General features: G+C 34.1%; 10 protein-coding genes across 19 annotated transcripts; 3 read left to right on the top strand and 7 right to left on the bottom strand.

Moving 5' to 3' along the window:
• Positions 1-901: 901 nt before the first annotated feature.
• On the top strand, positions 902-8333 carry LOC103985779 (protein ROOT HAIR SPECIFIC 17). 2 transcript variants are annotated; one of them, XM_009403608.3, is made up of 11 exons: positions 904-1339; positions 1415-1477; positions 1576-1666; positions 1886-1962; positions 3870-3958; positions 4107-4293; positions 5359-5540; positions 6489-6591; positions 6786-7117; positions 7205-7782; positions 7925-8333. In XM_009403608.3, the coding sequence occupies exons 1-10, from the start codon at positions 1166-1168 to the stop codon at positions 7656-7658; spliced, it is 1752 nt and encodes a 583-aa protein (XP_009401883.2). In that variant the 5' UTR covers positions 904-1165; the 3' UTR covers positions 7659-7782; positions 7925-8333. The 2 variants fall into 2 exon arrangements, with proteins under 2 accessions (XP_065039997.1, XP_009401883.2); XM_065183925.1 differs by having other exon boundaries at positions 902-1477.
• A 555-nt stretch (positions 8334-8888) lies between these two features.
• On the top strand, positions 8889-10442 carry LOC103985780 (NAC domain-containing protein 22). Of its 2 annotated transcripts, none has more exons than XM_009403610.3 (3): positions 8889-9456; positions 9527-9804; positions 9891-10442. In XM_009403610.3, exons 1-3 carry the CDS (start codon positions 9291-9293, stop codon positions 10176-10178), a joined length of 732 nt encoding a protein of 243 aa, XP_009401885.2. In that variant the 5' UTR covers positions 8889-9290; the 3' UTR covers positions 10179-10442. The 2 variants fall into 2 exon arrangements, with proteins under 2 accessions (XP_009401885.2, XP_009401884.2); XM_009403609.3 differs by having other exon boundaries at positions 8893-9456; positions 9527-9807.
• Positions 10443-12524: 2082 nt separating this feature from the next.
• On the bottom strand, positions 12525-13655 carry LOC135674253 (basic endochitinase-like). Its single transcript, XM_065183923.1, has 3 exons — positions 13348-13655; positions 13116-13272; positions 12525-13034 (listed from the first exon to the last, which is right to left on the bottom strand). The coding sequence occupies exons 1-3, from the start codon at positions 13631-13633 to the stop codon at positions 12668-12670; spliced, it is 810 nt and encodes a 269-aa protein (XP_065039995.1). The 5' UTR covers positions 13634-13655; the 3' UTR covers positions 12525-12667.
• A 529-nt stretch (positions 13656-14184) lies between these two features.
• LOC135674252 (serine/threonine-protein kinase BSK1-like) lies at positions 14185-23190 on the bottom strand. 2 transcript variants are annotated; one of them, XM_065183920.1, is made up of 9 exons: positions 22712-23173; positions 22463-22598; positions 21556-21689; positions 18712-18817; positions 17201-17286; positions 16152-16340; positions 15160-15324; positions 14928-15041; positions 14185-14707 (listed from the first exon to the last, which is right to left on the bottom strand). In XM_065183920.1, exons 1-9 carry the CDS (start codon positions 23063-23065, stop codon positions 14453-14455), a joined length of 1539 nt encoding a protein of 512 aa, XP_065039992.1. In that variant the 5' UTR covers positions 23066-23173; the 3' UTR covers positions 14185-14452. The 2 variants fall into 2 exon arrangements, with proteins under 2 accessions (XP_065039992.1, XP_065039994.1); XM_065183922.1 differs by lacking the exon at positions 16152-16340 and having other exon boundaries at positions 22712-23190.
• Positions 23191-28993: 5803 nt separating this feature from the next.
• On the bottom strand, positions 28994-30380 carry LOC135674254 (expansin-like A2). Its single transcript, XM_065183924.1, has 5 exons — positions 30212-30380; positions 30011-30120; positions 29768-29946; positions 29534-29666; positions 28994-29466 (listed from the first exon to the last, which is right to left on the bottom strand). The coding sequence occupies exons 1-5, from the start codon at positions 30333-30335 to the stop codon at positions 29218-29220; spliced, it is 795 nt and encodes a 264-aa protein (XP_065039996.1). The 5' UTR covers positions 30336-30380; the 3' UTR covers positions 28994-29217.
• A 6896-nt stretch (positions 30381-37276) lies between these two features.
• On the bottom strand, positions 37277-44556 carry LOC135674251 (protein S-acyltransferase 10-like). Of its 2 annotated transcripts, XM_065183918.1 has the most exons (11): positions 44385-44553; positions 44186-44300; positions 42142-42216; positions 41961-42032; positions 41735-41869; positions 40771-40804; positions 39766-39875; positions 38894-38980; positions 38573-38656; positions 37644-37709; positions 37277-37544 (listed from the first exon to the last, which is right to left on the bottom strand). In XM_065183918.1, the coding sequence occupies exons 1-11, from the start codon at positions 44467-44469 to the stop codon at positions 37370-37372; spliced, it is 1038 nt and encodes a 345-aa protein (XP_065039990.1). In that variant the 5' UTR covers positions 44470-44553; the 3' UTR covers positions 37277-37369. The 2 variants fall into 2 exon arrangements, with proteins under 2 accessions (XP_065039990.1, XP_065039991.1); XM_065183919.1 differs by lacking the exon at positions 38573-38656 and having other exon boundaries at positions 44385-44556.
• A 450-nt stretch (positions 44557-45006) lies between these two features.
• LOC135673960 (uncharacterized) lies at positions 45007-46274 on the bottom strand. Its single transcript, XM_065183354.1, has 3 exons — positions 45849-46274; positions 45578-45763; positions 45007-45490 (listed from the first exon to the last, which is right to left on the bottom strand). The coding sequence occupies exons 1-3, from the start codon at positions 46272-46274 to the stop codon at positions 45194-45196; spliced, it is 909 nt and encodes a 302-aa protein (XP_065039426.1). The 3' UTR covers positions 45007-45193.
• Positions 46275-47680: 1406 nt separating this feature from the next.
• On the top strand, positions 47681-65908 carry LOC135584269 (ubiquitin-like domain-containing protein CIP73). 3 transcript variants are annotated; one of them, XM_065183915.1, is made up of 18 exons: positions 47681-47874; positions 49300-49420; positions 50563-50680; positions 52708-52815; positions 54432-54550; positions 54674-54754; positions 54841-54990; positions 55063-55132; positions 55219-55373; positions 60975-61139; positions 61224-61295; positions 61370-61487; positions 61553-62200; positions 62298-62422; positions 62496-62747; positions 62944-63579; positions 64791-64943; positions 65459-65908. In XM_065183915.1, exons 2-18 carry the CDS (start codon positions 49301-49303, stop codon positions 65531-65533), a joined length of 3165 nt encoding a protein of 1054 aa, XP_065039987.1. In that variant the 5' UTR covers positions 47681-47874; position 49300; the 3' UTR covers positions 65534-65908. The 3 variants fall into 3 exon arrangements, with proteins under 3 accessions (XP_065039987.1, XP_065039988.1, XP_065039989.1); XM_065183916.1 differs by having other exon boundaries at positions 47720-47874; positions 62502-62747; XM_065183917.1 differs by having other exon boundaries at positions 47734-47874; positions 64791-64938; positions 65459-65634.
• A 741-nt stretch (positions 65909-66649) lies between these two features.
• Positions 66650-73703, bottom strand: LOC135674250 (uncharacterized). 4 transcript variants are annotated; one of them, XM_065183913.1, is made up of 12 exons: positions 73500-73703; positions 73180-73399; positions 72579-72779; positions 72432-72502; positions 72153-72315; positions 70978-71571; positions 70289-70669; positions 70084-70159; positions 69940-70003; positions 67613-67748; positions 67025-67138; positions 66650-66954 (listed from the first exon to the last, which is right to left on the bottom strand). In XM_065183913.1, exons 1-12 carry the CDS (start codon positions 73619-73621, stop codon positions 66889-66891), a joined length of 2208 nt encoding a protein of 735 aa, XP_065039985.1. In that variant the 5' UTR covers positions 73622-73703; the 3' UTR covers positions 66650-66888. The 4 variants fall into 4 exon arrangements, 3 of the variants coding, with proteins under 3 accessions (XP_065039985.1, XP_065039983.1, XP_065039986.1); XM_065183911.1 differs by having other exon boundaries at positions 73180-73679; XR_010513556.1 differs by lacking the exon at positions 67613-67748 and having other exon boundaries at positions 73180-73679.
• An 8423-nt stretch (positions 73704-82126) lies between these two features.
• On the bottom strand, positions 82127-82540 carry LOC135673959 (E3 ubiquitin-protein ligase ATL23-like). The gene has a single exon (XM_065183353.1). It carries the CDS (start codon positions 82538-82540, stop codon positions 82127-82129), a length of 414 nt encoding a protein of 137 aa, XP_065039425.1.
• Between the last annotated feature and the right edge of the window lie 25321 nt (positions 82541-107861).

The raw sequence follows: 107861 nt of genomic DNA, 5'->3' as shown, positions 1-107861 counted from the left end.
GTCGCATGCATGCATCTGATGCCCAATCCATTTCCTCTTTTCTAAGATATGTACACTGCTGAAGTCAGATGACACCACTCAATCTCTGGGTGAGATCTAATTCCTTAGAACATGACATGAGACTTTTGGGTTGCTCATGAGAGTCATCTATGCAAATGGTGTCATTAGTTACAACTAAGCCACATGAGAGGTTGATTCTCCTGTATTATTTTTTTTCCCCCCCTATTTTTATTTATTTATTTTATTTTATTTATTAAATAATATCTTTTTATTATTTATTTTTATAATAAAAAAATTATTATATTTAAAGATAAAACGGCATCCTCCAAACCTCAAGTCAAAAAGAATATGCTTTACTATTTTAGAGAAGACAACTCGAATAATATTCATGACATATCTAACTTTTATCATTTAATTAGTAATCAAATTGATATAAAGTTTGGAAGTAAATAATTCAGCAGCATAATAATAATAATAATAATAATAATAATAATAATAATAATAATAATTCAGCAGCATCATATCAATCACATTACAACCATTTCAACAGCACCATCTTATCTCCCCCCAACTAATCTGAGACAACAAAGGTTCGAGACATCATCGTTATTAGGATGTGGACTGATGGATGGATGGATGAGACTTGGAAAACCAGTCTCATTAACTAAATGAACCATTAAAAATAGCCCACATTAGTCTATGATTCTTAGCCTTATGAACTGTTTGTTTGTTTGTTTGTTTGTTCGTTTTCATGTTTATGATTTATTTTTATTTCTTTTCTTCATTATCTGTTTAATTAAATATTGTTATAATGTCGAAATTGTATATCTAATTCGATTTACTTTCTTTCGCTTTCTCGTGTCTTCTTCTTCTTCTTCTTCTTCTTCTGCCTCCATTATTTACTCTTATCACTTCACCAAATCGCAAATTCAAAATTTGTACATCGATTTCAAGTACTCGTCTTTCTCTCCGTCTCTTCTTCTTTTTCTATTGGGTATTCTCATTGCAAGCTGTGCTCGTGGGTTGGTTGGTGTCAACTCCTATGAGGATTGCACGAGGAGTTGCAGAAGAGCAAGTGTAAGGAATCGACCCAGTGTCAGAGAAGAGAGAGAGAGAGAGAGAGAGAGAGAGAGAGAGAGAGAGAGGAAGAGGCGACAGAGCGCAGATGGGGTTGCAGAGGCGGCGCCGCCCGGAGAGGAGGGTGGTCCCGTCGGTGCCCGTGCCGGCTGCCCTCTCCGCCGGCGCACTGCTCCTCCTCCTCGTCCTCGCCTCCCACTCCCTCCTCGCGTCCTCGCCCACCGCCGCGCCGACCCCCCGCACCAAGCCTTCCTCCATCTTGGTACGGTCGTCGAAGGCTCTCGTTTTGACCCGTTCCTCCTCGTCGTTCCTCTACTCTGACATCATTGGCTTGCAGCTCAAGAATCCGGTGGAGGTACGGAGGAATGCCGCCGGCGCGATCGATGTTTTCCGTGTCCCGGTGCGTTTTCTTGGTGCTTGATTTGCTGCAAAGTTGGATCTTTTGCCTCTTTTGATTCTTCCATGGTATCGATTTGTTTGGATGGTATGACTACGTAGAGTGGAGGAGGCGGCCCGGTGGCTGACCTTTGGGCTTCGAAGCTCTCTAAAGATTACTACGGATGCAGCAACGCAAGCAGTGGGTTCGCGAGTACGTGCTGTTCTTGTTTTGGTCTGTTTTGTTTCTTGGCCGGCGAAACTAGTTGCAGAATGATGTTTTGACTTTGTTCCGATTGAAGAGTTCTTCTGATTTGTTGGATTGATTCTGCATTCGTTTTCTCAGCCTCCGATCACGTTTATTCGGATTGGTACGATATTAACGTCTCATGAGATTTGGTTGTCTGATATTGATCTCGATATCATTTTGCAGCAGCTGAATCCAACACTCTGCCCAATAGGTACTTGATGATTGCAACTAGTGGAGGATTAAATCAACAACGAACGGGGGTGAGTTGACATGTTCCAACCTTTTCTTGTGTGTGTTGATGGGTACATCTTTTCTGGGGCAATCGTCAGACAAAAAGTATTTTCTTTCTTTGTTTTTTCTTTAATTTTTGATGAAGTTCAATGCTGTGCAAGTTTGGAAAATTTAGGACAAATTATTTCTGGGTTTATCAAACAAAAAAAAAAAAAGTGGCCTCGAATAATTCTTCTCATGTAATTTTTGTGGACAAATTACTTTCGGAGTAGACTGGATGGTCACATCCCACAAAAGAGACAATAAAAAGTAGTAGTTTATCACAATGTCTTCTTTGACATGGGAGATGTCTATCTGTAGGATTTTTTTTTTTAAACTATTGAGAAATCTTATAACACTTTGATGCAAAGAGCATCTTTAAAGACTCCATTAAAGAAATTGTTCATTGTCCTATTTCTATCATATCAATACATCTCATTCAAATTGAACACAGTAAGATTGGCCTTAGGTTGCTCCGTTTTTCTGTTAGCATGTGGTTAAACCTCAAATCTAAGAACGGTAATGCAACACAGAAACAGCTATCTAGCCTACCGAAGGGCAAGAAGTTCCAACAACTAGTCAGACCTTGGTAAAGTTTCAGCTATTGTCTCTTAAGATCTGCTGCAAAATACCAACCAATAATGACTGCAGTAATTGACTTTGGTTCATTAATTTTACCATTGTCTCGGTCCACCTCTTTTCACAAGCTTCAAATTTGCATTATAGTTTTACAGCATGTTTAATGAAATCTTACTAAAATCAACTATAAGGACCATCTATTTAATGCCATAGCCTCTTTTTCAACATTTTAGCTGAGATCATACCTAATGCTCAATGGCAAGAACAGATTTATGTAGCCGACTCCAAATAGTTGGTGCATTATGTATGGCATATTATTTTATGATATCATACCTAACATACTTGAGATATTAACTCTTCACTTGTCTACTTAAAGACTCCCTGTATTGTTTTCCTAGGTAGAATATAAGATTTGTCTTAATGATTTGTTGTCTTTCCCTCATAATGATGTCTTTGTTTCATGATCATGCCAAATGATTATTATGTGCCCTGCACAAACAAATAAATACTACTTTCTGTGGACAAGGGCAAAAAATCATGCTTTTAACTTTAGTTTATGTTTTTACATCTGACTATGTTGAAAAGCACGTTTCATTATGTGCCAAAAGAAACGTTTTGATCGCCTCAATCTATTAGGGACTTTTCTTGCAATATGTATGTTCATTAGCTGTGTTTCTGATGTACATAAATGAAAACTGTTCTGTTCTTCCTGAAGTTATTGTCAATAGAGATACATCTAGGGTTAAAATCCTTTTGTAGCTTTAGAAAGTGGTCTTTCAACATGGATTATACACCTGAACGAACATCCACAAGGGGTTTCATATATGCATGGACAAGGAGAGTACTGTCTGGCTTGTACATCTGCTTGGTCGCTTGTGTACCAGTGAATAAACATAGTTTGTGTGGCCCATCTGGATAAGCACGTCTTTTGCTGATACGATAGTGAGAGCATATGAGGAATGCATGAATGAGCAGGCATCCTTTAGTTTCACTAATGGGCATAAAGATTTGAGTCACTGAATGAACCCCTTGATATGTAGATGACGCTCAAAACAGTTTATCTGATTTCGGTTCTTTGATTACATATAAGTGAAGCATTGTATAAAAGCTGACAGACCTGTTCTATTGTTAGGGGAATATGATGGCGTTCGATTGATGGAACTAGACAGCATCAATATTTTGCTGTTTGGTGTTGCTTTCATGGAGTGTAGATTTGCTAGTTTATTCTCCTGTAGATTTTCTAGTTTCCTATGTTCAATATGGAAATAATTGCATAAGATTACTAATGTAGAAAATTTTGAAATACTGTTACATGCAGATAACTGATGCTGTTGTTGCAGCTCGAATTTTAAATGCTACACTTGTTGTCCCTATCCTTGATCAGAAATCTTTCTGGAAAGATGCCAGGTCTGTTTCAAATAGTCTACCTTTCTGAAAGCAAATGCTGTATTTTTTTTTCCTTTCTCAAAATATCAACTACTAGCAGACCAATTGCACTAATTTTTTTTAATTGAGCACTGAAGTATTTTGTTCTCCCATGATCTCTATGTTACAGTGATTTTGCAGACATCTTTGATGTTGATTGGTTCATTGGAACTCTCAGAAAGGATGTCAAGATTATTAAACAACTCCCTGAAAAGGGTGGGAAGATAATTCGGACTCCTTATACCATGCGTGTTCCAAGGAAGTGCACCCCGAGATGCTATGAAAGTCGAGTGCTGCCTGCACTTACGAAGAAGCATGTGAGCTATTTGCAATAAAATAGACTATTTTTTTTCTTCTTTTATAGATAAATGAAATATTATTTTCTTTTTTATCTTTTTCTTTTAATTTTTTGAACTTTATTAAGAAGTGGCATTTGTATATTATGCACATGGACTTTAATTTCAGTAAATAGGAAAGGGTAATATGCTGTTTATCTAACTTTCTAGTCTTGAAGTTCTCTAAGGATCATCTTGAAAAGTCCTAAAAGTGAATCCTGAAGTAGGATCTAGAAAAAAATTAACAATATTAAAGTACCAAACTAGATTGGAGGATTTATTGCAGAATCATTGGTTATACTTGAAATTTATCCTCTTTTGTTATTGTAAGTTAAATTTATTAGTATTGTTTTATTTCTTTTTAACATTGGCAAGCTTATGTAAATACTCGAGTTTCAGATCCTTCTTTCAGGAATAATTGTGTTTGCTTCAAAGAGAACGCTCTTGTATGAGTTATACTGGAACTAGCTATGCAGATTCCATCTCAGGGATTAATTGAGCTTACAAACTATCTTATGTGTTGATGCATGTGGAATAACCTGTGTCAAGTCTTTGTTATATTTCCTTAAGAAGTATTGCTCACTGCCAAGGTTTATCAACATTGGGGTTGCTATGTCAAAGATGCATTAGAATTCTATTTACAAGGGTTGACGTTTTGAGATTTGTTAACATGTTCTGATCTATTTTAAATTAACTTCATATAGGAATATAATTAGATAATCTATTGCTGTTTGTAATAGAACTTGTGTTGATCTGGCCATAAAGCCAACCCCCAAAGACAAATGTGTTAAATTAATGCTGACAAACAACTTCTGCCATTAATTATTTGTTATCAAGAGCAATATCATGAATATATAGCGCCCTAAGTGATGAAAATTACCAATGTCTCTGATAATTATTTTCCACACGTAAAATTTCTTTACTGATTTCTGGTGCATCTATTTCATTAGCATGTGAATTCCATTTGAGAAATAACTGATTTCTGGTGCATCTATTTTTAGGTTGTCTTTGTTTGCAAACCCAATTCTCATCTTCCATGAATTGCAGGTTGTTAAGCTGACAAAGTTTGACTATAGGCTTTCAAACAAGTTGGAGACCGATCTTCAGAAATTGAGATGCAGAGTAAATTATCATAGCTTGAAATTCACAGATCAGATACAAGCAATGGGTGATACGCTGATCCAAAGAATGAAGGCTAAAAGCAAACACTTTATTGCCCTTCATCTAAGGTAAGAGCATAACAGGGTGGTCATGTCTTTGATTGTTACCTTTGGATCCAGATACATCTGTTTAGCTCTTCTTAACATGTTTCTACTGTGAGAGTATATTTCCAGATTTAGATACAGAATAATTTCATAAAATATGACCAAAATGTCAAGTGTTTGCTTTTATCCTTCATTCTTTGGAAGCTGTGCTAATTTTTCTGCATTCATTCTCATTTTTATCATGTTAATTCGGTGAATTCTTATATAACACTTGGAAACTGTGTGCACTAATTCTCATTCTTGATGTTATAAGCATTTTCGAGACTGTAATCCAGTTCCATTTCTGCATCAAATTTGAAATACAAATATAGTCAGACATGACATTCCATCATTTGGGTGACCTTGAAACTGCTGGTTTATGAACTCGTATATAGTTGAAATGATGCATCTGATTTGGAAATCTTGGTGCACACAACTTGCCTTAAAACTCATTCCTATGTCTCTTGCACTAGCTTTAGAATGATATTGAACCTTCTTATCCTATTACGGTCACACTTTATAGAAAACTTCTTGTCGAGTACTTATATATTCAGTTATTATTTGCCATCTCCATTTTGTTTATTCTATTTCTTCTGTCTATGTCGCTCATAGTCAAAATTCATTTAAAAAATAAAAGAAAATGTTGCATGCATCCCTTTTTCACGTTGAAGAATTGAGAATTTGTCATGTTACATTCAAAAATGCAGGCAACCTTATGGTAGCATGCTCCTTTTCTGATACATGTTTCAAACAATGTGGTATTTGGATGAAAAATTCTCAGATTTGCAATTAAATTATCTGAACTTATGCACACTTTTTTTTTTCTATTACTGTGATTTTAAATCATAGAGCTAGCACAATAACTATTTTCTGTAGTTTAATGATGGCAATATAGAAGATCTATGATACATGTGTCATACTGATAATTGACAGATTTGAACCTGATATGCTTGCCTTCTCTGGGTGCTATTATGGAGGAGGAGAAAAGGAAAAAACAGAATTGGGTGCCATACGCAAGCGGTGGAAATCCTTACATGTAAGTCAGTGCTTTTCAGTCCCTTGGTTTTTTCTTTACAAAGGGTAAGCGATGAAGACAGGATTTGATAGCAATAGTCAAAATTTTTACCAACCAAGCAAGCTAACATCTTCTGCTTTTGAACTTATTGAATAGATTGCAAAAGCATTGTTTCCTTGTTACCTTTCATTTTAACGTCCAAGTTCTTTGTGCAGACCAGAAATCCAGAAAAGGAACGCCGACATGGTAAATGTCCACTTACACCAGAAGAAATAGGTCTTATGCTTAGGGCTTTGGGCTTTGGAAACGATGTTCACCTCTATGTGGCATCTGGTGAGATATATGGAGGAGAGGAGACATTAGCACCTCTAAAGACACTATTTCCAAATTTTCATTCAAAAGAAACCTTAGCAACCGAGGAGGAATTGGCACCATTCTCATCGTATTCATCTCGTATGGCTGCGCTTGATTTCATCGTATGTGATGGCAGTGATGTATTTGTGACCAACAACAATGGCAACATGGCCAGGATATTGGCTGGTCGAAGGTAGCTCTATTATTCATAGTGAGTGTCTCATACATGAAAGGAAAGTTCAGGTTCTCTAACTCCATTTGCATTGACATCTTTCAACAGGAGATATTTTGGACACAAGAGGACTATACGACCAAATGCTAAGAAACTCTACTCCTTGTTCCCGAACAGAACCAACATGACTTGGGAAACCTTCTCCTCCAAAGTCCGCACTTTTCAGAAAGGATTCATGGGAGAGCCCGATGAGCTAAGACCTGGCAGAGGTGAATTCCACGAGTACCCTGCAGCATGCATATGTGAAGGTTCTAAGGTGGCAGCACATTCTAATTCTAATGATCGGACTGAGGTTAGCCATAAAAATGGAATAAGCAATGTAAGCAGAAGTGCTGGAGAAGCGATAGACTACCATTCTAGCAATGAGGACTCAGACTGGATTGACTTGGATTATGGAGAAAATACACCTTTAGGCAGAAGTTTCTCCAATGGAACCGAATCAGAGTATGATGTCTTCATCAGACAAGAGGATCCAGAGTTGGATGAAGTACTTTCAGATTAGCAGAATGTTGTCATAACTATTCTATAGTCCAATTATTTTTACATCTTCAAGAACCTTGCAGAAGAACTGCTTACAGTAGACACACAAGGAGGAAAGGAGAAGCCCAAAGGACTCAGACAAAAAGGTAAGAATAGAACAAACTGATCCAGATAAATTAAGAAAAATAAGCAATATTTTTTACTTTTTTTTTTCTTCAATTTCTTCTGCATGTTTTCTTTGTTGCTGATGTTTTGTCTTAACATGAATTCTTTGTGCTTTGATCTTAGGAGACTAAATACAAGATTCAGACTGTATATAAAGCCTCAGATAACAGAAATGTACAGTTCCTTTCGTGTACCTGATCGATTGAAGGAGCGCATTCGGTGCTCTCAAGATTTTGTCATAGTTTCTTGTACATTCTTTTAATTTCTTCTTTCTTAGGTTTGTTCAGGCTGGCATAGCTTGATTTATCAATGCTTGGTTCGTCTTTGTACTCCTAAATTTATTCTAGATCTTAACAGTGCCACCAAAATCCCACCAAAATCCTTGGGGACACATGGTTGTGTGAAAAGACATGAAGAAGAGAAACAGATGTGACTCGAATGTTTTGTCAATCAGGACAATTGTTGTACAACTGTTTCTTGTACTCGTCGACAATCTATATGGTGCTTGTGATTGCATATATTTTTGGATTCACTAGTGTGGACTGAATTCAACCCATGAAATCATCTACTATTTTGGTGGATCTGACTGGATGGTGTTTAAACTTTAAAGAACAATCTAAAGGTTTGATCTGATGATCCCTTCCTATGTTATTATCACATGAAAAGATCAAAGTCAAATGACATTTCTTAACAGGACATCACCTGGTTTATAGCAGGAGGCAGTCATGAAGGAGTGCCAATTCCTCCAATCTGAGCCCTTCTTCATCTCTTCATTCCTTTTTCCATAAAACAATAATTTATAGCAGTCTAAATTATTGTTTGATTGAAGTCACAGAAATAGTGCACCAAACTGAAGGAAGTTAATTGTAATAGTATTCTAAGATACACCATGGTGGGTCTTCTCAGGATTCAATAAATCTCTGATAGTTATAGAGTTTGCGTCAATCTGGATTTGGGTCTTCGTCAGTCGACCACTACAAAGACTTCCACATTGACTTGGACGCAGGGACGCGGAAATTGTCTCCTTGGAAGATTGATTGACTCACTTGCAGACATTTCAGGACACCACAAAGTCGTGAAGACTTGAGGAGGACTCGGGAAGTTGTGAAGCAGTAGGGGTGTGATTCGAAGCATTCTATCTCATCCCCCTTCTCACCTCTTTTTGCTTCCAAAATTGTTGGGTGCGTGTGAAGAGTCAACGCATTTAGTGATAGAGTGAGTCTACATTCTTCGGATCAAAGTGGAAGGACTTCTTTTATCGATCTACTGTAAGTAAGAAGAATTGCATAGAAACTGCACACAAAGTAGATTCGATCGAAGGGATTAGGAATCGGTCAAATTAAGGACGACGATAGTTTCATGGCCTTTCCGACTCTATAAAGACACTTGAAGAAACCTACCATTCTTTCTCGTGGGAGACGCACACAAACTGACTTGTAGTTTAGTTGACAGTGGCGAAGAACAGCAGCCGTAGCAGCGGCAGGAATCAATGGAGAGAACAGTCCTGGGATTTGAGCTACCTGGTTTCCGGTTCCATCCAACGGAGGAGCAGCTCTTGGATTTCTATCTCAGGCGAGTCGCCACCGGCGAGAGCGCCAGCTTTGACATCATTGGCGTCCTCGACATCTACCGCCATGACCCATGGGAGCTCCCAGGTTGGTCTACCCACCCATTGGTATAGCTCGGCAAGTAGATCAGAGGTCATGTCGTGTTGATTGGCTTCAGGGTTGGCCAAGATCGGGGAGAGGGAGTGGTACTTCTTCGTGCCGAGGGAGCGGAAGAGCCGGAGCGGAGGGCGGCCGAGCCGGAGGACCGAGGGGGGGTTCTGGAAGGCGACAGGGTCGGACCGAACGATCCGGAGCGCGGCGGAGCCGAGGCGGGTCATCGGGCTGAAGAAGACGCTGGTGTTCTACCGGGGCCGCGCGCCGCGGGGCACCAGGACCGACTGGATCATGAACGAGTACCGGCTGCAGGAGGACTGCACCTCCGCCGGCGTGCCCCTCGTGGTTATACGTTTTCCTCGATGAACAGAGGCAGGGTCGAAGATCGATGGCTTTGACGCTCATATTCCATGTGGCTTTCGTTGCAGGAGCACATGGTGCTGTGCAAGGTGTACAGGAAGGCCACATCACTGAAGGAGTTGGAGCAGAGAGCAGCAAAGGAAGAAGACACCAAGGCATGCAACTCTGATCAAGACAACTACCACAGTCCATCGAATCCATTAGATTCCGGCGAAGTGAAGGAGACGAAGGAAGAGGTGGTAAAAGAAGTGGAGGTGTCTTCTTCCTCGGCCGGCGTGGAGTGGATGCAGGAACCCTTCATCACGCAGCCATGGATGGACCACTGGTCGCCATATGCCAACACCCTCAACTTCTAACTACACCATGAACCACGTTGCTGTACAGAAGAGTCTTCAGCATTGACTCGGGAGCATTAATCCTGCTTCAAGAATATGCGCCAGGGATTCAACAACTCTGCTTCTGATGCTTTGATCTCAAGTTAACAGACTGTTCCTCCTGTGTGATTCAGGAAGAAACAAGTAGGAGTAAGCTAATATTAGATTTGTGCATCTTATTCTGCAAAAAACAAAAACAAAAAATCACGCAATCTATCAATCTTTTGGTTAGGATGGATGAGGCAATTTCCATGTTGATCTAATCTAATCCAACCAGGGAAAAGCTTAGTCCAATTCAATCTCGCTGCTGATCCCCTTTCGTATTCTTACAAGGTTTTAAGAACAGGTCAATCCTCACGTCCAACCCCCAGGAAATAAGAGACAAGACAGAATATTTGACTTGGGAGACTATATATATATATATATATATATATATATATATATATATATATATATATATATAATTTAAGAAAAATATTAAGAATCTTTGAGGTGATGTTGAAATTTTTATCTCCATTTGGTCTATGTATATGTAATTTAGGTTATAAATTCATGAAATAAATATTGAAATAGTTGATAGTAATAATATTAAAATATTAAAAATATAGTATTAGAGTTTATATATGAAAGATAAGAAATGATATATTATTAAAATATTAATATAATATTTAGAGATTTATATGACGGGTAATATTAACTCAAACCAATTTGGTTCTAATTCGATATGAATAATATTAAAATCTCAATATAGCACATGATATTAAAAGAATATTCGTATGTCGAATAAATAATCTCGCATGATTATGAATTAAAAACTGAACATATAGAATGGAAAGAACGCAGCAACCTCACATTTCCGAGTCTCGAATTCACCGGCCGTTCCAAAGCCTGGAAGTGAATTGGCAGACTGGACGAAGGCTTCGTAGGTGTAGAAGCCCATTGCGGCGCGCAGATGGCATCGTTTCGATGCTTCAGCATCTCGTCGGAGAGTGAGTAGCTGATGATGATGGAGATCGCATGCCGGTCATGAACCCTCTCGGAGGAGCTCAGCCAAAAGGGCAAGCCGACAATGGCCACCTTCCACACTCCCATCAGAGGGACACTAATGAAGCATGTATGGACTTTGGTAGTGGAGAAAGAGGAGGGCGAAGTCGATCGAAGACTGCAAAGACACTGTGCCTCGAGATCTATTCGGTGATGAGCATGGCATATAAGTGTTTTTTTTTTTTTCAAGTAGTTATTTTTAGTAATTTAATTTTTATATTTTTAAAAGTTATATTGAGATCTCTATATCTACGAAAGTGAAACATTAACCTCGTTAATCTAGTAAATTTTTTTATTTTTATAAAATTATTTTTTAAAATTTATATAATAATTTTAATATTTCACTTTCGTAAATATAAGGATCACAAGTAATATGTAATTAATCGGAGTGAGTCTACTTTTGAGTCCTATCACATCATTTATAGCTCTTTCTTTCTCTCTCTTATCATTAATACTGAGTAACGATGATATAAAATTTATAATTTTTTGAGAAAAATTCCATATATTATGTCTTTTTCAGAGTAAACTTTTTTTCTTTTCGTTTTTTTTTAGTACCTATAGAAAATCATTTTTTTCCTTTGCAAAATGATCAAGATATCCTTACTATCACAAAATAAAGAAGAAAAAAGAAATTTCACCCATTTGGTTACAGTATTTTTTCTTAATAACGTTTACTAAACATAAACACTGTAACCCATTCAAGAATACTATAATTGGGTATTACCTCTTTTTTCTTATTATCGTTTGTCCACAATATATATATATATATATATATATATATATATATATATATATATATATAAAGACTACAAAATTTTTCAATACATTAAATCTAGATTTTAAGACTATTAATTAGTAAAAATTTAAAAATTTTAGCATCATTTATGTTAGAATATATTTAAAATCCTCAATAATTTCTATCCAAGACCACTCAAGTCCTCAGACAAATTATTCTATGAAGCCATTTTGGTTACTTTAAAAAGGAAAAGCTCTATGTAGGCTAAAAGAAAGAAAAAAAACATAAAAATGTGAGGTTTTTTCTCGAGAAATCGCTCTGTCATAATTGTGAGAAAGGATAAATAGACCATTAATTGTGTTCTCTTTTGATAATAGCAATTATAGGTTCTCCTGCACATAAACATATGTTCGGATATAGCAATCATAGACATACTTGTCTCATCTAAATGAAATGTCATGGCATTTAGTGACATCCATGCATCAGCAATTTATCTATAATAGCCAGTAATTCTGCTCCAAATATATGTATATATATATATATCGATAGATCAGTAGCATAGCCATGCGTATGATTTCTCCATATTAAATGGCAGTACATGATGTTCATATCTGTCATCTTTTATTCTCTATGTAGATAGATGTCCTTATAGGACAGAGAGTACTCCGCATGGACTTAATTGAGTGGAAGCTCAAGCAAAAGGCTTTTGCTTGCCGCAGCCAAGATGTTCTCCGGTGGTCACGCCAAGCAACATGCAGTATCTCTTGAAGTACTCGATCCTGTCTGTGGAAGCCTTAGAGTGCTGCCCACACTCGAGTGCTCCATTGATGATGTTGGTCGTCACGCCAAACCCTGGATGCCTTCCCGCAGCCTCGTCCTCCTTCGACGGCTTCCACTTCCCCGTCATCACATTGTGGCACGACGGCTTCGGCAACTGCGGTGTCATCCAGAACCATATCGCCGTCTTGAACGAGATCACCGGATCCTTCGACACCAGATCGGGGTCGTTGAGGAGATCCTTGCCTATAGCTTTCCCAGCTTGGCCGTAGTTGTAGTTGCTGCAGTCACGACACCAGAACGAAGGATAAGCGCAGTAGCAGATACAGAGATCGTGTTCGAGATTCGACGAGACTCCTTACTATGAGATCTGAATCGGTCCTCGACCGTAGTAGCGTTTCCCCGGAGCGCATGGCCATTGCGTTGCTTTCTTGTCGCAGTAATCCTTCTTTGGATCTTTCTCTTCCTTGTAGCAGTAGCCATAAGAGGAAGGGCCATCAGGTGCAGTCTCCCATCCGCCTATAGCAACAACAGAAGACAGATGATTCAGATAAGAAGAGGGAGAAGCACCAGTGATGGTTAGAAGAGATTAACCTGTGGTTTCATGAGAGGTCTGCGCAAAGAATGCAGCAAGCTCCCGTTTACGGGTTTCATTCTGACCGTAGGTTCCGAAGTGTGGGAATGAAGAGGCGGCCTTAACGAAGGCATCGTAGGTGTAGAAGCCTTTCGCAGGGCACGAAGCATCGTTCCGATGTTTCAGCATCTCCTCGAAGAGAGATTTGGTGATAATGGAGCTCACAGTACCATCACCATGAACGTTCCCCACGCAGCTGAGCAAGAAGGCCAAGCTAACGATGGCTGTTGTCTCCCAAACTCCCATCCTTCAAATATCGGGCGCCGTCGTGGAGAAAGAGTGAGGAAGGTTGCATGCTTATATAGAGAAAAGCTAAGGGCTTTTGGTTCCTTCTTCCTCTTTAAACCTACCAGTCCTGTAGATTCTTTTGCATGCTCTCAAGAACGTATGCAACACAAACACAGAACGTGAGGAAGAAGGTGAATAATAGCCATCACATGCATGCTTGACGTACAGGAGGTTTCGTATGCCAAAGACGTGGGTTCTACGTATAGGAGAATTCTGTCTTCATGCATGCAATGATTCCAAAGAGCTGCTTACGTTAACTTTCTCATCTTCCTCGGCCACTCGGGACCATGTCGTCTTGGTGAAGTCTTACTGTCTCACTAGGAACTCATGGGGCTCGTTCACTGTTCTTCCTCGAACCTACCAATCAAAACACGAGAAGATTTGCTGTAGAAAGTGTAGATCTTCTTGTTACAGGTTCCAAAGATAGTGTCATAAACATGTGCCAAGTTATACAAGGAGATGACTGGAAATGCTTTGCATGATAAGGTAAATATACGAACACACACATCTAAGTATTGGAGGGTTGCAAAGCTCCAATGATAAATGAAAACATAATTTTCTAAAAAAAGTGCAGCCAGTCTGTTTTGGCTGAATGTTCATATACATTTAGGTCAAAAAATGCACAACAAATGGCACACCAATGTATTAATATAATCAGAGCGAATTCGATATAATACATTTACTCCGAAAGGCACAATAATCACAGGAATTGACACAATAATTTTTGTCGGAAAAAAAGCCAGTGGAAATTTGTAGCCATCAGATGTTGAACTGCTCTTAGGAACCTTTCCCACCCTTTTGCCTCTTCTCTTCTAGCATGGAGGCTTCCTGCAACATATCGACCGCATCACTTTGCATGTTCAGCTTGGCCAGAGCAGCTGCCTGCATGTAGAATGCTGTGGGCCAATCGGGGTAGACGCACTGTGCTTGCATTGCATCCCGCAATGCAGCATCATGGTGATCACACATTAGATGGCACAGGCTACGTCTTGCGTAAACCGTAGGCGAGATCATTGTTCCCACATCTATGAACTGTATAAGCAAAGCAGGAATGATAATAAATACCAACATTCATCACCAAAATGCAAAACCAGCCCCTAAATAGCATTAAAGCTTCATTTTGTTGAGACACAAAGCAAGTCAGATGTTTAGTGCTGGTGATTCTGAGAATATGACGAGTAACTTTCAAGAACTAAATATACCACATAACCAGATAATATAGTTAAGTTACAGACCACAGCACACATGGTACCTGAGAGTAGCACTCAATTGCTGCCTTAAAATCTTTATCACGGAATGCAAAGTCCCCCCGTCTTCTGGCCTCCAGTATATCCCTCATCTGCTGTGTCCACTCCTGGAATGATAGCTGTTGCAAAAGGAAAAGAAAATGCATTATTTTCAGTTTTCAAGCAGACTATGCGGGCCAAATATAAATTGGTAAATATAAAGCAGAAGTCGCATATAATTCTAAGTGTCATATTTACCTCGTTGGTCCCTTCATCGTCTTTGTAGTGTGTCATTACCAAAATCTGATGGATGGCGGTGAGGTCCATTCTACTGCAAGCTTCTCCCATTGGGGAAAGTGGGTGCTGCGGTGTGGCGGGTGCTTCCTCGTGCTTTTGGATCCCAAGCATAACATAAGATGGTGTCTGCAATCAGAGACATATCATTGGATACAAAAGATGCACATCAAAAGCCTAACAGTGTGTGCACATTTCATGGCAACACAAGTACAAATGTATCTCCATACACCAAGATGTCAATGTTATTTTAAGTCAAAATAATAATATTACAGCTTTTTAAGCATTTTTTCTAATTCAAAGAACTAATGCCATAGTTCAAACTAGTGACTAATGATAAAGCAGAAGATCATCTATTGTTTTTGTGAAAGAGCACAGAACCATAAAACTAATGAGTAATGACCAACACACCAGGCAGACTTTGTTAAGTTGCAAGTATAATCTATCCTTATTAAGCCCATCTAGAAAAGTTCAATGATTTATGCCTACAAGAAAATGCCAAAGATGAATGGCAGTGTCATTTCTGTAATTCGACAAGAGGATTAGAACTAGTAGACGAAGCAAATTTCATAAAACCAAACCTGACTTGTCTGCAAGGGTTATTAACTAATAGTCCCTAATGCTTTGTGTTAATTGATACAATGCTAGCAGAATAGCCACATATTGGCATGAGGGACAAAAATGATATGGATCCTAACCCAGACCAATAAGGTACCTGATTTATAGTGGCATTGGTATCCAACTACTAAATTACCATGCTACACTAAGGTTTAACTACTTGGTTTAACAACTTTCTTAACACAAACTATACTAACAACCATTACTATTTATGCCTTTGATTGGTGTCTCAATACTTGCTTAATGTGTTTTTCCCATCATACTTGCTAGACGGCAAGTTACGAAATGTTTCCAGACCCATATACACGGTACCAATAATAGCCAAAATAAGGCCTTACCTCTGACTTGGTTTGCAGTGGTGCAAGAGCAGCCACCAGCTTCTTTGTGTTGGGCCGATCCCTAGGTTCATATTGTAAGCACTGGGAAGCAAGGTCAACAAGCGTAGTTGCCTCCTCTGTTGAGAAATTCCCCTCCAAGTGTGAATCCATTAATACTAAGATATTTTTCCCTCTTATCATGTCAAGTGCCTGAAAGAAAGAATTACTCAAGCTAATGCACCTTTATATGCGCAATAAAATGATCACGATGAATAAAAACATATTGCCAATGGTACAGTTTTCTGTTCAATGGCATAGCCACTTGTAGGTAACTTGTCAGCACAGTACATGCCGATTTGGCAAGAAAATTGTACAAGTGCTATGTTGACATGTGCATGACTTGGTGCAGCTCTTACGTGTAAGTATCATATGGATCATTATGGTCACTAAGTGAAATCATTGGCCTAAGGTTTTTCACATTTGTCCAAACAGTTTCTCGAAAGTTGAGTGAAACCCATATGTTAGTTTGATTATCATGGCCCCATCAATATTGCCTCAGGTTAGTTACATGAGTTCGTTATTGCTATTCTGTCCAATGATGGACAGACATCTTGCCAACATTGGATCTTTGGATGCTAACTATGCCATCCACTAAGCCATAAAAGTTGAGGAAACTAATGTTGATAACCTTTTTAGGTTCATTATAAAATAGATTATCTTTGAGTTCTAATATATCAGCAACAATATATTATAATGCTTGTAAAGAAGTTAAAGAGCCCCACATCTGAAAGGTTCCAATGGGTGCTATATTTTGTGTTATCCTACAATTTTACCCTCCTTTTTTTTTTCTTCTCGTGTTTTTAAGTGGTTACCTACCTGTTACTCTCTCCCTCTTTCTTTCTTTCGCTCTTTCTTCCTTTCACTCCTTGATCTGATTGAAAAATCAAAGGTCAAATATAAAATTGAAGAAAAGAAGCACAATTTGATATTTTCAAATACTGGAAGACTTTTTTGTCATTTCTGAGAAGAAGGGGCTTTTCTAGGTAAATTTCCCAAGCTAAAATGCTTACATGAGTTGGAGGAATGCGCTTTCCACTGAGAAGGTCCAACAGGACAGTACCAAAGCTAAATATCACACTTTCCGGTGTGACTCTCCCTGTGGAAACAAAATTCTGATTATTTCTGGACTGGCATTGCAAGTTTCCATTTGGTATAAAAAATACTGTATTAAATTAATAAAATATATCAAATAACAGTAATTTCAATATTATAACACAAAAATACATTTTTTAACAGTATTAACCAAGGCATGTTAAAAATTATTAGGTACTATTTGAAAGCTATAATATTAATCATGTTTGAAATTCATGTACAAATAAAATTTCTAATTCATACAAGTTTTGGTTCTTCAATATTTACTTAATAGGGGTTGACCTTAGAATCTAGACATATATAACTGGCCAACATCATCACTTCCACATCACAGACACATGATTCAGAATGGAAACTCATAGAAACTGCAACTCCTGACAATGTGACATTGACAAGAGGCAATGGTAGCAGGCGGAAGGTCAAGAGGAGGATGAGGAGAGGAGGAAGAGAGGACAAGTCCAAGCTACCTGAAACTGTTGGCCTTCTGGTGTGCAGCTGCCCACATCAGTCTTGCCGCATGCTGCTGCCATGGCATATTGCCATTGTTGCCAGTGCCCTGAAAGAGGGGGGAATTGCGAGAGAAAGAAAGAGGTCAACGGATTTACCAAGGTTTGAATCAGGCAACTGAGGATGCCATTCAAACCATATTTAACAGGCCTTAGAAAAGGAGATCAGAGAAAAGGAAAAGACGAAAAGGAGAGAAGTGAAGAGGAAAAAGAAGAAGAAAAGAAGTCTATCTAAGTTCTCCCTTCTCCCTACCTTCATATTTTGAACATAAATGCTTCCTTGGATCCACACCCACACATGCTTATCTACTGCTGGCTATTTTTAAAATGTATCGTCCCAAAAACTTCTTTGTATCTTGGATTTAAATGTGAGTTTAGAAGAAGAACATTTTGCTATCTAGTCAACTTATTTACCTTTTTTCCATGCTTTATGGTGCTTTTCAGCGCATCAAGATTAAGGTGCTCATCTCTTTTTAGTAATCTCAGCAAATTATCGGTTCTCTTAAAGTTCCTCGGCATCTTGACCATCATGAGATAACACAAGATCATGCAGAGTCGTGAATGTGTTTTCCTAAACTCATCCATTGATATGGAGTTTTCTGATTCTCCCAGACCCATTAGTAGTAGCATTCTAATGTATTTTACTTTTCACTCAACTTTTAAATTGATCACAGGGCAACACATTAATTGGCAAATTATAAATGCCAACATATGTCACGATGACCCCTATAAGTCCATCAAATTTCTTAAGATAATTATGCACTATTATGATTTGTATATGGAGACAAAAGCCATAACAAGTAGCAAACATAAATGCAGCAAAGTCTTTCACCAAGCATAAACGCATACACTTCAACTGAAATAATTAACTAAATATCCAAAACCTTTTTTTAAAAAAATCCTATTGGTAACAGCAGCGATACCATTTCTCAAATACTCTGGTGGCGTGTAAGCTAGGTTTGTGCTGTAACTTTTCCCATCCCGGCTGTTTTTCATGAGACCAAAACAAGAAAGACGGGAATCACCATCCTGCAAAGCGCAAATATGCAAAAAAAAATTTTAGTCACCTTTTGACAATGAAACTTTCGAAAGAGAAATGTAATCAAATCAAATAATTAAGTTAGGAATTAAATTTTTTCCTTACTTGCCATTGTAATTAAAGAAATCTTAATCTATTTTTTTTATTTGTTAATACGAATTAGGAAATAACTATTAGCATTCCAAATAGGGTGATATCATATTTATTAGTATATTAACTATAAATAATTCATATTAAATAAATATAAAAATAAAAATAAATTTTCTTTAATGGAGACTCACCCTCTCCTATTTAAGGGAAGGGATTTCTCTCATTCGTTCCTCACTTAGCCGAAACCAACAACGGGAGGAACGATGAGTTACACTCTGCTGACGAGAGGTAGGTTTCCCTACTTTTCTTGAAAATAAATGTTTTAGTTTTTATTTTGATTATTTAAATGTTGAACCCATGTTTAAGGTTTTTATTTTTAGATTTAAACATGTTAAAAATTTACATATTTTATGTATTAAATATATGATATTTCTTGACATTATAACTTATCTTTAATCTCATCTGGATTAGAATTTCTATTAGATTAAAATATGTTATCTAAAATTTTGATATTCTTTTATCTGAAATTTAAAATGTGCTATTCTGAATGATTCAAAATTTATTTGACTAGAATATGTTGAAATTATACATGTGTTAGAAAGTATGATTTCTATTTGAATTTAAAAGATTATTTTTTTGTATTAAAGCTTATCTCTCAATCTATCTTTTAATGTGTTATTATGCTTTTATTTATATAATTATTAGTAAATATATGTTGTGGTATGAAATTAGATATGAATTTGATTGAAATTGCTCACACGCTAGGCCAACCCATAGGTCAGGCCACAGCCCACTGGCCAGGCCTAGTCAGTAGACTAGGCCTAGCCCGTAGGCTAGGCCCAACCCACGGATTAGGCCTTGGCCCATAGGCTAACCCAGTCCAACCATCATTAGCAATCACATATGACGCACATGACCAGTCCATAGGCTAGGGCTGGGCCAGCTTTGTGTCATGTATGCCCAGTCATATATAATGCACATGACCAGTAGATGGGTTGGCCCAATCTAGCCCAATATTGTTGTTGGATTTGAGCCCAAATATTGATTGAACTAAACTAGGCTTAATTAGTCTAGATTGATTCAGGGTGATTCCGAATTGATTGACTTATTCAAGTAAGTTTAACCTAAATTAAACCTAATATAGTCCAGATTATACTAGTCTAGGGTGGTTCCTGACTAGTTAAATGAGGATTATAGATCGGTTTAGTTAGGTTCTAGTAAATTGAGTTCAATTGGATCGATTGAACTAGGGTTCAAGTCAATTGAGGACTAATTTGTATTATTTGATATTGATGATATTTGAAAGAGATGTTTTAAATGTGTTATTTCATTCTAATATGGACATGACCAGTGTGAAATTATGTTATTTTCCTAGCGAGAGCAGATAGGGTGATTCCCTTCGGGGATTAGCGGGCCGTCAGACGTGGCGGCTGGACGGTTCCTCCATCCGCTATTAGGAGGAACGTGTCCCCACTTTGGCGGGTGAGAGACACCACTCCATCCACTGTTGGGAGTGTGATATGAGTTTGCCTCCATCCACTGTTGGGAGAACACAAACTTATCCTATAGGATAAAGCCTCTCCATTCGTTGTTGGGGGAGTGCTCCTTCGGGTATTTAAAATACGCCAATGGGATGATTGATTGAATTTTGATCATGTACTCATTTTGAGTTGACTTTTGGGGTTCCTACTCAGCGTTGCCGAATTTTCTTTGTTTTTGATTTTCAGAGCAGTCTCCCTCTAGTACTAAATCAGATTCCAGTGAAGAGCAAACCTTCCTCTACCGCTAGGTAGAGCCACTTGGATTCTTCTTGAAGTTGACATCACTATGTTTACTTTTTTACTTATGATTTAATGAAATAAATAAATTATAATAAATATTTATAAATGATGAATAAAGTGATGTTTATCTATTTGGCTCTGAACGTATAGAAATATATGAAGAAAAAAATATTTCAGGAAGTGACAAAAAATACAACTAAGTTAACCAGACAAAAAAAGACATGATTCCCGAATAGATACTGGGACTGAAACTTTTCTTATCAACTCTAGAAAAATACTGAAATGCCTTAACTCAGGTTAAGATAATTGTTCGAAGGCATGCACCTTCTTGATGCCCTAACTACAATGCATATCAACTGTACCCATATATTTCCTTGGGCAAGGTACATCTTTCTTCTAAGGTTATTATTATCTGATATGAAAAATACAAAACATATAAAGGAGGAATCACAAGATGGAGATAGTTCACTGTGACAAAAAGATGTGGAGTTCAAAAGGCACCTGTTTAATCATAACTTTAGAATTGCTAGTAACCTTGGACTACAGCAAGGAACCATAACAGGAAAGGAAAGAGGAAGGAACAAATACGAAAATCACGGTAGTGTAGGATTACCAAAATTGGACCTAGTCCATACTAGAAAAATCTCTTCCGTTCAAATCAAAGTTTTTGCTACCTATAGTCATTATCAAGACATGTCACATTAACCAGTACGCTGCTGTGCCAAATACACATACATGTAATTGCAATTACTGTGATTAGTACGAGACATGCAGTCGTAACCATTAAACTATCTTGCCAGAGCATACAAAAACACCTAGTATTAGTCAATTATGAAAAGAGAAGAAAAACTTGTCACCTCATCAAAAAGGACTCTGTATGCGTTTAGATCATGATATAACGGGTGTCCCTCGTTGCTACAATATTCTAAGGCTTCGGCAATACAGAAAGAGACCCTGAGACGCATGGCCCATCCAATAGACTGATTTTCCCCTATTGAAGCAAAGAGATTGAAAAAAAATAATCAGCTTCCAAATGTCACAGGCACCCTAAAAGCACAACAGAAGGAACTTAAAAGTAATGATGTACATATCATTCCTTGACAAATGCATATTAATTTATTTTAATCTATACTAAAGCTTTTATGGCTGTATCTGTTATGTTAAAGACTATATATCTCACAATATTAATGCAAACCTTGGATTTTCCAAAAACAAATTTTCATTAAATAAGACATATCCTTGATGGTGATTCGCATTACTGCTGGTCAGTTCTGATTATTACAGGTTGCCGTAACCTTGTACTCAAGGATGGTTGATAATTAGGTCTGACCTAATAAAGGCAAAGGAGGCATCTTGACTCAAACTCCATAACTGCTTAAGGAAGAATTGCCAACTTGCCTTAACCTTGTATTCAAGGATAGGTCTGAACTAATAAAGGAAAAGGAGGAATTTTGACTCAAACCCCATAAGAACTTATGGAAGGATTGCCGACTATAGCTACAACCAATTAGTAATACTTGCAATGTGGAAGTAGGTACAAGCAGATAATCTAAGACCAGCTGACAAATAAAGGTTCGGCAACATTGCATATAACAGAGGCAGGAATCTGAAGCGTAGAGCTTTCTTTACCCAACACAAGCTTCCATTTCCATATCTGAGACTACTTTTTACCTAAATGATCAAGATACAACCATTTTACACAATTATTACAGAAGAAACATAGAATAGGATCAACAAGGAAAAGAAAAGCCTGAGGAACCATACAGTGGAAAAGATGCTTGGCAAGGGTGTCATTGGGCATATACTCGGCAACAAGAAGCCTCTCATCACCTTCACAGCAGTACCCAATCAAATTCGCCAGTCTCCGGTGCCTCAGTTTACCGACGCCCCAAGCCTCCTCCTGCAATCTCAATCAAAAGTTCCTCTTTTTTGTTCTTACAAAGAGCTCCAAAATATCAACCAACGAAACAGAATCCAACGAGAAGCAATCGATGTTGGGGGAGAGGAGCTAACAGCGAACTGCTTGGGATCAGGCCAGGCCGTCCTGGTGAACTTCTTGACGGCGATCCACCGCCGGTTCTGCAACCGGCCCTTGTAGACGAGGTTGGGAGCCTTGTCGCCGCTCTCGGACACGATGTTCTCCGCACTGAACCCGTTCGTCGCCGCCTTGAGCTCGGCCAAAGAGAACTCAGCGAAGGCCGTCACCTCCCCACCGCCGCCGCCGCCCTCTCCTGCTTCGACCGAGAACGACCGCCGCTGCTGCTGCTGGTGGTTCGAATGGAGGTGATTGTTCTGCTGCTCCGCCGCTGCCGGCGCCGTCGCCGGTTGGTGGTCCCCCTGTAGCAGGGACGAGCAACAAGACCCCATCGCCAACCCACTGTGTCCGAGAAAGAGAAAAAAAGATCTCCTTTTTCCCCCCTCGCTCTCTCTCTCTCTCTCTCTCTCTCTCTCTCTCTGCTTATAAGACAACAACAAATAGTTACACGCTAATAACAACGATACAATAATTATAGTGTGATGGGTGGAGTTGAAGTCGTCGGTGGCCGAGAGAGAGACATGGCTCTTCCTTTTAATTGTGGGCGTGTGGGGGAATAAAAAAGAAAGAAATAAAAAGGAGAAGAAAGGGAGAGAGAGAGTGTGTGTGTGTGTGTCTGGACAGCTGCTTTTCTCTCTCCCGAATGAACACGGCACTCCTTTTGTTTCTTTGAAGAGTGGCAGAACACAGAGAGAGAGAGAGAGAGAGAGAGAGAGGTAGGGGACAATTCATTGTAGCTTTCAGATGCTTGGCCATCACTGCGCCGCAGTTTTAACAAGGAAGGATGGCAAGAACAGTCTTCTTGATGCCAAGAAGCAGCAGCATTAATTATTTTAGATTTCACCAAGAAATTTGGATATTTTATCAAAAAAAATTCTACAATTAACTTTTTACTGGATGAAGTTTTCAATATTCGTTCCTAACATCGAGTATCTTCGATCTTTTATTAAAATAATTTGATCACATATGCTATTAAAAAATCAATAATTAATTATTTAAAATATAAAAAAATATACTAATCATCTTAAAATCATTAGAACAAGTTTTTACTTTTAAAAATTTATAATAATTAATTATTTTTAATAATATTTATGATTAAATCATTTAAATAAAAGTATAAAGATATTTTTATCCATAAATAAAGATGTAAATAAGACTAATATCTCATAGCTATAAATAAGGAAGGTGAGGACTTTGTTAGGGATGGAGGCAAGGAAAGAGGGGTTGGACCTCCCAGTCTCCAATCATTGAGCTCACTACTAGCTGGCCATGCACAGCCTGTGATGGCCATGTTGGTAGTGTTGCTGATCGATGATTGATTCATTCTGGCATTCGTTGGCTGTGTCAATTTATCCTTCCCAGCATTGAAGTGTGCATCGAAAGCTTCTTTTTTTATTCTTGTTTCTTGAAAGAAGAGTCGGCACCGCAAGAGGATGCACAAACCGAAGCAGGTTTAGGGATCCACAAGATTCATTTCGCCGTGTTGGCCTTCGATGCTTGGAGAAGCAAACGGGCAAAGTTGGAAAACAATATTGACATCAATGTCAATGCTTGATATCTTTATTGTTTTCGACTTAGGTTTCAGTCCAGCTTTCGACTTTAAGTCCCAGTCCAGCTTAGGATGTTGGGATAATATTGTAATACAAGAAGACTTTGATGCCGATGGAGATGGTGGGTTGCTGGCTTCACTGTTCTCATCGGAAGCATCAGTTCAGCCACAGATTTCGGATGAAGTTGTAGCAGAAGAAGTTTTTGGGATAACGTTTGTTGGATTTGCTGGGTTGCGTTCAATAAGGTATTTTGATGCTGAGGCAAATAGGGAGAGTGATATCTTAAGTTTAGATTTTGAGATAATATTGTACTAAAAAGAAGATTTTGTGTCGGATTGATCGATGGAGTTAATCTGAAGATTGACGTCTTTGCTCTTCCAGTCAAAACTTTGGGCTCAGTTTGAGATTCGGAATAGAAAAGATTATTTTTTATCAACTCAGCCTCATGATGGAAGGAGGACCAAATGGATGTCAGAAGCATTGAGCTCTGAGCCATGGAGCCCAGTGCAGAGAGCAGACACCATGATCCTTGGTAATTGTGGTTGATGTCAGAGGAAGACAACAACAGGTACAGAGTAAAAGCTCAGTGACAGTAAAAGACTACCTACAGTGGTTCTTACCCTTTTTTTTTTCCTTTCCTTTTCATCTGCTTCTAACTGGTACAGTTTTTATGGCCCCTGCTCTGCTCCTGTTCAGCATTTACTATTGGAGTCCTTTCACTACTTGATGCTGTGCAAAGCTCACAATTAATGATTGTTCTATGTAAACTTGACAGAGAAATTGATTATGACTGGAAGAAAAAAAAGTTATATATGAACAGTAAAGCAAGAAAAAGAAAATTTCTTGACTTCTCTGTCAAGGAAAGAAGCCAAAATTCTTCTTTAACTGCTTCTGTTCTGCTGCTGTAGGGCTGTTCAAAACTATCAGCATTTGCTTTTGAATACTTTCACTATTCATGTCCAAACTTTGTAGTCTTAAGTTCTCTACAAAAAGGATGAGGAAAAAAAAAAGAAACATTAGCTTCTCTGAGAAAGAAAAATAATCCATTCAAGAAAGGTCTTTACATAGTGCTAAACACACTGATTTATGGCTTCTGAACAGAATGTCAATGTATGATGGTTTTATGTATGCGCATAAGAAAACAATAATTTGCAAAAAGAAACAAATGTTGCATCATTTGTTTTAATATTGATAAGGTCCATCCAATTTGTCACTAATGCCAACTCTTTAAATCACGAGGAATTATCGATTCTATAATATATTCTATATGATTTTATTTTTTAATGTCCCAAGAAGGTTAAACAAGTTTTATGTTTTCAAACTCTCCGACGAAGGAAAGATTCTTGAATTCTTAAAAAGAAAATTATTTTAAAAAAATTCTCATAGAGCGTCTTAATTTTTTAAAATTTCTCATAGAACATCCTTTATTCTGTGAAAAAATAATTTTATTCATGGTTGGTCGAACTCGCCTCCGCCTTTGCCCTGCATTACCTCTCCTCCCCTTTGTCCCGTTAAATCAATCGTCATCTCTACAAATCTTATCGGCCCTCGTTGGACCTGTCTTACCCTAGCACAAGGAAGGAGGGGCCACATAGGTGATGCAACCCTCGTCATTTTCGCTCATAGCTCTTGTGCGAGAAAGAAGGGAACGCAAGGATTATCATTGTCATCATAATAGACCTCGACCCATCGTCACATTTGCATCCTCTCCTTTCTCACATAAGGGTTATGGACAAGCACAACAAGGGTTTTATGGAGTCTGTAGAGATGACAACAACTCTCGTATAATGATCATAGACGACAACACTAGCCACTTGTGTAGTAGATATAAACAACAAGAATGAAATGAAGGTCCGAGACACAGGAGAAGGGAGACAATAGCGAAAGCGACACAAAGGATGTTGGTTGCTTGTGCAACAAGTGAGGATAATAGGATCAGACAACAGCGAAGGCGACATAAAGGAAATTTTTCCTATATATATATATATATATATATATATATATATATAGGAAAATTTTCCTTACTTCCTTGTCAACAGTAGTTCTATGATCAATGATTGTTCAGCATATATAACATAAATTATACTCCACTGAGAATGACTTTTTTATACTGTAGGAAAAGGTAACTTTTGGACCAACCAACACTGCAGAGTGGGGTGATGCACTAAAAAAAGTTAAATCTGGACCGGTTATTCCATTGGGCACACACAACTCATCCATGGAGAAGATGACACCAAAAGGTTCCATGCCTCGCGTGTGAATGGCCTCTTCCAAGTTATTTAGTAGCCCTGCTTTGATGGTGCTGTGGTTCCCAAATGCCAGTGGAGATCATGGTGGCTGTGGTTCCCAAATGATGCAAGAAAAGTAGGTTTGCCAGTTGGTGCCTCTGTGGCTGTATCTTCTTCAGCTTCTGAGTGATTTAGGAGCTTTTGGTCTCATGGAATGCATTCATGAGAATATGTTTCACTCCCACTGCAGACAATTTTAGTCAGACAAAACTGGAAGTGAGAATTTTAAGACTCGGCCTCGTATGATCCAAGCTGAGAAGTTTGTAAGAGTGCAAATAGGATCAACACCAATCCTTGGAGAGCAAAGCTTCGGCTGTGGATGTCATAGTAGAAACTTTTGGCCACATGCAAACCCTAACCTTCTACTGGTTATGGCCAGCATATGAATTTTCATGCTGATAAATTCCATTCCTAAACTGTGCTGATCCTAAAAGATCCTTTTTGGTATGATCAAGACATGCATATGAGCTCTCTCTTATCCATTTTGGTAGCTGAATAAAATGCCTTGTCAACTTGAAAGAAAACATCATCAACCTCAGCTTCAATGAACATGTCTGAGCATCAATGGAAGTTGCTGGAACTGGCATCAGAAGAAACTTGTGTGGAACTTTTGCATTCTCTCTGGCCATTTTCCATCCTTGGAATGCTCAAGTAATTCCTCATGAACTTCCACTGAACTAGCTGTATCTGATAATTAATGTTCTTGTAATATATACATGAAAATATCATAACAAGTTTACAGAACATAGTTGACACAGGCTACATTGCAAGTCTAATGGTGTAATAAAGATGTCAAGAAAAGGTTCATATAGCTAATGCAGATTAACCAACAAAGTAAAGGAAATAATCTACTGTTAGATCCATAATGTTCATTTCTGTATCCACAGCTAATCAGATCCAGAGCTCCCAAATTGCAGGGTGTAAAGCTTCCAAAGATTTGCCGATGATTATGTTTACGGAGGTCAATCAACTGATGCAGCTTAAGCAAGATTCAGAGTCATATCGGCCGATGACAATTTGAAGTACCCAAATATGGATTGGAGCTTTCAATGGAAGTTTGGCAGTATGTTTGGTTCATGAATTCTTACCCTATTAAATTTGCTACAAAAGCTTAATATAAATTGATAGGAAATATAAAATCAACTAATCACCATTCGTCACATCAACGTAGGAAACCCAACACCCTGCTACCCGTGTGGATAGAATTCTAAAAGGTAGCTCCGCTTAGTTACTGAGCTATCAAGCTACATCTCTTACAAAATATTCGTAGGAATATTTTCAGAAGTCTAACGGGCAGTTCGGGTTGATTACGAACTACCTCCCATGTGAAATCTTTATGAGATATTCCTTCTCTTCAAAGTCAGTATAAAAATATATCATTAAATCCATATTAAAGGGGAGGAGACTTCGGTACTAACTTAAGCATCAAAAGGATCGACTCGAGAAGCAATCCTCGATCTCGATCTTTGTGTAGGTAAACGAGCATAGAAAGATCATATCCTATATCCTATTATGGACGACTTCTTGCATACAGATTAGGACCACGCTGTGCTTATGAAAATATCAATGATATTTTTTTCTAAATAAAAAATAGTAAGATAACACTCACTTCTATTTATTGTGAAGTATAGCAAGGCACCTTTCCCTTTCCACTAGTTTAGAGAGATGAAAAGAACTCCTCCACAAAAGGTAAAAATTAAAATGATGATCTCACACTTCTGAGAAAGCCATTTACTATAATCTAATTCCATCGTTACGGTAAATCATGTCACCTATCTCACACTCTTTTTTGTTTGATCGACAAAAACCAAGATTATTTCAGTCACAGGTGATTCCAAGAGCACCTTCAGACGATCGAATTGATCACGAGGATAAGTTCTTCACGGTTGAGTTCAACGTGGCCACAAAGTTTCAGCAGTCGTTTCAGCAGTCGTTCACAGATCTCAATCAGAGGAAGACAGGGGCCGAAAGCTGGTCCCTGCTGTATCACGATGGTGCCTTCATGATCCATACTATCCCTAACCTGTAGCCTACTCATATCATCCCTAAACCTCAAATTCTCATCACTGTGAAGTCTGAGGTCAGTCAAAGTGAACAAATTTCAAATGAAGTATCTGAATATTAAGTTCTACTTTATTCGATTCAGTATTAACATACATAATCTATAGTTATGCTTATAATTTCCTTTCAGAGATGAATATTTCTTTGCACGTTTAACTAAATATTTAGTTCCTATGTCTCCTTCGTCATCCTCCCAATGACATGGACCAAATGAGGCTACGACGACACACCACCACCACCACCACCACCTACTGCAACTCGGTGATACAGTGTTGACAAACTAATGTGTCCAAGAATCATGTGCGAAGGCTCCCAAGCTAACCCACCACTAACATCTCAAATGTCTAATAGTACCCACATCTGATGAAGTAAGCATCTAAATTAGGAACAAAGTTGCAGCTTGAAGACTGAAAAGGAATCAGCAATAGACCAGCAGGTGGCAAGTCATTTTCTTGTGAGCAATCTTGGCACCTTCTTCTTCGTCTTGACACCAAACCACCATCACATGTCTGAAGGAATATCCCCATTCCCCAGTAGGTTAGGCTACTCTTCACCTGTTTCTTGTAGGACACAGGCTTACTTGCCTCACTTCCATTCTCGAGTGTCACAGGGGTAGCAGCCCTCTTGAGCAATGTCAGTGAGCTGAACCCCCAATTCATAGATCGAACCGGTCTTCCACTCGGCCGGGAGGACCGCCTTCTCGGCCCACACCCACTTGCCGTCGTAGCCGCCCGTCACCACCATCCGGAACTGCAGCGCCCCGGCCGGCGCCCGCCTCGTGCTCCATACTGGACCGTATTCCCGGCTCATGAACCGCCAATTCCACGATCCGACCTGCCGGTTCAACACAAAAATTGGATTGAGCCAATTGAACCGGACCGAATCGATGCTAGCTCGGTACCTGGGCTACGTCGACCGCCACGATATCGGTCTGGCCTCCCTGGTAGAGGAACTTGATGACCAGCTGATCGGGTCTTCTGCTGCTCTCTTCCACTCTGATCGATAGGTTCTGCTTCTTATACTCGCACGGGATCCTGAAAAGTGATTCGGTGGGTTGCTTCATCGTGAGATGTGACTGCTTGATCATAACACAGTGTGCAGTTCCCGGAATTCATAGCGGTGTGCCTTCGTCTACCTCTTGTATTCCACATCCAGAATGCCAAGTCTCTTGAGCTCCTGCGCCGTGCCATCTCGTGCCATGGCGGTGAAGGCTCGGGGACTCAACACAAGATCCGTGGTGTTGCTCTTGTTGAGGTCGGTCAGGATCACCCTTACGCCTCCGGTGCTACAGAGTCTTCTGTTCTTGCATCTTACCTGCGTGGTGAAAGAAAAGCTCAACCATTTATGATTGCAGAAGAGAATAGGTTTCATCTCTAACCTGGAAACAAGCTCCACAGCCAAAACCCTCTCTGTGGAGGGCAGAGCTCCCAGCTGCAATGTAACCTCCATTGAAGCTCAAAGCCATGGAGCCATAGCCACAGGCTCCGACTGTAAGCGAAGTTTAGCAGAACAAAAGAGATCAAACGATGACCATTGATGCGGCTTCTCAAACAGTAGCTCTGTTAGTGGTAGAACAAACCAGAGAGGGCAGAAGCGGAGGGGGAGTAGGCTGCCTTGGAATGATGCACACACCGATCACATGCTGTAGCAGAAAGGATAGAAAGGGAGAGGACGAGGAAGGCAAGGACAGTGCCACCACCCATGCGGACTAAGAAGTCGGGAATGGGGAAAGGTGAAAACCCTTGACACTATATGAAAGAGAAAGGGCGACGGACATAGCTCACGGGTTGGAGTTATATGAATAAAAAATATAATTATTTTTTATTATGTGAAAAAAAATTAATATCTAAATCGAAATCAACTTATTAATACTAAGATTATATATCTTTGGATATCATTCAGTAAAAATTTTATTTGATTTATAAATATACCATTGTCAAGATTACATTGATGTTGAAGAGAACTAAGATCATATTTATCTCTTTTCCTATCATTTATCGGACTACGGATAAAAATAAAAATTAAAAAAATTAAAAATAAATCTATAATTTTAATTTCTAATTTCTAATTTTGTATCCCTATAAGAGGTGGGAGAGTCCTTTTCATAAATGTCATCTCATAAAGAATCCTGTCATAATTAAATTTTTTTTTAATGATCGATAATCATAATCATAATCTAATCATATTTATAATATATTTTATATAATTAAGTATGATCATATAATCTAGTATTCTCTCACTTACCTATTAATTGATAAAATATAAAAAATTAAGTAAATAAAATAAATATTTATTTAAAAATAATAATTATACATAATTTGAAAGTATTTTATACATGATCATAAATTTTTAAAACAAGCTAATAACTCCAATATGTACAATAATACTATAATAAATCTGACTATCAATGTGAGTAGTTATATGTTATCAATGTCATATTCTTTTTATGTATCATAATATTATTAGTCTTTCCTTATACAGTTTATAATGATTCTATAATTTATCTTATTAAGATAATCTTATTATTACATTCAATAATTATATATACATAAATATAAATATGATAATAAAAATAAATAACTTTAATTATGTAAGAAAAATAGCAATAAGAGTATCCACTTAATATACATCACTCTATTTTTTTATGACTTGCTTACAAGGCTCATTCTAAAAATATATTCTTTAAATATTTTAAGTTATAACATTTTAACAAATGGATTAACAATCATCAAAGTAATCTCAAGTTCTTAATTAACATTTATTGTTTCTAGGCTCTTTCTTTAATCACCTAGTTTTATCTTAAAGCCACTAAGGCACTTATCAAAAAAAAAAAAAAAAACTACGGTATTATCATAAAATATCTTTAGTGACATGATAATTTAGTCAACCATATCAAGTTGATAAAATTTCATAATCATAAAGTTTGGATTTATGATCTTAAAGCATGTCATAAATTAAACTTTTATTATTGATGATATAATAAGTAATTATTTTATATTTTTTTTAAATTATCCCTCCAATTGAATATGAATTCTAAAATAGACTTTCTACTATTGAGGTAATTTATAAAATCAGTATCTAAATATCTCGTCACTTTAAGTTGATTTAATCTTTAATATATGAGTATATAATATTTCACTTCCTTTATATATCTCATCACTTTCTTCACAGCTCTAGTTATGTCTTGATATGTCATCTATAAATATAATGAAATACCTCTCAAACAAGGAATATAAAGTGGTTTACATATATCAATATAAACAATCTCAAATAAGTTTTTACTTCTTGTGTTATTTTACTTTATATACTTAGTTTGCTTTTCGCAATATATGCAAATATCAAATCTAAATCTTTCAAAATATGACTTTACTAATCTTTTAATTCTTTTTTTTAAATATATACCTCAAACATTTGTGCCATAAAAGATTTCTCATCATTGAAACTATGTTTTGATCCAATATTTGTTTGTAAGGTCACTAATATCTTTATGAACTCAAAATTCAAATTAATTCTATATAAACCATCATACATCATTTCATAATTAATTTTTATTAAATCATAAAATATACTAAGTTTATTATTACTAAAATAAAGATAATATACTCTTTTTAATTCTAAATAGAGAAACTAAATTTTAAAAAAATAATAGAAACATAGCATATGCTTGCAAGATCTATTAGATGACTTGTCTCTAGATGTATGTGATAAATTATTACTTTTATCACTTTTACTCTGAGATGATTCTTTATAACAATGAATCTTTTATATTTTTTTGGTTTACAAATTATAAGAAATCCCTATACAATATTAGAAACATGAGTTGAAATACCAAAATGAATCTACTAAATGTTAGAAAGAACTTCTATAATATTTGATTCTAAAAATACAAAGGTTGGGTTTATACATTTTTACTACGAAGGCTTTCTTCTAATTAGTCTACTTAGTATTTCCAAACTCAATAAATTTATTTGGTGGATGATACTTAAACTTTCTCTTCGTACTACCAACTTCTCAAATAGTAGTCAAAATATTATAAAATCTTTTATGTCTTATCCTTAATTCTTCATAAATACATATACTAGTTAGTTCATTCAAATCTCATTTATCTTTCTTTGTATTATAATGAATCTTGAATAAGCTAAATTGAGGAGGAAGAGAATTAAAAATGAATTGTATGAGAAAAGACTTATCCACAAATATCCTTAATACTTTGATTTTCATAATCTTATTAGTTATATTGAGGATGTGATCTTGAATCCCTCGAGTATTATTGTACTGAGTCATAGACAGCTTCTTTATTAATGTGCTAACCCATGACTTATCGGTAGATAAATATATCTTTTGTAGCTCTAAAAAATTCCTATGCACTAGTTATAGGTGGTAATAAAGTTTTTCTGTTATTCACAATTGTCATTCTTATAAACATTAGACTAAGTCTATTAAATATTTTTTCAAATATTCATTTTATTAACTTGTTCTGTAACATTTTCATTAATTAAGTTTACAGGCTTTTCAACAAACAATATTAAGTCAAGATCTAATAAACTCAATGTAAACTACATATGCTTTGACTATTTTGAATAATTTAAACCGGAGAGTATAGGGATATTAGAAGCATTGGAGTGTGTGGAAATAGGGATCATCATAAAATATAAAACAACATTAATATTTTAAGTTTTTGAAATATGATAAACTATTGATATCATTAATATTTCATCTAAGGGTAAAATATTGACATAGTTAGTGTTCACTCAAAATTATTTATGAAGAATGAATATCATCCTTATGGAATAGTATTATTATTTTTAAGTATACATTCTTAAATTATAATGATATTTAAAATAGTATTATCCTACCCCATTGCATACTTATTCAAAGTAAATTATCTGATTATCTAAATCTCATAATTACATGTATTATTATGAATGTTTTTAATATTATTTAAGGCTAATTCTTTAATATAATTTTATGAGTCATTAGTCTAGGTCATCTTGGTGGTTACAAGACTAATACAATAATACAAAATATAGTTTAAAATATTATATAAATTATAAAATATTTATTATAATTTATACCTCATAAGTCTACCATCCTAGGCCATTTTAACAACTACTAATCCAATTAAACTTATGGATATAAGTTATAAATAATATTTTTTTAATATTTTATTATCTAATTTATATAAAAATAGTTTAATAATAATTAAATATTAATCATAATAATTATTAAATATTAATCAATATAAAAAACTTACATAACAATTTTTGTCATGATAAAACATAAATCATATCTTTGTATAAAAAATAAATATTATTTCATAATTTTAAATATATGTATATGAATAAATACACAAATATCCAAGAATAATAATTAAAATTTAATTATCACAAACAAATTTTTTTTAAATATGTTATATGAAAAATTATAAAAAATTATAATTTATATTTTTTTATTTCGTATGGAACCCTATTAGACCAATCAACCTTATTTAATCGATCAAGTCTAGAATTAAGCTACCCAAACATAGGCTAACAGATTTAGACGAAACATCAGCCCAATTATGTCGATCAAAATTAAATTAACTAAAGTCAAATTTTAACTTTTTCTAAATTTGGTCATGAGATTCATCAAATCTAAATCTAATCAAATAGTCAAAATATAGTTAAAATAAAGTTTGATAAAAATATTTAATTAAAGAAAATAAATTTAGTTAATTTTATAATTAAGGATATAAGTCAAAAATATTTGATTTTTGAACGATAAAATTATAGTTTTGATAAGATATATAGTAAAAATATTTGATTCTGAAAGGCAAAATTGATAAGGAGGCATCAACTAGAATTAAAAGGGTAAAATAGTCTTCTAATGATTGAAAAACACTTTTTCTCCTCAATCGTTGTTGTGGGAGGCATACGGTCACCGTGGTGCATGGTTGCTTGTCGCTTATGCACTATTTATGGTCGTCATGGTGTGCAACAGTCCATTGCCTACAAACTGCCTATGGTCATCATGATACACGGTTGTTCTCCGCTTGTGCGCCGCCTACTGCCATTGTGATGCATGGCCAAGTGGTGACCCCTATGGTCGCCACATTATGCTATTGGCTCAAACTCTCTTCACAATCGATCGGCAACCCCTACAGCTATCGTAGCATGCCATCGCGCCCACACACATCATCGTAATGTGCGACCAATCCGAACTATCTCCGTGGTCGACTGACAACCCCTTATATTCATCGTAGCATGTCATCGCGCCCACGCATTACTATTCTCACTACGCACAGTATCCACAATCGACCAATAACCTTTATAGTTATTGTATAGTCATTAGGAACTACAACCTCCGATGTCTCATTGATGCACATCGCTACTAGCAACACCGCCACAACCTTTGTGAACTACGGCCTGCTTGCTTTGTAACCAGCGATCAAAGGTAGTAGTGTTGTTGCTTTGTTGTACACATAGTGACATTGTTGCGTGTGCAACGTTGGTGACCAAGGCAGGTCGCCATAGCATCGCCTAGGTTGTTGTACACAAGCAATCGTTGTTGCATACAATGATGCTACCATATGTGTAATCATTACCCACGACTAGGTCGATGACTAATGGAGGTCGTAATCGCATCGCTCAGCCTTCTATGACCTTTGGCCTAGACGTTCGACAACAACCTACCAATGGCAGTGTTGCACATCCTTTCATCCAACACCTGTATCCTTCTATCGTTCATAGATCACTCATGGGAGGAAACGTGCATCGCCCACAAGCAGCCAATTAGGGCAAACATGACAAATGACTAGATCGATGACATCCTTTCACAAGTGAAGAGTGCTTATAAACATATATAAATACAGATATGATACTTTTCTATGATCAAAGTATTTGATTTCAAAATTCTAGCTTTGATACCAATTATAAGAATAAAAACTGTAATTATAATATTGTTATGTGAAAACTTTAATACCAAAATTAAAATTAAATAATCATAGATGAAGATCAAAATTAAATACCTTTTGATATCATTTAGAAAAACTTTATGTGACATGCAAATGCATTATCATTGAATCCGAAAACTATGGTGATGTTGATCTACTAAGAGAACTAGACTTATTTTTTCTTCTCTTTTTATTATTTATGGTATTACTATAAATAATAGAATAAAGACTAATAGAGGTTAAAAATAGATTTATAATTATAATTTTTAATGATTCATTCTTAAAATATTTTATCTTTTTATAAACAAAAGTAGATGGTCTATTATGATAATTAAAAATATTCCTTTCATCAAGATCATATCTTAAAAAAATTGACTATATATATATTTTTATTAATCGATAGTTTTAATTAAAGGTTAAATAAATTTATAATATATTTTATCTAATTAAATTAGATTACAGAGCTAATTATTAGACTGGTAAAAAGAAAACGTCCTGAAAACTTGTAGAGATTATCTTATTGCTGTTGTGGAGGCTACAAAGGTTAATGGCAATGACACCACTCTCCTGCACAGAACCCAACATCTGGTACGTCCCAAATAATGTAATGCAACGTGATGGAAGACGTGGGTGGGTAGGGGCTGAGAAGCTTCTGCATCAATAAAACCCAATCTCTCCAAATGAACGGAGAGAGAGAGAGAGAGAGAGAGAGAGAGAGAGTAGAATGTGGTGATTGAGTTTGAGTTGGATGGACGAGAAGAAAAGGTTTTGGGTTCTGCTTGGTTCTTCTGCAAGATTCAAAGGCTGGATGGGTTCTGCGAGATTACAGTCGCGGCAATTACGGCGTTTCGTCTGTTGTTGTAGTTTCTTGTTTGTCGCGTTCGTGCTCGATGAATTGTCGATGAGAATCCAACGTTTCTATTGGGAGTTCGTTTAGCAGGCAGGCAAGGCTGGCTGGGCTCGGTGTCGGCACGCGATGTCGGCGTCGTCGTCGTCCTCGTCACGCACGCTCAGCGGCAGCGGATCTCATCTCTACTACTCTAATAAAGCCAGATCTATAGTTAAGCCTTCTTGAGTATTTGTCGGATGCCACATCATCATTAACGAGTAGACCTGTCGATTAAAATCTAGTAAAAAGTTAGTATTTAATTGGTTTCGATCACCGGATTAATATATCTAAGATGGCCCACTACAGTGATCAATGATAGCTCTTTAACGATCGACAAATAATTACATTGACCCTCCTTTATCAAAATTATATCATTAACATGTATAGGTTAAAATCTACCAAAACTCGAATAAAATAAAGTTCAACCTTTATTGGATCTTTTTACAACTGCAACAAAGTTAAAAATCTCAATTATTTAGGATCAACTTCATGAATCTTTTATTAGATATTTCTATTATATATGAATATATATATATATATATATATATATATATATATATATTTATATATTTATAAATGATCATACATACATACATACATATAAACATCAATGACCAGGCCAAACATAGAAATGATCAGAAGCAAAATCACTGGTAAATGACTCTTTTTGTTGTGCTTTTATTCAATCTATGCATAGTCTTTTTTACTAATAAAAGTATAATGGGGGAAGAGACAGTTATTTGGCTAACTAATCCTCTCACCCATTTTGATAAATATCTAATGTGGTACACATTCTAACATTGCAAGCAGATGTTTACTAAGTGTTTCAAAAACACAAGGAGAAGAAATAATAAATGAGAGAATTACAGCATTTGATACAGCAAGTGCAGGCCAAAGAAACATCAAACAAGAATTCATCAACAACACTTGCAAGAAATGATGTCCACACAAGTGTAAGGTCTGGCTCTTGCTTCCAATTCCTCCATTGGTGGGACAGCTTCCAGAGTGTACATGCTGTCCCTGGAGCAACAAGATGTATACAGGTTCTTGCAAATGCCTCTGCTAAATGGATGAACCTTCTTTGGGATTCCCCTACAAATCATAAACATTCAGTATCTGCTTATAAGTACAATTAGCAATGAGATGTCATCATAATAAGCTGAGGTATGGAAACCAGAATAGTGCTCATACCTTAGGTACAAAATGCGCCGCCTTCTCGCCATTTCATAAGTAGTTTGATTTGTTATCATTAGGTAGCTGGACCAAAGATCGTCAAAAAAGAATAATTAGTGAAACATTTGGGTTTATGATGCCATATCATAATTCTTCCACAAAGTATTATATGCAGATGGTAAGTGTGAATATCAAGTGAAATCCTGATTTCAACCAATCTTCAACCTGGAGAGAAAATCTCATCCAAATTCACCATGAGGTGCCGTCACAATCACAACAGACCAAGACAAAGCAAATAATTAGGTCCTAGTAAACGATTTTGAAACAAAAAAATGAAGAAAAAAAACAAAATGCTAACTAACTTCTATGGTAATGTGCCATTTAGTCCAAGTTAACTGTAAGGAAAAAAAATCTAAGACTTGTCACAGGACCAGATTGATAAACATGGATATTGATCAAATTCCATGGGTAACACAAGGTCCATAAGAATCTAACTTCATGCCTCTCATGAAAGTAAATATTGTTATAATCAATGGGCTGCAGTGATCAGAGATATGTGGAACTAAGTTGAAATTGAAAGGGAACTTTAATGAGCAGAAGAAGAAATATGTGAAAAGTTGTCGATCATTTTATTGAGAGCATACACAAAGAAGTGGAAGGAACACGACATGGCTGAAAACCTATCTCCCAAATAGAAGTATCCATAGCTGAGAACTTTGATTCCTTTACATAGCAAAGGGAACATATTTCAGGGAGCATTTTCCTTTTGCAGACCCAATCTCATTCACCTAATTCTCCAAAATACTAGCTACATAAATCACTAAGAACCTTTAGTATAATATCGGATTTTGCTTACATGGAGAAAAATAGGTTAAATGCATACTGTAATGAACTAAAAACACTACAATTAAATGTAAAATTCCAACAATCATGAAATCTGATCTTACCTGTGGAATAGGAGCAGTACAAGAAGAAAGATGAGAGAAAACACCAATGCAGTTAACAGTACTATGGCAATTAAATCCTTCCACCTGAAAAGGCCATTTTAAGCAGATGTTGTGCTAATTTTCCAAAGTACGAGAATAAGGGCTTAGAACACAAAATTAATTGTCAGAACCCTCATATTCACATTTCTCCTGTTAAGGGACGTAAACTAATTGTTAAGGTCAGCAATTGTTAAGACTTTTAAGGACATGCAGTTTGAACAAGGGCTTGAATCAACTACTCAATTTTAGATACTACAAGTTATTCGATGGGAGAAACCATACCATGTCTTCATGAGTTTTGAGCGCAAGAATGTGATATATAATACAACAGTCCAGATGCAAAGGATTGTTTCTTCAAAAATGTACCACCTACCAATAGATTCCCAAAACAATTCATTAGTTTTTCACCTACAAAATCTCCATAAAAGAAAATAATACAACAACCAGACAAAATTACATATATACATCACTATGTGTTTCTTTAGAGAGTAAAGACGCAAGCAAAACAACCAAGTCCAGCAAGGAAAAAAGTTATGTATGAAGTAGAAGAATAGGAAAATGCTTGATGCGCTTAGATGATATGAAGCATAATCCCAGGAAGCTTTGCATGCCATGAGGCATTTAAGATTAGAAAAATTAACATGGAGACTAAGAAAGACAAGAACAATATTAAAAATAACAATTTATAAATATGAAAGATGATCTACTCACAACCTAAGGAAACAGAGTCCAAGATACAAGTCAAATGATGCTAGTATCAGAGGTCAGCATTTGGCATTGTGGTGTTAAATAGCCAAGTTGTTCACAGGAATCAGGTCACAGGACTCGATTGTGGATGCATGATGGCAGCAGTTGCAATTCCGATATTCAGTTTGGCAAAGGATTAATCAATCTCAAAAAGTGGCTTCAAATATGCACACGAAGCATGCAATTTTATGCTTTGTTATCATGTAACTAACTTACAGCAATACATGAATAAAAATATAATTGATCAGCAAAAAAAACATTAAATTAACTGGACCAGAAACTACCACAAGTAACATTCTTTTTTTCAAGTAATAAAATGTTCTTTTTAACATAGAATTCCGGATACAATGGCAATCAATGAGTTTACATGATAGCACCATAAAAATCCACTTTTGGAGTGAACTCACCAAAACCGGCAGTGATTCCTTTGCCCAATGCAAGTTCCTAGCCAGACACAGTGATGATCAAATTGAAGGACACATTTATCACAATCATGACAGTGTTTTGAGCGTGGAGGCTGCACATATGTAGCAAAGCGTTTAGTATATATTGCAAACTTAAATAGAAAGTACAATTGGATGAAAACAGAGATGCTGGCTTGGAACATGTAGGTTAAATGAAAATATTTCCATGGATATTAGCTTAAACACAGATCAGTGCTACCTTTGTTCAAAAAATACTATAGCAATGTAACCAAATTCAGAAGTCTCAGGCATAACCAGGCATTTAACTAATACAAATCAAGTACAAAGCAAATCTGTTTACAATTGCCTGAATTTCATCATTTGAATCCAGAAACAAGCTTAAGTTTAATATCTAAATAACTAAATAAATATAAACACAACATAGAATAAAGAGAGAGAAACAGAGAGGAGAGAGAGCTGAGCTAGTATTTTTCTAGAAGAATTGATGCTTCAATTCTTCGGTTTGAAAATCAAACATGGAGTTCCATATAGATGATCAATTTAGGTGAACATGATTTATTATATAATAGATGGAAAGGTATTTTAAGAGCACAGAAAACATTTGATATTGTAAACAATTTATAAATATCAAAATACTTTAAATTTTAGCATGCATGCATTTAGTATCAATTGAAACAATTTCAAAATAGAGTCTAGTTTAGAATGGACTAGAATATGATGACTTTCATCATACAGTTGATCAACAATATCGATTGACTAACAGACAAAATTGACATTAAGCACTGGATAAGTTTGCATATTTATTACATGTGCAAGTGAAGTGTAAAATAGCGACAACAAGTTTGGAACAACTAAAGGACAAGAAAGCACTGATAAGCAAGTACCAGTATTTTATACAGATATATTAAATAAAAAAGCAATCTAGAGATTGATTTTCCAAAGCAGACTTCTTGTCGAGTGAGGTACTATAAAAAAATCAGATATTACCTGAATGATATTACAGTAAGTGCAAGTCCAGTTCCTGTAAAACCAAAATGATAATGCATAATGAAATTGAAATTGGTCAATTATTAAATCTTAAATAAGAATACAAATTATGTAGACACTTCACTTTACATAGCATGGGCTACAGTATTACAAGATGCCAGTCACACCATCTATGTAATGTTGTTGACCAATTTGGACCAATACCAGTCAACTCTCTAGTGAAACAACTCAAAAGTCATTAAATCTAGGTCAAAAAACTAGGGCTAGAAAAGGACTCTGGTTAGTCTATTTGTCTTTGGAGCCTTCCCTCTTTTTTTGTCCCTAAGTGGTACAATTCAGAGCAGCATATCATACAAGTTCAAGAAGGGAGTAATATGAGACCAATATGTGAAATTTCAATCAAGGTTCGTCGTACCGCAACATACCGCTCAATATGAGCAGTGCATACCGATCTGACAAGGGACTGGTATGGACGGGACATCAGTATGCTCCCATTTACTATGTGTCGATATGCTCGATATGGCTCGGTACAACTCGGTATGTACCATACCAATAACTGATCAGTACACCGGTATGGACTAGTAAGGTGAACGATGATTTCAATATTTCGTAATAATTATAAATCCTCAAAAATATTAAAAAATTAAAGATATTCTAGCTAAATTTAAGCAAAGAAAAGATTACTTACAAGTTATATCAATTAATCTAACATTCAATCTAACCATATTTGGTCATGGTTTGTCTTTACACATTCCGCTCTTCTCCATTGTTGTTTTCAGTGACATTCCCTCGGTGAATAGAGGGTAGTGACATCAGATCCAGTTACATGTATTGTACTTTTGCTAGTGGGCCTTTTCTTTTTTCCTTTTTACAATTAGTGATCTAAGAATATAATAGAAAGATGAGCTTGAAATAGTTATTATTATAACATTATATGCTTCTCATTGCAATAATAATAATATACCTGATGGCTGATCCAGGAGGGTAGAGTTCCATAACTAGCTTTTCCCATGATAATGAAGGCAAGCGGGAATTTTGCCTTTCTAACTGATTATTCCTTGTGGAAGAAACTAAGTTCCCATTTCTTGCATTAGACTGTCTTTGCTTGAACATTAGAAAGATAGAAAAATAAGATGCCAACAAAACTTCAAGTCCATATTAATACAATCATGAAATGACTATGATCTTACTCTACAATTGCTGGTGAGTTTATAAATGTAGTGTTCCTGCCATTTTTCACCCTCATTGCATCAATGATGTATCTAACAAGCAGGAATGTAAAAAAGAGGCACCCATAAGGCACTTTTGCTCTGATGGAAAACAGTATGTGATTTTTCAGAGGACAATCATGATAAGCTTAGATGTCATTACCCTGGGAATGAGCCAGATGTAAAGAAATATTGAACTAGAGTAACCAGAAAAACCATCAGATAAACTGTGATATACCTACAAATGGACCACATTCAAGGTAAAAAATGGTAAGTAACATAAATTAACTAAAGCAGCAAGCAAGAAGTGTAGAGAATAAAAGGTAATACAACTAGAATGTGACAGCTATAAGTATTTTTGACCCAAAGAATATTACGATAATAATGCAGATGGCCTCATCATTAAAGATTGAGAGACAAGAAATAGCCAAACTGACAAAGTTCAGATAATAATGCAGAAATTTTCATCAAACAAAATAAAATAAACTAATTAGTAAGAGTACATCAAGCTTATTTATAGCATCAAATAAAAATCACTACCAAAACTTATGTACAAATTATAGTTGGAAGGAATCAAAGATAAATGCATGAGATTCAACACAGTAAACTTGCAATTTGCATTCCAGATGAAATGTCATCAGTGAGAGACACACAAATAAATAATAGGAGAATCAATTATTTGTCAAGCAGGAAAGATTCACTACATTCTCATGCTGAAAACGAGGAAAAGAGAAATCATACAGACAAGTGGCGACGAGGACCTAACAAGGAGCAGGATAGAAAAAGACCATGGTTGAACATAGATAATATCAATGTATTTGTGTAGTGCACAAGGCAGATAACAAGTATCAAAATTCTAATTCATCAGAAAAGAATCGAGTTAATTTCTCAGTGGAAAATATTAGAATTCCAATCTCAGAGAGAAAACAGCTTTTAATGAAAATATTAACAGCCTTCTGAGAAGGTAACATCAAAATGGCCACCATGACAACCATAAAGTGTTACATAACAGAACATTACAAGTGCAAGCAGGAGAGAGGCTTTCTTGGATGTTTTTTAAATTTTATTAGATGTTGAATCATGAATGCATGTTCACTCATCAAAATTATACTACAGTAGGATTCTTATGCTTTCGACTTGATTATAGGGTTTTGACCTGTTATAAAGTTTGCTCTCATTACATTGCTTTAAAAGGAGAAGAAAGAGTTCTCTAGATAGGTTGTTAGGAAATTTTGAAAGAAAAGCCTAAATCTTGAAGAACAATATAATATTTGAGCCAACTCTCTTCAGTTATCAACGCAGAGGTGGCCAGCTGGTACAGCATTGCCAACCCCAGATGATATGAAAATATTAACAACCCTGTCATTGTTGCCTCCTACAGTGCATGTGCCTCTCTGTGAATAAAAGAATGACCATTATGACAAATTAACAATCATATGAATACCATATTTGCTCACAAATTTAGTGTCACTCATCATGGTCCACATGGAACATTTAAAACACCAGTTAACATCATTGATGCATGCAAAAAGACAGGGAATATGGTGCAGTACGAGCGGAACTAAAGAAAAAAAATATTTCCATAAAACTCAGATATCTAGGATACTATAATTGTCTAACTTGCTAATCCAATAATTTCCACAGAATGGTCCTAGCCATATACGGTGGCTGTTATTAGTCAATCAAGTTATAAATAAGCTTATTCTTTCTGTACTTTCCCAAGTGAGACAATGTGATGCTACAATCTCCACTAAAATGCCTCACATTCTCAATGGGACATCACATTCAGAGATACACCAATTTGGCATTCATTATATATACCATCTTGATACATGGTACCCAAGTAAAATGCCTAAAAGGTCAATCAAAATAACCATTCACAGAGCCCAAAACTACTTGACAACAGTTGAATGGTCAAAACACAGAGAGTCTTGACAACACCCATCTTCGGTGCAACCTAAAGCTCAAAACAAGCGAAGAAACGGTTTCGAGCTGACAATAGTTGACAAAGACAAACGAGCTCCTAAAATTTGAGCTTCATTTATCACAAAACGAAATCTACAAGTCCGCCAACTCAAAACCTTTCTTCTTCTCTTCCACATAATATCCACAAAAATTACATCTTTGCTACACCTAAACTGACAATCTAAACAGCAAAAGAAATAATGATGATAGCAACAAAGAGGGAACGGGATTTCATAGACTACCAGGGCTCCTCCCTTGACTTGCGTATCAAATTGGCATCGAAGAGGAAGATAACGCCTACGAACGTTATATGTAGCAGCACTATCACCGCCTTCAATCCACAGGAAGATCTACTCGCTGCAAAAAACCCCAAAACATTGCCAACCAAACCAACAAAGAAACCCACAAAGATGGGGTCTTTTTGGGAGAAGCAGGTCGTACCGCGATCGAAGAGGCCAGGACAGAGCAGAGAACAGTTCTCGGAGAGCGTCTCGCGGGCGTAGGAGAAGACGCCGACGGCGGCCATCGGACTCAAAGCAATCCAAGATTCGCCAGAAGAGGCGACAAATCAAGATCGGGGACGGCACGGTCCCTCCGTTGGTTCACGTGCTGGAAACCTAAAACAAAAGGGTGCAACGTGAGCCTCGTGAATCGAGGGCCCGCGCAAAACAACTCCTCGTGGGGACGTGTTCGTTAGACTTGTGGTACCAAATGGTGTTTGGTGTTCGTATAAAAATAGAATACTCTAAAAAACGGGTCCGCCCTCGCGTCGGGCCGGATGACGGTGCGATCCGGATCATGTCTTGAAAGACTACCAAGCGTTAAGTACCAAAGCCAATGGAATCAATCCACGTTTACGAAGAGAGGAAACATAAATTTCATCAGCTGAAGTGTACGACGAAGATGAATGCTTCGAGCTAATTTTGCAAGTGACCGTTGCACGGGATCCTAATAGGATTCTAAAGTAACGCAAGAAATAAATAAAAAAGATAATTTTCTTTGTTTATCTCATCTCGATTACTATTTTACCATGATGTGTATTAGTGAAAGTTTATTAGGCGTGTCTGCGTTGAGGTTGAAGAAGCATACAAGCGACGCTGAACTAGACGACAAGAGAAACGTCACGGGTTTGGAATGGCCGACGTGCCAATTGCCCGACGACCTTCGATCGAGGAAACTCACGTCCCACGCCACCCGTTCGATTCGGATCTCTCCTTCCCGCCCTCTCCAGAGTGTTCGAGCTTGGGAACTCATCCGTCACGGTACTCGCAGGCCTTGGCGAGCGTGAGGGGCTTGCCTAGCCGTTCCTCGCGGAGGGTTACGGAGCACCGGACGCGGTGGTAGAACTTGACCTTGACCAGGTGACCGAGGACGTGGGCCCGCGCCCGGACCGTGAAGGACAGCTCCAGCGGCACCACCGCTGGGGCGCCGCCGTCGTCGGCAAGGCTTCTCAGGCTCGATCCGCCGCCGTAGAGTGGCACATGCACGCCGGCCACTGCCACCACCACCACGCGTCGGCTCTCCCGTGACAGATAGAACTCCTCCATCTGCATGCGCATCGGAGAACGCCTCGAGCTCGGTGCAACTTTGGCCTTGATTCAAACAATGTACGCGAGAGGAGGAGGAAAGCTTACGTGTCCGGAGGCGACCTTGAACTCGGAGTAGTGTATCTCCAAAGGCGTGGACGAGGCTTGAACGCCGAAGAACGTGGCCGGGTTGCGAAACGCGATCCGGACCGTCGAGTTGATGGAGATCATATTGGTGGGCACGCCCGTGATGTCCGTCCCCGCGTGGAGATCGTAGTTCCGGAACACCACATCCTGCACATCAACAGTGTGGAAGACGTTGTTAGTGACGGGGAGCGAGTTCCGGTTCCAATCGGGATCGGCTCGGGCGGGCAGGGACCTTGACGATGACTTGGGGCTTGTAGGACAAGCTCGCGCCCCAGAGGATGAGGGAGAAGAGGGTGAAGAGCAGGACGAACGCCAGAACGAACCAAGTCACGTAGCAGCCCATTGAGCCGCGACCGTTGTCGTCGTCAGATTCGGAGGGGCCGTGGTGGTGGGTGGGGAGCTTACGCCAGGAGGAGGAGAGGCGGGCGTTGGACTCGCGGTAATGGTGGATGGGGGAGCTGCTGTACCGCTGGTGGTGATAAGGGTCGTAGTAGGGGTGGACCGGGGAGGCGCCGGGCGACGAGTGGGAGAAGGAGATACGGATAGCGTCGTGGTGGGAGTGGACGGGACTCGTCACGTAGTAAACGGGCCGATGCAGCGGCGACTGTGTCGCCGACCACGACGTCAGGCTCGTCGCGTCCGACTCCCTCTTCGGCATCATCGCTTCGTCTCCTCCGCTCGCTATCTGCTCATCTCTCCCTCTCCGTTCCCCTTCTTTGTTGTAGTTGTAGGAGATAGCGAGGAAGAGGAAGGGAGAGAGAGGTTTAAATGCTTAATGGCTCCAGATTTAGAGGGGTTTGACTTTGACAGCAGGGACAGTAAATATCTGGTCAACCGTTTCTTCTTCAGTGCAAAGGTGCGTGCGATTCGCGGGTTTCAGTGCGGCGCAGAGAGTCGTACGCAGTTCGGCGCGCCACATGTAACCCCTTTTATGGTTGAGGAAATGCGGGGTCCATCGGTGACTGCGTAGGTAACGGATTTTGCGTCACGGTAGAAGAGAACGACGCAACCCTTTATCAACGCTGGTCCACCACTGGCAGAGTTGGTCAATCATAGTGGGTGTTTTAACATCATTAAGACTTTCTCTTTTTTACCACCATATGCATGGGCTACTATTCTATTTCCTCTTTTTTTTTCTTAACTTTATAGAAATAAAATATATTTTTTCTATTTTTATTTATAAAAATTGACCACTATATTCTACTTATAACGACATTTTTTAAGTTTGTAAATGGCTCAATTCCCCCTCTTCTCCTTTAAACATTGACATAATATATATATATATATATATATATATATATATATATCTTCAAATATTTAAAAGTTATCAATATATAATTATAATTTTAAATATTAAAATTCTCCATAAATATCACTCTCCATAATATTCGTCCAGCTATTATGTTAATCTTTACTAACTACGGTTACCAATGTGTTTATAAAATATTTTTGATTCGACATATTTCACTAATCTTAGAAATAGTAACAATTTGAATATTTTTGAATTAAAATAATACCATTTGAAAAAAAAAATATTTTAAATTTTTTTTTAAAGATCTCTAAACTATTCATTTGTTAATATATGAATATTTTTTTCTTCAACCTCCCCTCATCATCATTACCTTATTCTCCTCCTCAACGATAACTAATAAGAGGTTATAGAAAAGAAAAAAAATGATATTATAAATAGTAAACTAAGATTTTTATTTTTTAAAAAGGATTATAAATAAGAAAAGGATTGTGGATAATAAAAATATATGAATAATAAGCTTGAGAAAAATTAAAAATAATAATTACCCTATATATAATATATTTGAAAGAATATGAATGTAAAATCCCATTGGGCTGACATTAAAATAATAATTATATATAAAAGTTTCATAGCAAACCATAAAGGGATATATTTATACACAATTGCGATTGGCGGATCCAATATGTACCGGAGCGGATACGATCCGCTTTACTGGACCCACGATCCGACCCGGTCCAGGACACATGCTTGAGATGCTCCGCATTTCCCGTATGATATAAGTATGCGGTTATAATGGTGTGGGGTGAGAGGCCCGCAGAGTGCGTATCGTACGAGCGGAAACGCCTTTTAGACCCTTCCAGAGACACCGGTGGCGGTGAGAGGCGGGCGAAGCAAGGCATCAAGAAGAGAGGCGGAAGGAGGAGCCGATCCATATTGTTCTGCGGCGATCCAAGCAAGAACGAAGCGGGGAAGGAGGTTCTCAGTCCGTCTGCAACTGCGAAACAGGGTTCGATCCGCTTCTCATTTTCGATCCGGTCTACCCCTTTTTCTTTGGTAGATACCGATACGATTTTCTTGGTTCTTATTGTTTATCCTCCTATGAAAAGACCAACTATTCCAAGAACGTGGAGCATGTTCCTCCCTGCGTGTTTTATTCGACATCTTAGAATGAGTATCTTTCGTCGTTCGATCCAAATGTGATACAGCGTGTTGGTCGCGTTTTCTTGGGAAGGAATCGGGATGACGGCGCGTTTTGGTGTATCGAAGAATCTTTGGGGTGGGTTTGTTAAAGAAAAGGGTTGCATGTTCTTGAATCGTGTTTCACGGTTATGGAGATGTTTGTTCTGCACGACATAACAAAAAGGCTGGGTCTTCAAAGGCTGGATAAATATGCGAAGCGGGAGGGTAGAAGATTATGGAGCTACGTTTGCGTGTTATCCCACCATGCAAGAACGCTTAGCTGGAAATCTTTCTCGAGTTTTTTCGGTGATGGTAATGTTTTTTCGCAAAGGACGTTTAGGTAGGGTTGTTGAGCAAAGGGTTGGATGGTTTCGAGTTGTGTTTATTTGAGAGGTTTAATTTGCAGAACATAAAAAAATGTTTGGTCTCGGAACACTTTCTTTGGGTTACATATGCAAAGCTGTAGGGCATGGTATGAATGGAACATGGTTCTCCATTTTCAGTTGCTCCCACTGCACCTGAACCACAAGTTTTTTTTCTTCTTATTATTTTCCCACGAGGAGCTCTTTTTCTTGTCTTGGTTACCTAATTTAAAATACGTGCTGATTATTTCTTGAAGTTTTTATAAAAATGTGATGCCATGTATTGTTCTGACTCTAGAAAATAGCATCTTGAATTGGGATATTTGGATTTTAGAATTCATATAGTGATAATTTTGGGGCCCCAATATGTTAAAAGTGTTTTGAAAGGCAATATAAGTATTGTCATCTCTTGGAGTTTACGGATGTCCATCTACTGGAGTGTACAAATCTTGACACTTGTAAAGAAAAATGGTTAGTCATAAATATTCATACACTTATTTCCATTTTCTGTCTTAGCTTGCTAATTGTGACATGTTATTGCCTTTAGATATAAACTCAATTTCTTATTTAGTTGGCTCCAAAGTTTGTGGCAGTGCATATATTTTTGCAGCTGTAGAAGATGTTTTTGTTTTATTTTTTTATTTTATGTATCTCCATCTGTAAACATATGCCCTCGTCCGGAATATCATCCTTGAACTTGGGACCATAATTTACTTGATTGGAATGCGAAATGCACAAAATAAGACATGCATCATATTTGTCATGCGTAACGGATTATGTGACATTTGTTTATGTGCATTGTATGATATGATTTATTTTTGCACAATTGTCTGTTCTTCTAGTTGTGAGATTTTTAAACATGTTTTTTTCCCCCCTTTCACTCTGAACAGGATGGCTGGTGACCAGGGCAACTGTTCAGTCCAAGGAATTGGTGAAAGTTCGGATTCAACTATAGAACTTAATGTCAAGATGCTAGATTCACGGGTCTACACGTTTCGTGTAAACAAAGATGTAAGGCTATTGTAGGTGTCTCAAGTAGTTCCTCTTGAGGTTGAAACTTCTGTGCTGAATAACTCCAAACATAATATATCTGTGAAACTGGTACCTGTTGTTAAACTGGTTTTGTATCGAAGATGATGGTAGTGCATGCTCTGACAATCTTGTTATGTTATTTTTTTGTTGTGATAATGATTTAATTTATGTGTAATAAAATAATCTTCTATCACTTGATGGTTTTGTTTCCGCTAAGTTTTTTTGGCCTTTCATCACCTCAAACATGCTTAATTCTACATGTGCTGGATCAACTCATTTGGTTGAATGTGGTTGAATCTTCTTTATGTTTAGGTTTAAGATTAGGAACGGCAGTCTAGTTTGTAATGCATATGATGTAGTTGAATGTTTCCTGTTTATGGTTATTTGTTGGTTATCTTTGCATATTCTATGAGTTAAATAGTGTAAATGAAGGTCATATGATCTCTTTTCCTTCTTTGTGACACACATTTCATACATGCTCACAAGTGCCAGTGCAAATTACTTTCACATATCCACCCTTGTGTTTTGTGTTGGAATACTTGATGTTGTAAAATCTGATAGTTATCAAATTTTCTTATTGCTTACATTGAACACAAGTATGTGAGGGAAGCCGCCTTGTTTTCTTTTAGGTTGTGAGGCTTCTTAAAGAGTCAACTTGATATTTCTTTTTGCATTCTTAAGCAATGAAAGATAAGTGTCGCAAACAATTAATCATAATCTTTAAAGTATCTGTATTACCTTTTGTCATCTTGATGGTTGCTGCATCATCGAATGCAAGTTGATTTTGAATCTTGTGCCCATGTGTGTTCAATACTTCTTGAAATTCTTATGAAACTAAGCTGAGTTTATTAAGGACTAGGAAAGAGCTAGTTGTTATTTGTTTTATTCACTTGAGGACATATTTGTCTTAGTTTAATGTAAGATATTAATTAGTATCAAATGAATATTTTATATTTAAGGGGTTAGTTTCTGTATCAAACATTTTTATGCTTATTGCAAGTTCTTGTTTTTTTTTTTTTTTCATATTGACATGTACATGGAGTGTCTAGTTACTTTCTTGAGGGAACATGTTTTCTTATGTTGGTATAGCTGTCTTGACGTTATTTCTGCTATCCTTTTAGACACCAGTTCCTTCACTGAAGGCAAAAGTAGCAAGTGCAACAGGTGTTCCTGTGGAGCTGCAACGGCTAATTTTTAGGGGGAAAGTCTTAAAGGATGACCACCATCTTTCAGATTATCGTATCCACTATCTTAATTTTTCTTTAGTTTCAGTCTTTGCCTCTTTCACATAATTTTACACAAGCTAAGTGCTATACATTTGGACATTGTAAAAGCCTTTCCTTTGATCATCCTGGAATTACAAATAGGTTGATGCTTATTGCCATATGTGCTCCATTGGAGTATGATCACAAGAAGGTTTGAACTCTACATGGAAGTCATTTTTTTACTAGTTTGGTATGAAAGTATTTTCAAGTACATGGTTTGTTGTAATTTAGGCACAATGGATTTGGTAACGCCATTATGGATGAATTTTTTCCAAGTGTGATTTTTTTTCTTATTTGAAAATCAGCTTATCTACTTTAATGCAAGGTTTTTAATTTCCACTGGTTTGGTATGGTTCAGTGAGTATTACCTGTCTAAACAGTGACTGAGGCATGAACCACTTGAAATCGAGCAGTCTGGTATGCTTCACTTAATTTTTTTTCTTTTAAGAGCGTACTACTCATGAGGAGTTGCACTGTGCTAGGGCTCATGGAGTCATGTGATTCCTCTTCACCATCACTGCCCATGCACTGTGGCCTCAGCTGCCCACACGCTGTTCCCTTCACCCATTCTGGTACATCTCTTTCTTCACCATCTCCTCATCTTTCTACCTTCTTTTTTTCTTCTCTTCCTCTTTCTTCTTCCTTTTGCACATTCTTTCTCCTTTCTTTTCTTTCTCCTTTTTTTTTTTTCTCTTTCTTCTTCCTCCTCTCCCTTCTCAGCGGTATCACTGTACATTCTTCGTACTATGTGTCAGTATGCTAGAACGGACCAGATCCATGCTGGTCGGTTCCAAAATTGAAATCCTTGCCTTATGATAATATCAATTTGAAATTTTGGATTTTAGAGCTGTTTGGAAGATTACTCGAGTCCTTGAGCTTTAATCGATACACAAATTTGGATTTCAGAGCTGGTCTGGAATATGCGTATACAGAGCTTCATTTTTCTTCCTGAAAACCATGATAATAATAAGACTAAGGTAATCCATGTGATGACTGTCATCTGGTGTAAGTCATTGACATTAATTGGTTTTCTTGATCCATTTAGATTAACCTTTGCTAACAAGTGTGCAAGACATCTTGTATATCTCTTTTCTTATGCACAGGCTGTAGGCCTATCAAGCCCATCTTTGCCTTAGTTTGAAAGGGTCAATTGGTGGTAAGTTGCACAGTTGTTGACTCACTCCCACTACATAGATGACAATCTAAACACTGTGCTCAGCTGTTAGGTGCCACCTGCAGAGATTAGAGTTGCACAAAAATTATTTGTAAGATAATTTTCATTATTTTGATGATTCTAAATTTGGGTCAACTTCTTTTTTTGGGCTTGATCTTCAATCCAGCACATTACTTGTATTCTTCTTTTGGCTAATTTTCTTATCTATTTTTTCTGATAGATCACCTGAGGTAAATCACATTCCAAAATTATTCCAAAGACAAACAAAATGCTAAATGAAATTGAGATGTCGTGATTCTTTGTAGTAATTAAAAATTCTTAAATGTTAAAGATCAACATGCCAAATAGGTTTAAGTGGCAATTTGTCCTAATTTATAAGGTTACTACATGTTTGAATTAAAATTTAGATAGCATCAAAATCTCATGCTTAAATATGCTTTATATTATTCACGTAAAGAATCTTGTATTGGATGCAGAGATCAAGCAGGGAACTGTTCTTTCACTTGAAATATCATGTAGCTTTTGACTGTGAAGTTTGGATATTTCATGGACAAGATTACTATTCCTGTTCAATATCTAGGGGTGCAATATCTGGTTGATGTCTGGATATTCTAATGTATAAAGATCAATTGAACTGCATATGCTCAAGTACTTTAGATTCTTCTTTGACTTCATAAACAACTCAAGTGGATGGAGGATAATGATGCTGTAGCTGATTCATAAACAAACGGTCTTAGTATAAGATAGTGATCCTGTAGCTCTTCATATATAAGCTACAATTTTGTGTATACTGGACCTGCAAATGTTGTACCTTCACCATTATATAGATTTGGATGATGGTCATACACTGCATTTGGTTGCTAGACAGCCAGTTCAGGCACAAACTCAACCTGGGACAGTCGCAGGGGATTCCTCTCGTGTTAACGACAACCAAGGTATGAAGTAATTTGTATCTCTTCATATTGTTGGCCTTTCTATCTTCTGCTGATACGGCTTAGGATTAACAAATATTTTTTGTAATGCCTTTTCTTAGCCAAAATGTTGAGTAATTCATTTTTTTATTGATGTTTTATGGAGTAAATGTGTAACTTTAATTGTTACAATTCCTGCCTGACAAAAACTTCATACTAGTTTTATATTTTTCAATCTTTACTTTTGATAACACCTGACTAACCTTTATTTTTGTGTGAGATGGTAAATGCAAATACCCCTTGAGGTCTAATGCTAAATTTATTAAATGCTAACCTAATAAGGAATACAAAGCCATGGAATGATTATTGACAAAATCGCTTGTTATGAAAGTGCATCATGCCTATAAGATGTTAAGTGTTGCATGCATTATGCTGGATAGTTTACTGTATACATATCAGATTTGCAATTGGAGTTGCCCAAAGACATACGGAGATGTTCTTTGAAGAATCCTTGTGGTTTTTAAAATTATACTGAAGATGCTTGTCTGACTTTGCAGAAATTTTTTGAAGATGCTTCTTGACTTCTTGAGAAGTTTTGTTTTCATGTTTTCTATCTTTTAGTGATATTGTCATCTCGATTTTTTTTATTTCTTTTCTAAGCTTTGGTAGTGAAAGTGAAAACATCCCTTTTTCTTGGGTTAAATAAAGCAATGATTATTGTTACACATTTTTGTTTGTCGAAGTTGGAGCAAGAGTTCTGAAAAAGTCACAGATAACATGATGTAAACATTATATATCTTTGCAGTGTTTCTTCTGTGTTCTTTGGAGATTATTTGTGTTTTGATGAACTCAATTAACACATATTGGGTCTGGCCAGGATCGATCTTGATATGCCTAAATGTTTGGGTTGTTCCACTAGCTTCCACCAGTTAGATAGTTATATAATGGCTGAATTTGGCATACTTTTGCCAATCTAGATTATTAAGATTGGTTTCAGGCTCCTCCCAGCCCATCTTCTGTCATTACAAAAGAAAATCCTTGATCCCACAATTCAGTTGATTTGGATTATCCTGATGATAAAACCCATGGCCAACACTGAACCTGATATCGATCCTGTTAATTTTGCTTCATGTTACCTGCACTTCTGAGGTACAAATATCTACATATTTGTGTCCTGTGCCAGTTGTTTTTTTTTCTGCTTATTATTAGTCAACAGGTGAACTTGTTAACATTTGCACTGTTGTTTATCGATGTTTCCTCAACTTCTGCTATAGATTTTTTTTAGTTTTTTGCACTAATGTCAATATCTGCTTCCAGTTTACTCTTCAAAGTTTTCTTTTCCAGATCCATTATGTTCTTTTGTCTACAGATATAGGCTACCTCATTTCTTGGTTAATAAGCATGCCCTTTTTATTGAATATGTGTCTACCGAGGGAATTTTTATGTTATAGCTTATTTTACTTTAAGGCACTTCGGTTTATATATGATGGTCCATGCTTTCCATTTCTCACCTAATTTTAAGTCTGTTACCTGTGGATGGAATGGTAAAAGGCTGTTTGGCCTTTTGTTTTTGCAGTATATGTAACCATTTTTTTTGCAGTTACAACTTACAACATGCAACTAAAGTTTCTGTTTTGCAGGAAGTGACTCTACCAGCAATGCTCCTCATAATAGGATTGGACAAGTTTCTCACAGTGTTGTTCTTGGAACTGTTAACATTGGTGATCAAGGGGAAGGGGTGATATCTGATATTGGTCGGGTATTTTCTATGCTCTGGAATTTGTATAATTTTGTCTCATAATAGTTAATTTTTGGAAGGAAGTTCATTTCTTGCGATGGGTTATATTGGAGGTTTACTTGTAATATGCTTTATGTTCTGAAGGTTGTAGGGGCGGTTCTGCAATCTTTAGGAGGAGGGATTCTGACTCCTGGTGTCGGAGCTAGTAACACTCCCTCTGCTGCTGTAATGGACCTTTTTTTTATATCTAACATATTTCGAATTTTGGGTTATCTCAAAGGTTTAACAGGGATGGATTTTCCTATTAACAGAATCAGGTGTCCCCAGGTGGTGAAACAGAAGGCTCCCGTAATGTGAATGGCAGAAACCAGTTAGGTAACCAAACACAACCAGCAGTTACTGTTGTCAATCAGCCTTTTCAGGTGCAACTTGCTTCGCCAGGGAGTGTGCCGCGGAATATGGTAGAATTGTTATTTATTTTCTTTGGTGCCAATTGTGCCTTATGCCATCTTATATTTTGGTTTGTGCTTCAGGTCATTCCTGATTCTATGACGACTCTATTGGATTTCATTAACCGCATGGAGCTAATTCTGCAAAATAGTGGTGAGTTTTTGCTATCAAGTTTCTTGATTTTGTGAAAATTTACGACAGTGATTAACGGTTCTATTCACTAATATTGAAATATGAAGGTTCTCAGTCATCTTCACCTAGCAATCTGCGGGACCCTCCAAGATCAGATAATGCATCCTTGAACGTTAACAGATTACCAACTCCTGATGTGTTGGCTTCAGTAATCGAGCATGCTAGACTACTTCTCAGTGGCAATGCAGCAGCTGCCTTTTCTGTATGTCCTGATTTTTGTTCTCAAATGATCTAAGTACAATCATCATTTCTTTTAATCCATATAACATGTTTGAACAGTTACTTTCTGAAAGAGTTTATAAATGGACAATCAATGTTGTCCACCATCTTATTTGGTGAGTTTAAGATTCTTGTTTGCTGGAGTTTTTAACATCGAGGCAACATCCATAAGATTTACATTAGTTGGCTCTCTCAATTGGGCTGCTCTTGATTTTGGACTACAATTAGAAAGTTCCTCCAATTTGTAGTCATCTTTTTCTGTTTCAAATCAATAATTTTTTTTGAAAATATACTTAGAGAGAGCAAAAGAGTCATTAACTTGAGGCCTTTGGATAGTCTGGGTCAAGTCCTGGAAGCCCCTGCTAAGTGGACTGAATCTGAATTATTTTTCAGTCTTTTGGGTCCACTTGTATTTTAGATTGGTTCATGAGAGCCCAGTTAAATCAGTTTTAGTAGTGAGTATGTGGGCCTAATTTGTTTATTCTGTCATTTTTTGCATTTTATTTGAGTCAAAATATAAAAATTTGGAAGGTAATGATTTGATTATCTGATATCTAGTTGTGGCCACCCAATAGATCATTTTTTGCATCACATTTAAGATTATTTAACAGTTGAATTTATGTAGAAGGAGGTGAAGTGGGGCTATGCTGGTTCTGTTTACAAGTTTTTTGGGGGAAAAGATTTAGCATTTTCTTAGGCTGTTGACCTGCTTCCCCTTGTTGTCTATATGTTCCTGATGTTTTTGATTTGCTTACTTACATTCTCTCACTTAATCTGCTGTAGAGTGATCAAAAACATCTTTTACTTCTTTAAATGATCTTGAAATTATTATATATATATTTTTTTATTCCAAGGGACACATCATGATCACACAAAATTCTTATCGACTTGTTTTAAGCCTTCATTAATCACTTCTTTGTTGACTGTTACTTATAGTATCATTTTGTTCATCCTTTTTAATTATATTATCAATTCTTCACTTAATATTGTAAAATTGCACTTCCCCTTCTCTGTCTTGGTCTTACCTAGTATAAATCCTATAGTTTCTAGCATTTTGTCTCTATAATTTGAGTTTAGAGTTGATCCTAATTAAACTCTCATTAACAATATCAATACCATGAACAAACAATATCCACCAACGTGGTCCATCTTGTATATAGACTAGTAGTATGTATTATGCCAAACGTATGGTCTTAGGAACACTAATGGCTATGTTATATTAATATAACTATTATATACTCTTCTTTTCTAAAACATGCCATAATGAATCTCTAGGAATGCTACTTATGGCTTTTTTTCACTCAGTAACCAAATTTATGAAAGTCATCCTTTTTTACCCTGTATTTTTTATCAATTGTTTCAATAAATAAATTACATTGGTTAATCATAATGGATAAATCCAAACGGATTCATGAAAATATTATTTTTGCATCTTATTTTTTCTTCAATCATTCTTTCATGAAGTTTTATAGCAGTTTAAATTCTTTATAACTAGAGCAATTTTGAGTATTATACTTCCTGTGTGGATACCAAAATACTTATCCTTCATCCAACAGAGTCTAATTCTTAAAATTTTATAGTTTATTAAATTACATTTTGATCTTTAAAATTCTTCTAAACTTATATAGGTATACCATCACTTTTTATGATTTGAAAATTGATCCCTTTTTGTGCATGACTTTGACTAGTCATTGATTCTTAAGTTCTATTTGTTGATTCATGAAACAGAAGGGAATATTAGAAGAATTTCTTTTAGGAATATATTTTGTTGATTCTTTTGCCAAATATTTCTTTTTGACCTTTTTTGTTATTTTTAAAATTCTAATGTTCTAAATCATAAGCCAAATTCAATTGAAGTCAATCCAAATCCTAATAGGTTGGTTGCAAGCAGAAATTTTTTTTACCCAATTATAAAAGACATGTTTGTGTGAGTACCTTTGGTCTTTGGGTCAACCAAAATTAACCTGACAAAGCCAGGTCAACCCAACCCACCTTAATGGCCACCAGTATGTCTCGTGGGATGTAACTTGTTTATTTTTCTATTTTCCATAGCTACTACTCTTGATGCTTCCCCCTGTAAATTACCCAATTGCAGTATCTTGATGGTGTGCCTCCAAGGTCACCAGATCATTGATGGGGAAAAAGAAGTACTAGGTTTGTATATAGCAAATTTTATTAAGAATAAAAGTATACTGTTATTATTATTATTAACATTATAGGGAAAATGTTATATCAAAAGATCATAGATAACAGACATTTCTTTATATCTTGTATATGCACATCTAAAGTTCAGATCAACGGTTATTGTGCTACTCTGTGTGCACATGTTGGGTAGTACAAGTTCGGTTGCCACTCAAACAGCAATTCTATTGCTTTCTGTCGCTCAACTGAAAGAATCAATGCCATAACATTGGTTTAAGTGAAATTGGATCTATCGATCCTTCTGCTATTTAATGATTTCTGTTTGGCTATAAACCAGAATGGAATAAGTCGGCTTATCCACTTTCCACTTTTCAGTTAAGAACTGTGTTGTGGGTTAAGGTAATGCACTGCTACAAAATATTTTGCTTGACCTAGATGATGCTTTCGAAGATGCAACAACTTGACCAACCATTCCGCATATCACACCCTTGCTCAATTGTAACTTAACCTCCCATTTATGTAGATCTGACACCTAAAACCAATGTGGTCCATCACCATTATTTAAATTTTAGCCTATTATTCTTGTCCCTTCTTGAGGCTTCTTTGGTTCTCTGCCTGTTTAACTGTTCTTTCTAATATTGTCATGTTGGCAGAGTAGGCTAAATTCTGTGGTTATGATGATAAAAAAAGGTGGTTCATATTATACACCATTAGTCCCACATTAGCATTGGGATGAGGTTGTATTCTTTATAGGGCTACAGGACTTAGGTTTAAGTATTTTGAGTTATCTATCGTTTTGCTACCGATGAATGATAGGACTAGATATATAGGACTAGATGCAAGCACTATCGTTAACTTAGAAGTTTAAGCATTTTGGATCATTTTGTTCTAAGTTGATCAAGTTATTAGGTTAGTTGTCTCAGTGGATTTAGTCATGATAACAAGTACTGAAGTAGACCTAGTACTAGGTATATCTGGTGACAATGATTTGAAAAGCGCTAGGTGCTAAAAGGCGCTAAGGTTCCAAAACGTCGAAGGCGCTAGGCGTTCGTCCGAGCAAAGTAAGATGCTAAAATATAAAAAATATTATATAATTAATCAATATAATTATTTAAATAAAAATATGATATTAAATTAAGAAAATCTTAAGTATAAAGTCATAATATCACATTAATAAAAGTCTCAAAATTCAAAACAATAAATAAAGTTAGCAGTATTAAAATCAAAGTAATATATTATTAATCTAATAAATAAAAAATACTGTTAACAGTATGCTGATAGTGTTACCAGTATGCTGAGTCAAGTGTGAGAAGAGAGGAGACCAAAATAATGCAATTGTAATGCCTGATGGGGGTGATGGATAGTCCATGTAGGAACCATCGAGCAATTGGCAGGTAGTGTACAGAGCAAGAAAAAATAAAAGTAGAAACAGTTGAGAGAAGGATAGTTATGCAGTGATGGTGCAAGGAAGATGTTAGGTGAATACTATTCTAGCAGGTGTGAAGAGAAAAGAGTACTGCAAGCTAGCAACAGCTTTGGCATGGGTAACAGATTTAAGAAAATACGATCTTATTTTCAATGCAATTGTAATGCCTGATGGAGGTGATGTATGGTCCATGCAGGAACCATCGAGCAATTGGCAGGTAGTGTACAGGGCAAGAGAAAATCAAGGTAGGAACAGCCGAGAGGGATAATTATGCGGTGATGGTTCAAGGAAGAGGTTAGGTGAATATTATGCTAGAAGGTCTACGATGGGTGTTTTGTGAACAGAAAAGAGTGCTGCAAGCTAGCAACAGCTTTGGCATGGGTAACAGATTTAAGAATATAAGATCTGAATTCTGGGAGCATACAACAATGTTGCTAGATTTTTTTTTTGTTTTGGTGTCTTGAAGACAATGACATGCAAAGCTGCAAAGAGTGTATATTAAATGAATGTCTACACAAAAATACATAGTGTATGTTCATACATACACATCTTTTTGAATGCTTGTGTTTGAAGTTCTCCACATGGCAATCTTGTTCATCTAAGCTTTTGAAATATCATCAGAAGCAAAATGAAAATATCAAATTGGTTGATCAAGTGCTGCGAAGGATTAATGGCGACACATTAATTGGGTTATTTGCTTGGCATTGTTGTCCCCAAACTTATGCTTAGATGTATCTGTTTATTATGTCTGTTATTAGTTGTCCAGTTTGGCTTTTGTTAAGGAAATAATGTGGATCAAAAGTTGTTTCACTCAGATCGTACATGCCTGGTGGTGCATACGAGTCTGGGCTTGATCTGCAATGTGGACTGCCAATTTTTGGGCGATCCAGATACATAATAGGACTTGCCACTCGGTAAGCCCTATAAATTGAGTGCCAAATGTGGCTTATTTTGTTAGATTAACCTGTCATGCCACTCAGTAAGCCCTATAAATTGAGTGCCAAATGCGGCCTATTTTGTTAGATTAACCAGTCATCCCTCCATCTCTCTCTCTCTTTTGACTTCTGTAGGCTTGCCTGCCTCAGGTCACCTGCTGACATTGATCTGACTGGTACTCCTCTCCTCTCCTCCCCTTCCCCTCTTCTTCCTCACAGCTGCCGCCTACTTTTCTTTTTCTCTTTTCTCTCCTCTCCTCCTCTCTCCCTTGGTCCACCACCCTCCCACAGTATGTGCCAATGTACCATGTAGTGGACTGAGATTGGCATGGATCCAGTTGCCAAAATGTAGAATCTCGATGTTGTTTGGTGTATTTTGTATTAAGATCCTTGAAAAAGGGAAACAATACTGGATAATGTGTAGAAATTTTAATTTAGTTCTTATTACTGCCCTCACCTCTGGGAAGGGTGTTTCTGTGGTATTTTCTGTAATAACTGGATTTACCAATATTGTCAAGTACCTAACTGAAATCCTATTTTCAATGTTAAACAAGTGGTTGGATGAAAACCTATCAATTTGCCAGGAGCCAGTAGTAAAGTTGGTAGGCTCATTAACCTTTCTGTGGGGAAAAATGGAGATTTCGTTTCTTATAATTTATAATACCTTGTTTGGGAAAGCTGTGAATTTGTTTTGAATATGTTCATTTGTCTTGTGGGAGGGTTTGAATGAGAACCTTATGTGTTTTCTCTGCTTAGTGCCAAAAGGACTCCTGGAGCTCTTTGTAGTACATAAGAAATTTGGTTGTAAAAATACATGTTTTGTCATTGATGCATGGATCTATTGATCTCACAAGCATCAAGTTCTTTGTTTTGCGTTAAATGATGGGTTTGAGATTTTGTTGATACTAATTGTTGTCCTAATGTAACAGAATATGTATAAATAGATTGAGTGCTTTCGACAATCTTTGAACAATATGCCATGAGTACCAGAATATTTAGTAGAATATTTCTTGTAATGTTCATTTCTTTCATATTCTTTTCAGTGTCAGATGAAATAAATTTGTCGTTTGCTGCTTTGTAGCGTATGGTTGAACGCCTGAGAAGAGAAACCACTTCTGCTGATCCAATGATACGGAGTCAGATACAGTCTGATGCAATGCATATGGGTTTAGTAATGCAACATTTAGGTGCTATGCTTTTGGAGCTTGGTCGTACAACTATGATGCTACGGATGGGACCATCTCCTGTATGTTGTTTTTAGCTTGTTATGGACATTGGTGATTAGGCTACAAGTTCAACTAAAAATAACACAATGCTACATGTGATGCAGGATGGTTCTTTTGTGAATTCTGGACCAGCTGTTTATATATCTTCCACAGGACCAAACCCCATAATGGTTCAGGTTACTTCAAGTTCTTTGTTGTGAATAAAGTTTTTGTTTGACCTTTTGTGTATAAGCAGGCTTTTTTGTTGCAGCCTTTTCCTCCTCAAATGAGCCCTCTTTTTACTGCTTCCTCCCCTTTGGTTAATGGACCTTCTATGCCACTTGCTGGTGGGGACCCATTGAGAAATATCAACATCCATATACTTTCTGGTAAGAGAGCATAATTTCACCCATTTTCATTTCTTTGCAATGGCTAAACTTTTATCTGAAATCAGGGACTTCGTTGGCACCTGGTGTATTATCTTCTGGTGGAAGGGCTAATACAGGGGATGCAAATCGTAGTGAACGCCAGAATGTGGAACAACCAAGGCAGAATGGCAGTGGTTCAGGCAATGCAGATCCAATGCGAGGAATACCAGCAAGAACAGTTGTTGCAGCTATTCCAGCACGTCCCTCTGGTGAAACTGCAAGTCAGGTCCTTAGTGTTGTTTACCCTGTTCATGTAAGGTCTCAGCAGTCAGGTCCTCCACATTCAGGTTCATTTCAAGGGTCCCATCCTCCTGTGGGTAGCGGAATGGAACCTAACACATCAGTCATTGTTCCACATCCTTCAGAATCAGGTAGCATCCCTGCGATAGTAGCACAAGTAAATGCGCACATTGATGGTGCATTTGCTGGCAATGCGCTGGGTCAAAGTTCTTCATTTACAAGTCAGCAGGCTGCTGCAGCTCAAGGTTCTCATCCAGCTATGAATAGTGAGTCACAATCAGATATGAATGTTCAACTTCCACAAGGCTCTTCAGGAATGGATTCTATTTCTGCAATTGTTAGGCAAATAAATGAACAAATTGCTAATGTGATCTCTGGAAATTCCCCAAACCAAAGCTCGTCAAGCACAGCAGGGCAGCAGCAAGTTGCTGCAGGTAAAATATATACATAGGCTTAGTGTGTTTTCTACATGTGCATGAATACTGTGCTTATAATTCATTGTTCTCCTTTGTGTCTATTTTCAATTTGGAGGTTCGTTATCAACCGATACTGATGACAATTTTGCGAGTACCCATGATGATAATGATCCTGATTCTAACAACAAATTGTTTGAGTCACAAATTTCTGATACCACCACGCGAGGTGATGGGAAACAGGTAGTGTTCCATGGGCATTTATTGTATAATATTTGTCAGAAGGAGATATTCACTGTACTTGTTTTGTTTCTAGCCTCAGCTAGAAGGGAATGGTTTTTCTACTACTGGGGACCATCAAAGAAGTCCTAATTTGGAGGAATCTTCGACTGCTGGTTTGATAGGACTCACAAGCTGTGGAAGTGACACTAATTCAGCTACACTGGGGAAATTCGCAGAGAAAACACTGATGTCTGGTGTAGCTTCACATGACTCATCATCAAGCCAGGCTAGTGGGAGTGGTAGGTCCACACCTTTGGGGCTTGGACTTGGAGGTCTGCAACCTAAGGTGATATATAACTTGCTTTATTACACATAGGAGATGTACTGATTTCTTGCTTATTGCAGCTGAATCTCTGTTTCCGTTGATATATATATATATATATATATATATATATATATATATATATATATATATATATATATAATATAATATAATATATGTACATATTAACTAAGTTGATTATTTTTCAAATTTTACTTAGAGGCGGAGTAAGTCAACAAAGCCTGTGGGGAAAGACAGAGTATCCTGTGATGCGACTTCAGTAAATCAGAATCAGGAATCTATTTCTAGGGGCCAAGAAATTCTCAGATCTATCGTCTCTCGGAGCTCTGATGTTAACAGAGTAAATGTAAATAGTCCATCTACTTCATTGCCCTCTGTTCTTGGTCAGTTTGTGGATGGCATGTCTTTGGGAGGGCAAGGTTCCCAGGAACAAGTAGATGCTGGCGGCATGATCTCTCATGTCCTCCAGAGCCCTGTGTTTAATAATTTATTGGCCAATGTGGCTGGGCAGACTGGGCTAGGTTCCCCTGCTGATCTTAGAAGCATGATGGAGCAATGCACCCAGAGTCCAGCAATGAGGAGTGCCCTGAATAACATTGTACAGCAAGTGGAAGGGGAAGGTCAAGATCATGGGAGCATGTTACTGGGGTCTGGAAGTAGTGAAGGTGGAATTGACTTTTCAAGAATGATTCAACAAATGATGCCCATGGTATCACAAGCTCTTGGCAGGGTGTCATCTCGCTCTCCGCCTGTTACTGTCATGGGATCTGAACATCAGCCTCAAAGTAATAACGTGACCCACAACGTTGACAGGATGCAAGATCGAAATGTTCAGGTGCATGCTTGTTATCTTAATGTCAAGCTATTTTTCTAAGTCCTTTTAATGTTTTTTAGATGTACTCAATGCATGATATGCCTTATATCTTGTAGTGACTGAAAAAAATGTGTGATGGTGGTTTTATTTGTTCTGGAGTTTCAAAAAATCTGTTTGACGTATTGTTTCTACTAAACGGGATGTGGACTAGAAATTGCTACTGCTGTGTTGAAACATGGTAAAGACTTAGAAGAGAAGTAGGTATAAAAATAATAGTCAATCTTCTTTTGCTTGTAGCAGGAAATTTTTAAATGCTAAAATTTGCTGACATTAATTAGATAGTTAGTGTAAAAAATTAGCCAGATTTCTGAAACAAAGCCAAGGGATTGGTGATACCTCTAGTTCAAGTGGCATGTTTTATTATACTTAACCCCTGATATGTATGATTGAGGAACCAAGTTGTGGATATAGAAATTCCTGCTCTGCTTATCATAATGATTCGAAGCCCTTGCTTTCATTTGTTTACAACTTTTGCCATCTTACATTTTCATATCTAAAATGAAATACCACCTCACCTCAGAATGTAAACAAACTGAACATGAATGTATTGACCCTTGTTGGTGATTGGCATAAGCATGGGAAGGTTTTTCATTATCTAGTAGTTGAGCACAAATTGGATATGAATTTAAGCTGAAGCTGTTAATTATCACCAAATAATTTCGATAATTCTAACCAGAGCAGAGAGGGGAAGAGATTGGGGATGCTGTTCAGCAAAGATGGTGGACAAGAATGGAGGACGGGGGTGAGTATTTATTTTTGAACAATAGGGAAGAGCGAAGGATAAAGAATGGATGGCAGAAATGGAAGGAGGTTTAGGATAGGAACTTAAGCTACATATATATATATACACGATTTTTGATGAATTTCATTCAGTTGATCATGAATGATTATCTTTAGTTGGTGCTTCAGTAAATGAAAGTGTTAAGATATACTTATCTGATGTACTGTATACATTATGTTCCTGTTTTTGATTAATGATTTTGCTAGTATGATGTTTTCTGGATTATATTTCATTCTGGAGCTTATAAGGGATGACCGTGCTGACTCGAGTAAACAGTCATACAAATCCATATTATGGATCTCAGTACTAAGGAACTCTACGTGCAGCTTAAATTGTTTCCAAGGATGGAACTGATATATATTTATTTTCTTTTGCTTATTGGATTCTTCAGATTGATCTTCGTGAAGCGCGGGAAAGAATTGAACAATGTGATTCTTCTGGAAATATTTTTCGTGCCATGCTTGAAGGTTCAGGCAATCTGTATGGTGAAGAGATGAGTTACGAAGACCTTCAAGAACTTGGAGATGATGCGGAGCTTGGTAATGTATGTATTCTGTTTTTTATTAGACTTAATGCTAATCAAACCAAGTTTGACTACTCGAATCTTAATAGATCAATGAATCATTCTGTAGATATTATAATTACTGTGGATGATAAAGTATTTTGATTTGATTGCGACTATTGTAAACAAATTATTCTGATAACCTTTATCCACTTAACTGATTTTATTAAGTGGTCAGTGAAGAATTGGGATTCAAGGAAGAGATACTGTATATGCCATGGAGATGGGTAAAATTGTAACATGCTGTTTAAATTTTGAGTCTTAAGACTTCAAAGTTCTGTTTACTCATTGATATAGTTGTCAATATGGAAAAGTTTCATTTAAATGTGAGATTAACCTTGTAGTTGTTACAACTAGCCTTTGGGAATTTAAGATGAGAGATTGCATTGGAATAATATATGCTGAATCCACAAAATGAGGTCTAGTTGGTCCAGCTATCAATGATCATTGATGGTTTGAATTTTATTTACAACCCTGTCGACAATCATGTTTTGCAGGAATATTTGGAGATGTTGCAACGTCATATTCGTGAGAGACTGCATAAACAATCCAATTCGTCGGAGAAGTCCTGAATCGACCTGGTGGAGCCTCCAATGATCTGGGTTGATAAATGTAGAAAGGCATGCGGCTCCATTTTGGGTATTAATGGCAGTGCAGTCCACTATATTGTTCATGGAAATTTTATAGACTGATTGATCGTGTACTGAAAAGTCTCAGCTGGTGGCGTCCATGATTTTGAAGTCATCTTGAAACCACCAAGGTGACTTGACTGTTGTCACTTCTCACGACACATTGCCATTATTGTCGTCACTTTTGACACAACATTATGTTGTCATATATCCTATACCCCGTGCTTGGGAAATGCTTCCCTGTTTCATGCATTTTGTGTTAACTCTTTTAATGTTTGTATTCTATGACTTTTGTTGATTGTATTACCTTTCTCCTTCTTTGTTTGCTTTGACACGGTGATAAGATTGTTCTTTTATTATTATCATCTAGCATGCTCCCTTGTCATTGCTGCTGCGATGGTGGTTGATGTGGTCAGTCACCGTTGGTGAGGGAGTCGGCCTCCCTCGACGTCTCCTTGTCTCTTTTCTCGATCAGCACGGGGAGCAAACGAAGGAGGTTTTGGATTCGTTGGTGCCTCTCGCCTACTGGGTGTACACCGGGGATAGCATCGACTGATTCACCTGTCAACTCTCGTGGACGAGGAATCCCAACTATTTGGTGAGATGATTGAGTTTAGATTATCAAGCTCGTGAGAGAGTAACGCGGTTGGGTCTGGTCTCGTGACTCATTGCCTGAAATCGGATGATGTAAGAATTCGTGGTTTGAATGGACCTATTAGAATGGTTAATACTATTAAGAACAGTAGCCCTGTTGTGAATTATTATTTTTTAACCCGATAGCTGCATTTGGTTCTCCACATGTATTTCAATCGCACATCATAGTGACGACGTATTGAATGATCTAATTTTTGATAGGTCTGATTTGATTGAAAAACACCAAAACAGATCCATTCTATTAATTCTTTTACCAGTAAGCGGAAGACATCAATTTTAGAGTGTCCCGAGCATACAAACAATAAATAAAAGAAGAGAATAGACTCTACAAGGGGTCTCATCACTCCGAAATAATTATCTCTAAATTATTGTCACAAATCAAAATGTCAACAACAACAACAAATGTAATAAGAAAAATGCATGCAAACATTGCATTTATTCATAAATAGCACCATTCAATCGATTCTCAGGGAACCCTCGAGTATTTATTTTCCATATCACCACAAATACAAGAAGCTGATTGGATTACACAATTGAAGCTAATTGAATAATTATTCTAGAAAAGAGATGACAATATGGTAAAAATAAAAATACAAATAGCATTTCCAATCGCACGAGGAGTTCATCGATGCCGAGCAATATGCTTAATCGATCCAAGAGACCCCTAACACCTTAGCCATGAAGCTATAGCGATCAGCAGCTTCATCGATCTGAGCAAATAGAAACTTGTTACATTACGATACACAAGTGGAAGAACTGTGGTAGAGTACAATGACGAACCAATTTCTGAGTAGGTCGCCCAGCTCCATGTCCTGCCTTTCGGTCAATTCGGGCAATTATTGGGTTTGTCTGTGGACTGTTCTCGACACCGTTGCACAGTATATACTGCATAGTCTGTCCATGACAAGACATACTTCAATCATCAGAAAATAACATAATTTATTAAAACACACTGAAGAACATTGTTATCGCTGCTGCCACAATGCAAGAGCTAAGGAGCATTTACTTGTAGTTTCTTTTGCTTTGTCAACACAGTCATGCTTTGGCAATTCGTATTGGCAGGTGATATTGTCACATATTGTTCACTAAAAGCTATATTATATGCACTATTGCGGTTATAGTAGAAGCTATCTGGTTCACATGATATTTGACATGTATACCAAAGAAGCTGATAATAGTTCTAATGACAAACTTCAAAGTTCAAAGCACAATATAGTTGTTTTAACTGCTCTCCTACATATTTAGAGTGTACAACTGGACAAGTATATAAGATAGGGCACATTTAATGAAAAAAAAGAAAAACACTGAAACATAATAAGGATCAACAAGATGCAGAACTACCAACTACTACTAAATAGAGTAACTTACTGCTAGTAATTTCAACGAGTGCAAAGGCACAACACGATCATCATGATCAGCTGTCAGAAGCATGGTTGGTGGGTACTGACAAGATTGGCCAGAGCCTTTTTCCCATGGTCTTTTTATGTTATGCAGTGGAGAGTATCTGAAGACAAACATGTACATGTGTTGGAATGCAATGAATGAACCTGTATATATATATATATATATATATATGTATCTTTCGGTGATTGACTGAATCAAAATGTTAATTGGACAGATGCCATTAACAACATCCAACAAAAAAATAAATAGAACATCCCAAGAAAATGCTAGTTGTGAATCCTTTTCCTCTTTCAAACATCAAAAAGTCACAAAAGTCGTGACAACAGCGTCTGAAAAGGCATCCAGCACAAGACTCGGTTGTTAATCCTACAGTAGAATGGCAAAACTAGTCTGTACATGTTATTGAAGAAATTGTTCCAATCAGTATGTAATGATAAGGAAAATAAATAATTTCTAGTAAAGAAAGTAACAGATAACATCAGAGACCAAGTTTAAAAGAAAATAGAAAGCTCAAGCATAAGTTTAGGCAATACGTCAAAGTCCAATAACAATATGGCCTCAATTCTTTGCTTGTAACCTCATAACAAACCTATACAATCAATTCTTTCTTACTGGTATACTAGGACAGAATGAGCCATCTACCTATGCTGGCAGGCATGTACCACACTAACAAAGCATCAGCATCGAGCATGGTGGAATCCAACACACCAATGGCTGATGCATTTTAAAAACGTTCAGAGCATGTAAGTATAACAACACATCAATGCATGATACCCTTTTGGAAAAGAGGCACACTCGATCCCTCATAGACCCTTGCTCCAACCTAATTTTATATTACAAGAAAGATATTGATGCCTTCCTTAAGTAAAGTAACAGTGGCGCTTCTACTGCAGCAAATATTCTCTCTCGTTGGGTCAATAAATGATAACATCTACAGAAAAGATAATGAGTTTTACTGATTAATTTGAAACAAATATAACAGTGACAATATAGCTAGGTGAAAAAGCTTTTAGAAGGAATATAGGCCACAGTTTGTGATGGCAAAAAATTTCAACTATAAGAACAGTATCAGAATAAGGCATTTTGGACAATTTACAAATGTTGAAGAGGGTCAGGGATGAGAATGGCTTGCAATAGACAACTCTCATGCTATTTCACTTTGTTTTCCTTTTATAAAACTGAAGTTCAAAGTTCAAACAACAAAATCATCGGAAAAAGAATGATGGCAGAACAGCATTAATTTAATTAACGAACAAGATATAGGGTTAGCCATGACATGATACACTGTATAATATGAGCAAAGCACTATCCAGAATGGCAATCCTTGGTTTATAGGGCTATTGATATCCAACTGATTTCAGGGGATATCTACATTTTAAGAAAATTGTAGTGAAAAGCGTAACAGTATAAAGCGGTAACAGTATAAAGCATGCACTACATTTTAAGAAAATTGTAGTGAAAAGATCTCTCTTCAACTGCTGAGCATTTTAAACAAAATGAAGAAGACATGGTGCAAAGAACACAACATTCAGGATCTTGTTTACTTTTGACTCATATCAGGTATCACAGAGAAAAAGACAATATAGCATGGTGAGCAGCAATCAGAAAGTAGGTCTTATAAACAAATGGATACTCAACTTTAATAAAAGAAAATGGCACCAATTTCTAATCTTATACATATAGCATTATGATATTTTATTAACACTAACCTGAGAATGGAAAACCAAATACACCGAGTTAAATAATATAAAGCCATTTTCACTATTTCATTGACCAAGGTTTCATCCACATACAAAAGGATCAACACTGGCAATCACTGAAGTGGTTATCAAGTGCTTGTTAAGAGGTCAAAGCATGCAGGAGATGGCCTTATTGAGCTTTAAGTACAAGCCATCATTAAGGTGATGCATGCAGTAACAACTATAGGTATGCCGTATGCACTAAACAATTTATGGCAGGCATTAATAGAAATATTAAATAAATACAAAGAAAAGAGATAACTGCATATACTATTATTTATAGTTGTATAGCATGTCACGAACTATACATGTTCATAGGTGATTAAATTCTATGAACTTTGATAATTGTGATGTAGGAACTAGGAAGTAATTGTCAGATAATAACACGTGTTATACATTAAAGCTGTTAAAACCTCATAAGCAACTAGAGACTCTGGCTCAACCAACGTACCATAAATATTTAACTAAAACCAATAATCAACACAATTATGATGTGGCACAAGTCAAATGTCAAAATTCAAATTCTATCAATGAAGGAATGTTGTTTCATACTTAATAAGCCAATGAAACTCTTCCTCATTGTCTGAGCAACCATAATCGGAGGTCCAAGCATGACCTGAATAACAAGTATATATGAATCAGCAGAGAGACAAGGGAAATGCATAACCACCAAGAAGTTGAAAAAATTGGATTAACCAATGGTGAACTTGTGGAATCGAAGCATGTCCATAACGCCAACATGAGCAAGCACACACCCAAAAAGATCTGGACGCTGCCATTACAATTTTATGGTTAATACTTATAAAAGATAATAAACAAATACAGAAAGCCCCAAGAGTGCTCGAATAGTTTTGACATGAAGCTCACAGATACAAGCACGAAGGTCTTTAACTACTTTTACCTGATTCATGCAAGCTGCAACGAGAAGTCCACCATTGCTACCTCCCTCGATACATAGATGTTTAGGGTTGGTATAATTATTTGAAATGAGAAATTCAGCAGCAGCAATAAAGTCATGAAAACAATTTTGTTTCTTAGAAAGTGATCCTGCTTTATGCCATTCTTCCCCATATTCTCCACCACCACGAATATTGGCTAAACAGAACACAAAACCTAAGTTCCTTGCCAAGACAACACGACTCACATGAAATGAAGGTTTAAGACTAATGTTGAAGCCCCCATATCCATAAAGTAAAGTTGGATTTGATCCATCAAGTTTAAGATTCTTCTTTGACACAATGAACATGGGTAACCTGGTAGCATCCTTGCTGGAAACAAAAACCTGAGAAACAAAATAAATTAAGGGAAAGAAAAATCATAACTTGATGATCCAACTATTTAAATTGATCTCTTCATATGCATGGATCATCAATAACAGAAAGGATTATAATAGCTAAAATGTAACTTTTTTATACAAGTCATTTGGAGAACATATTTCTTTAAAGTATCATATAACAAAACCTATCCACAAAATTTTTAAAAAACATTGCCTTAACAAAACTTAACATGAAACAATTAACAAGTCTTAATTTTTGCCTCTAAAAATAACTCTAAATTAGGTAGACTGGAAGAATTTTAGTGTAAATTTACCTGTTTAACATCAAATTCTGTTCGATCATAACCAGGGATAGAAATTTCTCGAAATATTTTCATCTCTTGGACTTCAGTTGCTAAGTTGCACCTGTAGATGATTCCTGGAGAAAGGAAGCTAGTGAAGCTTATAAAGATCTCGCTATTTTCACGTCTAGCAGAAATCCCAGAGACACTACCAACATCTAATGGTAAACAATGTAGCAAATCTCCTGTACTCATGTCCCTTATCTGCAAAATATGCTTGACATCACGAAGATAGCACACTAAGATCTGGTTGCCATTGACAGCATAAGCTGATTCCAGTACATCCCTTTCATGCTCTGGCAGAATGTCAGTCCACAAGTCTGGCTCCTTGAGGTCTACCCTTACTAACTTACATCTTGGAGCTCCTTTGTTCGTCAAAAAGGTAAACTCACTATCATCATTTGCCACAGCACTATAGCGTGCTTCAAAGTTATCCACAAGCTTGACAAAAGGAAGCATTTCATTGCTTCCTCTAAAACCTTCAAGCCCGTTAGGCAAAGAGCACAGATCACAGTAGTACAACTTGTTGACAGGATCACAACCTTCCGTAATGTGTAAAAGAGCAAACTGCAGATAATAACAAGCATTGACAGCTCAAAGAAACTGATTTGACAAAATAAAATTTCATAAATTATTCATGCTAAAGCAATCAAATTCTTGACCTCACAGCATGAAGACATGTCAAAATTAGCCATCACTATACATGCTGATCAGGGTGAAATCAACAGTTTACATGAGCTTGATGCCAAATTAGGGTTATGGCACTACACCCTCGGTGCACGCAACCCCTCATGTTACTATGTTACCAACATGAACTTGAACTTAAATACATGAAAACAATAACAATAACATATGATGGACATTCCGATGGGCAGTTCATATATGTGTTTTGAGTTAACACATCACACATTTATAATCATATTATACATACAAATGGCGTAGATCACATAGGTGTTAGTCAATAACATTGTGAAGTAGGAATCAGAAATGTGGTGATGAATGGATATAAAACTAGAGCAAGGACTATAATATTGTATGCAACAAATTGTACAACAGCTGAGAGTTGCATAGTAGTTAATTGAAGAGAATCAAGAGTATTTTCTACATTGCTAAACAATATAGAACATGACAATGAGGCAGCATCTTACCTTTCCATCATTAGTGACGGAGACTCCAAAGATATACTTTGGATACTCCGGGTCTCTCCAACATAATATGTCCTCTGACTGATGCGTGCCTAAAAAATGATAGTAAAGCTCATGATTCAGATTGATTTTTGTCTCTGTCCCCGCATCCAATTCAACCCCTTCTCTATGCATTAACAGCAATAAACACAAAATACAATTGACAGAGCAATTACAACTAAAGATTTTTTTTTCTTCAATAAATGAAAGTAACAATTAGAATAAGGAATCTGCTTCACTTACTCAGGAGGTGGATACCGGCCATAAAAGAATCCTTTTCCATCAAGGGTCCAGCTAACTGATGAGAACTTCACCTATAGTTGGAAAAGAAAACATCGGGAAAATTGGAGAACTAACCACAAAATGCATGGAGTATAAAAGGACTCTCACCCATGATATTGTGTCAGATTCTGGTGTCTTATCATCAATCCTCATCACCTTGATTGTAACCCAATCACTTCCACTCTTGCTAAGCCCATAAGCCAAATACCGGCCATCCTTGCTGACAGAAGCCATCGAAAGTGCAACAGTTCCATCCTCGCTAAGTATGTTAGGATCCAACAGAACCTCTGCCTCTCCATCCAAATCTTTCTGCAGCAAAGCAAAGGGTTCATAATGAAATCAGTGTCAGAAACGGAACCATTGAAATCTAAACGATTCTACAATAAATTAGGACATTCAGATTTAATTTGGTAATCTTATTCCAAATTAAAAAGAAAAAAATTCCAAAACAAAGTAGCAAGCATTTCTAGGGAAAGAAAGATCTAAAATGGCAAATTTCTACAAGAAATTCATATCATTTTACATGTGCCTTAAGGGATAATTGATGCATAAACAAATCAAAACAACCTATCAATCACACATAAGTCAACAAACAAAGATCATGAACTTATTTAGCCTAGTTTTACGAATCCTTACCCAACCAAAGAAACAAAATGGAAAATCCATTAGCACCACCATCATGATCTAGACATAAGATAAAGGAAACAACCTGAACGTAGATAACACTTTGCGCCTGCAGACCGGTGTTATGATAGTAGAAGTACTTCCCGCCTCGCTTGAACGGCGTGCTATACCGGGGGTGATCAAACAACGCCGTGATCTGGCGCCGCAGCCTCTCCCTCTCCTCGCACCTCGCCAGCACCGAGTCGGTCAACGCAGCCTGCCTCTCCACGAACTCCTTCGCCTCCTCCGCATCCGGATCCTCCAACCTGGGTACCCCAAAAGAAACACAATCTTCCTCACAACGCACCGAACTCGAAAAGATTCGATCTGATTGGGTTTTTGAGCAAGACGGGGCCCGCGAATCACCATCTGTAGGGGTCGGCCACGCGGACGCCATGGTAATCGTCGACGACCGACTCGTCCCGCCGCGCGGGTGGGTAGGGGAGGGGCGGGAGGGACTCCGACGCCGCGGCTGAGAGGGAGCCCATCGTGTCGATGTCGGCAGCAGCTCTTGAATTGGCTTCGACGACAAAGAGATCAGCGCACGTGAGGAACGCGGGACGAGCCCAGCGAAAGCCCCTATATATATATACATATATATATATATATATATATATATATATATATATATATATATATATCTCGAAGTCTTTTTTTAATTTTAAAGATTTTTTATAAAAGTAAGTGATGAAGATAATTTTAGTATTTTGTTATTTCTATTTTTGGGTATAAATCTTACGACGGTCTCGAATCAATATGGATCCCATATCATTTCAACATATGAATATATGCTTCTTTACAATATATCCAATGATAAAAAAAGAAGACGATAATAAAAAGAAAGAAAAAGAATAAAATATAGAGAACGAGGGAACTCCTCGACTCATCATGAGCCCTCGTGAATCATAACAATTAAAAGAGAGAAAAACAAAATTAAAGAACCAAATTGTATCATCCACTTTTAAGCGTGATCGATAAATATTGATTGAACCTTATCAAATTAATATTTTAAAAAAAATAAATAAGATTTAAAACCATCAACCGATGGTTCAAATTAGTGTAATGTTTGTCAATATTCTAAGGTTATAACAACTACGGTTGAACCGAAGTGACAACTTCAGTCAAAAGCTGATCTAAACTGATTTATTTTCGACTATAAGAAGATCTCTTCCTTGACAAAGAGTTCAGTTCATGGCTCCCTTTTAAGAATGCTACCACGGTTGGATGGATGCGGCACAAGTCAGCCTTTAAGAATACTAATGCGGTGTTGCTTTCTCTTGAAGTTTTCTTGGTCTTATATTATATCTATTTTGGATTTAAACTAGTATGGTCGAACCATCTAGAAGATATGAAAGGCATAACTTAGTCAAAAGAACGATCTAAACTTCATGGATTCGGTAATTAATTGTTCTATTCCTTGACTACAAGTCATTACCATTACATCACCTCCACAGATACTATTTATTAATATCTGAGTTGGATTGGCTTTGACCTTTACCGAGTCAGATGCCATACAAGCTGAGGTTGCACTAGTCAATCTTGATAGCTAAGTTTTGGGTTTTTGCGTTCACTGGTTTGCATTTATCTTCATGTTGGCACTAACATTTAGAATATAGCTTGTCTTTGTTAATTTGATCCAAATGCTTTATTGTGTTTAATTGTTCCATGAAATTAAAATTTCGATTCAGTTCTTATGATTATGTTTATGCTATGAACGATCTAATCTGGAAGCTCTCACAAGAAGTAAATGTTAACATTTTTGGCACTTGTTTCATATTCTTATGACTCGGCTGATTCATGACCTCGAAATAATTCCATTTAAAAGCTTAAGCTTACACTAATGATTCATATTCTTATAATTAACCTTATACTATGAACCATAAGATCTTGTCCGGAAGCTCTCACAAGCAGCAAACAATTATACATTTGTTTCTCCTTTGTCATTCTTGTGTTTGTATTGATGCTTGGAAAATATGGAGTGTTTTTGTCCCTCCACCAACTCGTACAGTATCACTTCTTCAATGCTATGTATATGATACATTCCATATCTATACAGGATGCATTATAATGCTTCCCAATGGTCACATACATCAGATGACAGGTAGCTGTCATTGCTTTTACATCTGACGGTAAAAAAAGGGAAGGAGGAAAGCTGTAGAATTAATGGAAAGCTCGCAGTAAATGGCGTCAGCAGAATCAAACGGGTGGGGAAGACATTAATATGGGAATCTCCGTATGACTGTCGCGACGTGAAGACGAGCATTTACGTGCTTAAATGCAGCTTTACTGTTCAAATGCTTTGATGTTTGCTTTTCTCTCTCATTTACGTACGTTCAGTTAATCCTCTTGAACCACTTGTTCTCCTTCCTTGGTCATCTGTTCCTCGTGCAGGAGATTAAACCCAATGAAGAGATCCATTCCCATGCATGCAGTGTGATTAGCAACAGTGCTTTTCTCGTGCACAGATTAATTGGCTGGCATGAAATCCCACCTTGTTATGTTTCGTGATGGTAGTGCTATAGTGATCATTGTATCAAGCCACAAAGCTAAGAGAAATAGTTAGGGTTATACCTCTTCTCCTAGACCTGCAGCTTTCACGTTGCCTTAACTTGTGACCTGTAAATATTCGTACAATAACAAAGAGAGAAGTTGTGATCAAGCTTGGAGAAGAAGAAGACGAGAATGAGCAGTTTACTGTTAAAAGTAGGCAGCCTTGACTGGGTGGGATGAAAGAGTACTAAGATATTGGCACGGCTCAATCAGATAACAAGGTCTTAGGGCTTTACATTGCCCAAAAATGGTGCACTCTGAGTGAGCCGGGCCAACATCATAGTAACTATTTCATGGTGATCTCGTCCTCCTCCATTTGCAACTGCAGACACTGCTTTCTTCTCCTGGCGAGAGGTGCGGAAGAAAGAAAAGAAGGAAGACGACTGCAAAATTGAGCAGCTTCTCTCTTCTGACGAGAAGATGGGAAGCTTGAGAGATGAGAGAGAGGTGGTGGAGGAATGGAATGTCTTGGAATTTAAGGAGGTCGAAGGGTGGGGATGGCATTTAAGGCTCCCGACAACCAAAGGAGATAGACAGGCTGCAGCATTAATAGTAAACCTCCCTCTCGATATTATTCTCACCCTCCAGTCTCTCTCTCTCTCTCTCTCTCTCTCTCTCTCTTCTCAGAAACATTGTTTACATCTATGTGACTTTTCTTAATTAATAAGATGACATTTTTCTCGTGACGAGAAACGAGCTTTGGTTCCCTTCTCTTACTTTTCATTTATATACGTGCATCCAAATGGTACACGAAGGTATCACTCCAGCAACAGCTTTTGAGATTTAGCTTCTTCAGACATTAACTGATGTCGTCTGACCATTGAAGGCTACATCATGTGAAGAGAGAGAGAGAGAGAGAGAGAGAGACAGAGAAGGGGGGGGGGGGGGGGGGGGGTAAAACTTGTTGCGTGCATGCAAAGACAATGGAGCATAAATGTTACAGATGAGACGGTGAGTCGACTAATTAAATCGCTCTTTCCATTGAAGCTTTATATTATGGAGAAAATGAACAGACACCATATAATGTATACTCGAGATAAACACATATACAAGTGGAATCAGCAACAACAGCAGCAGCAGCTGCTACTGGCTTCTGACCCCCTCTCCCTGTATCACATGATGCTGCATGTTGTATGCAGATCAATTAAATGAAGGAGTGGCTCTTGGGAGAAGAGAGATGCTTCATCGCCTGAGGTGTGGAGTAACTAATGGTTGTAGATTTCAAGAGGGAGAAGGAAGGAAAGGCGAAGGTGTGGGGTGGCGATGGGAGGAGTAAATGCGATAGGGGGAATGGGGGGGTTCGGAAGAGGAGTGAATGAGGGGGAATCTTTGTCTGACGCACCAGCATCGATGTGTATAAATGCCTCCCCTCTCTTGTCAAACCTGTTTTAGCACGCTGCAGCGACCTCCACCTTCTCTCTCTCTCTCTCGCGGGATCATTTAATCCTTGCCAACAACCTCTCTACGGGCCAGGAAGAGCACTGCTGCATGTCTTGGCTTGAGTCACGGCTTAAGAACTGGAGTGGTGACATGCATGCAACGCACATTTCCTCATGTCTCGACTTGAGGCACCACAGGCTGATATAACATGTCTGTGTGAGAGATCTCAAGTATGAGATACGTATGCCAAGCAAGATACAGGGATCCAACACATATATGGATATGAATGTAAAGAAATATATACCTAAAACATTAATTTATACTTAAAGTTTATTTAAATTAAGAGTTCAAAATTTAATCGTGTAAATAAATATTTATATATAAAACGTCTTAAAATTTGATTTGATGATGATATACTAGACTTACATACCGAAGATTGTGATATTAGCTAGTATACATGGTAAAAATTAGTTTGATGGTAATATATCGAATCTCACCTTCGTCATATACAAATATTTATATACTAACTCATCTTAGATTATGAGTGTAAGATCTTATTTTATAAATTTTATATACCTAAAATTTTAGTATGATGAATAAAGTTTGAGACCTCATCATAAAATTTATCACTTATGTTGGTTTTGAATAATGTATATATAATTTTTTATATAAAAATATTAGAGTTGATAATGCACTTGATTCACTTTCCTAATATTATATATGAGATACTCTCTTAGCTTTTAGGTCTAAAATCTCTTTCTCATAACTTTTTTTTTATAGGTCCTATCTATTAGAGTTAGCCCCAAGAAATTTACCAAAGGGTAATTTTAGTAACTCAACAAAGACAATAAAGCGAAAAGATAAAAGCGACAAGAACACCATATTTATGTGGTTTGATCAATTAATCTTGACCTATATTCACGGACGAAGGAGGAGCAAATCATTACTATAAAAGAGACTATTACAAATGCCTTAAGAAGATATTCTTAGGCCATAAAACACCCGAAAATACTAAATAAGAAAAAACCCAAACTATAAGCCCAAACTATTTAACTGAGTGTGTACTTAAACCCAAAGCAAACACTTAGGTTTTTCTTGTGGTGACTTCAAAGCCCAGGCCTTTATTTATAGTTCCAATAGGAGATAACAAGCCTGATTTTTCTGATGTGGGATTATGGAAATTTCCAAACTAACAAATCTCCACATTGACATGTCCAAACAAAACTTGCTCCACCTTCTTCGTAAAAGCCCCAACGGGCAATCACCAATAATGAACACCAACTAAGTTCAAGCACTGCTTGAACTTGTAAACCGAAAGATGCTTCATAAGCATATCAGTTGGATTGTCCTTCGTATGAATTTTCTGAACAAGGACATTTCCCTCAACAATAGTATCTCATTTGTATCCAATAATTTTCTTATCCGAAGGCGGCTTCATAAGATCTCAAGTTCTATTCCGATGGAGAGATTCAATTTCTTCATTCATCGCGATCAACCACTTAGCGGAATTATCACAAGAAACTGCATTTGAGTAGGAAGTAGGCTCACAAACTTCACTTGTTTCTTTTGCAACAGATAAAGCATATGCAACCAAATTTGTATATCTTTGTGGTAGTCAAATATTTCTCCGTGATCTATCCTTGGCTATGGAATATTGCTCTTCCTCTATATCAACTTTGTCAGTAGACTCCGGACTATCTACTGCCATTCTTTGAGTAGAAGAGTTTAACTTAAAAGAATCTGAACTACCAATCTCAAGCTCCACCTGCTTCTGCGTACTATCATTTATACAACTAGTAGATTCTTCTTTAGAAGATAACATAGATAATTCATCAAAAGTAACATCTCTAGTGATTACAAATTTCGGGGATTTGGGATCAGAACACCATAATTTGTATCCTTTCACCCTAGAAGCATACCCAAGGAAAATATATTTTTTAGTTCGAGACTCTAATTTTCCTTCATTTATATGCATGTATGCTGGACACATAAAAATTTTTAAATCAGAGTAATCAGCAGGAGTACCTGACCAAACTTCCTCCGGAGTTTTAAAGTTAAGTGTTGCAGAAGGAGTGCGGTTGACAACGTAACAGGCCATATTAATTACCTCTACCCAAAAGTCCTTTGTCAACCCTGCATTTGAGATCATACACCTTGCTCTCTCCAAGAGTGTTATGTTCATACGTTCAGTCACACCATTTTGCTGAGGCGTCATCCTAACAGTGCGATAGCGAACGATTCCTTCATTTTTGTAAAATTCATTAAAGTCACCTTCACAAAATTCCATGCCATTATCTATTCGAAGTCACTTAATCTGTTTACCTGTTTGCTTCTCAATCAAAGCCTTCCATTGTTTAAAGGTTAGAAAAACATCATTTTTATGCTTCAGAAAATAAATCCAAACTTTCCTGGAATAATCGTCAATGAAAGTCAACATATACCTAGCACCACCCTTAGACTAAACATGAGCTGGACCCCAAAGGTCTGAATGAATATAGTCAAGAGTACCTTTCATTTTGTGAACTGCCGGAGAATTGAAGCTGACTCTTTTCTACTTTCCAAAAATACAGTGTTCACAAAAATCTAGTGGCCCAGTACTCTGTCCACAAAGTATACCCCTTTTGCTCAATATACTCAAACATTTTTCGCTCATATGACCCAAACGCATATGTCATAATTTGGTGATGTCAAAATCAGACAATAATGATGACGAAACTACAACCGAACCTATGACAGTAGTTCCCTGCAGAATATATAAGCTACCAGACCTACAAACTTTCAAAACAACAAAAGCACTTCTAGAAACTTTCATAACTCCACCTTCAGTTGTGTATTTACACCCAAGAGCATCTAGGGTGCCTAAAGAGATGAGATTCTTTTTTAAATCAGGAACATGTCTAACATTAGTGAGCGTCCTCACAATACCATCATGCATTTTAATTCGAATTATTCCTCTATCAACAATATCACATGCTGCATTATTGCCCATCAAAACAATTCCACAATTACAAGATTCATATGTAGAAAACAAATCTCTATTAGGACACATGTGATAAGAACAACCTGAATCTAAAATCCATTCATTTTTAGACCTCGTCTTGTCATCAATAGCAGAGAAAATATTTCCAACATTCTCATCAGTTGTTACACTAGCTTCAGTAGACTCAGTAGTTTTCTCAATAATTTTTTTCTTTTGCTTTAATTTATTTTTCAATTTAAAGAAATCAGCCTTAATGTGCCTCATTTTATGACAATATCTACACTCCAAATTTCTATGTCTGGATTTAGATCTAGATTTAGATCTACTATTGTCAAATTCCCTTTTATCTGTTCTCCCCTTAACAATCAGACCTTCAGCCTGATTTTCTCTACTTTCTCCAGTAATATCTCTGTCTATCTGCTCTTTAGATTTTAGTACATATTTAATTTCCTGATATTAAATTATTTCTTTTCCATAAATCATAGTATCACGAAAATGCTTAAAAGATTGGGGAAGAGAACACAAAAGTAATAGGGTTTTATCCTCATCATCATTTTTTGCATCTATATTCTCCAAATCCATAACCAAGGAATCAAATTTATCAAGATGTGAGAGTATAGATATACCTTCAGTCATCCGAAGCATATACAAACTCTGCTTTAAGTAAAGACGATTCTCTACTGTCTTATTCATATACAAGGCTTTAAGCTTGTCCCACATGCTCTTAGCTGTAGTCTCTGTAGCTACCTCCCGTAAAACCTCGTCAGAGAGATTTAGAATAATGTTGGATCGGGCCTTCTTATCCATACCCATAAAATCTTTCTTTGACGTACTATCTGGAATGTTTTCAGCCCCCTATAGTGTCAAATCAACTCCGTCTTGAACCAGAATGTCCTTCATCGATCCCAAACCAGGCTCTGATACCAATTTGTTAGAGCTAGCCCCAAGAAATTTACCAAAGGGTAATTTTAGCAACCCAACAAAGATAATAAAACGAAAAGATAAAAGCAACAAGAACACCATATTTACGTGATTCGGTCAATTAACCTTGACATACATCCACGGACGAAGGATGAGCAAATCACTACTATAAAATAGACTATTACAAATGTCTTAGGAAGATGTTCCTAGAGCAAACACTTAGGTTTATCTTGTGGTGCCTCTGACTTCAAAGCCCAAGCCCTTATTTATAGTTCCAAAAGGAGATAATAAGCTTGATTTTTTCGATGTGAGACTATAGGACTTGTCAAACTGACAAGATTTCATCATGTCAATGTACATATCATCATAGGATAAAATGTCATCGTCACCACTATATAAGTATACAGAGACATTGTAAGGTAAATACCGAGGATATTCCAGAATACCATCAAAGGATGAGCCTTTGGTTCTGTTGTGAATTAGGAGGCTAAGTGGGGTTTGAGTCTTTGGTTCTGTTGTGAATTAGGAGGCTAAGTGGGGTTTGAGGTGGTACGTAAACGACCTCTCTATAATATAATAATACACTGACTCTTCTAGACTCATATTACAGATATGCTAGCAATATATTATCTTTAATTTTTTGCAAAACACATCCATTTGAGGTTTGTAAGTAGGCAATGCATGTCCAGGTATCATGGACAAGTAGATGATGATACTATGGACGCTTCCATGACCATAGAGAAGATGAAGAGCAGTATATATCATGTTCTGATTGGTTTACGTGTTCTTTGCACAGATTCATTCGAGGGCAGAAGCTGCTAAAGAGGCTATCAATAAAGCTAACACAGTTGACGCCCCGAAACAAGAAAGCTTGGATTCAGTATCATTCATCTTAAAGAAAATTAGAGCTGATATCTCAACATTTACTTCCTAGCAAAACCTCATTGAAAAGATTAGCCAAACATTTGTACACAAAAAAAAGGAAAAAATCGATAAGAAAATCTAATAATTGTGTTTGCTTATGTATAGCTTAATAGCTAAACCTACTGAATCAAAAATTTCAAATAGAAAAAGGCCATTAATCTAACCTAAATATAAAAGAAATAATGTATTCCTAACGAAGATTAATGCAAGAGAAGACGCGAGCAAAGCTGGAGCGCTCTCATGCAGCCACGACCACGTGCACGGGGACCGAAGGCGGAGCCAAGGGAGGCGGAGGGGGAGGGGGAGGAGGAGGGTGGAGTTGGGCGCGGCAGAGGGGGCAGTCCGGGTGCGCCGAGAGCCACCGGTCGGCGCAGAGGCGGTGGAAGGCGTGCCGGCATTCGGGCAGCACCCGCGCCGCCTGTCCCGCCTCGATGTCCTCCAGGCACACCGCGCACTCCTGGCCGGCCACCGCCCCCCCGTCCGCCTCCCCGCCCAGCCGCTCCAGCTCCGCTGTGGACAGCCCCTTCCCGCTCTTGTTCCCCTCCCCGTTCCGCAGCATCGACGACCACAGCATGCACATGTACACCATGAACACCACGCCCATCCCGAAGCACACCAAGAACAGGGCGACGAACAGAAACAGCAGTAACATCATTCCCTCCCCCTTCCTCTCCCTCTCCTCTCTTTCTTCTTCACTCCTTTATCCGTTACGGACACCCTAATTAAAGTGGGAGGAGGAGAGACGAGACACTATGAATAGGGAGGAAACAAAGGAAGGAACGCCTCGAGCTCCTCCTCTGTTTCTCGCCTCCTGGGGAACGGGGTTCAATGGAGTAAGCGGGTGCTACTTTTGGCCAGGGGAGGAGTGGGCGGGCTAATGGAGGATGGGAGAGGGAGGAGCGATCGGACGGCCAGGTTCTGTGGATGGACGGGTTGCGCGACACCTGTGCGGCACTGGCTCAGGGGGTGAGGAGGAGGAGGAACGGCAGGCGGAGCCGATTCGTCGTCGGAAGGCTCGGGGAGGGGCGAAACCTGTGAGGTCGGCGTGCGCCTCCCTCCCCCCGTCCGATATGTGTGTGCTTGGCTCCGCCACGGGCTCACGTTCGTAGTGCGGAGGAATGACGCGCGGCTTGGGCTCGTGGCGAGGCCACTCCATGTGTGGGCTATGCGGCTATGCAGCTATATGAGGTCAACCACGACGCAGCGTTGGTATATGATGTGGCAGCATCATACTAGAGGATTGAAGTGGGTCCCGCTCGAATTATGTAACAAGCATGTTGGTCGATTATGTAATAACTGCCATCTTTAATTACAGTCAAAGGTATGAACAGTTTGACCTCGGGCTCTTTGAATGCTGAAAGTAGAGCAACAACAGATTGCAGTGCTCTTCTGATAATGTGATCAATCTTAAACATTAAGTTGCATGAGAATTTGGATGATGGTTTTTCAGGAATATAATTTTTCCGATCAACAGAAATGAAGCTCATTCTGCACATATCAAGAGAAGTAAAAAAAAGTCAGAGATTGTGATTGCCTTGTGAATAGTGACAACAAAACCAAACTCTTAGGAAATAACGTCGGCATCAAGTTCCTACGGGCAATCCTTTCATTTACAATGCTTTCTAGGGTGTTTCTGATCGTCAATCAAGTAAAGAGTTCTATCTTGTTGATTAACTCATATTGGTGGAAGACGATCAAAGTTAACCATATTCTCTGTATTATAAATTCTGATTATGATTATTAATAAATAAAAATAAATTAAATTATGATAGAATTTTTTGGAGGAACTCACATAATTACCAACTTAGACTTTTTACACTTGCTTATAAACAAATAAACAAATAAGATATCCTAAAAATAAATAATTAGTTATTGAGATAATATATTTATTCTCAATCTCCCTTAATCCCTAAACCATTGCTCATATTGATCCTATAAAGAATATAAAGAGAGGAGAAATCAACTATAGTTATTATGCAGATCGACATTACTACAATTTTTGAATCCAATAATGATATAGTTGTAGTTCAGATAAAAACTTTCTTAGTAGCATTGAAAGTTACATGTTAAATATGAGATATCATTATTCAATTTTGGTTTCTGATATTAAATATTTTTATATAATAGTAGTGTAATCATAATTTTTATGCTTATAATTAGTATCAGAGTCATATTTTCAAACATTTTAAATCGTAAAAATATTTTAAATCGTAAAAATATTTTAAATCTATTTTATATTTAAATATATTTATTAGTACTCTTCGCTTACAAAAATATGTTATTTAATTTTGATTTATGATGCTTATATGATTAGTTTATATTATCAATTTGCTATTTAATCTAGTTTGCCCTATCACTTGCTTGCGGGCAATCCAAAGTTTCTCATATTTGATCTTTAAGCCACTATTGACAATTTGTTATCAATGATAGTTTTATCGAGGGTGATGGCTTATAGTGGTCGTGGGCCCAATTATAGGTCGTGACTACATACACAATGGAAGTGTCGTGCGATAATTGATGATGATCACAAGCACGACTGCTTGTGTGCAATACCCTTATGATGACCAACCTACCTTAATCATAAGCAACTATAGTAGTGCCATTATGTATGGTGACTTTAGTAGTATCGTTGCTTGCGATAGTTATGACGACTACAGGACATCACTGTCTTTGATCAACAGTTGTAGTACCGCCACTACAACATTTGCTTGCTAAGGTTGGTGTTGATTAGACGTTGAAGTCCATGTTTCCCAATGGCTGCACGACGGACTTGTCAGCACAGCCGCACACCACAATAATTGTGGTGGTTACCGGTCAGTGTACAACCATATGTAGGTGTGGCAACACGACATGATGATGGTGTGGCTGCCAATCGGTGCACAACCATGCATGGGCACAATAGCAATGTGGTGACAATGAGGCATTGTCGGTGAGCCATGTGAGAACAATCGTGCCACCATGAGTAGTGTAAAGGTTGCGGATGGTTGGTATGTAATTAGCGACACCTATGCGCGTGGGTGAGGTGGAACACAATGGTGGCGACGATTACGAAAGTAGTTTTAGAGTTTTCTTTATTATTAACTAAAAAGATATTTTTACCCATTAAGAATTAGATCCGGGTCTTTAATTCATTTTTTGAGTTATGCTATTTAGAAATCATATATTTCTATTATATATCTTATAAAAATTATAATTTTACCTTTCTAAAATTAAATATCTTTTATTTATATCCTCAATTATAAAATTAACTAATTTATTTTATTTTAAATTAAATATTTTTATGAACCTTAATTGTGACTATATCTTGACTACTTAATTGGATTTAGATTAATTAAGTTTTAATCAGAATAAAAAAATTAAATTTTGATTATTTTTATTTTGATCTAACTTTAATATTTTGACAAACTTAATTGATATGATATTTAGTTTGATTTTGAGCTTGCCCAATTAAATAAGGTTGACTGGTGTAAGGGTTTCATGTGAAATTTAAAAAATATATAAATTATAATTTTCTTTTATAGTTTTCTCATATGACATATTAATAAAATTTTACATGTGATAATTAAAAATCTTGAATATTTATTTAATTATTCCCATAAATATTTAAAATTTTAAAATAATATTTATTTTTCACATAAAGATATAATTTATGTTTCATCATCGTTGTAATTATATATATATATATATATATATATTATATTTAATATATTATTTTGATTATTATTTTATTATTATAAACTATTTTAGTATATATTAGAATGAAGAAATTTGATGATTATTACTTGTAACAAATATATTTAAGTTTTATCTGATCAATAGCTACCAAAATGGCTTCGGAAAGAAGACTTCTATGATGTAAATTAAATAAATATTTTATTATTTATAAGATATTTTAAATTATATTTTAAATTATTATATTGGTCTTGTAGTCGTCAAGTGGTCTCGACCAATAATTTATAAAATATATTTAAAAAATTAATTTTAAATGATATTAAAAAATAATATTCATAATAGTATACATAGTTTCGAGACTTAAATAATCATAAGAGAGAATCTACTCCAAATAATTTGATAATGAGATAGGATGATATTATTTTGGATATCATTATCGTTTAAGGTTTGTATACTTAGTATCAGTAATACTATTCTACAAAGATGGTATTAGTCCTCTATAAATAATTTTATGTTAATATTTTATCCAAAAGTGAAATAAAGATAATATCAATAGTTTAATATTTATTAAAAAACTTAAAATATTAATATTATTTTATTTTATTATATTGATACTTCCTTCATTATAATCTTATAACTATCCATAAATTTTTTTAGATTAAATTATTATAAATAACTTAAGCATATGTAATTTATACTAGTTTTATTAGTCCTTTATCATACTAGTTTAAAAGATCATAAACATAACTACTTAAAATTCTATGGAATAAATAATTAATATAAATTATTAAAAAAAGTCTAAAAGACTCAATTTTATGATAATTACTAATACTATTTAAATTTCATTATAGTATACAACTATCACACTAAAATATTTAAAATTAATTTAAATTTATTGATAAGTCATTGGTTGATATATTAATAAAAGAATTAATTGAAATTTAGTTTGATAAAGAAATTCAAGATTATATTTTCAATATGGCGTTGTAAGATCAAAAGCATTAGGCATGAATATAGTTGAATCTTTTCTTGTATATTTTTTTTTATTTTATTTCTTCTTAATTTAACTTATTTAAAATTCACTATAATAAAATAAAAAATAAGTGAAATTTAAATGAGGTGACTAGTACTACCAAGGGAGTAGATAATAATAAAAGGTTAAAGCATAGTTTATTAAATAAATTTACTGAGTTTATAAATACTATATAAACTCATAAAAAAAATTTCATAGAAGAATACTACTTCTATGATAAGAAATATCATATTAAAAAGGATTATAAGATTTTGATTCAAAAGGCAAAGATATAAGCTTGATTTTTGTATATTTTGAATCCAATGTTATAGAAGTCCTTTTCTAATACTTATTAGATTAATACTAATATTTCAACTTATGTTACTAATAATAGAGATCCATTTTAATATGATAACAAAAAAAAAGTATGAAATATTCATTATTATAAAGAATCATCTTAAAGCAAAAGCGACGATAATTGATATTTAACTATGCCTAGAGATAATTTATTTAATGAATCTTGAGGATACATGCTATTCCTATAATTCTAGAAATTTAGGTTCTTTATCTAGAATTATCAAGATATTAAGTTTTTTTGTGGTTGTAAGCTCAATATATTTATGATTCAATAAAAGTTAAATATTAAATTATATATAATAGTTTATACAAAATGAATATGAATCTTGATATTCTAATGATCCTGTAATCAAATATTGGAATGAAATATAATTTCATAAACTCTTTGAGATTATATATGTTTATATTTATGGGTCACTATATATTTTCTATTTTAGTGTAGAGAGATATTTTATCATATTTATAAATAATCGATTAAGATATAACTATATATATCTAACTCATGTAAGATCTCATACTATTGACACCTTTGGTGTATATAAATATAGTTAAAAGATAATTAGATATACAAGTTAAAATTATAATATTTGATAGGTGATAAATTTTATGGTAGTAATGATAAACTTGATTGAAATTCTAGTTCTTTTGTTAGACTCCTAGAAAAGTGAGGTATTCAATATATCTTTTAGGTCTATCATACTATAATGAGATTTCAAAAAGGTAAAATCATGTTATTAGGAGTATGATGATTTATTTTTCTATATTTGAATCAATATAAAGAAAATATCTAAGGACGGTTATGTAAATCTTGAACAGGATTCGTAGTAAGTAAATTTCATCGACTTCTTTTAAGTTATAGATGGGTAAGAAACTTGAGACATTTACATATTTATGATTGTCTTAAAAAAATAAAGGTCTTCAACTCACATGAAAAAAATTTAGATTTAAGGATTATTTTTAGATATTTTTATTATTTATTTAGAAAAGTTCAAAAGGGTATTGATTTTATTGTCATGATCATAGTACGAGGATAGTAAAAATATGATAATGCAAGATTCTTAGAAAATAATAAATCAATAAGAGTAAAAATCTCGAAAGTTAATCTTGATATTGAGAAAATATAGTTTGTACTCCTTTATCATTTAAATTTGAGAGATTATCATTCCAAGTTACTAAAAGAACTGATGAAAGTAAATAATGAAATAGTATTAATAAACTCTCAAATGATGTTGATGTCATCGCTAATGATCTTATAGAATAATCATATTTGACAGTTTTAAAAAGATCTAAAAAAGAAAGGAGATATATCATTTCTAATTATTATGTGGTATATTTACAAGAATTAGATTATGACAGAAGTATGAAAAGATCCCTCATTATTTTCATAAGTTATGAAAAATAATGATTCTGAAAAGTGATATAATGTGATGAAAGTAGAGTTAAAATCAATGAACTAAAATGATATTTGAAAACTCATCGGATTTATCAATAATTATAAAATAGTCAATTATAAATGAGTCTTTAAGATAAAATATGACTCAAATGATCAAAGTGGGTTTCGCTCAAATTATGGAGCTGGGCAATATTGCTTCCTCTTGACATGCATGGCATGCTGAGTATGGAAAAACCTATTCCCAATCTCAATCATAAGAGGGGAGCATCACTTAATTAAAATAAGCGGGTTGGTCAGACTTTATAATGACTAATATCTTCAACTATAGTTAAAAGTATGAACAGTTTGACCTTAGAGCTCTTTGAATACTGAAAAGAGAGCAACATTAGATTGTAGTGCCTTGCTAATACTATGATCAAGCTTAAACATTACATAGATGAGTTACATGATAATTTGGATGATAGTTTTCCAAACACAATCTTTCCAATCAACTGAAATGAAGCTCATTTCTGCACATATTATGAGAAGTCAAAAAGCCAAAGACTATGATTGCCTTATGAATAGTGACAACAAAACCAAGCTCTTGGGAAACAACGCAGGCATCTTTTCATTTACGATACTTTTGAGGGCGTTTCTGACCACTAATCAAGTAAATAGTACCATCAAGTTTATTAACTTATATTGGTGGAAGATGATCAAAGTTAACCGTATCCTCGATATTATAAATTTTGATTATAATTATTAATAAATAAAAAATTAAATTAAATTATGATAGATTTTTTTGGAAGGGCTCTCATAATTATCATCCTATATATATGTTGCTTTTGCTAATAAAAGGATATGACCTATTAAAGACGAACAATTAGTTATTGAGATTACAGATATATTCTCAATTATAGTTAATCCCTAAGTTATTGCTCATAGCGGTAATGCGAAAGATAAGAAAAGAGGAAAAGATGAGTCTAGTTATCTTCGTAGATTCACGTCCTTACAGTTTTTGAATCCAACAACAATGCACTTGTAGATCAAATAAAGACTTTATGAATAGCATCAAAAGGTACACATCTGATCTATCATTATTTGATTTTAGTTTCTAATATTAAAGATTTTTGCATAATAGTAACATAAACATAGTTTTATGTTTATAATTAATATCAGAGCCATATTTTTAAATAATTTAGATCGTAAAAGCATTTTAAATATACTTCGTATTTAGATATATTTATCAACACTCTTTTGCTTATAAAAATATATTATTTAGTTTTGATTTATGATGCTTAAACGATTTGTTTGTATTATCAATTTACTATTTAATCTACTTCGTTCTATCGCTTGCTTCTGAGCAACGTGAAGTTCCTCGTGCTTGATCGATGAACCACTATTAAAAGCACGAGCTCAATTGTTGAGGGTGGCAAATTTCAACTGTCACGAGCTCAATTGTGGGTGGCAACTGCTCATGCAATAAAAGCACCATGGGGTGCGATAGTCGACAATGATTATATGCAACATCTTTATGGCAACCAACCTACCTTGGTCACAAGCTATTATAGTAGTACCATTGCCTACGATACCTACACTAGTGTCGCTGTATGTGGCGACTATTGTACTGTCGTTACTTGTGAGAGTTGTGGCTGCTTGAGCAACATCATTGCTTGTGACGGTTGCAGCGTTGCGTTTGACCAATAGCAATGATAACATCACTGTAGCATTTGTTGGCTAAGGGCGATGTTGATTGGACATTGAAGGCCGTGGTACCCATCGATTGCATGATTGAGTCGTTAGCATAGCCGCACACCATAGCGATTGTGGTGGTCACTAATTAGTGCACAACCATGGATGACCTTGATGACACGACACAATGACAATGTGGTCGCCTATTGACATAGATACACGTGAGCATGATAGCACAATGTGATGACGGTGAGGCATTGTTGGTCAACCACATGAGAACAATTGTGTCACCATGGGTGGTGCGCAAGCGATAGATGATCGGTGTGCCATTGGTGAGACTCGTGCGCATAGGCAAAGTGGAACACAATGATGGTGACAACTGCGATGACGTTCTAGAGTTTTTTTTTTTATTAACTAAAAGAATATTTTTACCCCTTAGAAATAAGATAATTTCAATCTGTGTCCTTTAAATATATTTTTTAATTATGCTCTTTAGAAATCGAATATTTGTATTATATATCTCATAAAAAAAATTATAGTTTTACAATTCAAAAATTAAAGATTTATGACTTATGTTCTCATTTATAAAATTAATTAATTTAATTGATTTTCATCAAATATTTTTATCGGACTAAATCGTGACTATATCTTGACAGCTTGATTAGATTTAGATTAAGTTTTAATATGATTAAAAAAAATTAAATTTTGATCAATCTTAATTTTTTGACTAACTTAATTGATATGATGTTTAGTTTAATTTGAGTATACCCAATTAAATAGGTTTGGCTAGTCTAAGGGTTTCATGCGAAATTTTAAAAATATAAATTATAATATTCTTTTATAGATTTTTTATATGACATATTGATAAAATCTTGCATGTGATAATTAAAAATATAATAATTATTTTTAATATTTATTTGATTATTCACATAAATATGTTTAAAATTATTAAATAATATTTATTTTTTTATATAAGGGTACAATTTATGTTTCATAATGATTGTAATTATCATATGAGTTATTATTTTGTATACCTGAATCAATGTAATGAGAAGTTCTAAGGATGGTTATATATATCTTGAACATGATTTTTAGTAAGTCAATTCTATCAAACTTTTTTTGAGTTATGGATTGGTAGGAAACTCAACTTAAGATATTTACATATTTATGATTATCCTAAAGAGGTAAAGGTTTTCAATTCATATAAAATTAATTTGGATTCAAGGACTATTTTTGAATATTCTATAATCTATCTAGAAAATTTTAAAGAGGTATATATTTGATTGTCATAATCATAAGGATAATTGAATATGGTAATAGAAGATTCTTAGAAAATAATAAATCAGTGAAATTTTAAATCTCGAAAGTTAATCTTGATATTGAGAAAATATAAGTTGATACTCCTTTATCATTTATATTCGAGAGATTATTGTTCCTTAAGTCACCACAAGAATTGATGAGGGTGAATAATAAAATAATTTTGATGAACTCATATATTATATTGTTGTCATCGCTAATAATCTTATAGAATAAACATAATTGATAGTTTTGATAATATCTCAAAACGAAAAGAGATATGTCATTTTTTATTATTATGTGGTATATTTATAAGAATTAGATTGTGATATATGAATTAAAAGATCTCTTATTATTTTCATAATTAATGAAAAATAATGATTCTGAAAATTAATATGATGCAATAAAAATAGAGCTGAAATTAATGAATCAAAATATTTGAGAACTTATTGAATTACGTGTGCCATTGGTGAGACTCGTGCGCATAGGCAAAGTGGAACACAATGATGGTGACAACTGCGATGACGTTCTAGAGTTTTTTTTTTTATTAACCTAAAAGAATATTTTTACCCCTTAGAAATAAGATAATTTCAATCTGTGTCCTTTAAATATATTTTTTAATTATGCTCTTTAGAAATCGAATATTTGTATTATATATCTCATAAAAAAAATTATAGTTTTACAATTCAAAAATTAAAGATTTATGACTTATGTTCTCATTTATAAAATTAATTAATTTAATTGATTTTCATCAAATATTTTTATCGGACTAAATCGTGACTATATCTTGACAGCTTGATTAGATTTAGATTAAGTTTTAATATGATTAAAAAAAATTAAATTTTGATCAATCTTAATTTTTTGACTAACTTAATTGATATGATGTTTAGTTTAATTTGAGTATACCCAATTAAATAGGTTTGGCTAGTCTAAGGGTTTCATGCGAAATTTTAAAAATATAAATTATAATATTCTTTTATAGATTTTTTATATGACATATTGATAAAATCTTGCATGTGATAATTAAAAATATAATAATTATTTTTAATATTTATTTGATTATTCACATAAATATGTTTAAAATTATTAAATAATATTTATTTTTTTATATAAGGGTACAATTTATGTTTCATAATGATTGTAATTATCATATGAGTTATTATTTTGTATACCTGAATCAATGTAATGAGAAGTTCTAAGGATGGTTATATATATCTTGAACATGATTTTTAGTAAGTCAATTCTATCAAACTTTTTTTGAGTTATGGATTGGTAGGAAACTCAACTTAAGATATTTACATATTTATGATTATCCTAAAGAGGTAAAGGTTTTCAATTCATATAAAATTAATTTGGATTCAAGGACTATTTTTGAATATTCTATAATCTATCTAGAAAATTTTAAAGAGGTATATATTTGATTGTCATAATCATAAGGATAATTGAATATGGTAATAGAAGATTCTTAGAAAATAATAAATCAGTGAAATTTTAAATCTCGAAAGTTAATCTTGATATTGAGAAAATATAAGTTGATACTCCTTTATCATTTATATTCGAGAGATTATTGTTCCTTAAGTCACCACAAGAATTGATGAGGGTGAATAATAAAATAATTTTGATGAACTCATATATTATATTGTTGTCATCGCTAATAATCTTATAGAATAAACATAATTGATAGTTTTGATAATATCTCAAAACGAAAAGAGATATGTCATTTTTTATTATTATGTGGTATATTTATAAGAATTAGATTGTGATATATGAATTAAAAGATCTCTTATTATTTTCATAATTAATGAAAAATAATGATTCTGAAAATTAATATGATGCAATAAAAATAGAGCTGAAATTAATGAATCAAAATATTTGAGAACTTATTGAATTACGTGTGCCATTGGTGAGACTCGTGCGCATAGGCAAAGTGGAACACAATGATGGTGACAACTGCGATGACGTTCTAGAGTTTATTTTTTTATTAACCTAAAAGAATATTTTTACCCCTTAGAAATAAGATAATTTCAATCTGTGTCCTTTAAATATATTTTTTAATTATGCTCTTTAGAAATCGAATATTTGTATTATATATCTCATAAAAAAAATTATAGTTTTACAATTCAAAAATTAAAGATTTATGACTTATGTTCTCATTTATAAAATTAATTAATTTAATTGATTTTCATCAAATATTTTTATCGGACTAAATCGTGACTATATCTTGACAGCTTGATTAGATTTAGATTAAGTTTTAATATGATTAAAAAAAATTAAATTTTGATCAATCTTAATTTTTTGACTAACTTAATTGATATGATGTTTAGTTTAATTTGAGTATACCCAATTAAATAGGTTTGGCTAGTCTAAGGGTTTCATGCGAAATTTTAAAAATATAAATTATAATATTCTTTTATAGATTTTTTATATGACATATTGATAAAATCTTGCATGTGATAATTAAAAATATAATAATTATTTTTAATATTTATTTGATTATTCACATAAATATGTTTAAAATTATTAAATAATATTTATTTTTTTATATAAGGGTACAATTTATGTTTCATAATGATTGTAATTATCATATGAGTTATTATTTTGTATACCTGAATCAATGTAATGAGAAGTTCTAAGGATGGTTATATATATCTTGAACATGATTTTTAGTAAGTCAATTCTATCAAACTTTTTTTGAGTTATGGATTGGTAGGAAACTCAACTTAAGATATTTACATATTTATGATTATCCTAAAGAGGTAAAGGTTTTCAATTCATATAAAATTAATTTAGATTCAAGGACTATTTTTGAATATTCTATAATCTATCTAGAAAATTTTAAAGAGGTATATATTTGATTGTCATAATCATAAGGATAATTGAATATGGTAATAGAAGATTCTTAGAAAATAATAAATCAGTGAAATTTTAAATCTCGAAAGTTAATCTTGATATTGAGAAAATATAAGTTGATACTCCTTTATCATTTATATTCGAGAGATTATTGTTCCTTAAGTCACCACAAGAATTGATGAGGGTGAATAATAAAATAATTTTGATGAACTCATATATTATATTGTTGTCATCGCTAATAATCTTATAGAATAAACATAATTGATAGTTTTGATAATATCTCAAAACGAAAAGAGATATGTCATTTTTTATTATTATGTGGTATATTTATAAGAATTAGATTGTGATATATGAATTAAAAGATCTCTTATTATTTTCATAATTAATGAAAAATAATGATTCTGAAAATTAATATGATGCAATAAAAATAGAGCTGAAATTAATGAATCAAAATATTTGAGAACTTATTGAATTACGTGTGCCATTGGTGAGACTCGTGCGCATAGGCAAAGTGGAACACAATGATGGTGACAACTGCGATGACGTTCTAGAGTTTTTTTTTTTATTAACCTAAAAGAATATTTTTACCCCTTAGAAATAAGATAATTTCAATCTGTGTCCTTTAAATATATTTTTTAATTATGCTCTTTAGAAATCGAATATTTGTATTATATATCTCATAAAAAAAATTATAGTTTTACAATTCAAAAATTAAAGATTTATGACTTATGTTCTCATTTATAAAATTAATTAATTTAATTGATTTTCATCAAATATTTTTATCGGACTAAATCGTGACTATATCTTGACAGCTTGATTAGATTTAGATTAAGTTTTAATATGATTAAAAAAAATTAAATTTTGATCAATCTTAATTTTTTGACTAACTTAATTGATATGATGTTTAGTTTAATTTGAGTATACCCAATTAAATAGGTTTGGCTAGTCTAAGGGTTTCATGCGAAATTTTAAAAATATAAATTATAATATTCTTTTATAGATTTTTTATATGACATATTGATAAAATCTTGCATGTGATAATTAAAAATATAATAATTATTTTTAATATTTATTTGATTATTCACATAAATATGTTTAAAATTATTAAATAATATTTATTTTTTTATATAAGGGTACAATTTATGTTTCATAATGATTGTAATTATCATATGAGTTATTATTTTGTATACCTGAATCAATGTAATGAGAAGTTCTAAGGATGGTTATATATATCTTGAACATGATTTTTAGTAAGTCAATTCTATCAAACTTTTTTTGAGTTATGGATTGGTAGGAAACTCAACTTAAGATATTTACATATTTATGATTATCCTAAAGAGGTAAAGGTTTTCAATTCATATAAAATTAATTTAGATTCAAGGACTATTTTTGAATATTCTATAATCTATCTAGAAAATTTTAAAGAGGTATATATTTGATTGTCATAATCATAAGGATAATTGAATATGGTAATAGAAGATTCTTAGAAAATAATAAATCAGTGAAATTTTAAATCTCGAAAGTTAATCTTGATATTGAGAAAATATAAGTTGATACTCCTTTATCATTTATATTCGAGAGATTATTGTTCCTTAAGTCACCACAAGAATTGATGAGGGTGAATAATAAAATAATTTTGATGAACTCATATATTATATTGTTGTCATCGCTAATAATCTTATAGAATAAACATAATTGATAGTTTTGATAATATCTCAAAACGAAAAGAGATATGTCATTTTTTATTATTATGTGGTATATTTATAAGAATTAGATTGTGATATATGAATTAAAAGATCTCTTATTATTTTCATAATTAATGAAAAATAATGATTCTGAAAATTAATATGATGCAATAAAAATAGAGCTGAAATTAATGAATCAAAATATTTGAGAACTCATTGAATTACGTGTGCCATTGGTGAGACTCGTGCGCATAGGCAAAGTGGAACACAATGATGGTGACAACTGCGATGACGTTCTAGAGTTTTTTTTTTTATTAACCTAAAAGAATATTTTTACCCCTTAGAAATAAGATAATTTCAATCTGTGTCCTTTAAATATATTTTTTAATTATGCTCTTTAGAAATCAAATATTTGTATTATATATCTCATAAAAAAAATTATAGTTTTACAATTCAAAAATTAAAGATTTATGACTTATGTTCTCATTTATAAAATTAATTAATTTAATTGATTTTCATCAAATATTTTTATCGGACTAAATCGTGACTATATCTTGACAGCTTGATTAGATTTAGATTAAGTTTTAATATGATTAAAAAAAATTAAATTTTGATCAATCTTAATTTTTTGACTAACTTAATTGATATGATGTTTAGTTTAATTTGAGTATACCCAATTAAATAGGTTTGGCTAGTCTAAGGGTTTCATGCGAAATTTTAAAAATATAAATTATAATATTCTTTTATAGATTTTTTATATGACATATTGATAAAATCTTGCATGTGATAATTAAAAATATAATAATTATTTTTAATATTTATTTGATTATTCACATAAATATGTTTAAAATTATTAAATAATATTTATTTTTTTATATAAGGGTACAATTTATGTTTCATAATGATTGCAATTATCATATGAGTTATTATTTTGTATACCTGAATCAATGTAATGAGAAGTTCTAAGGATGGTTATATATATCTTGAACATGATTTTTAGTAAGTCAATTCTATCAAACTTTTTTTGAGTTATGGATTGGTAGGAAACTCAACTTAAGATATTTACATATTTATGATTATCCTAAAGAGGTAAAGGTTTTCAATTCATATAAAATTAATTTGGATTCAAGGACTATTTTTGAATATTCTATAATCTATCTAGAAAATTTTAAAGAGGTATATATTTGATTGTCATAATCATAAGGATAATTGAATATGGTAATAGAAGATTCTTAGAAAATAATAAATCAGTGAAATTTAAAATCTCGAAAGTTAATCTTGATATTGAGAAAATATAAGTTGATACTCCTTTATCATTTATATTCGAGAGATTATTGTTCCTTAAGTCACCACAAGAATTGATGAGGGTGAATAATAAAATAATTTTGATGAACTCATATATTATATTGTTGTCATCGCTAATAATATTATAGAATAAACATAATTGATAGTTTTGATAATATCTCAAAACGAAAAGAGATATGTCATTTTTTATTATTATGTGGTATATTTATAAGAATTAGATTGTGATATATGAATTAAAAATCTCTTATTATTTTCATAATTAATGAAAAATAATGATTCTGAAAATTAATATGATGCAATAAAAATAGAGCTGAAATTAATGAATCAAAATATTTGAGAACTCATTGAATTACGTGTGCCATTGGTGAGACTCGTGCGCATAGGCAAAGTGGAACACAATGATGGTGACAACTGCGATGACGTTCTAGAGTTTTTTTTTTTATTAACCTAAAAGAATATTTTTACCCCTTAGAAATAAGATAATTTCAATCTGTGTCCTTTAAATATATTTTTTAATTATGCTCTTTAGAAATCGAATATTTGTATTATATATCTCATAAAAAAAATTATAGTTTTACAATTCAAAAATTAAAGATTTATGACTTATGTTCTCATTTATAAAATTAATTAATTTAATTGATTTTCATCAAATATTTTTATCGGACTAAATCGTGACTATATCTTGACAGCTTGATTAGATTTAGATTAAGTTTTAATATGATTAAAAAAAATTAAATTTTGATCAATCTTAATTTTTTGACTAACTTAATTGATATGATGTTTAGTTTAATTTGAGTATACCCAATTAAATAGGTTTGGCTAGTCTAAGGGTTTCATGCGAAATTTTAAAAATATAAATTATAATATTCTTTTATAGATTTTTTATATGACATATTGATAAAATCTTGCATGTGATAATTAAAAATATAATAATTATTTTTAATATTTATTTGATTATTCACATAAATATGTTTAAAATTATTAAATAATATTTATTTTTTTATATAAGGGTACAATTTATGTTTCATAATGATTGCAATTATCATATGAGTTATTATTTTGTATACCTGAATCAATGTAATGAGAAGTTCTAAGGATGGTTATATATATCTTGAACATGATTTTTAGTAAGTCAATTCTATCAAACTTTTTTTGAGTTATGGATTGGTAGGAAACTCAACTTAAGATATTTACATATTTATGATTATCCTAAAGAGGTAAAGGTTTTCAATTCATATAAAATTAATTTGGATTCAAGGACTATTTTTGAATATTCTATAATCTATCTAGAAAATTTTAAAGAGGTATATATTTGATTGTCATAATCATAAGGATAATTGAATATGGTAATAGAAGATTCTTAGAAAATAATAAATCAGTGAAATTTAAAATCTCGAAAGTTAATCTTGATATTGAGAAAATATAAGTTGTTACTCCTTTATCATTTATATTCGAGAGATTATTGTTCCTTAAGTCACCACAAGAATTGATGAGGGTGAATAATAAAATAATTTTGATGAACTCATATATTATATTGTTGTCATCGCTAATAATCTTATAGAATAAACATAATTGATAGTTTTGATAATATCTCAAAACGAAAAGAGATATGTCATTTTTTATTATTATGTGGTATATTTATAAGAATTAGATTGTGATATATGAATTAAAAGATCTCTTATTATTTTCATAATTAATGAAAAATAATGATTCTGAAAATTAATATGATGCAATAAAAATAGAGCTGAAATTAATGAATCAAAATATTTGAGAACTCATTGAATTACGTGTGCCATTGGTGAGACTCGTGCGCATAGGCAAAGTGGAACACAATGATGGTGACAACTGCGATGACGTTCTAGAGTTTTTTTTTTTATTAACCTAAAAGAATATTTTTACCCCTTAGAAATAAGATAATTTCAATCTGTGTCCTTTAAATATATTTTTTAATTATGCTCTTTAGAAATCGAATATTTGTATTATATATCTCATAAAAAAAATTATAGTTTTACAATTCAAAAATTAAAGATTTATGACTTATGTTCTCATTTATAAAATTAATTAATTTAATTGATTTTCATCAAATATTTTTATCGGACTAAATCGTGACTATATCTTGACAGCTTGATTAGATTTAGATTAAGTTTTAATATGATTAAAAAAAATTAAATTTTGATCAATCTTAATTTTTTGACTAACTTAATTGATATGATGTTTAGTTTAATTTGAGTATACCCAATTAAATAGGTTTGGCTAGTCTAAGGGTTTCATGCGAAATTTTAAAAATATAAATTATAATATTCTTTTATAGATTTTTTATATGACATATTGATAAAATCTTGCATGTGATAATTAAAAATATAATAATTATTTTTAATATTTATTTGATTATTCACATAAATATGTTTAAAATTATTAAATAATATTTATTTTTTTATATAAGGGTACAATTTATGTTTCATAATGATTGCAATTATCATATGAGTTATTATTTTGTATACCTGAATCAATGTAATGAGAAGTTCTAAGGATGGTTATATATATCTTGAACATGATTTTTAGTAAGTCAATTCTATCAAACTTTTTTTGAGTTATGGATTGGTAGGAAACTCAACTTAAGATATTTACATATTTATGATTATCCTAAAGAGGTAAAGGTTTTCAATTCATATAAAATTAATTTGGATTCAAGGACTATTTTTGAATATTCTATAATCTATCTAGAAAATTTTAAAGAGGTATATATTTGATTGTCATAATCATAAGGATAATTGAATATGGTAATAGAAGATTCTTAGAAAATAATAAATCAGTGAAATTTAAAATCTCGAAAGTTAATCTTGATATTGAGAAAATATAAGTTGATACTCCTTTATCATTTATATTCGAGAGATTATTGTTCCTTAAGTCACCACAAGAATTGATGAGGGTGAATAATAAAATAATTTTGATGAACTCATATATTATATTGTTGTCATCGCTAATAATCTTATAGAATAAACATAATTGATAGTTTTGATAATATCTCAAAACGAAAAGAGATATGTCATTTTTTATTATTATGTGGTATATTTATAAGAATTAGATTGTGATATATGAATTAAAAGATCTCTTATTATTTTCATAATTAATGAAAAATAATGATTCTGAAAATTAATATGATGCAATAAAAATAGAGCTGAAATTAATGAATCAAAATATTTGAGAACTCATTGAATTACGTGTGCCATTGGTGAGACTCGTGCGCATAGGCAAAGTGGAACACAATGATGGTGACAACTGCGATGACGTTCTAGAGTTTTTTTTTTTATTAACCTAAAAGAATATTTTTACCCCTTAGAAATAAGATAATTTCAATCTGTGTCCTTTAAATATATTTTTTAATTATGCTCTTTAGAAATCGAATATTTGTATTATATATCTCATAAAAAAAATTATAGTTTTACAATTCAAAAATTAAAGATTTATGACTTATGTTCTCATTTATAAAATTAATTAATTTAATTGATTTTCATCAAATATTTTTATCGGACTAAATCGTGACTATATCTTGACAGCTTGATTAGATTTAGATTAAGTTTTAATATGATTAAAAAAAATTAAATTTTGATCAATCTTAATTTTTTGACTAACTTAATTGATATGATGTTTAGTTTAATTTGAGTATACCCAATTAAATAGGTTTGGCTAGTCTAAGGGTTTCATGCGAAATTTTAAAAATATAAATTATAATATTCTTTTATAGATTTTTTATATGACATATTGATAAAATCTTGCATGTGATAATTAAAAATATAATAATTATTTTTAATATTTATTTGATTATTCACATAAATATGTTTAAAATTATTAAATAATATTTATTTTTTTATATAAGGGTACAATTTATGTTTCATAATGATTGCAATTATCATATGAGTTATTATTTTGTATACCTGAATCAATGTAATGAGAAGTTCTAAGGATGGTTATATATATCTTGAACATGATTTTTAGTAAGTCAATTCTATCAAACTTTTTTTGAGTTATGGATTGGTAGGAAACTCAACTTAAGATATTTACATATTTATGATTATCCTAAAGAGGTAAAGGTTTTCAATTCATATAAAATTAATTTGGATTCAAGGACTATTTTTGAATATTCTATAATCTATCTAGAAAATTTTAAAGAGGTATATATTTGATTGTCATAATCATAAGGATAATTGAATATGGTAATAGAAGATTCTTAGAAAATAATAAATCAGTGAAATTTAAAATCTCGAAAGTTAATCTTGATATTGAGAAAATATAAGTTGATACTCCTTTATCATTTATATTCGAGAGATTATTGTTCCTTAAGTCACCACAAGAATTGATGATGGTGAATAATAAAATAATTTTGATGAACTCATATATTATATTGTTGTCATCGCTAATAATCTTATAGAATAAACATAATTGATAGTTTTGATAATATCTCAAAACGAAAAGAGATATGTCATTTTTTATTATTATGTGGTATATTTATAAGAATTAGATTGTGATATATGAATTAAAAGATCTCTTATTATTTTCATAATTAATGAAAAATAATGATTCTGAAAATTAATATGATGCAATAAAAATAGAGCTGAAATTAATGAATCAAAATATTTGAGAACTCATTGAATTACGTGTGCCATTGGTGAGACTCGTGCGCATAGGCAAAGTGGAACACAATGATGGTGACAACTGCGATGACGTTCTAGAGTTTTTTTTTTTATTAACCTAAAAGAATATTTTTACCCCTTAGAAATAAGATAATTTCAATCTGTGTCCTTTAAATATATTTTTTAATTATGCTCTTTAGAAATCGAATATTTGTATTATATATCTCATAAAAAAAATTATAGTTTTACAATTCAAAAATTAAAGATTTATGACTTATGTTCTCATTTATAAAATTAATTAATTTAATTGATTTTCATCAAATATTTTTATCGGACTAAATCGTGACTATATCTTGACAGCTTGATTAGATTTAGATTAAGTTTTAATATGATTAAAAAAAATTAAATTTTGATCAATCTTAATTTTTTGACTAACTTAATTGATATGATGTTTAGTTTAATTTGAGTATACCCAATTAAATAGGTTTGGCTAGTCTAAGGGTTTCATGCGAAATTTTAAAAATATAAATTATAATATTCTTTTATAGATTTTTTATATGACATATTGATAAAATCTTGCATGTGATAATTAAAAATATAATAATTATTTTTAATATTTATTTGATTATTCACATAAATATGTTTAAAATTATTAAATAATATTTATTTTTTTATATAAGGGTACAATTTATGTTTCATAATGATTGCAATTATCATATGAGTTATTATTTTGTATACCTGAATCAATGTAATGAGAAGTTCTAAGGATGGTTATATATATCTTGAACATGATTTTTAGTAAGTCAATTCTATCAAACTTTTTTTGAGTTATGGATTGGTAGGAAACTCAACTTAAGATATTTACATATTTATGATTATCCTAAAGAGGTAAAGGTTTTCAATTCATATAAAATTAATTTGGATTCAAGGACTATTTTTGAATATTCTATAATCTATCTAGAAAATTTTAAAGAGGTATATATTTGATTGTCATAATCATAAGGATAATTGAATATGGTAATAGAAGATTCTTAGAAAATAATAAATCAGTGAAATTTAAAATCTCGAAAGTTAATCTTGATATTGAGAAAATATAAGTTGATACTCCTTTATCATTTATATTCGAGAGATTATTGTTCCTTAAGTCACCACAAGAATTGATGAGGGTGAATAATAAAATAATTTTGATGAACTCATATATTATATTACTGTCATCGCTAATAATCTTATAGAATAAACATAATTGATAGTTTTGATAATATCTCAAAACGAAAAGAGATATGTCATTTTTTATTATTATGTGGTATATTTATAAGAATTAGATTGTGATATATGAATTAAAAATCTCTTATTATTTTCATAATTAATGAAAAATAATGATTCTGAAAATTAATATGATGCAATAAAAATAGAGCTGAAATTAATGAATCAAAATATTTGAGAACTCATTGAATTACGTGTGCCATTGGTGAGACTCGTGCGCATAGGCAAAGTGGAACACAATGATGGTGACAACTGCGATGACGTTCTAGAGTTTTTTTTTTTATTAACCTAAAAGAATATTTTTACCCCTTAGAAATAAGATAATTTCAATCTGTGTCCTTTAAATATATTTTTTAATTATGCTCTTTAGAAATCGAATATTTGTATTATATATCTCATAAAAAAAATTATAGTTTTACAATTCAAAAATTAAAGATTTATGACTTATGTTCTCATTTATAAAATTAATTAATTTAATTGATTTTCATCAAATATTTTTATCGGACTAAATCGTGACTATATCTTGACAGCTTGATTAGATTTAGATTAAGTTTTAATATGATTAAAAAAAATTAAATTTTGATCAATCTTAATTTTTTGACTAACTTAATTGATATGATGTTTAGTTTAATTTGAGTATACCCAATTAAATAGGTTTGGCTAGTCTAAGGGTTTCATGCGAAATTTTAAAAATATAAATTATAATATTCTTTTATAGATTTTTTATATGACATATTGATAAAATCTTGCATGTGATAATTAAAAATATAATAATTATTTTTAATATTTATTTGATTATTCACATAAATATGTTTAAAATTATTAAATAATATTTATTTTTTTATATAAGGGTACAATTTATGTTTCATAATGATTGCAATTATCATATGAGTTATTATTTTGTATACCTGAATCAATGTAATGAGAAGTTCTAAGGATGGTTATATATATCTTGAACATGATTTTTAGTAAGTCAATTCTATCAAACTTTTTTTGAGTTATGGATTGGTAGGAAACTCAACTTAAGATATTTACATATTTATGATTATCCTAAAGAGGTAAAGGTTTTCAATTCATATAAAATTAATTTGGATTCAAGGACTATTTTTGAATATTCTATAATCTATCTAGAAAATTTTAAAGAGGTATATATTTGATTGTCAAAATCATAAGGATAATTGAATATGGTAATAGAAGATTCTTAGAAAATAATAAATCAGTGAAATTTAAAATCTCGAAAGTTAATCTTGATATTGAGAAAATATAAGTTGATACTCCTTTATCATTTATATTCGAGAGATTATTGTTCCTTAAGTCACCACAAGAATTGATGAGGGTGAATAATAAAATAATTTTGATGAACTCATATATTATATTGTTGTCATCGCTAATAATCTTATAGAATAAACATAATTGATAGTTTTGATAATATCTCAAAACGAAAAGAGATATGTCATTTTTTATTATTATGTGGTATATTTATAAGAATTAGATTGTGATATATGAATTAAAAATCTCTTATTATTTTCATAATTAATGAAAAATAATGATTCTGAAAATTAATATGATGCAATAAAAATAGAGCTGAAATTAATGAATCAAAATATTTGAGAACTCATTGAATTACGTGTGCCATTGGTGAGACTCGTGCGCATAGGCAAAGTGGAACACAATGATGGTGACAACTGCGATGACGTTCTAGAGTTTTTTTTTTTATTAACCTAAAAGAATATTTTTACCCCTTAGAAATAAGATAATTTCAATCTGTGTCCTTTAAATATATTTTTTAATTATGCTCTTTAGAAATCGAATATTTGTATTATATATCTCATAAAAAAAATTATAGTTTTACAATTCAAAAATTAAAGATTTATGACTTATGTTCTCATTTATAAAATTAATTAATTTAATTGATTTTCATCAAATATTTTTATCGGACTAAATCGTGACTATATCTTGACAGCTTGATTAGATTTAGATTAAGTTTTAATATGATTAAAAAAAATTAAATTTTGATCAATCTTAATTTTTTGACTAACTTAATTGATATGATGTTTAGTTTAATTTGAGTATACCCAATTAAATAGGTTTGGCTAGTCTAAGGGTTTCATGCGAAATTTTAAAAATATAAATTATAATATTCTTTTATAGATTTTTTATATGACATATTGATAAAATCTTGCATGTGATAATTAAAAATATAATAATTATTTTTAATATTTATTTGATTATTCACATAAATATGTTTAAAATTATTAAATAATATTTATTTTTTTATATAAGGGTACAATTTATGTTTCATAATGATTGCAATTATCATATGAGTTATTATTTTGTATACCTGAATCAATGTAATGAGAAGTTCTAAGGATGGTTATATATATCTTGAACATGATTTTTAGTAAGTCAATTCTATCAAACTTTTTTTGAGTTATGGATTGGTAGGAAACTCAACTTAAGATATTTACATATTTATGATTATCCTAAAGAGGTAAAGGTTTTCAATTCATATAAAATTAATTTGGATTCAAGGACTATTTTTGAATATTCTATAATCTATCTAGAAAATTTTAAAGAGGTATATATTTGATTGTCATAATCATAAGGATAATTGAATATGGTAATAGAAGATTCTTAGAAAATAATAAATCAGTGAAATTTAAAATCTCGAAAGTTAATCTTGATATTGAGAAAATATAAGTTGATACTCCTTTATCATTTATATTCGAGAGATTATTGTTCCTTAAGTCACCACAAGAATTGATGAGGGTGAATAATAAAATAATTTTGATGAACTCATATATTATATTGTTGTCATCGCTAATAATCTTATAGAATAAACATAATTGATAGTTTTGATAATATCTCAAAACGAAAAGAGATATGTCATTTTTTATTATTATGTGGTATATTTATAAGAATTAGATTGTGATATATGAATTAAAAGATCTCTTATTATTTTCATAATTAATGAAAAATAATGATTCTGAAAATTAATATGATGCAATAAAAATAGAGCTGAAATTAATGAATCAAAATATTTGAGAACTCATTGAATTACGTGTGCCATTGGTGAGACTCGTGCGCATAGGCAAAGTGGAACACAATGATGGTGACAACTGCGATGACGTTCTAGAGTTTTTTTTTTTATTAACCTAAAAGAATATTTTTACCCCTTAGAAATAAGATAATTTCAATCTGTGTCCTTTAAATATATTTTTTAATTATGCTCTTTAGAAATCGAATATTTGTATTATATATCTCATAAAAAAAATTATAGTTTTACAATTCAAAAATTAAAGATTTATGACTTATGTTCTCATTTATAAAATTAATTAATTTAATTGATTTTCATCAAATATTTTTATCGGACTAAATCGTGACTATATCTTGACAGCTTGATTAGATTTAGATTAAGTTTTAATATGATTAAAAAAAATTAAATTTTGATCAATCTTAATTTTTTGACTAACTTAATTGATATGATGTTTAGTTTAATTTGAGTATACCCAATTAAATAGGTTTGGCTAGTCTAAGGGTTTCATGCGAAATTTTAAAAATATAAATTATAATATTCTTTTATAGATTTTTTATATGACATATTGATAAAATCTTGCATGTGATAATTAAAAATATAATAATTATTTTTAATATTTATTTGATTATTCACATAAATATGTTTAAAATTATTAAATAATATTTATTTTTTTATATAAGGGTACAATTTATGTTTCATAATGATTGCAATTATCATATGAGTTATTATTTTGTATACCTGAATCAATGTAATGAGAAGTTCTAAGGATGGTTATATATATCTTGAACATGATTTTTAGTAAGTCAATTCTATCAAACTTTTTTTGAGTTATGGATTGGTAGGAAACTCAACTTAAGATATTTACATATTTATGATTATCCTAAAGAGGTAAAGGTTTTCAATTCATATAAAATTAATTTGGATTCAAGGACTATTTTTGAATATTCTATAATCTATCTAGAAAATTTTAAAGAGGTATATATTTGATTGTCATAATCATAAGGATAATTGAATATGGTAATAGAAGATTCTTAGAAAATAATAAATCAGTGAAATTTAAAATCTCGAAAGTTAATCTTGATATTGAGAAAATATAAGTTGATACTCCTTTATCATTTATATTCGAGAGATTATTGTTCCTTAAGTCACCACAAGAATTGATGAGGGTGAATAATAAAATAATTTTGATGAACTCATATATTATATTGTTGTCATCGCTAATAATCTTATAGAATAAACATAATTGATAGTTTTGATAATATCTCAAAACGAAAAGAGATATGTCATTTTTTATTATTATGTGGTATATTTATAAGAATTAGATTGTGATATATGAATTAAAAGATCTCTTATTATTTTCATAATTAATGAAAAATAATGATTCTGAAAATTAATATGATGCAATAAAAATAGAGCTGAAATTAATGAATCAAAATATTTGAGAACTCATTGAATTACGTGTGCCATTGGTGAGACTCGTGCGCATAGGCAAAGTGGAACACAATGATGGTGACAACTGCGATGACGTTCTAGAGTTTTTTTTTTTATTAACCTAAAAGAATATTTTTACCCCTTAGAAATAAGATAATTTCAATCTGTGTCCTTTAAATATATTTTTTAATTATGCTCTTTAGAAATCGAATATTTGTATTATATATCTCATAAAAAAAATTATAGTTTTACAATTCAAAAATTAAAGATTTATGACTTATGTTCTCATTTATAAAATTAATTAATTTAATTGATTTTCATCAAATATTTTTATCGGACTAAATCGTGACTATATCTTGACAGCTTGATT

The sequence above is a fragment of the Musa acuminata genome, chromosome BXJ1-5, assembly GCF_036884655.1.
Source record: "Musa acuminata AAA Group cultivar baxijiao chromosome BXJ1-5, Cavendish_Baxijiao_AAA, whole genome shotgun sequence".
Taxonomy (NCBI): Eukaryota; Viridiplantae; Streptophyta; class Magnoliopsida; order Zingiberales; family Musaceae; genus Musa; species Musa acuminata.
This window is presented reverse-complemented; position numbering and strand designations above follow the sequence as displayed.

Bases quoted from the DNA above. Each gene is read 5' to 3' on its own strand.
- LOC103985779 (XM_065183925.1), top strand. From the start codon at position 1,166: ATGGGGTTGCAGAGGCGGCGCCGCCCGGAGAGGAGGGTGGTCCCGTCG. The intron at 1,478-1,575 runs GTGCGTTTTCTT...ATGACTACGTAG, and splicing joins TCGATGTTTTCCGTGTCCCG to AGTGGAGGAGGCGGCCCGGT. The intron at 3,959-4,106 runs GTCTGTTTCAAA...TCTATGTTACAG, and splicing joins TCTTTCTGGAAAGATGCCAG to TGATTTTGCAGACATCTTTG.
- LOC135673959 (XM_065183353.1), bottom strand. From the start codon at position 82,540: ATGTTACTGCTGTTTCTGTTCGTCGCCCTGTTCTTGGTGTGCTTCGGG.
- LOC135674253 (XM_065183923.1), bottom strand. From the start codon at position 13,633: ATGGGAGTTTGGGAGACAACAGCCATCGTTAGCTTGGCCTTCTTGCTC. The intron at 13,273-13,347 runs GTTAATCTCTTC...TTGTTGCTATAG, and splicing joins GACCTCTCATGAAACCACAG to GCGGATGGGAGACTGCACCT. The intron at 13,035-13,115 runs GTAAGGAGTCTC...TCGTGACTGCAG, and splicing joins GGACCGATTCAGATCTCATA to CAACTACAACTACGGCCAAG.
- LOC103985780 (XM_009403609.3), top strand. From the start codon at position 9,291: ATGGAGAGAACAGTCCTGGGATTTGAGCTACCTGGTTTCCGGTTCCAT. The intron at 9,457-9,526 runs GTTGGTCTACCC...GATTGGCTTCAG, and splicing joins TGACCCATGGGAGCTCCCAG to GGTTGGCCAAGATCGGGGAG. The intron at 9,808-9,890 runs GTTATACGTTTT...CTTTCGTTGCAG, and splicing joins CCGCCGGCGTGCCCCTCGTG to GAGCACATGGTGCTGTGCAA.
- LOC135674252 (XM_065183920.1), bottom strand. From the start codon at position 23,065: ATGGGGTCTTGTTGCTCGTCCCTGCTACAGGGGGACCACCAACCGGCG. The intron at 22,599-22,711 runs GTTAGCTCCTCT...TTGAGATTGCAG, and splicing joins CTGATCCCAAGCAGTTCGCT to GAGGAGGCTTGGGGCGTCGG. The intron at 14,708-14,927 runs GTACCATGTGTG...TTGCTTATACAG, and splicing joins CAATTGAGTGCTACTCTCAG to TTCATAGATGTGGGAACAAT.
- LOC135584269 (XM_065183915.1), top strand. From the start codon at position 49,301: ATGGCTGGTGACCAGGGCAACTGTTCAGTCCAAGGAATTGGTGAAAGT. The intron at 54,991-55,062 runs GTAGAATTGTTA...TTTGTGCTTCAG, and splicing joins GGAGTGTGCCGCGGAATATG to GTCATTCCTGATTCTATGAC. The intron at 61,296-61,369 runs GTTACTTCAAGT...TTTTTGTTGCAG, and splicing joins CAAACCCCATAATGGTTCAG to CCTTTTCCTCCTCAAATGAG.
- LOC135674251 (XM_065183918.1), bottom strand. From the start codon at position 44,469: ATGGCCGCCGTCGGCGTCTTCTCCTACGCCCGCGAGACGCTCTCCGAG. The intron at 39,876-40,770 runs GTAATATCTGAT...ACATATGTGCAG, and splicing joins CTTACTGTAATATCATTCAG to CCTCCACGCTCAAAACACTG. The intron at 37,545-37,643 runs GTATGAGCACTA...TATGATTTGTAG, and splicing joins CGGCGCATTTTGTACCTAAG to GGGAATCCCAAAGAAGGTTC.
- LOC135674254 (XM_065183924.1), bottom strand. From the start codon at position 30,335: ATGGGTGGTGGCACTGTCCTTGCCTTCCTCGTCCTCTCCCTTTCTATC. The intron at 30,121-30,211 runs GTTTGTTCTACC...CTTCGCTTACAG, and splicing joins CTCCGCTTCTGCCCTCTCTG to TCGGAGCCTGTGGCTATGGC. The intron at 29,947-30,010 runs GTTAGAGATGAA...TTCACCACGCAG, and splicing joins GCTGTGGAGCTTGTTTCCAG to GTAAGATGCAAGAACAGAAG.
- LOC135673960 (XM_065183354.1), bottom strand. From the start codon at position 46,274: ATGCCGAAGAGGGAGTCGGACGCGACGAGCCTGACGTCGTGGTCGGCG. The intron at 45,764-45,848 runs GTCCCTGCCCGC...GTTGATGTGCAG, and splicing joins AGCCCCAAGTCATCGTCAAG to GATGTGGTGTTCCGGAACTA. The intron at 45,491-45,577 runs GTAAGCTTTCCT...ATGCGCATGCAG, and splicing joins TCAAGGTCGCCTCCGGACAC to ATGGAGGAGTTCTATCTGTC.
- LOC135674250 (XM_065183911.1), bottom strand. From the start codon at position 73,530: ATGGCGTCCGCGTGGCCGACCCCTACAGATGGTGATTCGCGGGCCCCG. The intron at 70,160-70,288 runs GTAAAAGTAGTT...TTGTAATGGCAG, and splicing joins TTGCAGCTTGCATGAATCAG to CGTCCAGATCTTTTTGGGTG. The intron at 66,955-67,024 runs GTTCGTCATTGT...CTATTTGCTCAG, and splicing joins GGCGACCTACTCAGAAATTG to ATCGATGAAGCTGCTGATCG.